This window comes from Peromyscus californicus, unplaced genomic scaffold (genome assembly GCF_007827085.1).
Source record: "Peromyscus californicus insignis strain IS unplaced genomic scaffold, ASM782708v3 Scaffold_22__1_contigs__length_63687245, whole genome shotgun sequence".
Lineage (NCBI taxonomy): Eukaryota > Metazoa > Chordata > Mammalia > Rodentia > Cricetidae > Peromyscus > Peromyscus californicus.
The window spans coordinates 52,626,593-52,770,771 of NW_026294525.1; positions in this window are offsets into that span (position 1 = coordinate 52,626,593).

The window sequence follows — 144,179 nt, forward strand, 5'->3', positions numbered from 1 at the left end:
CAATCAAAAGTCTACACAATACCCCACCCACTCTTACATTGTAGCATCTTCCTGACACAGGAAGTATAACTGGTGCTTCTGATTACATTATGTGTTTTTCTTTAAAAGTTAAGGCTACTAAACATAACATACACTGAGAGATGTGTATTGGTAAAATGTACAAAAATAAATGGTGAAGTGAAAATAGTCCCAGGATAGTTTAAGCAATACTGAATAATAAAATAATTGCTGGAGTTATCACAAAGAATAAGAATTACATGTACTATAAATATTGTCACGCAATCACAAAAGTACATTAGAAGTACAAATTGATTTGTTCCAATATTTTTATTCAATTTCTGAATATATAACATCAAAAAATTATAATTATATTAACAGTAATTAATGTCATTAATTAAAGGATATTACAAATTAATTAAGCTTTAATAATTCACTGGATCTTTGCTTTTAAACCTGTAATAATTTGTTTTAAAATGTTAAAAATATAAATATATCATATAAATATAATATGAAAGTATTACAGTACTATTGAATATGAGCAACATTTTATTACTATTTTAAGAAAAGAATGTTGGGCATCATTAACTTTTGTATTAATATCTAGAAAATGCATGAGCTCATAAGATAGCATTTGAAAATTATTATTCTTATTATTATAAATCATTATTTTAACTAAATAACATTACCATGTCACTTGAACAAAAGCTCGGAAAGGCCCCTAATATATTAAGATATGAGTAATAGACTATTGAAGTAAATAATGAGGGTGAACAATCTTTGTACACTGTAAATATGTATTGCTCTAATTGTTAATAAAAAGCTGATATACAGGTGGCTAAGCAGGATTTTGGGGGCACAGAGAATACTGGGAATAAGAAGGGCAAAGTTAGAGTAGTCACCAGACAGATGGAAAGGAAGCAGAATGTGCAGGAAAGGTAAAGCCTATGAGTCTTGAGGTTCATTTAACTTGTAAGAGATAGTTAGTATGGTGATATTGTGTCCTCCAATATATTGTTCACCCTAATAAACTTATCTGGGGTCAGAGAACAGAACAGCCACTAGATATAGAGGCCAGAAAATGGTGGCATAGACACCTTTAATCCTAGCATTCTGAAGGCAGAGACCCATCTGGATCTCTGTGAGTTCAAAGCCACACTGGAAACAGCCAGGCATGGTGACTCACATCTTTAATTCCAGGAAATGATGGCAGAAAGGTACATAAGGCATGAGGACAAGGAACTAGAGCTGGGTAAGCTTTTAGGCTTTCAGCAGCAGTTCAGCTGGGACTCATTTGGATGAGGACTCAGAGGCTTTGTCTGAGGAAACAGGATCAGCTGAGGAACTGGCAAGGTGAGGGCTGTGGCTTGTTCTGCTTCTCTGATCTTCCAGCATTCACCCCAATACCTGACTTCAGGTTTAATTTTATTAATAAGACCTTTTAAGATTTGTGCTACAAGTTAGTAATAGGCCTGAGATATCACCTGAGAATTTGTAATTAATAATAAGTCTCTGAATGGTTATTTGGGAAGTGGCTGGTGGAACAGAGCTGATTGTGGTCCTGATGAAAAACTCTGTTTACAAATGGTGCCCAAATATCCAGCACCTTACATGCACATAAGACCTGAAAAAACTTTTAAAAAAGTTCTAAACACACAAAAATGAAGACAGTCATGGCTTCCTCATATCATGTCTCTCATGATATATCTCCTGGAATCTGCCAGCACAACAACATGAGCTAAGCCACATAGCAGGTTCCCAAAGTCTTGCATAGGCTATAGTACAGAGAGGGGTCTTCCAGCCACTGCCTGTGGACTTGAGCTGCCAGCATGAGCTCCACCAATGCACTGCATGGCAGGTTTGAAGGTTTGCTCTTGCAGACAGGAAAGGTTACAGATGTGCAGTAAAGATAGATGGGGGGGGGCTCTGAATGAGTTGCAGTGTGTTTAAAAATGTACAAAGACTTTGGAAAGAAAAGAGTATAGACAGTCATAAAATATATATAGCTTTAAAATAAAATAAAGCCCTTAAAAAGGGAGTGAAGATAAAAGAAAAAGCCACATAAAGATGAGAAATACACAGAGAGTCTGGCTCCTGGTATTGTGTTGTCTTTAAATTTCTTGACTGCAAATGAATGAGCAATAACTGATGAGAAAGTTTGGATTGTGGAAAGTGCTAGAATAAAATAACTATATACTTCAGAAATACCTTGACTTCAAAATGGAAGTCAAAAGGTGTGTTGCTTTGGGAGAGAGGTTATTCATTTATTTCCACAGGAAATGAATGGTTGTGGATTCATTCCAGGTTAAAAATGATCAGATTTGATTGAGGAAGAGCCCCTGAAAATCCTGACTTCAAACATAAAGAAATAAATCTAAAACAACTACAAAACCTGTAATATACATTTTACCTGCTAAAACATAAAACACAAAAATCATCTTTGGCTAACTTAGATACAACACACAGTCTACATTTGTACTAATACAGATATGTATGTTACCTTTAAAACTTTATATATTTTCAGAGCAAGGGGACCAGTCGCCAATGAAAACAAAAGGCCCAGGTGATCCAGCATCTCAAAATGCTTTTCTTGCAGTTTCCTCAGAGGTATGCATCCAAAACAACTTCAAGGCTGCTGGTTGAGGTGGTCCAGTCTCATAAATTACTCCACCTAAGACTTAATCATTATCCTGAATTTTCTCAGTGTACCGCAAAGATTCCAATGCCCCAAAACAACAGGAAGTTGTCTAGAAAACAGTGCCCACATTCCCAAAAGATAGGTTATGGATGTTTATTACCATTTAAGGAGGGGTTATTGGACTTAGTAAAAAAATAAGGCCAAACAAAAGAGTTAAATTCAAAGATCACTTCAAAGGAAAAAAGGGGGATATGATATAGGAATGATAGGAAAAAGGGTAGATAATTGAATCTACTTTAATCCAAAAAACAACTATAAATTTCAAAATATTTTACAATGGTATGGATTTTGGTTTATTGCTACAAATTTAAAGTTATTTTTGCTATACTATATGTACATTTCTACTCTTGTTTGGTGTATTGTGCTAATAAAGATCATTTAAAAATATAAATGTATAATTTAAAAACACAGGTTAGTAGTTAGTCATCTATAATAAATAAACTTGTAGTCATATGTTTTCAATGTTAAACAGATATATTTAAATAGATAGGTGGTCTTCAAACACTTCAAAGACCTATGGAATATGCCATTTAAAATGTTTTAACGACATAAGACTTTTCTTGACAGTGAGACATGTCTGTTCCTGCCAGCACCAATTTACTTCAGAGAAGATGATGGGCTTCGAAGAATCTCCACATGGAATTTGCTTTCGTTATGGCAAAAGCTACTCATTTGGGCAAAAAATATCCTTTGCCTCATTGCTGACACTATTCTGTACAAACTGCACCATCAGTGCACACACACACAAAAAATTAACTGCCAAATTTTCCAAGTCAAGATAGGACGGTCCTCCAAAACTCCCTGCTACTCAGAAAAGTCTGTCAGAAACTCTAGGCCTGTAGGCCAAAGATGGATGCCCCAATGTTGCAGAAGAATTTCGGGTGACTGTCCAGGCAGGTATATATCTCTGTCTTTAGATAACATTTCACCTTTCTGGGTTCTTTGATAGAGTTGAAGATTAGACAGTCATAGTTAAAGCTTTCTTTATTTATGAGAAAAGGTAAATTATGTATAACACATTAGACTCACAAAGATAAAATAATAATATTTTCTCTAATTTTGCCAAATACAAATGGACTGATATTTTAACAGTATTTCTTACTTGATAACTGTTTTTGTTGTGTATAATTTTGCTATGTTAAAGTTAAAACCTTCCTTTTTAATTAGACAAAAAGGGGTAAATTCTGTGGAACAATTTTATACACTGTAAATATGTATTGTTCTTATTGTTAATAAAAAGCTGATTGGCTGATGGCTAGGCAGGATTTTGGGGGCAGAGAAAATGTGGGAAGAAAAAGGGCAGAGTCAAAGGAGTCACCCATCAGACAGAAAGGAAGCAGGACATGCAAGAGTGGTAAAAGCCATGAGCCTCAGGGTAGCACATGTATGAATAGAAATGGGTTAATTTAAATTGTAAGAGCTAGTTAGTAATAAGCCTGAGCTATTGGTCTAACATTTATAATTAATAATAAGTATAAGAAAGGTTATTTGGGAAGTTGCTGGTATAACAGAGCTGATTGCAGTCCCAACAAAATCTCCACCTACAGTAATAAAAGTAAGTTTCTCTTACTGGATGCTGTGGGTGGGTTTGACATTACTCTCACAAAACAATGTGTTAGAGAGTTAGCTAAAATTTTGTGAATCAAACCCATGAGAAGTGAGTGGATATTAAGGGACTTATTTGAATAAATTGATAGATCCCTTAATTGCTCCATCATATGATAGACTTGTTTGGTAGCAGATACTAGCTGAAGGCAGTAGATCCTTGGAGACATGCCCTACATATGGCCTTTGCTCTGGTACATTCCTCTCTCTGTGACCATATTTCTGCTTCCATGACATTCTGCCTCACCATACCATAGAAGGAATACTGCCAGCCAATCATGGGACACTATAGCACTCTGCCTCATCACAGCACAGCAACAATAGTGCCAGATGACCATGGGCCACCATGACATTCTACCTCATCTCAGCACAGCAAGAATACCAGTCAACTGTTGGCCACCATGACACTCAGCCCTCACCATAGCACAGCATCTAAATAAAACAATGGACTTAGATAAGTCTCATATGGTTTCTGATAGTCATTGGTTATAGTGGCCAAAATCTTATTTTACGTATCAGAAATAATAATCTTAGAAGAAAATCAGGGAACAATATTGGAAAAGAAAGTTTATTTGGGATTAAAATTATTGCTTTATCCACAACAATGTTATGAAAGATAATATCTGCTAAGCACAATCAAAACTTATTCTGGTAAATACATTTTTACTGAAACACTAGCAGTTACTATTGGAAATTTGTGCCTTGTCTGTGGAAGAAATGAGTGGCTGTAAAACCACATGACCTACACAATTTAAAACTCAGAATTTTGATCTTGCTAAACATGTTTATTGAGGGTAAAAAAAATCAGGTGTAGGTTTTACTGAGGATTAATAAAAATTAATGATTTTTCTGATTTAATGATAATAACTTTCAAATTCCTGAACATGTAAAGGTAAGCTGAACAAGGGAAACCCATATTTCCTGAATCCTGACTTATATTTCTGAAACGAGTTACATGGCAACTGTGTTTTCATGGCCTTCATATCAACTAAGTTAAAAAAATAAAAATGGTGAATTATTTTTCAAACTATGATTAAATTCTACAGTAAATCCAATTAGGATTAAACTATTTAATTTCCATATGATTAGCTTAATGTTTAAATGGATATAACTTTGAAGGAAGTTAATCAAAGGAACATATCAAATAATAGTTTAGTGGTTAACAATGACTTTATAATGATGTCTATAATTGAGCTGCACAGTGATGAGACATTTATAAAGCTAAAGAAATGCCTTAGACTGTGTTAATGCAAAACACTTCACACTGAACAAAACTAAGGCTGAGCCTTCCCATGCATGTCTGCCAGGCACTACCCCTACTACAGAGCTAAAGAATATAAAATAATTAGAAGGGAAAATATTTTGATACATATTTGTATACTTAAATGGAGAAATCTTAACCTCTTTTCTTACCCACAGTGTTTCTGCTTGTTTTAAAAATTACAGATTCTCTTATTTTTCACAATGGTTGATCCATTAACTTGTTAAATAAGAAAAAAAGGCATGTTTCATTATAGGAACTTTGCTGAGAATATTTTTTAAAAACTTTCTGTTGTGAACATACTAAATGCCAAAATTCAGCATATGATGGAGATTAAAAGGCTTAAAGGGAAATAAAACAAGGTTTTGTGTTCATGATCTCTGGAGAAAGAGAAAGCTCTGCATCAGCATCTTCTTTTAGAATCCCTCTCTGCCTTCTCTGCCTCTCCAGTATTTTAACTATTGTCTTCATTTTTAAGTGAAACATTTCTTCACTGCTTTTCCTAGCTACAGCAAGGACATGACAGACATAGGGTTCACTGACAGTATTTAGCAGAGTTTAAGATTCCGTTGAAAAGGCAAATTTTTCTATTGGCAATTATTTTACCCAGAGTTTCATGTAATGTGATTATTATTCAGATTGATTTATTTCCTTAACATTCAACACAGCAATCTTACTCTACCTCACGTTATATGCTTTTTTCATTCTACATTTGTTGAATTTTCCAAAATATCTACTAGTAAAGTTGTAAATATTTCACATCAAAAGAGTAACGCTAAATGAAATGCTAGACAAAGTTTTCTATGTTGGTATGTGCATCCTGACCTGATTATGTTAACTGATCAACAATGATGTATGTAAACTTCTCTACCTTCTTACCCTCATGACACTAAGGTTTATCTTCAGTTTAATCACTCTGGGTACGGTTGAATAATAACTCTACGTAATAATTTATATTTTCCTATAATAAGAAATAAAAGATAATGTATATTGTTGTAAAATATTATTTTAGGATGTGTTACATTTGTTTGTTATGGAACAATTGTTTAATGATGCAAAGATGTGTTGCATTCTTTTATGTTGCATTTGTTTAACTCTGGGAAGCTTTGTTACTTTGTTTGTCCAAAATACCTGCTGGTTTAATAAAGAGCTGAATAGCCAATAGCAAGGTAGGAGAAAGGATAGGCAGGGCTGGCAGACAGAGAGAATAAATAGAAGGATTAATCTGGGAGGAAAAAAAGAAGAAAGAGCAAAAGAACAAGGAGAGGAGGATGTTAGGAACCAGCCACCCAGCCACATAACCAGCAATGGAGTAAGAAAAAAAGAAATACAGAAACAGAAAAAAAGTAAAAGCCCAGAGGCAAATACTGGTTGGTCTAATTTAGGTTTAAAAAAGCTGACAAGAAAGAAGCTAAGCTAAGGCTAGGCATTCATAAGTAAGAAAAGCCCTCTGTGTATTTATTTGGGAGCTGGGTTGTGGCCCCCCAAAAGATCCAAAAGAGAAAAACAACCAACAACAATATACTTTTATGCATGAGTCATTTCTGTCTCATAATCTATGTATTCATGAGTAGATTTCCATCCATTTTTCTACTAGACTCTCATTGGTAATGAATTTCTTAGAATCCTTTGTAGATTCTCAAAACTAATTGCTTTCTTATTAATTAAATTATGTCTGGTTAATGGCAGATATTTACATATTCTCATACTGTCTTTTGATATACAGAGTTATAGTTTATGATCTTTAATCTTATTTTGATAAGTCTTCTTCCATTGTGACAATTGAAATACTTGAAGTATTTCATCTTTTTTTCTAAACTATGTAAATCTTTTTTTCGGTTAAATTAATATAATAGAAACACATTTTTAAAAATATATGTATATGTACATATTTTACAATTGTGGCACAGTGCTAATATTTTACAGAAGTTTTATGATTTGGTATTTTTTTACATTTAGATGCTTATTTGACCCACGCAGAGGAGTTTGGCTATATATATGGGTATGTATGCATGGGAGGTTTCAGATGATAAAGTTTTTACATGAAATCAGTTCCCTTTGCTACCATGAATCATGTGGGGATCAAACACATGATTAGACTTGATGACAAGTTCCTTTACCTGTTGAGCAATTTTCTTATTTCTTATTTATTCATTTACTATTTGATTTTTTGTGTATGTATGTATACCTGCGTGTATGTATATGAGGTGATATAGTGTGCTCCCCCCAAATACTGTGCAGCCTAATAAAGTTTATCTGAGGATCAGAGGAAAAAGCCAGGCACTATATTAAACTAGAAGTCAGGCAATGGTAGCACATGTCTTTTATCCTGTCACTTGGGAGGCAGAGTTCCACCCGGATCTCTGTGAGTTCAAGACCACACTGGGGAACAGAGTCAGGCATGGTGATATGTGCCTTTAATTTCAGCACTAACCATAAAGGTCTGGAGGTCTGTACAGACAGACAGGAAATGATGTATCTGGGCAGAGAGAGGAAGTGAGATTACAGAACAGAAAGGCATATAGGCGTGAGTATACAGGAAGGAGGTCTCTTTGGAGACTGAGGGCTTTTAAGGTGTGGTTGTCTGTGGCTTCTTCCTGTTCCTATGATCTCTCAAGTTTTAACCTCAATATCTGGCTCCAGATTTTTTATTAATAAGACCATTTAACAATTTGTGTTACATGTATATGCACCATATGAGTGGAGGAGTCCACTGAAGCCAGAAGAACACATTTGCTAGCCTGGAGCTGAAGTTACAGGCACTTGTGACTTTCCATGAGGATGCTGTGAACTGCAACTGAGTCCTCTGCAAAAGCAATCCATGGTCTTGAAGACTGAGCCACTTTTCAGCACCTAATTTTTCCTTTATTTTTAAATATATGGAGGATTTTATATGTAGATCTGACTCTCCCTTTTAAATTGTTTTCTAAAAGGTGGTCTATACATATCCAAAAACATACTTTTTCATTTATGTAAAAATTATGATAATAAATGAATTTTGGAGACATACTTGCTGATTTTAAAAAGAACTTGTATTTGGTTCCCAGTATCCATATGCAGCAACCCATGGCAGCTTAGAACTGCCTGCAACTCCAGCTTCGGGCAAGCACATTGTGTACACACACAGATACAAAGAAAACACATATAAAATACAAAACAATAAGGTTAAAATAAAATGATAGCCTCTTTTGTTCTCTGCAACTAAAATAAAATAATATCTTAACATATATATGATATACATATAAAATAAAATATAATTTCTATGAACTGTATGTGTGTATATTCCTGAGTGTCCATGTATCTATAAAAAGAATTTGGGAGAATTTTGAGTTGATTTGCATAAAAAATAAACCAATGACTGGAGAAATAAAAAATAACAAACTGAAATCTCATACATATTTAAATGATATATTCAGTAACTTATTTAAATTTCTTAATGATTTTTAAATTATTTTACTTATTGGTTTCTAGATTATGATAAATTATTTAATTTAGAAAATCAGTTTTGCATATATAATGTTTTACGTTTTGTTGCTATAGTAATACACTAATCTTTACTTTTATAATTTTAATAACCTGTCTATTTTAGAATCTTATAAAATCATATACTTTATGGATGTTAAATTTACAATTTTTTATTAAATTATATTTGTTTACATTATCTTGGCTTCCACCACAAATGAAATAATTGTTTTTGATCTTTAATGTGACTTGGAGAACATACACTTAACATTAACCATTAAATGAAATATTTGACAGATCTTAAAGTAGACTAATATTTCAGTTATCACTTCCTTTGCATATTCCTGATAGGTTTTCTGTGCCCTGATAATATGTTTCTCCACTGACACAGTAAGCCATATCAAGCTGAATGAAAAATTAAAAGGCCAGATTTATTTGGGCAAAACACTTCTGGGTAGCCCTCTAGCCCCCAGAGATGGGGGAGTGGGGTAGGAGAAAAATCCATAGCCAATCTAAAGGAGAGAGCTTAAATACCTTGTAGGTGCGGGAGTGATGACATGTCCTCCATAAGCTGGGTTTGTGCCCAAGTTTGGTGTGCTTTTAGGCAGAGTCTTGAGCAGCTAGCAGCTTTGGAGGAGGAGCACCACCACTGCGGCTGCTGATCTGGACTTTTGGCGGTTTTTCTGAGAGGGCAGGGTTTGGAGAGGGAGGAATGACTGGCTGACGCAGGGGTGAGCTGGAGATCCAGTCGAACATCCCGACCTTTTTGGGTATATTGGCTGCAGTTCAAATCTGGCTACTTCCTCTTGGCATGAGATGACACGGGGAGGAGGAGTCAGGAATCCGTGGGCTCACACTCGGCAGGAAGTACCGGTGAAGAAGCATTGGGCTAACAGGTATCCTGGAGACCTCAGGAATCTGTTCCGGGAGGAAGCATAGAAGGCAAGTTGCTAGGAGGAAAAAAAAAAATAGATTAACAGCAGCCCTACTGAATGGAACTAGCCACGGGAAGTGTGGAGATTTACAGAGGAATGGAATGGAGATGTGGCTGGTTTGTACTGGTGAAGTTCTTCAGACGGTTTGTTGAGTAACTGGATGTTAATTTCCACCAGGCCAGATTCCTTGAAAGAGAGAAAGTAGTAGACAGTATGGCCAGCAGGCTGAACCTGGCCATGAGGAAAGCAGGAGCAGCGAGAGCAGAGGGATAGAGAGAAAGAGGGGAAGGAGCGTGGTGGGAGACAGAGAAAGAGAGGGAGAGAGGAAAACCTAGAGAAAGACAAAAGATTGCAGGCAAGAGTGGGAAAAAGAGAGAGCAGAGCTGAAATGCAGGTCTGCAGGGGAAATGAGCAGTGCTGGTGGGGAGCCTGTGAGCTGGAGAAGTGTAGGGTAGGGTGAGGGTGAAAAGGTCTTGGATGGGAGCTTGGATTCTGAAATGTGGATCAGGTTCTTCTGATACTGAGGGAGCCTGGAGACCTGCATGTGCTTTGGGATGCTAAGAGGCCCCACAGGTAGCCCTTTCCCTGATGCCAGTGATAAAGAAAGTGTCTCCTTGTAGCAAAGAGGAACCAGCATGAGAAGTAGATCAGGAAAGCCAGCTTTTATCTAACCACCAGAATTTGGGGAAATGGAGTTTCCTTTGGACCTGACACTCATGGTTAGTGTTCTAGGTAAAAAATTAACTCATTGATCACCTAACAGTGAATTTTGGGGACACCTGTGAGTTGCTTCTGTGATTTTCAAATTTTGATTTTGGCACTGGGAAGAACAAAGGGGAAAAAAAAGTTTTCATGGTTTGGTTCTGTTTTACAACTTGTGATTCAAGTTCTTACCCATGTACCTATCACATTTTACAACCCCCACTAAAACAAAACAAAACAACAAAAACTCTTAAGAATGTTCTTTTTAAAATACAAAAATAAAATTTGGTTTGACAGAGATGTTCGTTTAAATGTGAGTGTGTGGATTTGTGATAATTGTTTTATTACTGAGTCTTCTCACACTTGGCTGTGTCTCATCCTTCTGTTTTCTCAGGAAGTTATTACTGTCGGTAAATTGATTTTGTGTGAGGTAAGGACCTTGTGTTCTGCTTCATCTATTTCTTGATGGCTCCTTTAAAGGCCATTGTGAGGCCTGACGTTAAATTCTTTCTTTTATATTTGATTTTCATCTACACATTAAAACAGGGTTTATAGGATGGTTAAGTTTATTTGCTAACTCCAAGGCTCATGGGTAAGTTGACCCGGTTTTCCTATGAGTAAATGAATGAGAGCATCGTTGCTCATTCTTTTTTTTTTTTAAGATTTGAGATTATAATATAATTACATCATTTCTCACTTCCCCTTTCTTCATCCAAACCCTTCCATGTACTCCTTGTTCTTCTTTTAAAAATTCATGACATGTTTACATATGTGCATGTAATAGCTTTTAGTGAAAAAATTTTAAATGAATTTTAAAGAAATAAATTGGCCTGCACTTCCTAAGTTAGCTTCTGTCCTCACTTTTAATCTGTGTATTTGTTTTTCCTGCCTTGATAATCTGTATCAATCATAGTTCAAATTCAATTGTCAGTAATTTCTCATTTACACAATGTGGCTGGATCATTTGGAAAGGCTGCCTGGTTGGTAACTTCTTACTGAGGCTTATTTCCCAGTAACTCCTTACTGGAACCTCACACATACCTGTGAAGAGCTGCCCTAGGACCATCTGCTACAACCGGGAAGGCAGACAGACTTTTTGTGCAGAGTGAAAATCTCTCAATATGGAGTCATTATGTGTCAATGGTTCATCTCCAGGTTCTCTGGTTCTCAGAGAGTTTCGCAAATTGACTTTCTTCTTATGGCTCTAGAGAATAATAAGTAAAATTGCACAAGCATGTGTGAATATGTTATTCTTTCACCCTAATTATTAAAATTGAATGACAAGTTCCTACTAAAGCAACCAGGAGAGGAAGTTTCTGGAAAGAGAATAAAGAATAAACGTCTATGAGATGATAATAAGGTTACACACAAAATGTTGAGTATACACTTTGAAACGTGCATGGCATGTTAGCATTGATGTGATAATTTAAATCAGAAGGTGGGTTCAAAGATTATTCAGAAGTGAAATCTATGAGAAACTCAGCAATTACTTCTTCAAATTATCATTCTTTTAATCTTTTCTTGATTGTGCTAGACTCCATTTTTCTCTCTCATGAATTCCTAGAAGTAGAACTGCACTGGACACTAATATTGATGTAACTTTTATTTCCTACTTAGGACTAATCAAAACCAGCATATACATATATGTATATAAACACATACATATATACCCGAACATACACAATAAATGTATGGAAGTATGACTAGATTCATTAAACATATGGCAAACTAAACTTTGTGTTACTTTAGCATTATATATTCAGTAATGCTCAGATGAATTGATATAAAACCTTCCCCAACACAATTACTGTTATTTTTATTTGTAGACATACCTTCAAGATAAATGAGTTTCTTAAAACGATGTTTGGAAAAAAATGTACGTTAACTTGTATACCCTTCAAGTCTCATTTTCAAGTTTTCACATCAATTTTTACAGGGGGAAAAATAACATAAAAAGGGTTTTCTGCATATCATGAGTAGAGAAGGTGAACAGAGCTACAGCTCAAAGATGCAGTTCTCTCCCCAATTCAGTTCCTAAACCTTGGACTCAACTGAAATTGAAAATCCAGCCAAAGGACAGATAGAGTTTTTATACAGGTTGCAATGTTCCTCTCCCTCCAGAAGCACCAAATTCATAGTTCAAATATTCTATATGTAAAGAAATACATAAGAGAGAAATGTGATAGAATTTCATTTCACGTTTAACACCCAACCAAGAAATAATAGATGGAGAATTTTGCTTATGAAGACAGGATATTAAATCATGAAGTAGCTTTTCCTATTAATTGCTTAAAGATGGTCTTTCTTTCTTTGAGGTTTCAAGATTCATTATTTTATTTCCGTTTGGCAGATTAAATTTGGAAAAATTTTTTTATTTGTAAGCAGCATTCAAGCTTCATTGAGCTGAGAATATTATTAACAATGTCAGTAAGTATATACATCTGATCAAACAGAGGCAGAGCTTCAAAAATGTAAGCAATGAATAATGTCATAAAAGACAATTGCATTGTATATTGCTTTTGGTAATAGTAAAGAATAACTCTCCAAAGGCCTACCTGCTGCAATTATAATGTGAATGCAGGGTAGCCCACAAATATTCGCTATTGTTATACAGTGGCAGAGCACTATCAACACCAATAATATTTAAATACACAAAGCAACCAAACATTACTCAATTTTGAATTAATTATTAAAAATAAATGAAATTAAAGGGCTGCAAATACTTAAAGCATTCCTAAACTATAACTATGGCAAAAAAATGTTTATAATTTTATTGTAGTCTTTCATTTTTTCTAGTGTCTTTTAATATTCTAGTTCAAGGCAAGAGATAATATGAATTCCATGCTAAAATCAGTTTCCTTAAACAGGGTCCAACTTCCTTCTGCCCTGAGCTGCTTTTAATTTGTGAATGGTTGGAATAAGCCAAATATTGCTGGCATATCATTCCTGCTGTTTACTCTATTATTACTTGTGGATAGCCATTGTGCAGAGAAAGGTACCTTACTTCAAACCGGTCACTAGGGAATCTAGTTTTTATGTCATTTTGGCAAATTGTGTCCTTCAGTTATATATACATTGTTCTGTTCCTCTTCTTAGACATTATTGCCTGGGTAGTTCAAAGTGCCTGTAATAAATTTAACATAAAAATTGAAATTTATATTATAGTCAAATCAGAATTGAGTTTCCAGATACTACTATAATAAATTGGATTTGCTTTCAAATCAACAATCATTTTATCTTATAAAACTCAGAAATATATCATATAAACATGATAATTTTAATATTAAATCTAGTTAATAGTTTATACCTGGCAATAATTAAGCATGTTTACAATCCAGTTTTATGGGGAAGGAAGACAGAAAGAAGACTAAGTTGAATTCTACTCTGTGACTCCTTCAGTTCCTGGAACTTTCCTTTATAGGAAATTGAGTTCCTTTCTCTTTCATGCTTGGAGTCAGAAACGTTCTGTTCTCCTAAATTTTCAGATTTTTAAAATATTTTTATATACTGAGCAAACTATCTTGTAGATTATAGACTCAAGTCAAAAGACATTTTATTAGGTAGACACCTTTTACACATAGGCTGAGTGTAATTTCTATATTTTTGTGTGCCTAGATTTTGACCATGACCCAACACTTGAAGTCCGATGTGGTATTTGTCTATTTGTGCTATCATGTTGCTACTCAACAATTCTGAATTTTAGAACATTTCAGATTGTAGACTTATAGATTAATAGACTTTAGAAATACTCAAACTATGTAACATTTACTTGTAGGATAATATTGATGCACAAAATTCATGCATCCTTCATTTTTATTCTATTTTGAAATTTATATGAAATAGGGGTTTGAATAAGTTAATATGAAGTTGAACCTATATGTTTAAAACATTTCAAGTATGGGGGATGGGGAGATGGCTTACTGGTAGGATTACTTCCTACTCTTGTATAGTTCATGTTTTTGGGTTATAGCACCCACATGACAGCTCACAGCCATTTGTAACTCAATTCTAGGGATTCTAATACTCTCCTCTAGCCACCCAATGACATTGGATCCTTCTGATACACATACATGCATGCAGGAGAAAAGACTCACATACCTAAAATAAAAACACATATTTTTTTTAATTAATAAATTAAAAAGACATTTCAAATATCTTATCTCTTTATCAATTATTACTATAAATGAGTGACAATTTTGACATTAGCAGGTTACTATTTTCTATCATATTTAGCCTTCACAAAATATCTAAGAAGTAAGACTATTGTCTTTATTATACTTATGAGAAGAGGCATTGTAGCCAGATTCACAGTACACAGCTAATTGTAATTGTACTTCAAATAGAGAAAAATATTACTAGAAAGCCAAAATACTCTGTTCCTCTTGTATTTGTATTACTCTCTGTACTGTATGATCAATAGCCATGTGTCTATTAGATAATTGGTTGTTAGAAAGAAATCACATTTTCTAAAATCTCCTCAACCATAGAGACTTAAATTATTATTGAGGAGAAGCAAAAAGGCAGGGACCCTGAACAGTGTTCACAGTCATATCTATATTATTTAAATAGTTGACAAAACTGAGTTGTTTATTCTACAGGTTAAATGTTTTCCTTTGTATCCTATTTAAATTTGTGATATTTAAGTTCTGTCTAAAGTTGGTGGGATTAGTTTTCAAAATACTTAACAAAATGCCAAAAATAACATTGCCTTAGCTGTGATAACATGATAAGATATATTTGTGCTGCAGTCAAAACGGTATTAATTTGGCACATTGATCCACAGATTTTTCAGCGGCTTTATTTAGCTTAAAGGACTCTTCTCATTCCAAGATGGCCAGTCATCATGAACATCTCTACTTACCAGGAAAACAGCATAACCAAAGAGTATAAGCTCTCTATGGAAGGGCATTTCTCATAAATGGACCAAGAAAGTTAGGCAGCAATTCCTTCCACTTACATACTTGACAAGAGGTTGTTTGGAAAGCTTATGCATTGTATATTTTATTTTGAGCAACCATTTGTTTAGTTAAATAATGTTTAATTTTGAAAACTAATACTAAATTCAGTAACCACTATGCCCATTAAAAGGCATAATTTAGAGATGATAGGGTCTCTCAATTGAAATGTGTAATTCCTGGTTTTCTTTAACATAGTCATATTTGTTCTTGCCACAGGGTAGCAATGAAATGATGTATGGAAACATTGGAAAAATTAGATTTCCTGTCATGACAAGGACTCTCTGTTATTTTGTAGCATAAAAACTGGATACAACACATGCATAAATTTGTCATGAGGTTGATTTGTTTTATTTTACTGACTGCCTATGCAGTGTGATGTGTCATATGCAACGGTTTACCTTCAATACCAGAAGTTTACATGCCATGTCAATGATGTTGTGTAACTATTTGCATCAAAATGACAGGTTCTTATGGGTGGTTTATTAGTGGTTCCCAACTTGTGGATAGGGACCCCTTTGGGGGTCACATGTCAGATATCCTGCAAATCAAATATTCATATTGCCATTCATAACAATGGAAAAATTACATCTATTAAGTAGCAATAAATTAATTTTGAGGTTGGGGATCAACACAACATGAGGAACTAAAATAAAGGGTCACAGCAGTAGTAAGGTTGAGAACAACCAGATCCTACAACACAGATAGTATATACTAAACAGCAATTTGTGATTTAAAGATGTTTTTCATGCCACAAGGAATAAAGCAAAACGTTTGAGGATCTTGAGCACTTTGTAAGATGTTCTAATGTGACAAATATGGAAAAAAAAGATCATCTTGTTCTAATGACCTGTCCATATTTGCTTCTCCTGTGAAAGCAAAAATTGTTCTTTAGGGGACAACAGAACTAGAATAGAAACATCCATTCAGTCTGCACATCACTGGAAGTCTATAGCTAGAACAGAGTCAAAACTTACTCATAACTGCTGAAGTCCTGATACCAAATAGCCAAGAAACAAAATTTCTTCTTCATTGTAGAGAAGTAGAGGGTAGAGGGTAGCTGAGCATGAAGCCTACTGTGAGTTCTATGGGTAGAAGGGAAGATAAATTAAAAATCTGCAAATATCAGAATACAGGGATGGTAAAAAGCCAAGGCCCACACTGAACACCTCACATATGACACCACATGCTATACACGTGTCTACTTTTTACCAAAAGAAAACAAACAACAGATTAACAAGCAAAGAGTCTGTACTAAAGAATTTGAGCCAATCTCTCTCTCACAATGTGAAATCTATGCAGTTACTATTTTAGGAAATATCAATATGTATTTTAATTGTGCTGCTTTGGTTTGTGTCTGGAGAGATGGCTCAGTGGTTAAGAGCACTGGCTGCTCCCCCTGGAGAACCCAGGATTGACTTGCCACATCCACATTGGTGGCTCTCAGCAATCTGTACTTCCAATTTCAAGGGACTGGATGCACTCTCTTGGCTTCTCCAGAAACCAGGCATGCACATGTGCACATACATATATTCAGGCAAAACATTCTGTAAGCAATGCTCCTCCGTGGCTTCTGCTTCATTTCTTTCCCAGAGTTCCTGCCATGGATTCTTTCTTTAGTATAGTGTGACAGGAAAGTTCTCAGATGAAATACACTTTCCTCCCTAAGTTGTTTTTGGTCATGGTATTTTTACCACAGCAACAGAAACTCTAACAAAAACAAGAAGTAAACAATTTGTGAGAAGAGAATACTCTGGCCAGCTGAGAGGCCTGAAAGGTACAAAAAGAGCTTCAGGTACAGAGATTGCATGAGTCACCACTTGTGCTTGAGTAGTACCTAAGCAACTGCTCGTTCATACTCCTGTTAGTAACCCCAGGAAACTCACTGAGGCACTAAGCCAGGCTTGGGTAGAACTGCTTCTTGAGTCTTTAATTGAGAGATTTTTCTCTGCATTTTCACAGGAAGAGTCACAGAATACATACTATTTTTCCATGTCTCCAGAGTCAACAATAGAAGACCACCAACATATTATCAGATCAAGAGGAGAGGACTGGGAGAACCATGCCAAGGAGATTCTAAAAGTCAGCTCTACCAAGCTAGATAGAAAACAACTGATTTTATAGGCTCTGAGCCTCACTTATCTCCTTAAGATAATTGCCTCCTGTAACAGCAGACCCCCATAATGTCATAATCTGAGCACAATACGTTTTGGTAGTTCTAGGATATTGTATCTGTTACTGGCATTGCATCAGTACTCTTGGGAAATGTAAGTGCTTACATAACGAGCCAGGGTCTCCTGATATGGGTAGTGGAAATTTAAACCAACTTTGGTTGGAGGGGACTGAGCAAGACTGACTGTATTGCAAGCAATTAGACTTTTTATACCCTTATCAAAAACAGAATGCAATGGTGTTTTTCAGGAAGAATACAATTGTAGTTGTCAGGATACAATGATGTTTGCAAAGTATATAAGGCATACAAGATTAACGTCTAAGAATAATATTTCTGCAAGGTTTATGCGTGCTTCTCTGACTACTAGGGAATGCAGAGATATACAGGCTGCCCGAATACTCCACTGCCTGAGGAAGTGCCTTGATTTCTCAGGAACAGAGAGGCACAAAGTGTGCCAGAAGCCATGGACTCGAACCTGAAAAACTTTTGACTCATACCTTTTAAGGCAGGTGTATCAGATGAATTCTATGATTCCCTAAAGAAAACTTACTTAATTGGGAATTATTTTTTCCTGGGATTTCCAAAGAGTATACACACTAGCTTCATTACTCCTATTTTATTGGAGTCATCTGATAGTAAGCTTCTATTTCGGGTGGGGACCCATCTCAGTGAGGGCACGCTTTCAACACAAGCATGAAAAACTGAGTTTGGATCCCCTTAACTCACACAAAGCTGGACATTGTGGTTCATGCCTATAGCGCCAATGCTTGGATTTGGGAAAAGACAGGAAGATTTAATTGAAATGATGAGATCCAGGTGCAGCAAGAGATCCTGTCTCAGAAAACAAAGTGGAGAAACAATTAATGAATATCCTGATGTCAATCTCAGGCTTTCACTTAAGTCCCAATTGACAAGTGTACCCAAACATACACACATACACACATGCAAACAACATACACACACATACACACACACACACACACACACACACACACACACACACACACACACACACAAAATTGAGGCAAGAACCACTTCCCTTAAGGCCTAATTCTTGCTCAAAACCTAGAGACACTGTAGGAATTGTGTCTTTCTCTCTCTGTCTCTCTCTGTCTGTCTGTCTCTCTCTGTCTCTCTCACTCTCTCTCTCACACACACACATACACATCTTTTGCCTTATCTCATCCTCTCTCTGTGTGAAATATGTACATATGGATACAGACATGTTCATGTTAACCTCCATCTGTCTATGGCACGTTAATATTTCATTGAATATATTATTTGAAAAAAAATTTTTTTCATTATGTATCATAAAATCTTTTGATTTCAACTTCTGTCTAGGAAGCAGGTGGGCAGATTACAGATCTTCCCTCTCTTGCTCCTCCGAATCAAATCACCCAGTCTCTGCTGCAGCTTGTAGCAGGGACCCTGTGGTAGTCTCCCTTTCCTCACTGATCCCATCCCCAGTGCATCACAAAGACCTTCTCCTCCAGCCTTCCTTTCTCCCAACTCATCCTAGTATCCAGTGTAGCTAGAGTTTTGTAGCTAGAGTTTTCCTGCCTGGCCCACAGTCAGGACAAATCTCTCTCACCCGCCAGTCCCACAGCCGCTCAGACCCAACCAAGTAAACACAGAGACTTATATTGGTTACAAACTGTATGGCTGTGGCAGGCTTCTTGCTAACTGTTCCTACAGCTCAAATTAATCCATTTCCATTAATCTATACCTTGCCACATGGCTTGTGGCTTACCGGCATCTTCACATGCGGCTTGTCATCATGGCGGCTCGCAGTGTGTCTCTGACTCAGCCTTCTACTTCCCTTCTCTATTCTCCTCCTTGTCCCGCCTATACTTCCTGCCTGGCCACGGGCCAATCAGTGATTTATTTATTGACCAATCAGCAACACATTTGACATACAGACCATCCCACAGCAATCCAGTCTTCAAACACAATCAGGCATTTCCTAGGAACACATCACCTGAACAGGCCAGAAAAAAACAGGTAAGCTAACTTCATCACTCCCTCCCCAATTCCAAATCTAATCGCCTAGTTTCATCCCTAAGTCTGCAACACAACACATATTCCAGTCTTCTTTTCCAGGCTGCCCACATCTCCTGTGGATCCTACAAATCTTCCTCTTTTAACCTCCCTCCTCTAACTCCTTGCTTTATCCAAGCCCCCACCTCCAGAAGGCAACCCCTGCTAAAGCACATGGAATGTCTGCCAGAAAAAAAACAGGGAGGCTGTCGGTAGATCTTCTCTCCATCTGCTTCCCCAGATCCAATCCTGCTGCTGTCCTCATTTCCTATCTGACCCCATCCCTGACTTGTCACAAAGATTTCCACCAATGTTACTTGCCTCAAATCATCCCATCATCCTAGTCACTTGTTGCAGAAGGCACTTCCTGCTAACCACAGGCCACTCCTGCCAGGAAAGCTGACAGAATGGCTACAGATCTTTACCTCTCCCCTATTTCTTCATATCCAATCACCAAGTCTCATGCCCAACTGTGTAGCACAACACGGGTACTAGACTCCTTGATCCCCACCTTAAGTGGATCCCACAGATTTTCGCCTACTATACTCTCTCCCTCCACACATTGCTGTGGGATGTTCTGTATGTCAAATGTGTTGCTGATTAGTCAATAATTAAAACACTGATTGGCCATTGGCTAGGCAGGAAGTGTAGGCGGGACAAGGAGGAGAATAAAGCTGGGAAGTGGAAGGCTGAGTCAGAGAGACACTGCCAGCCGCCACGATGACAAACAGCATGTGAAGATGCCGGTAAGCCACAAGCCATGTGGCAAGGTACAGACTTATAGAAATGGATTAATTTAAGCTGTAAGAACAGTTAGCAAGAAGCCTGCCACTGCCATACAGTTTGTAACCAATACAAGTCTCTGTGTTTACTTGGTTGGGTCTGAGGGGCTGTGGGACTGGCAGGTGATAGAGATTTGTCCTGACTGTGGGCCAGGCAGGAAAACTCTAGCTACAACACATTGCTTCATCCCAGCCCCCAAAGCAGAGGTAGGCTAACTGCAGATCTTCACTTCTACTTCCTTTCCTTCAAATCCAATCATCTGGTCTTGTCCTGGCTCTACAGCAGACTTTCTAGGGTGATGTTTCTTCACTCTCTGCGACTTTCTATGAAGAATAAGTAAGAAGATCCTGGTGGAGCATTCTGCTTTCATCTCTCTTGTGAACTCACTTAGACCCTTGTCTACCCTCATTCCTATCTTTCAGTGTACAAGATCTGGAAAAACATTGTGCCAGGAGCCTCCATTGGCTACGGTTCTACAGAAAAATGCCTACCAGTCATCACACAGCCAACACACTCCTAAAACCCTGAGAGGAAACAGAAACTAAGGATTAAAGCACCCAAACAAAAAAGAATAGAACCAAATATCAGCACCTAGAAACATAATCGTCCCAATCCCAGATGCCTAGACCCCAGCTTTACAGCACAATCAATAATATCCAGAAAAATATGATTCCACTAGAGCCTAGCAACCCTACCACAGCAGGCCCTGAATATCTCAACAAGCTGAAGCACAAAAACTCCCTTAAAACATCCTTGTGAATATTGTCGAGATCCATAGAGAAGAAATGAATAAGGCCCTTAAATAAATTGAGAAAATGCAAACAAACAGTCGAAGGAAGAAAATTGAACTCTTCAAGACCTAAACATGGAAATAGAATCAATAAAGAAAAAACAAACTGAGGAAATTCTGGAAATGAAAAATTTAGGAATTTGAACAGAACCTATAAAGCAAGTTTTACTAACACAATTCAAAAGACAGAAGAAAGAAATTCAGGCATTGAAGAAATGATAGAAGAAATGAATACTACTAACTTTCATTTCTTTATATCCTAATAGTTGGTAATAATAACATTCAAGGATAAGAAAATTGCATTACATTGTTAAATGAACGTTATAATTACAATAAGAAATATACATATAGCAATTTCTAACAATTTCAATATATATAATTTGTATGTAATATAAAACAATCCTATCCAATGTAAAGTATTAAAACTAGTAATTGTCTTTTTCTTTTTCCTTTTTTTCTTTCTTTTTAAAAAGAAAAACAACAAGAATCTTAAATCTAACCTCTTTTGCTTAGCCTTTTTCCTAACCCTTGACAACAACTTGTAACCAACCCCCCTAAACAATGAAAATTATCCCAGAACCAAAACCCATTAAAAGATCAAAAAACCAACCCACCCCACATCACCTCTTTGGGAATATGAGCATCGTATTCTTAAAATTGCTTCCTGCTGGGTATGGACGAAGGTATATTTATCCTGAAAAGAAAAATTTTAGGTTAGTTGTCAAATTCTAGGAAAGGTAACTATATCCTTTGTTATCCAGTCTGCGTATAATGCCAAAGTTCAGGGTTTATCTCAAGTCCTTATTCAAGTAGTCTTTGAGACTGGATCATCTCAGCTAGCCATCTCAAAATTGCTTTGAGCACTTTGTAGTTAAAAGCTGATCTGTAGAAGATGTTTGTCAGCTTACTGATATTATTATTGTCCACGTGGAATTGTTGTTGTTGTGGGGCCCCATCTTCTTCCTGGAGACTTCAGTTGATATTAGGCCTGGCCATGATTTCCTGCAGAAAACTGATAAGAGACTCAAACACAAAGACATATATATGCAGCTAATTGAAGTCTTTTTTCTAGAATTAGTTAGTACTCTATATGACCATTCATATCTTAACAAAGTTTAAAATGTATATATATATGTATATATATATATTAATCTTATAAAATTTTGATATAAAATTCATACTTTAAGAAAAGTTTAAAGAATCAGAATAGAATCAAAGAGTTGAGATTAGTAATAGAATATTCCCTTAATTAATTTGGTCTTTCTCCTGACCCATAGCAGAAGATGGCTCTTTTCTTCTGACATGATACAGGGAGTTTGCCTTTTCCTTTTAACAACATGCTTGAGTTTAAAGAAGGAGAGAGCTATTCTCCAACTCCAAAGTCAGCTTTAAATTTTAATTGAACTGGGACTACAAGAAGACCAATAGTGTTAAACTTCTTTAGAGAAGAGCAGAAACAAACATTTAGGAAGACTTATAAAATTTTTTAGATGATATACCCATATGCCATTTCACTCTGTTTCCTGGAATAGATGATTTGTCCCTTTTCTTCAGTTGTCTCATTTGTCCAGTGTTCTTCAGATTCCTTAACCTTCATTCTCCTAAAAGACAAAAACAAAAACCTTTCCCCAAGACTAATTTTGGGGATGTTCCTTTTTGGCAAGTTATTATCTGATTAAATGAAAAGGCATGTGTTACTGTTATAAGTCAGTTTAAATTGGATGTTCATGCTGGTTGAAGAACTATCACCTCCTCTAATTAAGAGGTCTCTCTTGTTCAAATCGAACCTTTATCAATTTTGATGGTACCCACAGCTTATCTTCTCCTGTGGAAACAAAAGCAAAACCTCATCCCCAACGTAACACACATCCTGGTTTCCATTCTGAGGTCAGCACATCCTTAAAGTATATAGGCTGATTTAATTCTGTAGTTTTTTCTACTATCCAATGTCTCTCTGCAGCTGTTGTTCCTTTCTCATTAGCATTGAGAAAATTCAAAGTTAACAGAGCATTATGCACTCTGTTTCTGGGGGTTTTTGTTACTCCTTTTTGTTTATTTAGCATATCCTTTAGAGTTCTGTTTGATCTTTCTATAACTGCTTGACCTGTAGGATTATGTGATATACCTATAATATGCTTTATATTGTAATAAGCAAAAAACTGTTTCATTTTAACAGAGACATATGCTGGAGCATTATCAGTTTTAATTTGTGCAGGTATTCCCATGATGGCCATAACTTCTAGCAAATGAATGATTACAGAATCAGCTTTTTCAGAACTCAAAGCAGTTGCCCATTGAAATCTTGAATAAGTATCGAAGGCATGGTGTACATATTTCAGTTTTCCAAATTCTGCGAAGTGAAACACGTCCATCTGCCAGATTTCATTCCTTTGAGTACCTTTTGGGTTACATCCTGCTGGTAATGGTGTTTGATTGTAGAAGGAACAAGTAGGACATTTCTTTACTATTTCTTTGGCTTGTTGCCAGGTTATGGAAAAATCCTGTTTTAAACTTTTACTATTGACATGATGTTTTTATGAAATTCTGAGGCCTCCAGCACATTTCCTATCAATAATTTATCAATCTCATCATTGCCTTGTGCTAGAGGGCCTGGCAGGCCAGTATGGGATCTGATGTGAGTTATATATAAAGGATGACTCCTTTTCCTGATTGTATCTTGTAATTGAATAAATAGTGAAGTTAATTCTGACTCATCAGGGATAAATTTTGCACTCTCAAATTGTAATACTACTCTTTCAGCATACTGAGAGTCAGTTACTATGTTGAGAGGTTCTGAAAAATCCATTAATACCAACAGAATAGCATACAATTCTGATTTTTGAACTGAATTATAAGGACTTTGAACCACTTTACTGAAATTTTCTGATTTGTAACCTGCCTTTCCTTGTTTTTTTTGCATCTGTATAAAATGTACGAACCTAGATATGGATTTTTCCCATATAATTCAAGGCAAGATACAATCAGCTCTCTTTATAAGATCAATTCTCTCGCTTTTGGGATATTTGCTGTTTATTTCTCCCAAAAAATTACTGCAAGCTCTTTGCCAAGGTTCACTTTCTGTCCATAATTTTTCAATGTCTTCCTTAGTTAAAAGTACAACAATTTCTGCTGGGTCTATTCCTGCTAATTGAAGAAGTCTCAATTATCCTTTCCATACCAAGTCAGAGATTTTTTCCAAATAAGTTTTTAATTTTTATTTGGTTTATTTGGTAAAAATATCCAGTCCAATATAATATCTTCCCTCTGCATTAATATTCCTGTTGGAGCATGCCTAGAAGGTAAAATAACCAAAATGCAATCCAGCTTTGGATCAATACGATCCACGTGCCCTTCATGTACTTTCTTTTCTACCAAGGCCAATTCTTTCTCAGCTTCAGGTGATAATTCTCTTGTACTATTTAAGTACTTGTCACCTTCTAAGGTTTTGAACAAATTATTCATTTCATTATTTTTTACCCCAACAATAGTTCATAGATGAGAAATATCTCCAAATAATCTTTGAAAGTCATCAAGAGTCTGTAGTCAATCTCTCCTAATTTGTACCTTTTGGGGTCTAATTTTTTGTAGCTCTATTTTATATCCTAAATAAGTAATAGAATCTCCTCTTTGTATCTTTTCAGGAGCAATTTGTAATCCCCAGCAAGGCAAAATTTTCTTTACTTCTTCAAACATTCTTTCTAAAGTATCTGCATTTGAGTCAGCTAGTAAAATATCATCCATATAATGATAAATTATAGATTTAGGAAATTTTTTACATATCACTTCCAATGACTGTTGTACAAAATATTGGCACAGAGTTGGGCTATTCAACATTCCTTGTGGGAGGACTCTCCATTGAAATCTTTTAACCGGTTGAGAATTATTGTAAGTAGGCACTGTGAAAGCAAATCTTTCTCTGTCTTTTTCTTGTAAGGGTATTGAAAAGAAACAGTCTTTTAAATCAATAACTATGAGAGGCCATCCTTTTGGTAACAGAGTAGGCAAAGGAATTCCAGATTGTAGAGAGCCCATTGGCTGAATTACTTTGTTAATTGCTCTAAGGTCTGTTACCATTCTCCATTTACCACATTTCTTTTTAATAACAAATACAGGAGAATTCCAAGGGCTGGTTGATTCTTCAATATGCTGAGCATTTAACTGTTCTTCTACCAGCTCTTCTAAAGCCTGGAGTTTCTCTGTTGTTAAAGGCCATTGCTGAACCCATACAGCCTTGTCTGTTAACCATTTTAAAGGTAGAGTTGTTGGTGTTTTGGGAACATCATCAGTTCTTGTGCCCTGTTCTTGTATAATACGGATGGCTGGTGACCACTCATTAGAATAATATCTTCTAATATTTCTCTCAGAAAAATGTGCTTGTTTATGATTTGTTTCTGAGATTTGAGGGATGTTAATCTGAGTATTCCATTGTTGCAACAGGTCTCGACCCCACAGGTTCATAGCTATGTTAGCCACATATGGTTTTAATTTTCCTCTCTGTCCTTCTGGACCTATACATTTGAGCCATCTTGCACTCTGTTTCACTTGAGATAATGTCCCAATTCCTAGCAGTTGAACGTTTACCTCCTGAAGAGGCCAAGTTGGATGCTAAAATTCTGGTGCAATTATGGCAACATCCGTACCTGTGTCTACCAGACCAGACAACAAAACACCATTTATTTTTATTGTTAATTTTGGTCTTTGTTCATTAATAGAAGTTTGCCAAAAATTTTTCTTTATGTTTTTTCCTGAATTTTCTATTCTCTCTGTTTCATCATCCTGACCAGCATGATTTATTCCAAAAGGCATTTGGTTATTTAATTGCTCTGAGTAGGGGTTTCCTCTACAACTGCAGGAAAGGTTTGAACTGGATTTGCTGTGGGGGCCTGCCTGAGGCCCCTCTGGGAGTTTCCTGAAGACCGAGGCAAAGAATTACCTTGCCTGTCCCTCATTGATCTACATTCGTTGGTCCAGGGTTTTCACTTACCACACCTTCTGCATACTCCAGAAGGAAGAGGCATTCTGTTGCCATTGTTCCTTGAAGAAACATTGTTTCTAGGAATGACCTGTTTACAGTGCCTTTTCAAATGTCCTTGCTTTCCACATCCAAAACATCTAACATTCATCAAACCTTTTGAAATTGCTTCTCCTACCCACATATTATCTTGATCATGAGCCTCAACATTAACTGTGTCTCTAATCCAATCTTCCAAGGGTGCAGATCTTGCCTTTAATGGCCTCATTATTCTCTTGCGAGAGAGAGAGAGAGAGAGAGAGAGAGAGAGAGAGAGAGAGAGAAAGAGGAGCCTCAAGTTCTGGCTAAACGCTTAAATCCAGCCACGTGTTCCCGCTTGAGTCCAGTCAAACCTGGACTCCGACTTCTTTAAGCTCCCACCACGTGCGTTGGCTTTATAAGAAGGGGCCCTGTAAGGCAGGGCAGGCCTGAGTTGTTTGTAGCATTGGCTTTAAGAAAGTAGCTCCATCTGCATGTAGCCGCTACGGTCAGTCCGTCCTGAGACCAAGCTGACCTGCGCTCAAGCTAGGGAGCTGGGCCGCCCAGGTGGGAAACTGGACTTGCCGCCAAGCCAAGCCAAGCAGTTTTTAATGTATTCTTGTCACGTTGGGAGCCAAATGTAGATGTAATCAACCATCTTATTAAATAAGAAACACAGAGCCAATAAAGAGATGAAAGCCAAGAGGTCAGAGCAATAGCTAAGAGCTAAAATCCTTACCCTTCACTGTCACTGTACCTCTCTGAAAGAGAGCTACTTCCTGTGTCTGTTTTTTTATGGAGTTTCTGTTCTGCCTTGTCATTGGTTGTAAACCCCACCACATGACCGCCTCATCACTGCCTGTCAGTACAGACCTCCAGGTCTTCTACGGTTAGTATTGAGATTAAAGGCGTGTGTCTCCAATGCTGGCTGTATCTTTGAACACACAGAGATCTACCTAGCTCTGCCTACCAAGTGCTGGGATTAAAGGCGTGCACCACCACCGCCCAGCTTTCGCTATGGCTTGCTAATAACTCTGACCCCTGGGCAACTTTGTTTATTAACATACAAGTCACATTTCAGTACAAATAAAATATCACCATATCCCCTTTTCTGTCTAATCAAAAAGGAAGGTTTTAACAGTAAAATTACATATAACAAAACAGTTATCAGTCAAGAAACACAGTTATAATATCTAGTCTATTTGTATTTGGCAAAATTAAAAAATTTCTATCACCTATCCTGTATTTGTGAGTCTAAAGTTTCATATCTAATTTATCTTTTATCATAACCAAGGAAAATTATAATGATAACTATTTGGTTAAATACATCAACTACATCAAAGACCCCCACAGGGATATAATATTAGCTAAGTAAACAGGAAGAGCATTGTTCATAACTTCCAAAAATCTAGAATGACAGAGACAACTGGCTGCCTGGACAGTTACCCAAAGTTCCTCTGCAATGTTGGGGCATCCTTCTTCAGTCTATAAGCCTAGACTCTCTCTCTCATTAGCCTCTCTCTGTGTCCTGTAGAATATCTGGTGGTTTCCTCTGTGAAGCAGGAAGCTGAAGAACCATTTTGCCTTGTTTTGGAAAAATCAGTGGTCATTTTTCTATGGGTCCTGCTTGTCCAGTTTATATAACATATTGTCAATCAGTCAATGCAGGGACATTTTTTCCCCAGTGGATAACTTTTGCCACAAAGAAAGCAAACTCCATAATGAGTTTCTTCAATGCCCACTATCTTCTTTAAAGTAGATTCGTGCTGCCAGCAACAGACATTTCTCAATGTCCAGAAAGTCAAGTTCTTAAAACATTTTAAATGTCATATTCTGTAGGTCTTTGAAATGTTTGAAGATCACCTACCTAATTGAAATATATCTATGTATACCTAGAAAACTTAACATGACTATACATTTGATTATCATGGAGACTAATTATTAATCTGTATTTTTTAATTATACATTATAATTTCAATGAGCTGCACAAACATAATTGGTGTGGGATGGTCTGTATGTTAAATTGCTCTGATTGGTCAATAAATAAAACACTGATTGGCCAGTGGCCAGGCAGGAAGTATAGGCGGGACTAACAGAGAGGAGAATTGAGAGAACAGGAAGGAAAAGGAGACACTGCCAGCTGCCACCATGACAAGCAGCATGTGAAGATGCCAGTAAGCCACGAGCCACGTGGCAAGGCATAGATTTATAGGAACAGATTAATTTAAGATATAAGAACAGTTAGCAAAAAGCCTGCCATGGCCATACAGTTTGTAAGCAATATAAGTCTCTGTGTTTACTTGGTTCGGTCTGAGCAGCTGTGGGACTGGCGGGTCTCACAGATTTGTCCTGACTGTGGGCCAGGCAAGAAAATTCTAGCAACACATAATATTTTAAAAAAGAGTAGAAATATACATACAGTATAACAAAATTAACTTTAAATTTGTATCAATAAACTAAAATCTGTAGCAATGTAAAATATTTTATACAAGTTGTTGCTCTTTAAAAGAAGATTCAATAATCTACCCTTTCATGCTATCATATCTATATCTTATCCCTCTTTTTCTTTAGAAAGATACTGACTATGACCAATAACAATTTTTAATCAACAACCTAAACAAACACAAACATCCAAAATCTATTTTTTCGGGAATGTGGGCATAATATGCTAGGCTACTTCTTGCTGATAGGGTGCTGGTTGTCTTATGGGGATCCTGAGAATATTCAGGATAATGTCAAGTCCTGGGAAGACCGGCTGTAATCTTTGTTGATAGGTACATCTGCTGAGATTCAGGAGATCTGGCTTGATCAAATCTGATCCATCTTAACCTGGAACAAATCCATAGCTTCTTGCTTCCTGTGAAAACAAAAGCAGAGCCTCCTTTCCAAAGCAACATATCCTTAGATCCAAATTTTGAAGTTTAAAATATACATATTGGTTTAACTGAGAAGCCTTTACAATCAAATGTCTCTCTGCAGTTAAAAATCCCAAAGACAATACAATCCAGACTCTGTGTGTGATTTCCATCTTTACGTGGCTTATTTTTTTATATTACTTTTACTTTCTCTATAAATGCTTTAGTTTTTTAAACTTTCTATTTCTTTATATAACTGTCTATATTCCTTTCCCTCTCTCTTTTAAACCTATGTACATTTTTACACACACCGTAAACTGTTCAGGGTTTATCCCATCTGAATCTGTCTTATTGTGAATCTATTGCTTTAAACTGCAGCATTACTAGGACTGAAATGGCAGCTTTGGCTGCTGGCTCTGCCCACCTCAGCTTTTCAACATAGTAGAATCACATTTACTGCTAGCTCTGGTGGAACCATGCTTTCTGCTGACTCTGGTAGGCAGTGGGTCCATGTTTCCATCTAGCAGGATATAGCCCCCAAATCTTTCTTTCTTTTTTCTTTTTGTCTGTACTAGTGAAAGTTAAATCTACCATGCACCATGTTGAGCAGCTTGCAAATGCCACTGTGTACAATGGCAGGAATCCACCATGTTGCATTCAAGCCCATACACTGTGAACCTGCCATACTGTAGCTCAAGTCCGCACTCCACTTGGCGTCTCTATATCTTGACCCATATGAGACATGAAGTAGAAAGCTGTTTTTGTCTCTATTATTATGTGTTTAGAAGCCCTTTTTAAACTCTTTTAGGCCTTATAGAAATTGTAGAGCCCTGCATTGTTATGCCAAATGTTGTTGGAAGCTTTCCTGTTTCCCAGCTTGCCAGCAGTCAGGATGAATCTCTTCCACTCGTGATCCCCAAGTAAACACACAGAGGCTTATATTAATTATAACTCCTTGGCCATTAGCACAGGCTTATTACTGACTCGCTCTTACACTTAAATTAACCCATAATTCTTATCTATGTTTAGCCACAAAACTCTAACCCAAAGGAGTTAACTACCATGATATCACAGGAAATAAATAATCTCAGACTAGAAAAATAAAAAGAAGGGAAACACATGCATGTGTGCACACACGTATATACTACCGCTATCAAAAAATACAAAATATGAATCAACAATCATTGATGATTGATATCTCTCAACATCTATTTTCTCAAAATCAGTGGGGAAAAAGGATCCATTCTGCTGTCTCATCTAAGAAATACACCTCATCATCACAGTCAGATATTACATCAGTGTTAAGAGATGGGAATAGATATTCCAAGTACATGGACCTAAAAAACAAGGTGGTATAGTTATTTTTATATGTAGCAAAGCAAACTTCAATCCAAAAGTTATTCAGAAAAGAAAGGAAAGATACCACACACTCATCAAAGGAAAAAATTCTCCACAATGTCTTTACAGTTCTTAACATCTGTTCCTCAAACAAAAGGACACCCACATTTGTGAAAGATATGCTACTGTAGATTAATTCACATATTGACCCTCACATAATGATAGTGGGAGACTTCAATATCCCACTCTTGTCAAGTGGATCTTCTTGTCAAGACAAGTCTTCCACTTAGTATCTAAACAGAAAAAATGTAGAAGCTACCTGATATTCTAAACAAAATGAACCTAATAGATATTTACAGAACATTTCACAAAACACAAAAGAATATACCTTCTTCTCTGTATCTCATAGAAATTTCTACAAAATTGACCATATATTCAGATATAAAACAAGTATCAAAAGATACAAGAAAACTGAAATATCTCTACATCCTATCAGACTACCACAGATTAGAACTTCATATCAACAACAACATAAACAGTAGGAAGCTTACAAACTCATGGAAACTGAAAAACTCTCTACTGAATGAAAAATGGACCAAAAGAAAACTTAAGAAAGAAATTAAAGACTTTCTAATATGAAATGTGCAAAATACACAACATACCCACACTTATGGGACACAAGGAAATTGGTTCTGCGCAGCAAGTTCATAGGGCTATGTGTCTACATTAATTAATTTAGGGCCATATCATTTTAGGGCAGAGTTGTAGCTAGAGTTTTCCTGCCTGGCCCCAGTCAGGACAAATCTCTCTCACCTGCCAGTCCCCTAGCCACTCAGACCCGACCAAGTAAACACAGAGACTTATATTGGTTACAAACTGTATGGCCGTGGCAGGCTTCTTGCTTACTGTTCTTACAGCTTAAATTAATCCATTTCTATTAATCTATACCTTTCCACGTGGCTTGTGGCTTACCGGTACTTTACATCTTCCTTGTCCTGATGGCGGCTGGCCGTGTCTCTCTCACCCAGCTTCCTGTTTTCTCCATTCTTCTCTCTGTTAGTCCCGCCTATACTACCTGCCTGGCCACTGACCAATCAGTGATTTATTCATTGACCAATCAGCAACACATTTGACATACAGACCATCCCACAGCACAGAGTTTTACTAGACATTCAAAGAAGTTTCAATAACAATATTCCTCTAATGATTCCACCAAATAAAAACAGAGAGAACAGTATCCTAATCATTTGAATCATTTTATGAGGTCACAGATACCGATAGCCAAATCACATAAAGACACAACAAAAAACAGAATTCCAAACCAATTTCCCTTATGAACATAGATACAAGCATTCTCAATAAAATACTTGCAAACTGAATCAAGAACACATTAACAAGATTATCTACCATGATCAAGTAGGTTACATCCCAGAGATGTGGGCATGGTTCAGCATGTGAAAATCAATAAATGCAATATACCATATAAGCAATCTGAAGGACAAAAACCACATGCTCATCTCATTAGTTGCATAAAGGGCCTTTCCACAAAATCTAACACTCCTTCATGATAAAAGTCTTGGAGAAATTAAGGATACAAGGCTCATACTTCCGTATAACTAAGGTAGTTTACAGCAAGCCCATAGCTAACATCAACTTAAATGGAGAGAACCTTAAAACAATTCCATTGAAATTAGGAGCAAGACAAGGTTGTCCACTCTCTCCATATCTATTCAGTACAATACTTGAAGTCCTGGATAAAGCAATAAGACAACTGAAGGAGATCAAGGGCATACAAATTGGAAAGGAAGAAGTCAAGTATTTTATTTTCATATAATATGCCCTCCTAGCATAAATGAGTCCCTGGAAATTTTATTAATTCATTTAATGCTTAGATAAGAGGATTCACTAAACATAAATAATTAAATAGTTTTAAAATAAGAACTCATATCTGCACACATACTACATCAGAAAATTTTTCTTTACTATGTCTGTGATCAGTACTGTATCTCCAAAATCTATCAAGAATGGTATTAGAAACAGAGTCTATAGTCAATAAACAGGTACTGACTATAATAAGTGAATGATTTCAGTTAATAAATAAAATAAAATTCATCTTTTTTTTAGTATTATGTTTGAAAAACTCAGTGTGAGGTTTTCTTCCCATTCTATACTCATCTGCTTCTCTATGTATCCCTGGAAAAGTATCAAATATATAATTGCCTTTTTTCAACATTTACTAAGCAGTTGAGGCCTTATCATCACATGCATCTCCATTTTGAAAGTTTTAGCTAGTTTTTTTTGTAAACTATATTACAGCAGATGGAACCCAAGTGCTAGTAGTTCTTCTAATTACTCTAGTCTTTCTAAAATTCATTATTTTCATGGTAAAAAATAATCCTAACATGTAATATTCTCAGTTACTCTTTATGAACCAAGTCCATTCATCATAAGAGGACAATGAATATGGGTAGACATAATTGGGAGCACTGCTAGAGTGTTTATAGAGAACATAACAATCTGAATGCTTCAGGAGATTAGCATCACGGTCTTTGTCCTTTAAGTTTATTATTAAGTTCATAATTCAATATCTTGAAAAGACATTTAGTGTAGATATCTGTTTATTCCTCTAGAAGAGCTGACAAAGATAAAAAGGTAGTTTCGAGAGAAAATGATTTATTGAACATAGAATATACATTTGTTTGTATGTGTGTCAGTGTTTTCAAGAAAAGCCAAATCAAGCAATTAACACATATGAAAAATGTTAAGTCATTAGTGAAAAAGGGGTAAGAAATTGAGTATATAACTTAGACAAGCATATTTGAACTTTTTTTTTTTTTGATTTTTTGAGACAGAGTTTCTCTGTGTAGCTTTGGCGTCATTCCTGGAACTCATTCTGTATCCTGGGCTGGCCTCGAACTCACAGAGATCCACCTGGCTCTGCCTCCCGAGTGCTGGGATTAAAAGCATGTGTCATCACAGCCTGGCAACAATTTTATTTATAAATAAAATTTTATAAATATAGAATGCAGAAATTAGTCAATACAGTTCTATACAAATTAATTTATACTAATTTATATTTATGCGAGAGATTCTATGACTATTCTATAGTCATAAGAACCAATCTACATGAAAGCATTTCAAAGTAAATGGTGACAAAGTGTGCGTATATGCGAGTTTGTGTGTGTGTGTGTGTGTGTGTGTGTGTGTGTGTGTGTGTGTGTATAAGCAAACAAGCCATGTGCTTCCTAGAGTATATTTTATGAGGACATTTACAGATATAATCTTGAGCAAGTGCAGGCTTTTTTTTTTTATAGTCAAGGCAAATGAAGCATGCCTTCAATTAGAAACTTCTGAAAATACACTGTGATAACCTACTGAGAATGGAATTGCTTTTCTTCACAGCATCACACCCACCTCTCTTTAGAAGCCCATAGCTTTGGGTATAAGTGTTGTAAGTGCAATATGCTCTTCTTGAGTCATTTTAGTTCATTAAATGCATTTTATACTTCAAATACCATCCTGAGATTATACATTTGATATCTCAAAACATATGCATGCTACTTTTAGAGTTCAGCATGTGGAATCAGTGGAACTCAAAAGTCTTAGAACTCATATGCTATGCAAATGAGTATGCAAAACTTCACATCATTATGCCTTTCAGAAACACCTGAAACATCACAAGACCCCATTCCTGAACAGAGGATTATTCTGTTTTCAGCAACTACAGTTTAGTTTTCTATGACCTTATTGAAAAGTCAGCAAAAGTCATCTCATGCCTTACATTAAATGTAAAAATGAAAATATTTCCCTAGAGAGAATGAGCAAGAATGGGCATGCATTTTAGGGATTGTTATGTAATAAAATTTTCATCGAAACCTTACACTCGCAACTTCTTAGTTTGATGCTATGATAAAATATAGTTTTTAAAATTCTGTTTCCACATTTTAATCACTAACACTTTGACTTATCATTGATTTTTCACATTATCATTTGTGTGTCCTGGAATCTTAACAAAGCTGAGTTGTTGCTTCCTAATACTTTACTGTTGTCTGGAAGCAGATGACAAAACTTTCCTTGTCTCTTATAATACAGTTAATGTGTATGTTCTTTTTTCACTGCACACTGTTGCTATCTTTGTTTCAGACAATCACTTGCTCTTTAGCATTATTGCAGATAAGGCAAACCTCAAGTTCCAGTCTGCATTTACTCTATTCCAGCACTTTATTTTATTGGTGTGCTCATATCTTATTCCAGGACCATATGGAACTTTTTTTTTTTTTTTTTTGGTTTTTAGAGACAGGGTTTCTCTGTTTAGTTTTGGTGTCTATTCTGGATCTCACTCTGTAGACTAGGCTGGCCTTGAACTCACAGACATCCACCTGCCTGTGCCTCCCTAGTGCTGGGAATAAAGGCGTGTGCCACCACCTCCCAGCTGAAACATTTTTTGAGCATTTATTGGATGATAGTTTCCTTGTCAATGAATCACCTCAATGCTTGATGACTGTAAATAGTCTATTCTAGGGAAATATTTGTATTTGGTATGGGGTACTGATTCCATACTGTGCCTTAATTTGCCTGTCACAAGGTTCAGGAGTCATGGGTAGAACTGGAAGTCACACCACCAGCTATTGCCAGCAGTGACAACTGGCAAAGTCCTTGTTTCTTATAGGTTTGGTTTTTGAAACCAAAGAGAGGAATGCTTCCACCAGGAGGAGACCCCACAATAACTCCATTAGATTAGAAAGTCAGACTACTACACTATTTTGTAGCCTCATGTCTCTCAGTCAATAAAGAATGGAGTTACATCTTTTGAGCTGACTGATTCTAACTGCAAACAGAAATTGAACTCTTACTCATCATTGGAGGCAAGAAAGATTCTGACTGGAACACACATGCTCCTTAGAGGAACTCAGTGCAAAATCAATATAAATCCACAAGAATCCGGTTGTGGCTGGTCTACTATGGCCCAGACAGATGAGAAAAATTGAACATTAAGAAACTTGACTAGGTGAGGCACTTCATAAAGACAATGGAAATTTAAAAGAAAAATGAATAATAGAGGAAGTAAATTATACACACTGTCCAAGGCCATGAAGAAAATTGTAGAAACAATGCTTATAATTTTCATGAGCACATTTGCTTATTTGTTAAAAATATAATCCTGTGAGTATAAGTTGTTTTCATTTTCTTTCTTATCTGACCAATTCTGGGAAAGAAATTAATGTATTTTTAGCTATATTTAGGGTAGTTATATCTGTCTTCTTAAATAATATTATGAACCTGTTACTATCTCTAACCTTTACAGTGCATTATTGCTGCCTATATGCTGACAGGTGTGGGTGCATTGAAACCTACCAGTGCCTACATCCTCAAGGAAGAGCTATTCTTCCTCCTTTGTTTTATTTTTTTAAATGATAACTAATTGATTCACATTTTCATTTTTAATTAAAGTATTTACTTTTAGCCTTAGCAATTTCTCACTCTATTCTCAGCTTAATAAGTTTTCCTGGGTCCATATTTCTTCAAGTCAATACAATAATCTTTACTGCAACATATTTTTCCTCCTTCTTAAAGATCTGTTTTGATGGACTTGAATATTGTAAATTTTATATGCTTGTGCTGTCATGATAAAATACATTTTACTTAAATAATACTAATCACTTTCTGATTCTATGAAAAATTCTTCTGATATTTTCAAATGTTAATTGTCTTTTTTTGCCATAACATACTTGAGATAGAAATAATTTTATAATTATAGGTATATCCCCAGCTTGATTTTCAGCAAAACAATTTTAAGCATAGCATAATAATTAAGAAGGCCTTACATTAAATACCATTATATGAAAATTTATTAGTCAAAGAAATTAAGACAACAATTAAAAAATTATCAATTATGAAAAACCTGCAATGAGAAAATAGATGTGTAAATGCTTTCTCTGGCATTGTTTAAATTTCCTGTGACTCACTACTGGGTAAGCTGTCATCAGAAAAGTGAGAATAATGCATGCCTTTCTCTTCAAAGCCTGTCCTAAGGCAATCTCATGCTCTCCAGTTACTTTTCTCTGAGATCTCACAAATTTTCTATTTTGTTTTCTGTCATATATTTTGAATTCATATACAACTCCATTGGTATGGGTAATAAATATAACCATACCTATAAATATGCAATGAAATGTAACTTGATTTCAACTGTTTGTGGATTCATTGACCATAAATTATATCAATGGCCAATTAAAATGATTCTCTTGTTATACAAAAGCTTTTCTTTCTGATTATTTTTTAGTTCACAGTATTTACTTGTTCTCTTTGTCAGTGAAACTAAAGCTTTCCAAGGAATTTTCATCTATTTTAAATGAATACTCAATTCCAATGTGCAAGTATATCATATCCAACTTTTTCTTAAGCTGGTCTTTTATTCAGATTTTGAATTTTGGAATTGCAAAGCTAAAAAGTATAAAAAATTTCTCATATATATTCCTATATTTGTCAACTCTTAATATTTCCCTTACTTGTTCATTGGCTTACATTAATTTTCCCCATAAACACATGCATAGATTATTTTATTATTTCTTCTAAATAAGGAGAGAAATTTGACATCATTTCATCTTTTATAAGTCCTTCTATGAATAGCTAATCTTTAGTTATAGAGAGCAGAGGATGCTGAGTTAATTAAGGTCCTGAGAGACCGGGCTGTTGACATGGGCACAGCCAAAGACCATAGATAGCACTTAGGAAAATGTCAATGTCCTCCACTCCCCATGAGATTCAGAAAAGTGACAAAGCCTTTCTAGAGGGACCTAGTGTGGATATTGATAATGTGTTAAAAAAAAAAGTCTCCTATTGCTTTCTCACTCCAGGTTTTTGTGGATGGAAGACTGTTCCCCTACAGAGAGTACCTAAACTTGTCTCCTTCATCCAGCTGTACACTACAAACTCTGCCTCCTTGTTGACCAGTGTGCAAGACCCTGCTTCTTTACTCAACTCCATATAATAAATGGGCTGAGCTTCCCTACAACTTTTCCATCAGAGAGCCCAGTCCACCCAATCCAAGCTTTTCTGTGTATTTGTGCGTTCTTACTTTCTTCATTTTCTTCTACATGAGTCTTTAGAGTCAGACTAGACACAGTACTAAGTTTATTTTCAAAACTGTCAATGACTTAATATAGTTTTGTATAGGATTTTTAAATTGCTTCACAATTCAAATAAGAACTGTATAAAATCGTTGGTCATCATAGCTCTGGAGTTTCCTTTGGTAGTGGCAGTTCCTTAGACTCTCTTCGACAATCACAATCTTTGTAGTTTTGAATAGGTCAAGCCAGCTATTTTAAAATATATTTCAGTAAGTTTCATTATTTAACATTACGTTCATAATATTTCTTCCAAATCTTAGCAATTTTTACAACGTTGTGTAATACAACCTTTGTTATATTCTTACTGGTAAACACATTTTGGAAAAATCGACCTCACTTTATCAGTTCAACAAAGCCTCCTTAATTCTTCTTACCTATGGCCCACTCAGACAGGCAGAGTACAAGGTAGACATGGCCCGGATTCAACTACATGGAACAGAATGAGGAGAGAGATGGATGTACGTCCCACAAACACAGCGCAATCTGTGAATGCATTTGACAGTGTAAGAGACTGTGTAATAAAGCTTTAACAAAGGTAGGAATGAAATGCCAGACCGTCCATAGGAGATACTTTCCAATTCCAAGTTGAAGCATAGGTGGGGGTGAGCTAGACAGACAGCACTTTTGAAACGGGAGAGTAAACACCAGAACTGGAACATAGCAGGGAGGGCAGGGACGACAGGAGCAGCTGTCAGCAAAGCGTGTCTGTCCTCTGGGGTCTCCTAGAGCCCGGCATTTCATCCTCGGTGCAATCTTAACTGTGAAAGTGATTAGAGAGGAAAGTCGCATGATTCAGTCTGCTCTCCTGTTGTCTGTCATCGCCCACATGTGGCTTCCACTGAGTTCTTTATTGTTTCAAGTTCTAAGCCTTAATCTATAATCATATCTGCTTTACAAATATTGATTACTTACACATTTTGAGAAAAGTTTGAATCTTTCTTTTAATTTCTATTTTTGTTTCATTTAATTATCTATTGTGTGTGTTTGCTCATGTGTGCACATGCCACAGGGCGCTTGTGCACGTGCCATAGGAGGTCACGAGACAATTTGCTATACCGAGAACTCGCCTTCGCACATGTGGGTCCTGGGAACTAAGTTCAGGTGGTGAGGCTTGGAACCGAACCCCCTTAAATGATGAGCCATCTCACCAAGCCCAGGGTTTATTTTTAAGGTAAATTAAAAATGGAGACGAGGGTTGAAGAGTTCTGAGTATCTGCCTTGGAAGTGACCAGGTCTCGGCTGATTTGCTATTTCTTGCTTTTATATATTAAAGAAAATATTGTTTAATCTCAACCAATCAGAAGGACTCAACAAGACTATTAGAATTACATACATTCCCAGTTGAGTGGGCTGTTTCAGGCAACTGTACAACTGTACCAAATCCAGTGTTAGCTTTTCTTCACTTCCACATCCATCCTATGAAGTATCCCCAAAACACAGCCTCAGAGGCGCTATCAAGCCATTTTTTAATTGAAAGCATCTGTGTCAGTGTTTATTCAAATAAACTGACTTTATACTGATTTTTATCACTGAGACTTGTCTATGTGTTTCCCTTTATTGTTGATACATTTCACTGGATAGAACTCACAAAGGCCTTTTCTTTTCTTTTTTTTTTTCAAAAATGAAGCACTTCCTTCTAACTCAGTCCCCAGCAGGCATGGATAAGAGGAATTGTGGGAAAAGAAGACACAGATATGGATATAGACATGTAGATTTTATATATATATATATATATATATATATAGAGAGAGAGAGAGAGAGAGAGAGAGAGAGAGAGAGAGAGAGAAAGAGAGAGAGGAGAGAGTGGTGTGTGTGTTTGGCCGCTATAGGATTGTGTGACCAAAGTTTTCTATTTTCGAGGCTCCCTTTTCTAAGTCCTTTTTGTTAACAAAACTCTGAGGTAGGATGTTTGGACAGTTCCTGTTTGTGGATTTACAGTAGACTACTTCTCCAGAGTCTGCTGGGAAGCACAAGAGGTAAGGAGGACACACGGGGAGCTCACTGACATTTGTTACCAAGGAGAAAATATTTGAATCGTGTTGGGAGGAGAGGAGATTTGTTTTTCACTAGAGTAAACTTAAGTTTTCTGCAGGGCAATGGTAATGTCACAATATGTAGGTGATGAGGAGCAAGAATCCAATTCAATTTTTTTTTAAAGAAAACCAAATTGAGCAGAAACAGAGAAAGAAAAATGTCTACTTTCTCTCTAAGAGTTTTATGTAGTACACCCTTTTATGCTTTTTTTTGAAAGATTGCTTACTCTCTGTCTCTGTCTCTGTCTCTGTCTCTGTCTCTGTCTCTGTCTCTCTCTCTCTCTCTCTCTCTGTGAGTGTGGTGTGTGTGTGTGTGTGTGTGTGTGTGTGTGTGTGTGTGTGTGTGTGTGTGTGTGTATCTGTGTGTTAGGCTAAGCATGAATCCACCAGAATATATTTGATATCTTGAAAAACATGGGAATGATAGATAAATATAAAATGAGGTACGAGGCAGCACCTTTAAGTGGTTGGTTTTTCACAAGTTCCAAAACAGGAGACATGGTGTCTGGTTTGTGGTCTTTTAAATGTCTTTCACTCCAAGACATATCTGAACATCCAAATGTGGGAGAGAGGAAATTGGGTACTTCAAAATGACTCTTTTAAGAGCTTTTCCCTAGCTCCCAAAGAGATTTGTTCGTTTCCAAGAGATTTATTTTGTTATTATCACATCTGAAATGTGCCAGGAAGAAAGAAAAAGACTTTTGTTAGCTCAGAACAATAGTAAATCAGCTCTCCTAAGAGCAGCTCTGTCGTAAAGATTTATTTTGTTTTGTTATAATTGAGATGAGTCAAGGAGACAACAGTATGGGAACACTTTTGATTCTGCATCAGAACAAAGGTCAGTAGCAGAAGATCCAGGATCCTTAGAGTAAAAACATTTTCTGAATCTCTTTTGATGAGAAATGTTTCCTTAGAAGGAGTGCAGCATACTTAGTGGGCCTGCTGTCCACAAAGGGTCAGAAGAAGCGAGTTTTTGTGGAAATTTATTTTGTGTTATCTTCTTTTTGTACCTTGCATCACCTAAACATAGAGCAGAAACTGAAGCTTTACTGTTTCTGTATAATCTGCTTAATGTATCTAACTGCTCAGACATTGTAGCAGAGTGACTTTCATTTTGTATCAGCTATCATTCATACTAAGAACCCATTCTCCTCAGAGTTACTCAGCAACTTGGTTTTAGCCAAATTCTCCACTGGCCCCTGCACATATCTACAGAGAATTACTGCTAAGGAAGAGCAGAGATCAAACCTTGACACTTTGACTTGTGGTCATTGTTCTCAGGTTTTGATTTTTTTAAGCACATGGTAAGAACGATAACGACCACCCAACATTGCAAATTTAGCCAGAGCTGTGCACCCATGAGCTTCTGGACTTAATGAAAAGTGGATATTATGAACATTTAGTGCCAATATTGTATAGCTCCAACAATTGTTTTGCATCCAACTATTTGTTATGGAAATCAGATAATACAAATTTATGATATGTTCTTGAGGTTAATGTCTGAAGGAATTATCTGGGAAAATTTGTATTCTTTCCATCTGCATCTGTGTGACTGGTGTGAAGATGTTACAGCTTTAACAAAACTAAAAGAATTTTTTTCTATCTTTAAAGAATAATTTTCCAGAATTCTATGAGAAAAAAAAAAAAAGACCATTTGGTGGTAGTCTAGACACTAATACTGGTGAATGGAGCCAGAAACTGAGATGTGTTAAATGCAGAATAGAGGATAAAAAGACATATAGCAACTCTACTGTGTATGCCACAGGAACTGACCATGATAGTTTCTGGGAACAGTGGCTACCATCTTACATTTACCTACTATTCAAGTTCCTTTCTTGGCCAAGTCTACCCAGATTCCATCTAGGGGAATGTAGCTTCAAAACATGCATATGTACTCTAAATTCACAGATGAAGAGTTTCTAAGTAATGAATAAAAGAGAGTAAAGAGATAATAATATAAATAAAGAGTAAAATAAATACATTGGAAAGAATGCATGGTGGCACATGCCATTAATCATAGCAATTGGGAGGCAGAAGCAGGTGGATCTTTGTGTCAGACGCCAGCCTTGTCTACAGGGCAAGATCCAGAATAGCCAGAGCTACACAGAGAAACCCTTTCTGGAAAAATAAAAACAAAACAACAACAAAAGAAAATATGCAAGAAGGTAAGAGTGTGATGTGTTAGGGAAAGGGAAAATTAGAACATGTAGCTACAGTTTTCTCCAGTCACACCAGGCCCATAGTCACTCAGACCCAAATAAACACACAGAGGTTTATATTCATTATAACTGCTTGGCCATTAGTTCAGGCTTAGTATTGACTAGCACACTTAAACTCAGCCTATTTCTGTTCATTTACATGTCACTACATGTTCTTTGGCTTTACCTGTGTGCCATTACATGCTGCTTCCTGGATGGCGGGCTGGTGTCTCCTGGCTCAGGCTTCCTCTTCCCAGAATTCTCCTCACCTGCTCATACCACCTGTACTTCCTGCCTGGCAGCTGACCAATCAGTGTTTTATTAAACCAGTGTACAAGGGCATTATCCAACAACAAGAACAAAAGAGTGGGATAGAGTTTATCCAGCTAGGAAGCCACAGTTGACATATCTACAACAAAATTCCTAAACTTAAGTCTTCTAGTTATGACAGGGAAGCTACAGGCATGGACTATCTATGACTACCTAAACAAGATCCAAACAAGGACCAATGTGCATGGAGGAAGCCTAACAGAGTTCCACACCCAGATGAAGAGCTGTAGATGATTAATGAGTGCTCAGAGCATCAGAGTTAGATGTCATCAAGGAGGAGCTCTCTAATTGGTTTTCCAATATCAAGTGGTCAGCCAGAGCAACATATACATACAGGCAACACTAAATGGACTATTAGTTGCATTATATATTAATTTATATTAATTTTCTTGTACATATATATGTATGTATATATCTATGTATAAATTAATATATACACATGGACATAGTTTAAGATACACAGACTGAATTAAAGGGGTGAGATGGAAAAAATATTGTAATCATACTTTCACTAAGTTAAATAAGAGAACATATAAAGTAAAATGTCAACGTATCATATTTGGGCATTCCTTTTTATAGTGCAATAAACTTTCTATGTGTTCTTAAATAGGTACACTCCTACATATATAGTGCTATTCTTAAGGGTGACTATGTTCCTTTAAAACATGTGTTCTATCCTAAAATGATGATTTTACATCTGTGTTTGTATTACAAGTAGGTCCAAATGCTGAATGCTATTCCATTATAAAATAAAAGAATGGAATCTTTAGGGATACAAAGCACAATCACATGAGGGAATTAAACTCTTTAGAGCTCTAGGGGACTATTGATTGAAATTGCCTTTTCATGACTTTGAAAGTCACAAACATGTACTTACAAAAGATTATTTGCTTTTCTGCTTTGGAAAATACACGTCCCCTGTGGAAGTGAAAGATAAACTGCCAGGGATCCATCACACCCTGTGTCACTTCATCCTCTACCTTGCATTTGGAATCACCACATCCTTTTGTTGACATAGGGGACAAAAATGAAATTCTGAGTCTATTTTTAAATCAGAAAATTCTCTAGTACCCCTCAAATTTATAAGATGCCTCAAGAGTGGTCTTGTATAAAACCCCAGTCTGTCTGCACATATATATATATATACGTATATATGTATATATATACATATACATATATACATATACACATATATATGTAGCCTTTAAATTTATGTCTCGTGCCTTTATCATCTCTAGACAATGAAGAAATATTTGACTTTGTGGAATTATTTATTTAATATAATTTAATTTGATATAATGAAAATTTTGCTTTCTATTTTTATTGTTAATGCATTCATTCATAATTTTGTATACATATATATTCACATATGATTTTCTTTTTTTTTTTTTTTTTTTTTTTTTTTTGGTTTTTCGAGACAGGGTTTCTCTGTGTAGCTTTGCGCCGTTCCTGGGACTCACTTGGTAGTCCAGCCTGCCTCTGCCTCCCGAGTGCTGGGATTAAAGGCGTGCGCCACCACCGCCCGGCGATTTTCTTTTTTTATATACCTTCCATTCTTACAAAATCCCTATTTTTCCCAAGTCCCTCTCCTACTTTTATATTTGTATATTTTTCTTTTGTTTTTTTTGTTATCCACTTTTAAAATTAAGGTTATTTAACTTGAGCAAGAGAAACTAATCAGATACTATACCACCGAGGAATATGAGTCCTCTTCCAAGGAAGCATTATCTGCCTATAGTTCATCAGGTAGGGATGAAGCCTCATGTGTCCTTTTCCTGTCTATGAGGGGTTACTAACAATACCAGCCTTGTATAATTAATCCAATCTCCTGTGATTTCACAAGTACAACTCTTATTTTATGTACAAAAGAGTGTGTTTCTCCACGCTCCATTCCATCCTTTTTGTTGTACTCTTTCTATACCCTCTTCCACATTGTTCCTTGATTCTTACAGATGTGTGTATGTTGGGGAGGGGCGGTATTAGAAATGTCATTTGGGACTGTGTACTCAATAGTCAATTATTCTTGGCACTTCAACAGATTATCAATTTCTAACCAACTACTATAATAAAGAAGTTTTTTTTTTTTTTTTTTTGGTTTTTTGAGACAGGGTTTCTCTGTGTAGCTTTGGAGCCTTTCCTGGAACTCACTTGGTAGCCCAGGCTGGCCTCGAACTCACAGAGATCCACCTGGCTCTGCCTCCCGAGTGCTGGGATTAAAGGCATGCGCCACCACTGCCCGGCTTAAGAAGTTTTAATAACCAAGGCTGAGAGCAACACTAACCTGTGGGTATGAACATAAACATATATGTTTAGAAGGCAGAGTGCCCTAAGCCCTCTTAACTGTGGGCTGTTATTGAACAAGATATGATTTTCTTTTAGTGCCATGCATCTAATATCCAATCAGAAAGTATATTGCTACCTTCATAACAGTCATACTATTATTAGTACTGTAACTATCAGAGTCCACAGCTGGGTAAAAATCATAGATTACTTTCCTTCCCCAGCAAATTTCCTAGAATCTTATGAAAGCTAGCCAGCAGAGAGAAAACTTCCAGCTGAGTTACATCATGGTAACTCTTTGTACTTCAACCAAATTCTGTAGTTCAATAGGAATTTTCCATCTAGTTCTTGTTGGAAATAAATAACAATGACAATAGTCTATACTGTCCTGGGAGTCCCTAAGGCTCCAAGACAACCAACAGCTCATATGTGACCACAGTCACTAGAATTTCATTTAAAAGCTCATGGCTTCTGGGAGGAGCATTATTCAATCATACATGCTATGGTAAATCAAGATCCATTTTCTATTTTTTTACTTATACTTTAAAATTTGCTAACAGAGTAATAGTTTTCCATAACACCTTTAAAAGTAATTTTTAGTTAAAAGTCCCACCATCCTTGCCCTTGCTCTCCTCCTTACATCAAACTGTCCAAAACACATATTCCCTTTCCCTCCTTTCATATCATATATGTTCTACTACTACTAAAAAGTATCTATAGACCCTTTTTAGGTACTAAGTCCAACTTAAATATACAAATCTATAAATCTGAAGCTAGGATGGTCATATGAGAGAACATAAGTTTGTATTTTGAGCCTGGATGAGGCTCATTAATTATATTTTACAGTTACATCCATTTGATCTCAAATATTATTCCTTTATAGGCTACTGAAAATCTATTTTGTACCTGTAATACAGTTTTGTTATTCACTCTTCTGCTGATGGATGTCTAGGATAATTCAATGTAAAAGATACTGTCAATATAAATAGTACTGAACAATAATATGCAGCTATTTCAGCTGTAGAATGTAGAGTCCTTTAGGTATGTGGCCAAGAGCAGTATAGCTGGGTTACATGGTATTTCAATTTTAGTTTGTTAATGAACCTCAGTCTGATTTCTATAGTGATTACACTAGTTTATATTTACACTAACAGTGAATAAGGGTCTGTTTCCCCTCATTGCTTGTTTTTTTTTTTTTCTTGAAACAAGGCAAATAGTTTGTTGTTGTTAGTTCTTTGAGAATTTCATGCAATATTTTTTAATCATATTCTCATCTCCCTTCAACTGTTCCCAGATCCAGTCCCTTCTCAATCTACCTAACTTTTGGTGTTCTTCTTCATTTTTAATCTATGAAGTCCAATTTCTGCTGCCCCAAACTCTTAGATGTGTGGCCTTTCATTGAAGCATAGTCAAAATTTTACGGCATGATACCCATGAAGAAAATTGAATGTTCCTCTTCTAGCAGCTACCAATTGTCAGTAGTTTCTCATTCATTTCATAAACAACTCCCCAGCCCATGAGAGATTTTGTCTTGGTTGGTCTTGCACTTTTTGTGTCTGCTGTCACAAATCTTGTGAGTTCATATGTGTAACACTGTTTCCTTGCAGTCATCCATGGTGCCTGGCTCTTACGTTCCTTAAGGGACCTCTCTCCTACAGGGACCCTACGAAGGGCATGGTATAGATGTAACATTTATGGTTGGACATTTTACACTCTCTTGTCCTCCCTACCTTGATCAATTGTGATATCCTTGTTAATCACCATCTAATACAGGAGAAGCTTCATACATGGTAGTTAAGTGATACACTAATCTATGGCCAGAATGATATGTGTCAACACTTGCCAGTTTAGCTATTCTGACTGGGGCTAGATTGAATCTCAAAAGAATTTTGATTTACTTTCCTTTGAGATAAATATTGAAGATTTTTATAAAAATATTTATTGACCATCTTTATAAAAGTAAATGCATGTTTTGAAGATTCTGTTAGTGCTATAACCCATTTTCATCGGGTTATTTGTTCACATGATATTTAGTTTTGTAGTGTTGTGAGTTTTTTTGGATACTCTGAATAAGAGTCCTCTATCAGATACATAATTGGTCAAGATTTTTCCTCTATTCTAGTCTTACTCTTCAGTTGATTAAATATTTCATTTACTTTACAGAAATTTCCTAATTTCACCAGGTCCCATTAGTCAATTATCAGCTTTATTTATTGATCAACCTGAGTACTACTCAGAAAAATCTCTACCATGTTTTTCACCTAGCAGTTCTTACATTAAGTTTGGTGAAGCATCTGGAGTTGATTTTTGTACAGAGTGAAAAATAAGGGTCTGTTTTTACTCTTCTACATGTAGATATTAGTTTTATCTCTGCTGTTATTTTTTTCTTTTGAAACTGAGAAGTCAGGAAAGTTTTCAAATGAAACCTTTAACTTATGTCCTGATAAAATTATAACCATGTCTTATAAGAGTTGATAATTTTATACAAGCTTAAGAGAAATTTTCTGCCTTCAACCTTCTGTCTCAAAGAAGCACTTAATATTCAATAGATGTTTTCAACTATCACATTCCAGACAAAAATGATAAAATAAAAAGGGTAAAAATATTTTCACAATGAAGCTAAAACTTTATTAGCATTGATAAAAATCACATAATCAAACACCTAAGTGTAATCACAATTGTTGATTCTATTTAGATGAAATAAAGAATCTAGAGTAAGCAAGTCAACAATGTTTAAGAACTTCTTGTTTGAATGAATAAAGCTAATGTGTTGATTATGGTTTTAGAATGCATGTTAGAAATAATAGTCAGCATTATTCATATATCTGGACCTGAGAAAAGAGTCCAAGAATACAATTAGAAATGCAGGAATCATATGCATATAGACTGTAAGTTAAGTTGTGATTAAGGAGGGCACTGCCAAGTTGACAACATACTGAGAGAGATCGGCCAGGTACAGCAATGACAAGTGGTCTTCTGTTTCTTGGTTTGATAGAGAAAAGTGAAAGTGTAAAAGAGTTACAATTCAATAGACCTTTTAAGGAAAAAAAATATGGTGTAGAGTTTCAGGTAGAATAGTCTTGAGATAGAGTTAATTTTTCAAGAAAACACTGCTTGGTACTAAGTACACAATTGCAAAACACAAATTTTCATTTTAAAAAATTATTTTTGAGTAAGTTTGCTATTATATGTGTTCATAGCCAATTAGGGACATTTTTACTTACAAAATATGAGTTGGAATTTCAAATGCAATGTTCTATGATGCATTCACCCCCATACCTTGTGTTTCTAAACTCATTGCCATTAAAAAATGAGGAACAGCTGAAGCCTGGAAACACCAACCAAACACTTGAAACAACATTGGATTTTCTCTTGAAATACATATTCTTATTCTTTTGTGATTACTTTTTTCTAGTTTATACAATATAAATAATGTTTTAAATAAAATATTTCTTTTAGTTTTTAAAAATTCTTGATTTATACTATCTTTTGTAAAAGTGAAAAAACTTTGGACAAGCAGGTGTATTCTTTATGTAAGGTAGCCTTAAAGTGACAATTTATGGTAAATAGACAAATGAATGTTAGTCTATTTAATATATCATCCCAGGGCATTAACAAATGGAAAAATACAATGACATAAAAACAAGAAATATATGGCTTTTTTTAAATTGTGGTGCATAAATTAAAATGTAAATGTAATCAAAATGCTGTGATTAAGTGTATAATGTGGCTGTTTTAGAAAACTGAAATAATTTTGATGTTTTATTTTTATTATCTTTATATATATTTTCTTCATTAATTCTACAAATTCTTGAGATATACATATACACACACACACACACACACACACACACTCACACATATATATATATATATATATATAGTATGGCTTCCAGTTTGTTGTGTTTATAGGATTCCCAAGTATGCAAGCGAATGGGTCTCTGATTCTTGTTTCTTCTTTTGGTCTCTTTTCATTCCTTCTTGTCCAACTCTGATGTGTTAGTTTTTTTATCTTATTATATCATATCTTATTTTATTTGCATCACATAGAAACCTGTGTATTTTCTACAGACAAAAAGAAAGTGGATCCGCAGGGGAGAAGAGGTGGGAAAGAACTGGGAGGAGTAGAGGGAGGGGAAACAATATTAGGACATATTATGTGAGAAAAAAACTACTTTCAAAATATGTTAAACAGTGAAATAACAACTGATTTATACGTCCACAAAAATTTTGAATATATATAACTTAAACTTTATAATTACTCAGAAAATACGTATTTTTGATGATATTGAAGACAAAGAGTAAGGATTATTTATTAATGCATTCATATACCTGGGAAAATAATTAATTATTAAAAGACAACTCCATTCCAAATTTTTAAATAATCAGTTTAAGCATGGGGAAAAGAAATGACAAGTGCCAATTGAGAAAAGAGTTTATTTCAAATTGTGGTAGTAGCAAAAGTTGTGTAACGGAAGCCTTTGTCAGAGAAGCTTTCTCTTGCAGTGGGTGGCAGATGATGAAGATATGCATAACTAGTGAAGGTACTGAGAATAAGTGGATGTTGAGAGTCACTTCTAAATGGGATGTTTATATCATTCTTTACAAAGCTCAGGGCATAACACAGAAGAGGGGATGGTAAGAATGTAAGACCCAGAAGAAGGAGATTTATGCCTCAAGAAGACATCTTCTGGATTTGAGAGAACCAATGCACTAATGGACTCATAGCTGCCATGGTTACCTATGAAAAACTTAACAAATTAAGCTTGTCAGTACTTCATCATGGCTTGACAAGGGACTCGTGAGTCTTACCTCTCTCTGAGGGACTATTACCAGATAATGGTTGTTGAGGAAGGAGAAATTTTCTTCAGTGGAGTGACGACTGACAAGTTGTCCATACCCCAGTAAATAACCTCTGACTCATGCTTATGCAAGCAACCCTTGTTAAACTCAGTTAGCTACACACACCAAACAGACACAGTAGTAGGACAAGGACATTATGGGAAGAAGAAGAGTTTTGGCAGCAGAGCCAAAGGAAGAAGAGATGAGGTGCAGTAATGACCAGTGAAAATGACCAACATTCACTACATAGATGTATGAAACTGTCAAACAATTTTAAAATTGTGGATTTCAGCCACATCTTCTACTATGCAACAAGGATTCAATGCTGCATGATAAACCTCAAATTCAGAGCTTTCCAGAGTTTCCAGTAAAAGTAGATTCAAAATATGAGCATGAGCACATGAATTCACAGACTTGCACAAGGCATACACTGTTCCAAGTCAGATTGTGTCTCAGTACATAGAGGCAAAATGGTCATGAGCCCCAATCCATAGCCCTGAAAATATCACCAATTAATAATTGCTAGCAAAGGAAAATTAATTTTCTCCAGTGATGTCTCACTGGGTATAAAAAACAGACTTAAGGGTTATGCTTCAAGCTTAGCAATAGATGTCCAGCACAAAACATACTCAATGGAATTTTCAGGGATGAATTGTCTCATAATGATTTGTCTGGGCACACTTTTTACCAAATTTGTCTTTTGCTTATCTATCATGGTTTTCCATTTTATGTTATATGGGCCGTGTGTGTGTGTGTGTGTGTGTGTGTGTGTGTGTGTGTGTGTGTGTGCCTGAGTATGTATGTGTTTGTCCTGCTTTTTTGTTTTCTCTCTGATTACTTGCTTATTTTAATTTCCTCTCTATTTTCTGAAGAAAAGAAAGAAAGAAGATGTGCAGTTGGATGAGTCGGGAGGTAGGAAGGATCTGGGAGGAGACAAGGAAAGGGAAATCAATAGAAATATACAGTGTGGAAGAAATTTATTTTCCATTAAAAAGTAAGCATTAATGGTATCAATAATCAAGCCAACATCCTTGTAGAAGTGATCCAGACATCTTCTTGGTCTAAGGCATTAAGAACAAAAATAATTACTGATCATAAAGGCTGTTTTACATGCCAATGGTGTGTTTGTACATTTCTTTTTGCTTAATTTTATTTCCACCTTTGATAACTACATATTGTAATTTTTACTGGCTTCTCATGTAACAAGTTTGTGAATGTTTTATATCAAATGGAGATGTACTTCATAAAATTGTCATCCTGCATGTTTTTGGTTTATGCATTTATGTTCAGGCAATTATTCTTTGGTATTACTAATAGATACTATAAATGGAAAATAATTATATGAGTTAGATATAACTGAACCTTTGTGATCTACTTGTTGAAACACATTCTTACTGCACTGAAAAATATCCCAACACATTACTGTGGAAAGCCTGGCCATTCTCTATGACCTGACTTTGTCTTCTTCAATCTTAACTAAATATGTCCTCACACTTTCAAAGTACATTCAGTCACATTATTTTTATTAAGAAAATCTTTCACACATTTTAACTTTATCCTTTGTTCTATGACTAATTTTCCATTTAATTCACCTTCCACAAATACCTTTGTGTTTCAGGTATCATTGCCTTCAATGTTGCCACATGTTCACTCTGCATTTCTGTTCTCACTTCAGGTACCTCTCTTCTCAGAGTTCACACCACAACCAGCACCATCTCCCTATAGGATTTGGCTGTCTGTCCAGTCATGTAACATTCTCTGAAAAACGTAATATCTTTTTAACTACTTGTCGTTATTCTCTTATTGATTTGTACCTTATGAAAACTGATCCCTTAACTATGGTATTTGTGTTCACTATAATATCCCTGGAGATGACAGTTTTAACTATAATAAAGTAATATCACTAAAATTACATTGATTCAGTTGAGTTATTTATTCCCCACATTCTATTAATGTAGTTGAAGAATTATAAATTTATAAGTGACAAATAAGTTATCTTCTGTAAAAGATAATTTTTAGGTCATTTAACACAATTTCTTACCATTCACTAAAAAAAAAAATCAATGACCTTTTTGGAGTGGTATATCTGCCTATTACCATGATTATATTTGTAGTACTCACAGATATGTGAATATATCTAAATGTCTTAAAAATACTCAGAGATATGGCAATATGTCAAGACTCACCTAATACATTCGATAGCATGTGCAGTTTATTAATGCCACTGCTGAGTCAATACCAAGAAAGGTACTAAGCCAAGAAGTAAGGAAATTGGAAAACATTAGTTGGTGCTGCACATATTATTTCTAATTTCAACTATAGTAATTCATAAGTCACATCTAGATGTGTCAGTTATTTCAATGTCACCAAATATCAAAATGAAATATTTGAATTTTAGTCCAAATTGCTTTACTGCTAACATAATTGGCACTAAATATAATGTTTCCATGTCCTATGGACTGGGTCCATCAGCTAAGGCAATGTGTCTGTGTTTTTGCCTCTTACTGTTTGATATCAGAAATAGCAGGAGCCTTCTCTTCTTGGAAAGGCTTATTACTGTGTTAACTAAACTCTATGGATAAGTGCATAAACACTACATTCAAATTTCAAATAACATCAAAGTTATTATTAAAATTTATGTTTAATAAATCTCAATAAAGAGAAAAGATTGAATTTCTAAATGTCTCATCATTTATAGGACTTTTGTGGCATTTCATTCACTCAAATGATGTGAAATAATTCAGTGTAGAAACAAGAAAATGCTTTAAATTTTCATCATTTTCTTTCATTTGGAATCTGTCACCAGGTGTCTTGTTAGCTTGTGGTAAGTACAGCAATTAGAATCCATCTAGATTTCTTTAATATTAAAAAGGTCAAAGCAGACAGATCACTTGGAATTATAAATATGGCTTGTTAGAACAGCCAATCTGTCATCTTTTATTTTCTATGAAGTAACTTGAATTAACCAAAGTTTTAATAACACATAGAAACATTAAATGTGCTAGAAATGTGGTCTCCTGTATAAGGTAACAGATCTTATTCTACAAATGACTTGCTTGTTATCCTCACATGGCTTCATGTAAGCACATCATGCATCACTTAGAGTCTCACTTGCTTCAGTGAGCATCTACCTTTTCTAAGCCATATGAGCCTAGCAAAGAAACATAACTTCAAAAGATTTTTTCACTTCATTTCATTAAATTTTATTTTATGTTTCTTACATTTTGGTATTTAAATCAGGACTTTGTGCATGCCAGATAAGCAATTTACCAGTAAAACACATCTCTAGGTCCCATTGGCTTTTTTCTCCATTGATATCAATGCAATTTCTCTCAGTTTACCTTCTAAGAAATATAATTCACTAATGATTCAACTGCCAATATGTCATCAGCTTGAATTGATATTCTGCTGCTAAAGACAAAATATATTTCAGTATGGCCCTGAGGGCCTGAGCTAGAACTGACTTTAATTCCTTCTTCATGAATAATAAATTTCTTGGTATCAGAAGGCATCATGCAAGCTTACAAAGGAGAGAAGCAACCAACAGTCTTACCCAGCCATCACAACTGTGAACCACTTGACTAGAATTGCATGATAATCCTAAGGGTAGAGTAGTGTACCTTTGTTGTAACCAGCAAGTCTCTAGTTGAACCCAAGGCCCACTCAATAAGGGGAAAAGTATGATTGGTATTGGAAAACTGGGAAACTAAGCAAGGCTGATTAAGTCTTGGATACTCAAGAAACATCTACAACCACCACTTTATTAAAACACTATAATCGCTAACTATATTCTAAATGTTTGTCTTTGTACCTACATATAAGTAGAGCTCACACTTTTCATCAAGAACTTTCTTTTTGCAATAGATAAAAACCACAAGAGCAAACTACAAGCAATCAAATGCAGAACAGTGGTTCTCAGTCTCAGCTAAGATTTACAGTACAATCCCTACACCCAAGCTTTGGGGAACTTTGTGGAAAAAGGACCAGAAAGATTGTATGAGGCAAGGAATCAAGGAGTTTGCTGTGAGAGCACAGTTTCTTAATGTCAGAATCTACACCCATAAAGTGTCATCAACACGTCTGCCTAAGCATGAGCTGAACACGGACAACAATATTGCACATGCTAAAGTGAATGGAGTGGGGGAAACACCATGATGCCACAACCCTACCCAAAGAAATATAGGCAACTAAGGAACGCTGAGAGTGAAAGAAATAGTCTTTCCCAGGGAAGAGTAGAGTAATTGGTCATCTACTCCCAAGGGGTCATCTGAAAACAAACATAACAGAAATATTATAAGACTGAACAGGCTATATTTAGGAATATATATGTTTATATTATATATGTATACATGCATATAACAGCAATTAAAGAAAAAAGATCATGAATTTGAAAGAAAGCAAATAAGCATATATGAGAGAGTTTAGAAGGAGGAAAAGAAAGGGGGTATAGAGTAATTATATTATAATCTCAAAAAGGAAGAAAAAAGGAATAGCAAAAATTATATTAGAAAATGAAAGGTTGTTTCTGCAGAAAATGTGAAATTTTAAAATAAATCATTGCATTCCAATAAATATTAATAAGATTGTTATATTGTAACCAAGAGCAAAGTAAATAAAAGTTAATGAAAATACTTATGATAAAAAGTTAAAGGAAATGATGTATGATATGGGACAATTCATATAAGTAAAGGAATACTAGACAAGTCTTGAGAATACCAGCAAAAGCAAAATTAAATAGTTAAAAGAATTTCTAAAGTGTGTCATTGGCAATAGCAGAATTATTTTTTAAAATACACTATATATAAGGGCATTACTGAAACATGGAAAACAATTTAAATCATTTACTAAGAGTAAGCAAGAAAAAATAGAGTAAACAGGGACAAATCACTTTCCAGAAGATGAAAATATTAGTTTGTTACCATGGGAAATACACTAGTTAAGTGCTGGGGGGGAGGGGGAGGTGTATTTACATTTGTTTTTTTTTTCCTCTTCCCCTTCCCTTCCTCTCCCATCCTACCGCCACCCTCACTTCCCATCTACCCATCTCCCCTTCCACATCTGCTCCATCTCCATTCAGAAAGGGTCAGGCCCCCCATGGGCTTGAACAAATCATGGCACATCAAGTTGAGGCAGTGTTTAAAAAGAAATGAGAAGAACAAGTTAAAAATAGATTCAGTAATTCAGGCCAAATTTAGGCAACCACAAAAGGCTCAACCTACTCAAGCAACTATAGACAACTAAGGAAACTTGGGAACAGAACTGGACTTCTGCAAGGAAGAGCACACCAGGGGGGGTCCAGTGCCAGACCATCATCCCAGAAAATATACACACAAGTAATGTTGTATGGATTTAAATGTTTGTAATTTAGGAATATATGTATGCATATATATGTGTGTGTATAATCTCTTCTGTATCATATACATACATATATGTATGTGTATATGCACATACATATGCACATGTATCATATATACATTACACGTACATATGTATTGTATAAATATATATATCATATATCATATACACATACAGCTACATATATGCATGTAATAGCATTAGTGAAGAGAGGCCATAAACTCAAAAGAGAGTAAGAAAGGGTATACAAGAGTGTTTGGACAAAGAAAAGGGAAGGGAGAAATGTTACAGTTAAATTATAATCTCAAAATTAAACAAAGAAAATAGACTCATTAATACTAGGAAAAAACTGGTGTGCTCTAGGCCTTCTGTAGCATATTTTTCATTGAATTAAGAAAAAAACACAATGTCTACTAAGGCCTAAGAAATCTTGGACATAACCCAATAAATTTCTAAAAAACAAAAATTACTGTTGTTCTGCTAACATTTTGCTTATTTTTAAAGTGAAAATTTTTTTAAACATACAAGAAAATTTACAATACATTGCCACTTGGTAAGCGGATTTTATGGCTTAGGTGACTGATGGAAGTACAGTGAGGTTGTATTATAAACTTTGCAATAGACTTGACAATGTAAGTGTGAGATCTAAAACCAAAATCATGAAAATAATACAGACTCTGACATGTTATGATGATGTAGTAGCAGTAAGTCAAAACAGAAGAGTGAAAAGATAAATGTGCATGAGGTGTTGGTTTAAATAAATGCTTAAACACTGGAATATTGAAGGTGATTACTCTAAAAGGTTGAAATATCAGAACAGGTTTTTGTTGCAGCGGAGAGTGGGAAATTGTCCATAGACACACAACGTAAGGGAAGCTGTGGTGCAACAGTAGCACCAGGAGTTGGTACAGCCTGACGTTGTCAGTAGCACTAAAGGAGTGTGCACACTGACTTAAATTTGAGAAGTAATTAGGAAATGCCAGTGAAAAGGCTCACAGGGACATGGGGCTCAAGTGCTGCAGACACAGTGACAATTTACTGAGCACTTCAACAGGCTTTTCCAGAGTTAGTGATTTTCTTATAGATTAAAAATAGTACATTTATTTCCCCTTCCTAGAGCAATCCTTGCATGTCCCTCTTAGGGTCCTCCTTGTTACCTAGCTTCTCTGAGACTGTGGATTTTAGCTTTACATCTAGTATCCACTTATGAGTGCATACATACTATGTTTGACTTTCTGGGTCTGGGTTTCCTCACTCAGGATGATTTTTTTCTAGTTCCATCCATTTTCCTGCAGATTTCACAACATCATTGTTTTTAAGGCTGAGTAATGCTCCACTGTGTAAGTGTTCCACATGTTCTTTATTTGTTCTTCAGTTGCAGGGCATCTGGGTTGTTTCTAGGTCCTGGGTATTATGAATAATGCTGCTATGAACTGAGGCGCTTGCCTGGGACCGAGCTACGCAATCTGAATGTGGTGACAGTTGTGTGGCTTGGGCTGTTTGTGTGCCCTTCCTGGTGCATGAACTGGCTTTGTGGAGCCCCTTCCCTATGGAGGGATACTTTGCTCAGCCTTGATGAGGGGGAGGGGCTTGGTCCTGCATCAACTTGTTATTCCAGGCTTTGTTGACTCCCCATGGGATGCCTTACCATAACTCTCTGAGGAGTGGATTGGGAGAGGAATAGGAGGAAGTCAGGGGCAAGCAGAAGGCAGGAATGGAGGGGGAACTGTGGTTGGTATGTAAAATAAAAAACATAATATATTGGCAAATGATTCAAAAATCTCTTTCAAAAGATACTTTGTACATGGGCTGCTTATCCTGAAAACAGAACTTGGTAAATACAAGCACACTGAATGAGTGAGCATGAGTCATAATTTGATATGGTTTTGTTTTATTATTTGGTAAATTTTTTCCTCTAAATGATTAAACATGGATAAGCAACATTCTCAAGACATAAATGTATTTTTATTTAATTTTAAGCTATTATTTAAAATCAAAGACCACCATAACCATGGCCCATTGTCCTCCCAGATATGTGTTCCTGTCCTTAATTAAGCAATGTGTACAGTATAATTAAAGTGAATGCTTGTTTTTGTTAATGAAAATAATTTTTTTCATACAATATATTCTGATCAGAGTTTCTCTTCCCTAATCTACTCACAGATTTTTCCAAATTCCCTACTGATCTAACTCCAGCCTTCTTTCTCTTTTTAGAAATAAACAACAGACAAACAAACTAAAAGTGAAAGAAAAACGAAAACACACACAAATATAAAAATATAAAATAGGAATACAAACAAAAAGACCAGTAAAGTAAAAATTACCCAAACAAAGCAATATGAGTTTGAAAATATCGTTGAGCGTGTTTTGTGTTGGCCATTCAATGTTAGACATAGGGTCTACACAGTGTGTTTTGTATATGAAGTGACACTCCATACGCGAAAACTAAAGTTTTCGTTGCAAGCGACTGTCAGTTGAGGACAGCTTCTTGGTTAAGGATGAGAGCTCCCTATCTGCTTTCCTTCTCAGCATTGGGACATTGTCATGCTTGGACTTGTGCAACTGCATGCCGGTTTATGTGAACAAATATGTTATATTAAAATATTTACTATTAATTAAAAGAAAAATAATTAAGCAATAATATGCAAATAGATGATTTCAAGGAAGAAAGGAGAGATGGTTCAACAGTTAAGAGCACTTACTGCTCGAGAAGAACATGGGTTTGGTTCCCAGCACTCACAGTATTGAGCTCACAACTACATGTAGGTTCACTTTCAGGGTATTCAAAGTCCTCTTTTGGCATCTATGGAGTTCAATGGTGCATATAAACTCAAGCACACACACACACATTTGCATGAGATCATTGCATTAAAAATTATAACCACTCATCTTCAAACCAGGCAAGACTTCCAGCAGTGGGGATAGAACATCAACCCAGCTACAAAACCTTCGGCCCACTGCTGGTAGTTGACAGGTTCCGGAGAGGAGACACAGAGTAGATGAAGGAAGAAGTGACCCAAATGGTAGTGATCGCGAGAATCATGCAGCCTGACTAACCAGTAGTCAGAACACGTCTTTATTTAGTCAGAATTCATTAAGCATGTTGTTCTAAAACATAGACCATATCATTTTTGTTTCCAGACATGTGTTTAACTTTTTCTCTTGCACAGTTGGGGTCATTGATAAACCATGGCAGAATATAATTATATTTTACAATCATTTTTGCACATCAACCCCATAACCCAATTTTTTAAGAATCTAGAGGCACATGGCAACCTGTTCTCAGGCTGGTAACTCTTGTGACTTAAAGGATGTTAGATAGAAAGAAAATCTCCAAGTTAGCCTGTGCAGATTGCCATGTCCCAAGCAGTGTATTATTAACTCTTAATGGTCAGAGTGTCAATAGGCCCAAGAAAAATCCTTAGGACAAAGCTACTGCAGTTATTATTCAATATCTGACATAACAGTGTTTATGTTTGATATCTTTATGGAATTTATTTATATGTATAATCCTGACATTCTTTTATTCCCTGATCATATGACACTTCAGTGGCTCTGCACAAGCCAACTTTTCTAAGACAGGGAGATCCTGACACCTCATTCTTTTATCATCTTTTCACACCATTATTTGCCCATCAATGTACATCCCATGTGTAGGGTAGAGGTAACTCCAGCTACTTTGTTGCTGTATTTGCCATGTGATCACCTGACCCTATAATAGGAAGAGACTTGTAATCTGATCTGTGGCCAATTCCTCTAGCTCACTGAATGTTGTTGACCTTTTAAGTTTACTTTGTTTTGATTATCTTGTTCCTGAGTACGTACAGGGGTAGATGTTTTAAGAATATCTCATAGTCTCATAAAGAGACTTCTGGCTTCTTTATGTGTGTCATAACCTCCAAGATATAAGGAAGACCTTTAAGTAGATGAGGATATGTCCATAAAAGCTGGAGGGGTACTATGATAAGGGCTTTCCTGGGGAAGCTTAGAAGCAGTCTGGGAGATTGACTAAATGATCCATTAGAAATTTTCCATCAATCCAATATCCCAAAATTGTAAAAATATTAAAAGTCCCCATGCATGCAACATGTGGAAATCAAAATCCAAAGTGGCACAGCAGCCATCATGCAGCTCAGGCTGCATGGATCTTAGGCAAGCAGCAGTGCTAATTTTATGACTTTGGCTGTCCCCACCATATAGGGCTGCAAAAACATTCCACTTGTTCTGTCTGCAAGATATAAAAAAATGTTTATACTGAATGCTCCTTGAAAGCAGTTGCTTTGAGTGCATTTATATGCATTCTATTTAATAGTTTAGTAAATAAAATATACTTTATGTTTATTGGAAGTATTCCAACATGGTGCTTAATGTAGTATAATAAGGAGAATATAGAAGCTTGTTTTTCCCTCACACACCAGATTTAGAGCAGGATTTCCCATTATCTTTCAGGGTAGATACTAAACTTTCCTTTATTTCTCTTTCTAAGGACAAGCAAGACTGTTTAAAATTTATAATTCCAAATTGATTTGCTGCCGTACTTGCTCTTCTTATTAAGATATTTTTATAACATTTTTAACGTAAACTTCATGTGCTGGAAAATAGATATATTATGGCATTCTTAAGTCTGAAGTTAATGAGGCTCTAGTAATTTCTATTATAGTTACGGATTTCCAAATAAATTGGAAAATATCATAATTTATACATCATGCTAATATATTACATTATCTCTCTCCTGAGCAAATTGGAAAACAAGCCAAATTTCAGATAATCACTAATATTTTGTAACACACAAAGGTAATTTTGGCTTTCACTGAGAAGAAATGAATTTCTTGAGCGCCCCTGTAATGTGTGCATGCCATCAGCTACATTCAGTTCCCTAATGCAGTGCTTTTAATGTGCGCCTCGCCACCTTCATTAAGCAGATGCCCTCTTTAGAGCTTACGCCAGGCCATGTGTGATTGTGTTATAATAGTAGTCTCTCCACATTTATCATTTTAAGTAGACTGAGGCTCTTTCCCTTCTCTCATGGCTTTCATGCCCTTGCCCTGAGCAAAAATAAGCCTGTCAAATCTGTTTATAAATTCACTCATGGAAAGACTCTTAGGACATGTAAAACTTATCTGTAGTGAATTAATTACCCAAACACAGACTTGCTTTATCTACATCTAGGACAGATTGTCTCTAGGTTGAAACAGTGCCCTTCTGACCTACTTCATTGATTCACATTAGCTTTACAGAAAACAATTGAATCATTTTGCACTCTAGTTTTTTACTGTCTTTTTTTTTTCTTACTTTAAAGTAAACACATTTCTTTTGTGTCATTATTAAAAATTCAGAAAATCAGCCAGATTTGTTTCAAAAGTTAACTCTAAAAAACAAAAGTATCATGTACTGAAAAATTATTCTAAACTGAATATTGAAAAATCACACTAAAACAGGATGCAAATCAACCAACTGCCAGTAGTTCCTCAGCGAAGGGTGAGTTCAGGTATCTCTCCCCTATTTTTTTGGAAATTTTAAATAGCATGATCTTGGCCTGTTCTTGAGCAGCTAACAATAGCTGCTATTATTTCGTGTGTATGACAGCCTTATCATAGCTAGAGAACAGCATTTTACAGTATTCTTTCTTCCAGTTTACAAAAAAAGATAATAGTAATAAGGGCATAAGTTTCGAGAGAGATGTGTTGGTGGATAGGTAGAAAAGAGTTGTAAGGAGGTTTGGGGGTAGACATTAAGATGCATGGGATACATGTATCTGTCACAGAATAGATTTCAAAAATAGGATGCACACACTCATTGGTCAGATGTGGGTTTTTTTTGGAATGTGTCTTATATGACATAAGTATGTAGGCTGTATTGACAATGAAGCCTTAATATTCTGTTTATGAGAGCAACCTGTAAATATCAAAGGAAGTTTTAGTGGCATATCCCTGAGTCAGCATTCTAATTCCTGTATTCCATGAGATAGAGCTGTTACATATGCAGAAAAAGTTGTGTAAATGATTCATTTGAACACTCCTGATTATAAGAACAAATCTTCAATTCCAGCACTTGGAAGGCAGAGGCAGGTGGATCTCTGAGTGGGAGGCCAAACTGGACTTCAGAGCGAGTTCCAGGACAGTCAGGACTACACAGAGAAACCCTGTCTTGAAAAAAAAATTTTAATCTTTAAATTTTTTTAAAAAGGAAAAAATGAAAGTGTGCTTTAAAGAGTTACTTACAATAATTATTTCTTATGTATCATTTTTTATTTCTCTTAAAGTTAAACAACAAAATTTAATAATAAATTCTTGAAAAGATGTAAAGGGACAAACCATTTTTTTGAGAAATGTGTTACTTTGTAGATGAGAATGAATTGGTGATTTTGTTTGTTTTTATGATGAAATTTAGTGTTTAATGACATAAATGTCCTTTAAATTTTTTATAATACATATCAATGTAATTTTTAAGAAAGCAACTCAAAAGGTAAAATTTAAAAGATCTGTTTAAAGTATGTCTGGGCAACCAAGTACAATGGCAACAGCATGTGTTATTTTGGGTGCCTGTGGAGCCTCCTTGACCAACAACTCACAACGAAAAAACAGCATTAAGTTTTTACTTAATAACTGCTATTCACTAAGGCTAGGTATCTCTATTCAAACTGCTCCTTTGGAATTGTATTTTTAATTGACTTGCAAACTCTTGGGGTTTCCAAAAGCTTCTTCGTACTTCCTTACTTTTGACTATCCCACTCCTTGTCTCTTCTTTCCCCTCTGGGCCCTTGCTCTATTCCCACATAAGCTGCAGTGTGCAGGGTCTGCACTTCTCAGTTTTTCCTTTCACATGGGCCCTGTCCCTATTGTTATACTTTTATTTAGATTGCAAGGACATATGCCCCTATCTTTGGCATGCATACTTCATTTTGGCTATTCCCACTGCTCATGGTTTCCCAACATAGCTAATTGGTAAAACTCTACTTTTGAAGATACTGTATACTTCACAGGACACAGATAAATAAATCTTGAAATGAATAGGACACTTTGTCCCTGCTGAATAGTTTACAGTTGTGGAAGTCCTTTGTACATTGCTGGGGGGAAAAATATCAGTGATACTATCCCAGTCTGGATTCTCTTCACTAGCAGACATGCCCACTCACCAGTTGCACAACTGTTTACAGGAAAGTAACTAAAATGCTTTCCTGATTGGTCAGCTCCACAGGAGAAAATTTGTGTCTAGAACTCCAAATGTTATCAATAACCACTACTAGAGCTTAAAGAGAACCTCCTGCTGTTGTTTTTTTAAATGATCACACTGTCAAATTGCTTTCTAAATATTTGTGTTTATATCTTTGATTTGAATTGTTCCCAACCTTGGTCAAAGGAGCTTCTAATTGGAGGGGATAATGGTGAATATAGGCCCAGTAATGTCCAAAGGGCTGATGATAAGTGACTGTGCGTGCTCAGTGGCAAATGGGACAGCTATTTCAGCTGCCCAACAAGGCTCAGGAAAGAGGAGTCAGGAAAAATAACAAGAGCTGGTGGAATGGAAGGAGGCAAAGAAAAAGCTGTCCTCTGGAGAGCTCATGACTGTAGCACACATGAACCCTCAGTGGCTCAGTTTTTTACATATTATCAAGTCAGTTAAAATGTTCAGGATTCCAGACACTAGAAGCCTCAAGGCCCCACCACTAGCTGAAGAATATTTGGCAGTTGATGGCTCCTGGAGGAAAAAGGGTTACATTTGTTTGGGGTTATGGACATTGGTAGGTTGTTCATTCCCTGGTAGACAGCATGATACCACATACTTATAGGCAGCAGCAACTGGACTCAGTTGATTAAATAAATAAATACATAAATAAAGAGGATTTGAAGTTGGGAGAAAGATGTGATAGAAAGTCCTAGGGGAGGTTGAAGGCAAAGTAGGTGATACATATTATCATAATACACTGTGTACCACTATGAACATTTCAAGTACTAAATGAAATTAGTATGCTACTTATAAAGCACTTGTGATTCCTTAGATTGTCTACTAGCAAAGTAAATTATTTGCATATATTTAATGAATATTTTTGATAAATTTTTTGTGTTTTCTGCACTGAAAGGTCATTCCAACAAGCAGAATACCTCAGTACTATACTGATGATGACTTAGAAACAATTTTATGGACATAGTTATGTACATATATTTCTATAACATATGGAAAATGTTTTTCTTATCTGTAATGTTAATTGTCTAATTTGGAGGCCATCATATTACCTGGACAAGCACTTTAGTGAGTTATAGTCCCGAAATATATTTGTAACTGGAGATTTCTTCAGTCACACAGGGACCGCAGCCACTCAGACCCAAATAACGCACAGAGACTTATATTACTTAAAAACTGTATGGCTGTGACAGGTTTCTTGTATCTAGTTTTTATATCTTAAACTAACCCATTTCTATTAATCTCTAAGTTGCCACGTGGCTTGTGGCTTACTGGTACTTTGCATCTTACTTCTCATGGCAGCGGCAGCTGGCAGCATCTCCTGACTCAGCCTTCCACTTCCCAGAATTCTCCTCTCTGCTTATCCCGCCTATACTGCCTGGCTACTGGCCACTCAGCATTTTATTTATCAATCAATCAGAGCAACACATTCACAGCATACAGAAAGACTTCCCTAGCATATATTCTTTGCCACTTGAAATGCACTATTTCATTTAAGTGGTAAAACACCAAGTTAAAACATTTCTGAATGTTAATGTGTTTAAAATCATTTGTTTTTACATGTTACAGCATAACACACTTTAGCAATATTTTTCTTTTTAAAATCATGTGCTTTTCCATCTTTAAACATGAAATTATTAATCCTCAAAAGAATACATCATTAAAGAATCTTATACTGCTACAGTTTATTGCACTGTGTGTTTCAACTGGTTTGACCAAGATGAACACAAATAGGAAGGAACTCAGTACATCCTGAAGAAAATAATTTGGGGAGAAAATGCTATATATTTTGCCATTTTTTTCCTATGCTCTACTGTATGTCAATCTTAAGAATATAAATGACATCCTAATAATTACAAATTCATTTTCAAAAATCGTAACACATTGCTACTGTCAACATCTTGCAATATATCTAAAAGAAATATTTTCGTTATAAGGTATTATATATGCATATCAATTTCTTAAAAATAAGTAATTCATCAATGCAATATGTCTTTATAAATTATAGTTGCATTTTTACTTTATTCTAACTCAGATATATAACACAATTCAAATTACATACACCTAGTTCAGTAATAAAAGGGATGATATATGTTATTGGTTTTAATTTAATCATGTTATATGCAAAATTAACATAAGTTTATATTTAAATAAAAATTTGGACCAGAAATAGACAGATGATAAGGTCAATATAAATTGTTGTCTTCATTGTTTACAAGTATTCTATTAGGTGTCATCAATTTGATCAATGAGAATTGTTACTTGGCTCTTTGCTGTTAACAAAAACCTGAGTGGAGTGATTTAATGAAGTGGGTTTATTTGGGTTCAGGATTTAAGGGTACAGTCTACCATGGAAAGGAAGGGATTGCAGTAGGTTTCAGACTATGACTGGGGAGAGTCACTTTGTGCCTCCACTCATGAACAGAGAGCAATGAGTATATGTGATCAGGTAGATGTTACCTAGGTATACATTCTAGGACCCAAGCCCATGAGACAGTGGGTCAACATTCATTATTCGATTTTTTTTCCTACCTCATTGAAAGCACTCTAGAAATGAGATGACACACTTACCCAGAGATGAGTTTTCAGTCCAGTTGACAATGAAGGCTAGCATCAAACTATATTGTCTTACAACTAATACTATTTGTTTTGTGTTGTTCTTCAGAGAACATTTAATAATTTACTTGCTTTGCAAGTCTGGAGATGTATTTAATTTGTCTTACTATTTAATTATCTTTAACTTTTTCTAAATTAAAGACATAATTACACTATAATGAAACATGTTTAAATAAATTGCTTTCAAATATAAAGTCTTTGCTTATATTTTATATGATTTACTATAATCTGAAAAGTATTTTCAAATTAATGTTTGTGCAATTTTCAAAAAAAATAGTTGTTAAATATGAGATGGTTATCAAAGTCTTACTGGTAGAGATTGATGTCACAGCTTTATTAATTGCTATGTTAAAGAACACTCAAAAAGCACAGATACACTTTTTAGATGATCTTCATTGGCAATCTTAATTGCAAGTTATTGTGATATGTTACATAAATCCATACCCATGAATGGATGTATTATCCTCAGAAAAACTAAAAGACCAGAAATATTTGCTGCGTGACCAACATGGCCTTGTTTAAGAATTATGTTCTCCTTCATGTCCACCGATCACAATTACCAGTATGCAGAGTCTTCTCATGAAAAATATTCACGTGTGCAAGTTAAGCAATTAGGCAGTCTGTGAGAGCTCATGCCACATAGCAATCCCTTTTAAAATTATTTTAATATAATTTGCCTTTAATTACTCATACAATACAAAACATAACTGTCAATAGTATGGTAGATCAAGGGTGTGGATATTACAAAATTCACAAATAATATATTAAAGTTTGTGTCTTCTCAGAGATGCCTATGAGTTTGAAAAGAACTGGCCAGATCAAATGCAAATTTTGAATCAAATGTTCATAACCATCTACTTGTTTAGGCATCACAGTTTGAAAAGTGAACATAATGATTAGCTTAACTTTTGTTCGTGTCTTGTACTTAACTAATAAACAGGTTTGTATCTGTTTAATAAAGCCATTTAAATTTTTAAATAGCAAACTAAAGTTCTACAAATTCTGTTGGTCTTCAATATTGGCATATTTACAGTAAATAAATGGATACAATAGAGTAATGTTTTCTGTGATAGTCCTAGTTTAGATTTACTGCAGCTCAGCTCATATCAAATTGTACACTGAAACAGAATTTATGTACACAAATTATGTACAATGCCACAATTAACTTAGGATTGGATTCTCATTACCCTGCTGTTTTGTTTCATTTTTATTCACATGTCAAAAATATCAAATATGAATGCAATTACTTCCTAGGAAGAAGTAAGTGTCAGCAATTCAGTCCTCAAAATGCAACAATCACAGTGCTGGATGACCAAAGCAATAACTTTCAGAAGATAAAAGACAGGCAATTAACCCTACAGCCAGATCATCAACTCATTCAAACCAATTTTAGATCAACAGAGGAGACATGCAATGTGACTTTATAACAAAAAACAGAAACATAAAAACAACCCTGCTGCTCATGCCAGCCTTGTAGTTTACTTTCAATCAGTCCCTGCAGTGTGATAGTTAATATCTGCTATCCTAAGGATTGTTCCAAATTTTACATCCACTTTCATAAGTCTATGCTCTGTGTAGGATTAAGTCCTACTTTACAGAACAACTTTTAGGCATCCTTGGGATAATGTGCATATTTTCAACTTTCCAAATTTTCCACTAAATATGAGACAAATTGAAGATGAAACAGTATATTAAATTTCAAATTTTTCTAAAATACCTGAATCTACTTTATGAATCCTGATGTTTGTAATAATTATAGAAATTATGATATGAACACATTTGAAAACATGAAAATTTATTACAGAGACCCATTAGGCAACAATTCCCCAAAGCAGAGAAAATATTTTCTGTGTACTCACTGGCAGTTGTATAAAGAGACTCTTCAGAGACATAAACTTTTATAATATAAGAGACTATATAATTCCTTTAACTCATTACAATTACTTCATAGCTTAAAACAAAAATAACACAAATACACACACATATGCTTACAGTATACACTGATGTATAATTTGTAGCTGCATTATAATTTTAGTCAGCTAAATAGTATTAAAATATATGACCTTTCACATCATTCTATGTCATTCTTTCTGTTGCTTTCATGCCTACACATGTTAAAGTTCTTGCTGAGGGAAACAAACACTTTCTCAAAATACACTAATGTCACAAAATAGTAAAAATGTAAGCAGAATATAAATTTTCATTTTTAGAACATATAATGGACATGTCTGTGTATTTCCCAAACAACATCAATCAGAATATTATCCTGGATAAATGTAGCTTGCTTTAGGAAAAGACACAGAGAAAGATATCTTGCCCTGGTTAACATGGATGACACTGTTCATGTAAATCAGCCTAGCAAAGTGTCACAAAAGAGCATGACCATGCTGACAGGTGGGATCTCAAATGACAATCGTCACAGAAACATAAAGGAGAAAGATCCTGAGCTAAGGATAAGGTAGATGTGGGAGATATCAGTCAGAAGAGGCAACATAACATGGAGAAAAGACAGAACAAAGGTTTAAGGAATTTTTTCAGTTGATGAGTACATTAAAAATATATTTTATTGTGAAAATACAGAAATCCAATGAGAAACTCCACATATTCTCAATGGCTATAATAACTGATAAAAGGAGACTGAGATTTGTAGACTTTTGAGTCTGACTAATTCACTGATTGTCTATATATATACATATGTATATATATGCAAATTCTTGGAAATAAAGTTGTAATTATATATATATATATTAGATTCAAAATGAAACAAAATTAAATCTTTTCCATTCATGACCATATCTGTTAGATAATATTAGGATATTTGTGTAACAAAATCTGACATTTTAATAATGTTTTCATAAAGATTTCTATGATCTATAGATGTGTATTCATTCATTATGAATTCCAAGTGATACATGTAGAATAATTCTCACAAAAGAGGAGTTCACTCAGAAGGAATGAATCTACTTCAAATTTATTGACTCCTAAGTATGAAAATCTTATTTATTGGTATTGAAAAATTTTGAAATTTTATGATTTTAATGAATTCAATGTTTTTGGCTCTTCACATAAATACATTAGTTGTTGATTTATATGACCTTCTTGCTGATTCTTTTTTTTCAGGGGAATGCGAATGATCTCCAGATTTTGTAAGATTTGCCATGTCCAGACCAGTGACTTCTGGTACTGTAATCATTATAATCTCTAAATACATGTTTTTACACCTGATTAATAAATTGGAAAAAATTCTAAAGTAATGATTTATGAAATGTGCACATAAAATTACAAAGAAAACATATTGCTTCTTACAACTTTTTGCTTTCTATTCTCCAATACCTAGAAAGCTGACAAAAAACAGTATGCACATCACCATATACAATTTTGTTTGGTATTGAAACAAATTGAGGTCAACAATACCAATATCACAGTCCCAAAGTCTGAGTATATTAGGTTATGGTTGTTACCTTTGTGCAGAGCACAGACTTTGGAGATAATGTATTCATGATGATAAGTCGGAAAGGCAATATTGCCCTAGGAAAGGAAGTGACAGTATTTCAACAGAATAAATAAGATTTATTTCAAGTATGTATTTAATCTAAATGTCTGCAGAATGAAATTCTCTTTAAAAAGTGGAGGCTATTTCTTAACAATGCTGCTGTGAAGATTTGAATGCTATCAGCAACACTCAGCGGCATTCCTTCTTTTCATTCTATAGTGAAACACAGTATTTGTCACAATACAGATTTATATTCTTATCTGGGAACTAACAGACACTATGCTATGAGTTTCCCATGAATAAACATTGTCAACTTGAACCTGTAGGAGTCATTATTGAAGGGAAGTAGTGCTTCACCACGCACAGAAGTTTGGTTAAGGACATATTGACAAAGTAATGGTAGACCTATTTAGAATCTGTCTGTCTAAAGTAGTTTGCATTAATTGATACACTGAGCTAGATTATATTCTCCTAGTTACATTTTCAACTGGTAGAAAAAAATTAACTAAGGAATATGCCCAGGGGTGTATCTTTCATATTGTTTGCCCTATATTCTTTGCTGATAGACATCTTCAACAAAATACACTGAAAATGACTATTAAGTCATTTAATGATTAGTTTTGCAATTGTTTTATGCATTTGGATACTATTATGGATTTATATTAATAACTTGATAGAAAATTGTAAAAAAAATTATTTAATGCTATCGCTAGTAGAAAATATTGAGGATGCTTAAAAGTGTGATGGACTATCCTGGCTTCATTGGGAGAACTCCTTCTTCCATATCGAAATCCTGGGGACAGCAAACTAATAATGGACAATAAAGAGCACCACAGAGGATATTTAGACGCAAACTCTATCATCTGTGAACCTGAAATGATAACACGTATTGGTTGCCTAGGCTGTGGATGTCAATTTACTAAAAGAGACAATGTGTTCACAGATAAACTGAAACCTTCAGGTAGAGGATGCAGCCTTGCCATTGACAAGATGAATCATGGAAATCTTGAAAGACTACAGTTCTGACATGTTTTCAGAATATTCTATGCTATTGTCAAACTCAAATGTTACTATCTGTTATTTATTTGCTTCAATAGAGAACACGCCTAAAAAGTTAAACAAAATATTCTCACAAATAAAAGTGTTTTTTATATATTCAAACAAACATGCATACATAAGTGATGTGCTTAAACGATCAGTAAACAGCCAAGGACTTCAAACACATGCTATCTCAGATTTACATATCTTACTGGCACCAAGATTAGTCACAAATTCAACTTTACTTATATTATTCTTAAGAAATACCTTGGTTGTAAGTTACTATTGTGTTAATTCCAAACGTGCTTGCCTAAGCCATGTTTCATTTCAGTTTATCCTTAAAACATTTTATTTATTCTGCCTGCCACCCCTGTGTCATCTCATGACAGCTCAGCACCTAGCAGCTGTTGGGCATCTGGCTGTCATCCACCCTCCAAATTGTTAGTCAAGTAAAGTTGTGTTGTGACAGGAGTCACTTATCACAAGCTGCTCTCCTGCCCTGCACTCTAGATGAGCATGTTGTGTCATTTGAGACAAAAATGAGTGCAGTTCTTGACTGAACTTTACAAAACTAATTTTGGAGCCAAATGTATCTGCAGATATCAGTTATTGCTTTAATTTTCTCTCACCGAAATAAAATACACATTACAAAATATCTGTCTTTTCTGGCTTGTTCATGGAAAGATGGTAAGTGCTGAGATATGTCATGCATTGCTTCATGAACAATGTTAAGATAGGCAGACACATATATCCTATCTTGTTGTCGAATGAGACAATTGGAGCTCCTGTGTGCTGTGTGACTTACTGACAAGTTGTAGTCATGGACTTTGTAATAGTCTCCCACATGGTGTGATACATTGTAGCTATTATTTATTATTTTACAGAGTGTGGAAATTTGAAGTTTCATAAGTATATGTGACACATAAATTATATACATATATGTATATATAATCAAGCTTTTAAACAGCAATTAGGATTGGAAAATAGTGTTGCTAAATCTTTTCAGGGTACTTTGCTTTATATTTGAATATGTTGCTAAGGTTGATAAGCACTGAGCTAGTATATAAAAGGCTGATGATAAATTCCTTGCCTAACAAGAGGAACCAGAATTTATTAATTCCAGGAATATTTTAGGATTAAATATTCAACATAGGTCATTCTCATCTTGCTTATGTTAAAAAACATAAATATTAATAGCTACTACCTGTTTCTCACTGTTATTTTCACTGTTCTGATTTTCTAGGGAAAACAAGGACTCATAAAACTATGCATACTCATAAAATCATTTACCATTTGTGACTGTCAGTATTTGGAAACTGATACAGAGAGAAACCATACCTGACTTCCAGTTTTATGTGATATCTATACTCATTATATTAAAAGGCTTACAGAGACATGAGGAAAACATGTTATAGGGGTAAAGGGAGAATTTTCAGCTTAGCACATTACACACCTGTATCTTCAAGTCTGCATCTGATTCTCATAGCTGAAAATCAGCCTTAGGAAGCACCTTTCAAGTAATTTGATGTCTCTGTGGACACAGAACAAGGGACATTGGAATAGTGGGTTTTGGTGTAGGGTAGATATGTAACAAAGAAACTCAGGAAATTTTACGTCTGAATATTTGAGAAAATCAAAGAAAGTACAATGTTCTTTCTGGATTTTAACCACAAAAAGTCATTTACAGATTTTTTTTTTTTCAACTGAAGTGTATGGTGCAACAAGATATGAGAATCTAAGATAAAACTATCAACTATCAGAGGAGACCAGAAGGTGCAGTAAAGGCAGCCCCATGTTCATGAGACTTAGGAACATGTACTCACACTGTTGTCAAGGAACCAAGGAACACACTTTTGTCATTCATTTTGTTTTTTTTCAACAAGAAGGAACTGGAGTATTAATAAGAGCTATTTCTGTGGAATCGGTTCTATTAGATTCATAATGAGGTACAATGAGAAATGACTGAGAAATAAGGAAATCAGAAACATAACTGAATGAATAAAGAGAATCACAAATCTTAAGGGAGTGTGTTTGATTTGCTCTGAATACTGTATATAGAAAGGATGGATACATATTGGGAAGAATAATGTGTTAATGATTATCTTCCGACTGTGAGAAAATGCCTGGCAGAAGCAATGTAAAGTGGAAGAATTTATTTTACTCCTGGTTTTATGGGACTTGAGTACATCATGGTCAAGAAACTACATGGCAGTTTCTGTGGTTATGGAAGAGTATAAAACAGCCACCCTTTCCTTCACAGTCACCAGATCAGAAAGCAGCGGCTGTTTGGACATCATGAATCATTCTGGACATTTTTACATTCAAACATTGACTTGAGCAGCCATTTCAATGCAGTGTATACATGGAGAAGGAAGGATGGTTCTCAGTCAGGTTCCTACATAATGATGAACACAAACTACATAACCACATGCAAACAGTAACAAGGAGAACAGATAAATTTATGCCTATCTATAGCAAAGAGGAGAACATATAAAATCATTCAGCAATATATCCTCATGTCAGCCTGCCACACTCAGAGCAAAATAATGAATTAGGTAATGAATTAGAACCTACATAAACTAAAGAAAGTATTAAAAGTTAAATGGGAAACATAGAAATGAACTATTACTTTATACTATTTCAAAAGTTGCCAAACTTTTTTGTATGTGTGAATTGTAGAAAACGTACTTTAAAATTTCTATTACTAATTTAGCAGTTTTATATAAAATCAAGATGCATTACTCTTGCTTCAAAATTTATAATGACAAAATTCTCCAGCACTGTAGTATAATATGTACTACAGAGTCACAAAAGATAAACCTTCACTTTAAAAATATATAGCAAATATATTGTATTTGTGAATAATAGTAGACAATTTTATATAGTTACTTTTACTTATTTTTCTTACATTTCTATCATTGTTTATAATCATAATCTCAAAGTTTAGAAAAGTTAATATTAAAAATATAATTAAAATTCCATCACTGCTACTGTACTCTTATGTGCATTTCTCTTTCCACACTTTCATACTTCCTCTCTTCCTCTTTTGCTTTCTCTTTCAATATGTATATGATTGTATATTTATTGTGTATTGTGTAATAGTCTGGACACTATAAAATGGATTATTACTTTTTCTCTCCAAATTTGTATTGTACTTTTTCACAAGAATAAAAAAGAAATTATGCTTAGCTATTGCAAAGATCATTCTAAGACCACTTATCACCCCATGTAATATAACTTTGTCACTACAGAATACCTAATTTTTATTTTAAAGTGTCCTTTGCAAAGTAATGAAATTCTGTAAGGTAAATTTAATCACGATTACTGTACCTCCCTCTGCACAAAAGCAAAGAGAATGTCTGATGTTCCTGCTCCTGAGTTCCAAGGTTATAGTAATTATTCATGCCATCCAACCTGAGGAGCTGTATCCCTAGCTCTATCACATACCATGACTGCCTCAGCAAAGGTGTTTGGAAAACTGACTATGTTGATTGCTCATCTCAGAATCTAGCCAAACAAATCTTTTCTTCTTTTCAATTCACTGTCCACTAAAACCACAGCCTGAAACTTTTAAAAACATCCAAAATGAAGTTAGTGTTCATGATGCCCTCAGGTTTTAATCAGGCAACTCAGAATCTTTTCCTCAATTGTTCAATATTTTAAATAATGTCAATAATTTTTCACATTGTCTAAACATGCATACTCTTTTAAAACATCGGGGTTTTTTTTTCATTTCTTTTTTTGCAAAACTAAAATATAATTACATCATTTTCTCCTTTCCTTTTCCAGGTACTTCTGTCCATTTGGCCTCTCAAATTCATGGCTTCTGACCTCTTTTCCTTTACATGTTTTGATGCATATAGATCTACACAGACACACAGACACACAGACACACAGACACACACACACACACACACACACACACACGCGCACACACACACGCACACACACACAAACACATGCGCACACACACACACACGCACACACACATACACACACACACACACACACACACACACACACACACACACACACACATTTGGGGGAATTCTTCCCTTGGGGAAACTGTTTGCTTCCCATTGCAGTATTGCTTGGTTGCTTGTGATTCTTTGTACAGGGTTGAGCTCTGTGATGTTTCTCTCTCCCATGTTATCATGTGTGTGGTATTGTTTACACAGTCATATGATAAGAGTTTATGGGTTTTACTTCCTTGACATTTCTAGGAAACACTATCTCAGAGAAGATATCATAGTCCTCTGGCTCCTACAGTCTTTTTACTCCCTCCACCAGAGTGTTCCCTGAACCTAAGATGGAAGTGTTGTGTTATAGATGGATCTATTTGGGTTGGGAATCATGTGATCACTTATTATCTGCATTTTGATTAGTTGTGGTTTTCTGTAAGGGTCATCATTTGTTGTAAGGAGAAGTTTTATTGCTGAGGGCAGAGAACGACACTTCTATGTGGGTATAAGGATAAACAGCCTTTTCGCATAAAAACTTATAAAGTTCTATTCTTTGGCTTTTTCAAATTTATGGTAAAATAGGGTGATCTATATCCAACGCTTCACAGGAACAGGCCAGAACTTCTTGCTCGAGTCTAACTTTAGCATAACGCTCACATCCCTACCCTAGGCCCTCTTACCCTGTGGCACAGCAGTCAGTCAAAATAGTGTCTGTAGACATCATGAGCCAGTCCATGATGATGCCACAAATAAGAATATGTTCATTTGTGGCTACATAGGCTCCACTGAGTACATAAGGCACATTCATTTCTATTTTTATTTTTTAAGAAGGATCACACTTTATTTTGTAATGGTTAATTTATTTCATTCATTTATTTCTTTATTTCAAATGGCCAATTTATATCACTCCCCAGTGTATGCTAGGATTCTTTATTTTGCAAGCAGTTGTCCCATTTAGACTTTTTAAAATTTTTATATTTAATTAATTATTTATTTTTTGAGATCATAATATAACTGTCAGGTTCAAAGGAAATTCTACTCCCCAGTTTCTAGAGCCCATTTCCCACCACCTGAGGAGCCATTCCTCATTGTGGTTAGAAGGGACAAATGGCCAACTCAGTGACTAATAGCGTACTATTGAGTATGCTGGCCTCCAGGAGTACCCAGTACCTGTGGCTCTTCTCAGATCTTCTTATCCTGCCCCCATCCTAAAAATCTTCAGCTATGGGCTTCCCTTCCCCAACTTCTCATTGCCCGGTAGCCCGTCAGTTTCAGCATAATGCTCTCTTGGGTTGTCTCTGTCTTCCCTTCTCTTACCCCTCTCTTTTGGTTCTCTCTCTCTCTCTCTCTCTCTCTCTCTCTCTCTCTCTCTCTCTCTCTCTCTCTCTCTCTGAGACTTTCTCCTACTCTAGGCACTCCTTATTTGCCTCTAGTCCTTTGTGCAGGGTTGAGGCCTCCTGGGCTTTCCCCTGTGGATTTTAGCATGTGCATTTCTATTGTGATTGTTCAGCTCTGGTTTACGAAGTTGTGTTGGTGAGGCTTTATTTGTGTAGCATCTGACATTCCTAAAGTCTACACTCTCACAGAAAACTCTGAATCTTTGACCCTTAGAATCTGCTTCCTCAATCCAAGAGCAATAGGTACTTTTTAGCTTTAGGTTTTTGAGCTGCCTTTTTAAAGTTACTCATTGGAAATTTGTATATTTTTTATGAAATGTACTTAGATGTATTGCTCATTATACATTTCAGGGTGTTTTTTTTGCTACTAAATTTTTAGTGTTTCATATATATTTTAGACATGTATGCATCTTCACATGTGTCCAAATAAAATTCTTTTAAAAAATAATGGTCAGAGAACAATTTTCAGATAAAATCCTTGCAAGCTAGTGTATTTACAAAGCTAGTTTGCTAAAGTTTCAGTTGAGTTTCAATTATTAAAAAAAAAAAAAAAAATGGATGGATTTATCTTTAACAAAAGCCATGTGGTTGTAACTCATTTACCATGCAGTGGCATGGGTGAGTGAAAGACAACATCCCCCCTCTGCCCTTGCTACCTGTGGCAGGGGAGAGAGCTGGTCACCCAGTCACAAGAGTGGTAACCCTGCCCCATACCAGCTGCAGCACACAGGAGAGTGGGCCCTGCACCTGCCTGGACAGCCTGCTAGGGCTGACCTCATTGTTAGGAGTGCCGGTGAGCAAGCACTGAAGGGGCGAGAGCAGGAGATCTGACCCCGACCCTCGTACTCTCTCCACGGCAATTGGGAGAGAGGACCCTGCATCTTGCCTGAGTGAAACAGTTGAGCTGGTCCCTGGAGACTTGAGTGAGGGGGACCTAGATCTGGCCCTGCTCCTTGCCATAGGCTACATTGTGTGAGCTAGCCAAGGCAGTGCTGGAGAGCTTACCTGGGTAGTGACAATGAGGGAAATCCAGCTAGCTGACCAACCCAGCTACCACCAGGCCTTGGAGTGGGCCTACCCCAACATCCACCAAATCTATGAACTGTTGGAGCTTGTGAAGGGACGAACATACAGATCCATACTCTTGTGGGCCTCAAGAATATATTATAGATTCAACTGTGTTTAAAGCTATACTTTGACTGGTCAAAGGTCTGTCAAAAGGCAAAGCCATTTATTATGACTATTTGGTGTTACCCAGCCTTTAATATTCCTGCTGTCTTCTGCTATGAAATCTTTGTGTGCCCAGACCAATTGGCAAACAGTTCAGCTCCCCAGACCTGCTGTACTACTAAGCTACTAACTCCCCTGCTGAGCTTAGGAGACAAGCTGATGGGAGACACATAGCTCAGTCCATTCCCTTGCCCTGAGAAGGCCTATTGGTTCTCCAGAGCAATTGACTGAGAACAAAAGAGGTTTTTACATAGCAAGGTGGGAAGTAAAACAACATTCCTGAGGAGGCAGAGAACTGCATGCCCAAGGAAAGAAAGGGCAGGCATTTTCTGTAGAAAGAGACAGAACGACATGGCCAGAGAGAAGAGAGAAAGACAGAGGTTCCGTAGAGGGTAAGCAGATCTCAGGTAGAGTTTTCTGAGTTCCAGGAGTAGAGAGTAGCAGAGATGGAGAAAGAGGGCACAGATGACTAAGATGAGGCTGGAAGCATAGGAGTTTAGTCTTTAGCAGGACTATGAACTAGGGAACTGGAAGGAACTATAGTTTATGGAGACAGGATTTCATCCCAGAGAAATAGAGTAGACGGATATAGAGATTGGTATGTCTAGAGTTATACCTGCCTTGAATGCCTGGTGGAGCTATAGCTGAATTGATAGAATTTTGTCTTAGAGGAATAAAGTTGACAGACAAAAGAACACAGTGTACATAATTTTTTTTTTCTCTCAGATATCTCACTCCCGATGTAGCTAAATGCCGGGACCCCTGGATATTTCATACCGAACCATGTGATCTCCATGACACAGGACAATAGGAGAGGAGCCCCAGTGAGGACCCACTACAAATTTGATTTTGACTTCAGAGGAGGGATAAGGAGATAAGTGGGATCAGAATGTATGATGTGAAATCCACAAGAATCAATAAAAGTAAAAGTAAAAAGATGAAAAAAAGAATAAAATTCCTGGAACTTATCTTTGTAAGGATTCTGTCCTTAATTACGTCATCAGTCTTCAATGGCATCCCAGCCTAAAAAATGGGTGGGCCCTCTGCTCCCCTTCCTCCCTCTTTTTCCTTTCAGCTCCTTCCTTCCATCTGTCTCTCCCACTCTTCCCCCTCCCCAATAAAGCTCTAAAAAGGTAACCATGGCTGTGATTCTTCCAATCAGCACTCTTCTCTGCCGGCATGGCCGCCATGGGCGGCGGCCAGCCAGGAGCAGCCATTAAACCAACATTGGTGCTGTTCAGACTCGGATACACCACCCAACACCTAGGACCTGTTGTGACCACTGCCGCCTGCTGACTCTTCCCCCATCCATGAGACCACAAGTGTGTGTGCGTCCCTCGCCGCCTCTGCTGGACCCCCACACAGCTGCCATCACCACAGTGAGTCTGCCATTCTTGTGGCTGTAGTCTGAGCTGTATTCTTTGTGACAGACACCCTGGGGGTTGTCCTCGGGCTGTACTGGCAATGGCAGCCATATTTTCGCTCCTGACAGGTTCAAGGGTCGACCAACTACAGTACAGCCAAGCCCTCACCTTCCCTTGACGAAGAGGAATGGTGACTTGAGCTGATTCATGAATTTCTCTCCACTCTTTGGGGACGCCCGAGATTGTAGTCTGATCCCGGTTTGTTATTTTAATTTTTTATTTTTCTCTCAGTTACGGTCATGAGACAAAGGGGTGGATACATTTACCACCTACATTGGCAGACAGGGGCGGGCACAGTGTAAACCTGGCCACATAACAGCGTCACGGGAACTTCTGCCAGTGAACCGGCAAATAAGAGTTACTTTATCTCCAAGCTTTCTACTAAATTTCTAAACACCTCTCCTTCCCCACTTCTACATCTGCCACGTGCAACCTTTTCTGTCTGACTTCTGCTGGCAGTGGGCGGGCTCAAATGGATGGGCTTGGGAGGTTTCTATGACTCACCCTAACTCACCTTAACTCCACCCACTCATTCTCAAACTACCTTGAGAAACACAGATGGGTCTGGAAACAGCTAAGATCCATACAAATAAGTTTACAGTAGTCAGGATGGCTCTTAAGCCAAAAAATCAGCTTATAGCCTCAGACAAGTCTTCCAAAAGGATCAGTTTATAGTCTGCCTACTGGTAGATCTTCCAAAAGCTGTCCTTAAGCCACCAATCATCAGGGAAAAAAAATTCAGGACACGGAGTAAAATCCGTTTCTTGTTCCCAGACCTCCCTAACTAAAACTTAAGCATCTGGAGAGCAAGGCTCCTGACCCCACAGGCAAAAGAGTCATCTGTGGCATTTAAGGTATTCCAGGGAAGAGATAAAAACCTGAAAACAAAATTGCCAAGTGCTGGCACTCTCTGCCTCCCAAAAGCTGTTGGGTCCCTGTTTTAAGTGAGGAAAAGGCCGTGGGCTAGCTAATGCCCTGCCAGGCCATCAACAGCCTTGTTAAAGGTGCCTCCTAGAAAGACAATGAGTCAGCTGACTGCCCCAGGCACCAAGATGCATGGGTATATCAAGCTAAGACCTCCAGCAGACCTAGGCTTGGTTACAGACACGGCAGGGAACCCAAAACGCAGCAGGGAAGTGATCTGTTTCTTTCCTTCTGGACACCAGAGCCACTGACTCAGTCCTGGGAGTTTTGGGGTGCCATCTCTCCTTTATTGTCGGGTACAGAGGACAGCCTTACCACCTCACCAGATTTAATTCCACTTTCAGAGTTACTTAATGAAAAAAAAAGGATTTCCACCTAAAATAAGAGCTCATTGCTTCACTCCAGATCCAATGCCTGTGTTTCTCATGTGCATACAGACAGGGCCCTGATCTTTGCCTAATTCCAAAAAATAAATTCTCATGCACCACAAGCTTTTCCCAGTTCCCTATTCTAACTCACTGTTCAGCTAATGGTACAGGACCACCACAGAACCAGAGTCCAGAGATCATCAAATAAGAAACTGTAACAGCTAAAAGGTATTTACATCCCCAGACCCAAAAGCGTCTGGGCACTATAAAAAGACTTTAACGTAAACATCTATTACTTTGAGATGCTTTTAACAATTGATCACCTGTCTCCTAGATGCTGAACTAATAAAGAAAACAGGTGCTTTAAAATAATCTGTCTCTGATAAAGCTTAACATGTTTCAAAATCCATAGGGACAGGCCAGATCTACCTCAGATAAATGTCAACATAAAATAATAATGATTCTTTTATCACTCTAAGTTTTTTTTCTGTGTCACCAGCATCTTGTCAAACAGAAAGTTCCCAGCCACAGCCAAGAAGGATACATGTTTCCAGAGCAAACGGATGAGAGAGAGCATTCCACAACGCCTGTCTACCTAGGAAAACTCCCCTTCTCCATTCCCCCAGAGCCAACCAACGTCCAAGAGTCAGCTAGAAGCAGTTTTTGAGAGGAATGTCGTCCCTAGTCCCATCTACCTGCTTTTTTTTTTTTTTTTATAATAAGCAAAAGTCTGGGATGTAAGGATTCTGTCCTTAATTGCGTCATCAGCCTGCGACGGCCTCCCAGCCTAAAAAGCGGGTGGGCCCTCTGTGCGCCCCTTCCTCCCTCTCTTTCCTTTCCGCTCCTTCCTTCCGTCTGTACCCCCCCCCTTTGTCTCCCCCTCTCTCCCAATAAAGCTCTAAAAAGGTAACCATGGATGTGATTTTTCCAATCAGCACTTTCCTTGCGGGCAGCGGCCAGCCACCAGGAGCAGCACCACAGCGTAACCAACAACCTTAATAATAGGTATTGCATTTTGCTTGTGTATTATATTCTTTGTATATATAAGTTTGAGATCCAAAAATTTTAAAGTGATAGAAGTTATGTCAGAGGACTGTGACCTCACCATAACACTCAGAGTGCAATGCATATGATCATTGGCACAATCCCAGGCAGGTCAACTACATGTTCTTGAATTTACTGTTAGATAAATTAATATTGTGTGCATGGGAGACCTTGAATGAAATTCTTCAAAATGGCTGTGACAGTGAATCCAATTGTGAAAAATAATGGCATGTATTCACAGAATAGCAGGACTATAATCTTTCCTACTAAAAATACCAATTAAAACACTGAACAAATACAGATAGCTAAATTTTCAATCTTAGAGACCTGAAAGCAGTAAAACATTAGACAGTATCCCAAATAAGTACAAAATAATATGTATAGATGGATACATTTTGGAATATTTTGACAATATATATTACATAAAATAGATATGTGTGTATTTATATGCACATACCCATTTAATTATTGGCTCACTCTAATTATATTTGATGAAAAAATCAAAAAGGAAACAATGGCTATTGCATAGATAGTGAAATTTTAAATCATGGCTGTCTGGTATGGCAAGGACAAGTAGATCTCTGGTTCTTGCTGGATAGCCAACCCAGGCTATTTGGTGAGTTCCAAGCCAATGAGAGACCTTATTTCAAAACAGGGTGCATAGAATTCTTGTGGAAGGACATCAGGGATGGCTTCTTACCTTTGCCCCCCCCAACACACCTGAATATATATACATATATATATATATATATATATATATATATATATATATATATATATATACATGCACACACAAATACAAAATAATATAATTGATTAATAAATATACTGGGATGAATCAACAACAGAAAAGCATGTGTTGTAAGCAAAAACAGAAAAGCATAATATGGGATACTATAGGCAAAAGAGGTCTTTGTGAAATTCATATAAATCTTGATTTCTTGAATTGTATTTCTGAGAACATAATATATTGCATTGTCACATTTTTTCCCCAGATACAAGAATGTGTTTCTTGACTTCCAATGTTTCTTCATAGCATTTCTCCATTACACCCTCTTCTTTACTCAGATGTCCTGACACATGTAAAATTAAAGAAGAATCAGAGCTTTTTATGCATGTCTATCTATTGAAATCATTTACTTGTAAATTAAATAAAAACCTCAAAGCAACAATAAACATATGCCATGTTAATAAAGTGCAATCACACATTAGAATATATGTCCAAATGAAATCAGAATGTCATAGGTGTACAAACACTGTCATTTTCATTGTAGTCTTATTCAAAATAGCAAATAGTAAACAATCAAAGAGGTCACCAGTACGTGGCTGGATCAAGGAAATTAACATATATTGTAATGGAATATCTTTTGTCTTTCAAATTAGGAAAATGCTGTCATTTGTGTTAATATGGGTGAACTTGGAGATCATTAAATGAATATGCCAAACACATACACACATGCCACTGGGTCTCAGTTATAAGTGCAACTTGTAGATTGATTTTATAGAAATAGAAAGCAGGAGAATGATCAGCAGAGTCTGAAGGAAGAGGAAATGAGGAAATGGAGAGCTTGGGTAAAAAGGAACAAAATTTCAGATATATTAAGGAATAAGTTCTATCATTTATTGCAGATCAAGGTGACTATAATTAATAATGATGTACATTTCAATATAACTTAGGCCCATTTTAAATGTCTCAGAACAAATATGATAAGTAAAAAAAGTGGTAGTGACAATATTTTGCAAAATTAATTCCTTTCATGTTCACATATAAATATTACAATGTATTCCATAAATGTAAATATCTTTGCTGTAAAATAATGCTGTACTTGACTTTGTTAATATCTAAAAACATTGCTTAATGAAAAGTAATGTTACTTTTTATTACTGTGAACAGAAAAAATGTAATTCAAAGTAAGGAATTCATTTGCTTTACAGTTTCAAATATTTCAGACCAGCATCAAAAGGCTCCTTCTTTTTGAACCATGAAGAATCCAAATTTTTCTCTTCTTTCAACTTTTTATTGATTCTTTGTGGGTTTCATATCATGCATCCTGATCCCACTCATTTCCAAGTCCCCTCACTTTGGCCCTCTGCCCTTGTAACCTTCCCCAAAACAAAATTTAAAAGTAAATAAATACAAAAAAAAAAAAAAAGGAAACACCTCCCCACACAGACAAAAATAAATAAATAAATAAACAAAACAAATGAAGAACATCTCAGTGTGGAAGCTGTAGTATGGCCCAATGAGTCAGAGAGTATACACTTTAGTCCATATACTTTGACTTGTAAGTGTTCATTGCAATGAGTTGTTGGTCTGGTTCAAGGCCTCCGGCTTCAGTTCATCCTTCAGCTACATCCCTGACAGGGACTCCTCTTGGATATCTTATTTTTGCCCTATGTCATGGAGATCTTGTAGTGTTTCATCTGCAGGTCCTGCCCCTTCACATGCTCCATCAGTTCATAGATGAGGTGAATGTCGGGGTAGGCCACCTTATAGTCCTGGTTCTGGGCCTGGATGGGAACTGGGTTGGTCAACCCGCCAGCTTTCTCTCATCCTTACCACTTGGGCAAGCTCTCCAGCACTGTCCTGGCTAGTTCAACAGATGCAGCCTACAGAAAAGAGCATGGCCAGTGTTGCTTTTACACCATTGAGTCCAGGTGACCCACACTCACACCACCAGGGCCAGCTCTTCTATTTGCCCTGAGGAGGTACAGGGCCAGCTCTTCCATTCTCATGCCCCCAAGACTGGCTTTCCCACATGTCGCACTTACTCTTACCACCCCATGGAATATAAGGGAGGGGCCAGGGGCAACTCTCCTGTTCTCATGCCCACAGGCCCAGATCACCTGTACCCTAACTCCTGCTCCAACAGGGTCAGCTCTAGTGTCCTGCTGACTGAGATGCTGTGTCCACTATGCTACATTGTGGTAGCTGGTGGATGCCAGGGCCAGTTCTCCCACTATCATGGCTTTGGAACCAGATTTTCCCAACTGCAGTAGGTGGTAAGGGGTAAGGGTAAGGGGATGAGGAGCTAGCTTTCCCACTCTCAGGTCTTCAGGGTTGGCTGACCCACACCCCCATCAGCAGGAACTGCTCTATTGTGCTGCCCTAGGAAGGTACAGGGCCTATCTCCTGAGTGCTGCAGTTGGTGAAGGGCAGGAGCATTTAGCCCTACTGCTGCAGCCACTGAGGGGTGGCAACAACTTCAGGCAGCCCTATCCTTACTGCTTTCAGTGGTAACAGGAGCCACAGACCCAGACATGTCCCCTGATAGCTGTGCAAGCTCAGTTGACACCATGCCCAGGTGACAACCCAGGCTACTCAGATGTATATGAACCTGGCAAAGGCTCAACTCTCAGACATAAACCTGGCTCTACATGGTGGCCGAGACCTCTGACATCCATGTGGCCCTTAAAGGCACTACAGGTCGTGGACATCAATGTGGACCCTAGCTGTAGCTGTACCATGGAATCAGACATGATCCTTGGTCCTGGTTTGCAGTACAGGTCACTCAGGCATGGACCCAATGACAGCATGGCCCTTGAAGCCCCATATGGCCTCACACAGCCTTTAATGTGAACAGGGGCCTTGGACATCTGTGCAGACCCTGGCTGCAACAAGGCTATAGAACCAGACATGTCACTGGCAGGATCTCAAGTCTGAAAGGACACCCTGTCCCCAAGTGGTAGTGTATGTCACTCAGATCTGTATGGGCCTGGCAGCAGTATAGCCCTCAGGCACAAAGAAGGCCACAGGTGGAGGTCCAGATACTGACCATCATTGTGACCTTTGGTGGCAACATGGGCCACAAACAGCACAGATTCAGGTTATGGTAGGATCGCAAACCCAGACATGGTCCTTGGCAACAAACAGCCCAGGTCCAGATGTCATCATGACCCTAGTTGCGGATCACCCAGATCAGCATGGCCCCAGTGGAGGCATGGTCCCCAAATGCCAACATGTCCCCAGGTGGCAGTCCAGATTCCTGGTATCTGATTGGCCATCAATGGTAATGGGAGCCACAGACATTGACACAGCCCCTGCCTGGGGTAGGGCCATGGAATCCAAATCTCTTGGCAGAAGGACATGGCAGAGAAAAACTTAATGTCAGCCAGGATGAAGTTGAGCAGGTTAATAACAAAATACAACCTTTGGGCCTGGTGTTGGTGTTATAGTGGTAAGCATAGCTACCTTCCAAAATAGTTACTTCAAATACATACTTCCAGTGACTCACATTCCACTACCTTTGTAGTAGGACAGGCCCATAGGGTTGAGGAAATGGGCTCAGACTAGTTGCCAAGGCATACGCATAATATACTCCTTAAGAGCCAACCTGGAGTCTGCCTGAGGGCTTCGTAACAGGCGCTGTCAGAGTTTCTGGTCACTGTCAGAGGTCCTGGTGACTGTTAGAGTTCCTGATCATGCCCAGCCAATGAGGGAGGACCACACAGACTCGGTCCTGGGTAGAGGGTATATAAGGCCTTCCCTGTTATCGAATAAAGGAGTTTGTTATTTGCCTTCAATGGATTCCCGGTGTTGCACCTTCTCACCCCTCCCCCAAGGGACCGTTAGAATCCAAGATACATACCTTCTAATAATGTCTTCAAAATATTAGTCTATTAATGGATTAACTCTCTGATTGAATGATTTCTTATGGTATCACTAGCTGGGAACCAAGTTGACAGCAAATGAACTCCTCATATTATTTTTGTATCCAACCCATAAGAAGTAGTGATGTTTTTAAATTATAAAACTTACTATGTTTTAGATTTTTACATTTTTCTTGAATTGTCTTCTGGAATCTCCTTTTTAGCTAAAAAAAAAAAAAAAAAAAAAAAAAAAAAAGGTTGTTGTGAATTCATATGTCATGTTGCCTCGAGGAAACACAACAGTTTACTCTTGACAGAAAGTACAAAAGCTAAACCATGCCAGTATTATTGTAAACAGAGTTTCAACCTTGATGAACTTCTGCAAAATGTCAGGCAACCCCAGAGGTCTCCAAACCATGTCATAGATCTGCTACCCCAGCAACAAAATTACAGCAACATGCAACATTGACTTCTCTTTGTTTACTGTATCCTTGAAGCTATTGTCTTCTGCAACAGACAGGATTACAAAAGATGCACATACAAGTAGATCTAATTTATAGTGATTTGAGCATTAGAAGAAATGAAACAACAGTGATCATGAAATGGAAGAAGAGGTTACATTTAGAACATAGTCTAACCCACTAGTCCATCTGAGCTTTAGATGTAGCAGGAATCTTAGATGGTCTTAATAAAAACAAACCTGGAGCCAGGTACTGGGGTGAATGCTGGAAGATCAGAGAAGCAGAACAAGCCACAGCTACCTCACCTCACCAATTCATCAGCTGATCCTGTTTCCTCAGACTGGAAGCCTCTAAGTCCTCATCCAAATGGATCTCAGCTGAACTGTGCTGCTCAAAGCCTAAAAGCTTAACCAACCTAGTTCCTGGTTTTCACACCTTATATACCTTCTGCTTTCTGTCCTCACTTCCTGGGACCAAAGGCTCACTTCTTGGGATTAAAGGCGTGAGTCACCATGCCTGGCTGTTTCCAGGATGGCTTTAAACTCAGAGATTCAAATGGATCTCTGTCTCCCAAGTGATAGGATTAAAGGCGTGAGCACCACCATTTTCTGGCCTCTGTATCTAGTGGCTGTTCTGTTCTCTGATCCCAGATAAGTTTATTAGAGTATGCAATATTTTGGGGAACACAATACCATCACAATACTGAAAAATTACTCTCTTGCTCAAAGAAGTTTAAGTTTCTGAAAACTAGGATATAATGTCAGAATTTTCAGCACTAAGCCAACTAAAGGAAGGATAATGTGCATTAGCATATAGATGAAAGCACATAGGAAAAGCAATAGTCCTTCAAACCAAGAACAATTAACTGGCAGTATAGAAAGATCAGACAGAATGCTGCCAGAAGAAGGTAATTTCCATTTTCTCTATGTGTACTAATAGAGACAATACAGCTTTTCGCGTGGTACCTTATGATCAGACACTTCTGAGATTTAAGATACACTGAGACAGACTCACAAAAGCTGAGGTTTACTGAGAATTTTTAACATCACAGATGAATAGTCATTAATTAGGCCCTTGCCTCATGCTAATTAGAAACCTGCACTGATTCAGGTGACATGTCCTGTATGGGGTAGAAAGATCAAGGGGATTTCCCTTTTCATCAATTTATACATACAATTTAGTTTACAAGTCTAAGTGTAGGTTTTAAACTGTAAATCTAAGAATAGATGCTCAGAAAAAATGTCTGAGATGGGGAAGGACTTAATCAATGTACTCACTAGTACTTCTTTATTCCCTTTGTTTTTAACTATAAAAAAGGATTATAAAATATCCTATGATTATAATTCATACATGTATGAAAATGTTAGCTAAGGAGTGTAGATGAATTTCTAAATGGTCTTATTAAATAAAAAACACAGAGCCAAATATAGGGGTGAAAGCCTTAGATCAGGGAAATATGGAAAGCCACCAGCCAACCTTCCCTCACCAACTCTGCAGTTTCCAAATGCAACCTACTTCCTGTCTACCCACGATTTTATATGCCTTGTTTTACTGCCCTCTCATTGGCTCTTAGCCCAGCTACTTCACTTCCTTGTCATGTCTGTCTGTACAGACCTCCAGGTCTCTATGGTTGTTACTGGGATTAAAGGCCTGTGTCACCACGCTTGGCTCTGTTCCCTAGTATGGCCTTGAATACAGAGAGACCCTGCCTGCTAGGTGATCAGATTAAGGACATGTGCTGCCTGATTTTGTTTACGTAAAATGGCCCGAATCTCCAGGTAAGCTTTATTAAAGCACAAATAAAACATCACCACATTTCAGCACACATAAGATATCACCAGAGAGTAGACAATTCATTTTATTTTGAGGTTTTTAAGGCCAATCTCATATTAATTTGTGGAATTTAAATTTCTAATTTCATCAAAAATATGAAGAGCTTTCTCTCACTAAAATATAAACATTGCAGTTACAATTTTACTTTAATATACTAGTGAAAATGGTATTTTAATAAAGAAAATTGAGCAGTCTTATAAAGCAAAGACTTCATTTTATTAACTAATGTATAGAGTATAATATAGTGCATTAAAATGAGTTTAAAACATTACATGATTTGAGGGAAAAGTACAAAATTCTTTTATTAGAAATGTATCAAATATGTTAAATGGAAAATAAAATGGGGCATACAATTACTCAACAAAAATACTCAAAGACATAAATAAGTAACATAAATGCAGAAGTAATTGCTTCAAAAATGAAGAAGTATAGAAGGCATATGTGATTACAATATGAATAATTTATATGATCGATTAACCACAAACTTTCAGATTGTACTAACAGGATTGACACCATTCCATACAATGAATAACTAATTAGGGCATGATAATGCTTTATATGTGCATATATGTTTATTGTGTTTCTATTTACAAAAACAAAACTTAAAGAATATATTTAAAAGCAAAATTGAATGGAAAAATAATTTTATGATATAATGTTGAATACATAAGTTTTCTACAAAATACTTTTGAAAGATCTTGAAACATGAATGTGTTCCTTAATAGTTGAATACGAAGCCATACTATGGATTCCCACACTGTCAAATAAAAAGGTATTCTAATACAAGGCTCAATTCATTCCAGCCTCATTGAATTCTCTAATTTTAGAAAATTTTTCATAGTCAAGTCTGTTTGTTTTAGATGTTATGGCAGCTTGTTTACTTCTTAACTAAATGTTTGGTGTTTGAGGATTCAGATCAGAATATCTTCCGAGGAAGGTTTCTTGTCCTGGTTTTCTAATGGATCATTTCCCATATTCTACCAGCAGGATTGCCAGTAGCATTAATCACAATTCAGTCTGATTGTTGAAACAAATACAATTTTTACTCATATTTATTTTTACTAATAAAAAATTGACTTACATTTAATTGTAATTGTTCATCTCAGTATTTGTCAGTCTAACATACATTGACAAAACAAGCTACAAACTCATGAAATGAGAAAATGTATATCCACCAATTCTGCTTCAAGGAACAGGGAAGCTTACCATTTCTGATTTCAGCAATGGGAATGTGTTGGTTAGCCAGGAATGTAACCCTGGAGTGCTTTCCTAGTACACATGATGCTCTAGCTTTGATCCCCAGCACTGCATATGATAGAAGTGGGGGTACAAGCCTCTACTTCCAGTATTCAGGAAGGAGAAGCAGAAGGAGCAGTGGTTCAAGGCCACCCTCTTCTATGTACTAAGATCACAGCCAGGTAGGAAATGAAATGCTGTCTCTTCTAAGGCACAGACACAGAATGATTTGACCATTGGTTTCTTTACTTTGTTTTACCTAAAATATTCATATTCAGGAAAATACTAGAGAAAAGCTTAATTTCTCCCATAAAGACTATTTTTTGAGAAGACATTGAGGGTAGATTTGTCTTGGTTATTTCACAAATGTATGCTGAATATTATCTGAAGATAAGGGGAAATGAATAGTTTGCAGAGTACTGTGAAAGTTCTTCTGAGAATCTAGCCCACAACTTCTTGTTTCATCATTTTTCTTTAGCTAATAGAACTCTAACAGTACTGAATATAACACAACTTTCAGGATACAATTAAAACAAATGAATAGTATCTCCAAATGTGATAAAAAAAGAAACAAAACTTGGAGGCTAGTCTGATCATATTGATCATTGTGGTTGTTTACTGATACAGAAACCATGGTCTCCTGTTTTCATGCCAGTAATTAAACCAAATAACTAATTGAACTAGTATTATAAGCAGGACCATTTCACAGTCACATTGTACAAACGTTCTCTTTTATTGCATTTTTTTATTGAGTCACTGACAATAGAAACAGAGGTAAGGAAATGAGTAAAAAGTAATGATAATGATTCTGATAACCAGTTTAAAAATTGGTAAAGACCTAAATAGACACTCTTCAATGGAAGAATTATAAATACATAACAGACATGTTAAAATTCTATATATATCACACTGCAGGGTAATGTAAATCAATATAAAAAATAAATATGTAAATCAATATAAAAAATAAATATGACTCTGTTCCTTTTAGGTGGTTACAGTACACATTTTGGTAAAAGATAGTGAGGGCTAGACAAAATAAGGCTCTGTCCTTCCTTACCTGACTAAGGCACCTTCTGATTTGTTTGGTACAAAGCTGAATGGTCAATAGCTAGGCAGCAGAGGATAAGTGGGACTTCCAGGTAGAGATAGGAATTAGGGAAAAAAATCTAAGAGGCAAGAGGATTTGCCAGTGAGATGTGGAAGAAGTTGGTATATAATATGGGGTGGGGGGTTTACAAACCACCATGGCAGAACAGAGATTAGTATAAATTGGTTAATTTAAGTTTTAAGAGCTATTTGGGAATAAGCCTAAGCTAAGGCCAAGCTTCCATAATTAATAAGAAGTCTGTATGTTGTTATTTGGGAGCTGGTGGCCCAAAGAAAGTCCAACTGCACCTTGTCTTGTATCTTGACTTGTTGTGTTTGGTTGTTGCCTATCACGGGCTTGCTCCCTTCTGAATGGAAACAGAGGGGCAGTGGATCTGGTATGAGAGGAGGTAGGGAGTAGAGCTTCAAGGAAAGGAGGAAGGAGGAATTAAAACTTAATTGTGTAAAAGGATACAGCCAGCATTGGAGACACACACCTTTAATCTCAATCCCAACCATAGAAGACCTGGAAGTCTTTACAGACAGGCAGTGACGAGGCATGGGTTTACAATCAATGAGAAGGCAGAACCGAAAGTCTTTATAAAGACAATCACACAGGAAGTAGCTCCTTTCTTGGCTGAAGAGGATCGCTGAAGCAGGAAGGGTGAGGCTCTTAGCTCTGACCTCTTGGCTGTATCCTTTTACACACAGAGATCTACTTAGCTCTGTCTACCAAGTGCTGCGATTAAAGACATGTGCCACCACCGCCACGCTCTTGCTATGGCTCTAATAGCTCTGACCCCCGAGCAACTTTATTTATTAACATACAATTAAAATCACATTTCAGTACAAGTAAAATACCACCACACAATGACAACTAAGTAAATCTTGGTGAATCGATTTGAGTGTAATTATTGCCTTCTTATATTGATTTTGTATTATATTGACAGTTTTCATTGAATGTGTGTTTTGAGTTTTAATCAAATTTCTAAAAACAATAAGGCATAGGACAAATGAATATATGAAGGCTATAGAGACTCATACACACATATAGAGAGATACAGATATAGAGATATGGATATAGGTAGATGAGATGATATAGAGTTAGATATATTCCTATGGATAGGTACCTCCTTTTGAGTTGTTGGTCAGTGTCCAAGAGACTTCACAAAATAAAGGCTATTGCGCATGCCCTTGGTTGCCTCAAATGTTTAAAGTAAGTCCCATTACTGAACACCACATGTTTCAGACACAGGACACAAAAGATTAAGGATACATCTGACCCAAAAGGCTTCAGCCTGAGTATTACTTTTCACAACACCAGAAGATTATATAAAGTCTCCCAAGGGTAGAAAGCTTAAATAGCTGTGATGCCCATGAACCACAAATGATCATCATGACAATATATTTCTTTTTTTTTAAAGATTTATTTATTTATTCATTTATTATGTATACATTGTTCTGCTGCATGTATGCCCGCATACCAGAAGAGGGCACCAGATCTCATTACAGATGGTTGTGAGCCACCATGTGGTTGCTGGGAATTGAACTCAGGACCTCTGGAAAAACAGCCAGTACTCTTAACCCCTGAGCTACCTCTCCAGCCCAGCAATATATTTCTAATGGTACAATAGTGGCATTCATCTTTTTGGTAAAAAGCAGATCTCTAATTAGACTTAAGGTTCACTCAGCAGGAGATAAATCATTTCTGATACTGTAAACCTAGCCAACTGCTCATGGCCATTGATGTTCTGGATTTTAGAGGCAAACCTACCAGTATAATATAATTCCCAACTATGTTCCAAACACACACACACACACACACACACACACACACACACACACACACACACACACATATATATATATATATATATATATATATATATATATATATATATATATATATATATCCATAAGTAAGTGTAGCTCTGACACTTCATCAAAGACATTTCTTTTAGCAGCAGGTGGATATAACTTCAGAAAGTGACAACTGGCCAAAATCAGAGAGCAATTGACACTTGAATGGCCAGTCTTGACTAATAGATCTACAGCACAACTTCTGTGATTAAAGTTCAGTGTAGTCGGAAAAATTTCCTGTGTTCCGCCTGGTCCTACAACCCCTCAGACCCAAGTAAACACACAGGGGCTTAGATCAATTATAACTGCTTGGCCATTAGCTCAGGCTTATTACTGACAAGCTCTTATACTTAATTTAACCCATAATCCTTATCTATGTTTAGCCATGTAGCTTGGTACCTTTTCTCAGTTCTTCCTTGTCATCTTGCTTCCTCTGTGTCTGACTGGTGACTCCTGACTCAGCCCTTCTTCTTCCCAGAATTCTCCTCATTTGCTTGCCCACCTATACTTCCTGCCTGGCTACTGACCAATCAGCATTTTATTTATCACCAATCGGAGCAACACACATTCACAGCATAAAGAACAACATCCCACAGCACTTCTCCTTTTCTGTCTAATCAAAAAGGAAGGGTTTAATTTTAACAGTAAAATTACATATAATAGAACAGTTATCAAGCAGAAATTACAATTACAATATCTAGTCCATTCATATTTAGCAAAATTAAAGAAAATATTCTATCTATCCTATATATGAGCCTAAAGTTTCATATCTAAGTTATCTTTAATCATAACCAAGGAAAATTATGATTATAACCATCTAGTCTTCAACTACATCAAGACCAAAGAAGGATATGATATTACCTAAATAAACAGGAAGTACATTGTAAGCAACTTCCAAAAATCTAGAATGACAGAGACAGCTGACTGCCTGTACAATCACCCAAAATTCCTCTGCAATGTTGGGGCATCCATCTTCAGCCCATAGGTCTAGTATCTCAGTCATTTTTCCCTATGTCCTGTAGAATATCTGGCAGTCTCCTCTGCAAAGCAGGAACTTGAAGAACCATTTCATCTTGCAAAATTCAGTGGTCACCTTCCTATGGGTTCTGCATGTCCAGTTATATAACATGCTGTCAGCAGACCAGGCAAGAGCAGTTTCTTGCCCAAATGGCTATTTTTACCAAGAAGAAGATAAATTCCATATGGAGTATCCTCAATGTCCATCTTCCTCCCTGAAGTAAGTCAGTGCTGCCAAGAGCAGACGTCTCTCATTATCCAGAGAAGTCTAAGTTTTTAAAATGTTTTTAAATACCATATTCTGTAGGTCTTTGAAGAGTTTGAAGATTGCCTACCTAATTGAAATATATCTATGTATACCTAGAAAACTTAACTAGCATAACTATAAGTTTGATTATCATGGATGACTAATTATTAATCTGTATTTTTAATTATACATTGCAATTTTAATGAGCTGCATAAACATAATACCTTAAACAAGAGTAGAAATATACATGCAGTATAACAAAATTATCTTTAAATTTGTATCAACAAACTAAAATCCATAGCAATGTAAACTATTTTAAACAAGTTGTTGCTTTTTAAAAATAAATTCAATAAATTCAATAATCTATTCTTTTATCCTATCATATCTATATCCTATATTTCTATATCATATCCCCCTTTTTATTTTTAGAAAGAGATTGACTATGACCAATAAAAATTTGCAACCAACAATGTAAACAAAGACAAACATCTATAATCCATTTTTTTGGAAATGTGGGAATAGTTTTCTAGGCTACTTCCTGCTGATAGGGGCCACTGATGGGGATCCTGAGAAAATTCAAGATAATGGTCAAGTCCTAGGAAGACCAGCTATAACCTTTGTTGATAAGTACCATGTTTCAGGATGTCTGGCTTGATCAAATCTGATCCATCTTAACCTGGAATAAATCCATAGGTTCTCTTCTGTGGAAAAAAAAGCAGAATCTCTTTTCCAAAGCAACATATCCTTAGACATAAATTTTGAAGTCAAGATAACTTTAAAATATACATTGATTTAATTCAGCAGCTTTTACAATCAAATGTCTCTCTGCAGTTAAAAATCCCAAAGACAACACAATCCAGATTCTCTGTGTAATATCCATCTTTATGTGGCTTATTATTTTATTTTTATTTTCTTTTTGGTTTTGTTTGTTTGTTTTGTTTTTTGAGACATGGTTTCTCTGTGTAGTTTTGAGGCCTATCCTGGATCTCTCTCTGTAGACCAGGCTGGCCTCGAACTCACAGAGATCCACTTGGCTCAGCTTCCTGAGTGCTGGGATTAAAGGCATGCACCACCACCTGTTTTTTTTGTTTGTTTGTTTGGTTTTTGTTTTGTTTTTTCTTTTCTTTTTTTTTTTTTTTTTTTTTTTTTTTTGCGTGGTCGGGAGAATCTTGCAGCCTGACTAGCAGCCAGAGCATTTCTTTATTTATACAGAATTTAGTTAGCAGGGATACATTCATGATGTTCAAAAACATAGATCATATCATTTTTGTTTTTGGAAATGTGTTTTACTTCCTTTTGCTCATCTTTTAGTCATCATTAATAAACTATGACAGAACAGAGTTATCATTTCCAATCATTTCCCCTCAAGTTTTGACATCATTAATAAACAGAGTTATCATTTTTAGTCATTAACCCCATGACCCAATTTTTGAGAATCTAGAGGCATATGACAGTGTGTGCTCAAGCTGGTTGCTTTGGTTGCTTCAAGGACACTAGACCAAAACAAAATCGTCAACTACTTTGGGCATTTTGTCATGTCTTAAGCAGTGTATTATTAACTCTAAAAACCAAACAAACATATTTTGCTAAAGTAAAAAGGGGGAAATAGGGACTTATCATTCCTCTCCACATTCTATTCTTTCCCTTGTTTTATATATTTTAAATTTTTTATTGGTGGATTCTACTGGAGTAGCTGCTGCAGATAAGCACTGGAGGGCTCCTGTTGCAAACCACCCTCTGGAGCGACGGAAGGATCTTTCTACTGGCACTTGGAGGAGACCCGATCTGGTATTGGTGTGGGCCGAGGGTTCTGTTTATGTCTTTCCTCAGGACAATGAGGTTCCTCTTTGGATTCCTGAGTGCTGTGTGCTCCCTGTGGCTGCTGCCGAGGCCCAACATGGCAGAGACTTATTGGGCCTTCATGAAAACCTTTGCCCTTCTCATGCCAATGGGGATTGAGAGCCCAATATTGCCAGCTTTGGCAAGCATTTACATAAGCCTAGGAACTGTAGCCATGTGGTTGGATTCTCCAGAAGATAATGTATGGTAACTGCTTTTTCAAGTATGTTTGAGAACGTGTCACCCAAACACCTTGGAGATTATGGATAACCCTGAAGGTCACTGACCTCCATTTGTTAACAGTTGCATGCCAGCTAAGCCTTTTCATTTTCAAAATCCTCTTCAAGCTGGTGTAGTACCTACTTTTCAGGAGTGGCTCTGTGCAACATTTATTGGACTCCTGAAATTCATTTAACCCCCTTTGAAGATACCTTAAAATTTATGAGTCTAAATGTAACCATTATAAGACCATTAGTTATGCTCCTTGTGAGCTGCCTGTTTTTTCTTTATGGTTCTTAGTTGTTCTTTTGCAGACCTGCCAGATTAAGTCGTGCTGGGATCAAGAAAAATGGGCCTTGGCAGTTCATGTTCCTGGAGTTGTATTCATGCCAGTAGATGCCCACACACTCCAGAAGAGAATTTGACATTGCTGCTGCCGTTGTTTCTTTCATTATCTTTTTAAAGACTTTATTTTTTAAAACTTTCTATTTCTTTATATAACTGTCTATATTCCTTTTTCTCTCTTCCATTCCTGGTCATATTTTTATGCATATTATAAACCGTTTAGAGGTTTATTTCATCTGAATCTGTTTTATTGTGAATCTATTGCTTTAAACTGCAGAGTGGTTAGGACAGAAGCAGCATCCTTGGCTGTTGACTCTGCCCAACTTAGCTTTTTAACATAGTGGTGATATGTTTACCACCAGCTCTGAGAGCTAATATGTACCACCAACTCTTGGAAGCAGTGGGTCTATGCCTCCATTAAAGCAGCACGTAGCCAAGAAACCTGTTTTGTTTTATTTTTGTCTTTACTAGTAAAGGCTAAATCCACCATGCACCACACTGCATGGCTTGGAGTGGCCTCTGTGTGGGAATCTGCAGCCATGACACTTAGCTCATGGCAGCTGGCGGCCAGCTCCATCATGCAGGCAGCTGTTAGGAGATGAGTCTGCTGGCATGAGACTATGAGACTAGGAAGCCTAGTGTGGCTTTCTTTCTGTGCATTCAGAATTGTTCAGCTTTCTTAGGTCTACATGGATCATTGCCCAATGGTAAGGTGCCAATTGTAGTTGGAAGTTTTTCTGTGTCCTGGCCGGACAGCAGTTGGGACAAATCTCTCCCACTCATGTCCCCCAAGTAAACACACAGAGGTTTATATTAATTATAACTGCTTGGCCATTAGCTCAGGCTTATTACTGACTAGCTCTTACACTTAATTTAACCCATAGTTCTTATCTATGTTTAGCCATGTGGCTTGGTTTCTTTTCTCAGTTCTGCTTTGATATCTTGCTTCCTATGTGTCTGACTGGCAACTCCTGACTCAGCCTTCCTTTTCCCAGAATTCTGGTCATCTGATTGCCCCGCCTATATTTTTTGCCTGGCTACTGGCCAATCAGCATTTTATTTATCAACCAATTAGAGCAACACATATTCACAGCACACAAAATGACATCCCACAGCAGTTCAGGGAATGTGGTTGTTTGAATGAGAATGTCCCCCACAGTCTCAAGCTTTTGAACAGTTGGCTCTCAGTTGGTAGTGCTCTTTACAACTTTTAGGAGGTAGTTTTTCAGGGGGAAGTAAGCTATTGTGGGCTTTGCAAGTTCAAGACTCCACATTATTGTAATTTACTCACTTTGCTTCCTGTTTGTTGTTCAAGAGGTGCATTTTATTTCTGCTTCCATGCCTGCCACTTCCTGCCATGATTCCCTGTCATGATGGGCATATACCAATGGAACTGTAAACCAAACTAAACTATTTTTTTCTATATATTGCCTTGATTTTTTTATTTGAAGTAACAGAAACTTAGTTAATATGGGTAATATCAAAAAGTGGGGCAGAAAGTTTGTAAGAGCTGACAGAAGCTACACCCACAAATTCTCAGCAATATGGCTACCTAAACAAGACCTTAATAATTTCAGCACCAATTGATATTTAATTTGTGCAAATGTAACTTGTGTAATCAAAATTGGGGAAATTTTACTGGGCCTCACCCGTAGATGAAGAAATACAAACAATTAAAAACTACTGAGAGAGAAAGAATTAACCTTCCCAAGAGATTAGCCCCCTAATTGGCTATGCAATATGAAGTGGTCATTCCTAAAAACATGCATGTACAAGCAACACTAAATAAACTCAGCAGGTTGCACTCAAGTATTTGTTCCTTGGAAAAGCAAGGTAGAAATAAGAGGGAAGAGATGGAGGCAGGATATGATGTTGTATTTCAATTATAAATAAAAAAATTTAAATATTGAGACATCTAGAACATTATTCACAAGTTAAAATGTAATAGATATTCACATATTTTCATATATCCTATATTATCCAAATTATTATTTTAATGAAAATTATTTGGGAATTTCACATATGAATACTGTATTTACATGATTTAGACCCCTTCCTTCCCCCATCCAACTCTTACTATTTCATCTCCAGTCTTTCTCAAATTCACAACCTCTTCTTCACACACAACTTTTAGTACAATCAGTGCTGTCATTTTGTACACGTTTAGAAGTGATCACTTGGGGTTGAATAACCTATCAGGGGGCTCATAACTGGAAAAAACTCACTAACTCTCTCTTAGCAGCCATTTACTGACTTTAGTTCTTGTCCACGGGTGGTGACCTTGTGACACACACTCCATACAAGTCACTATGTCCATGGTGTTCTCATTATGCAGATCTTGATAAGCAACCAATTGTTGAGATTTCCTTTTGTATCTAGAAGACACTGCCTCACAGCAGTTGTTCTGGTTTTCTGACTCCTGAAAATGTCCTTTCCTCTCTTCTACAATGTTCCCTGAACCTTATATATAGGGACTGTGTTATAAATGGACCAAATGGGGATGGACACCCTATAGTCACTTATTTTTGCACTTTGTCCATGTATAGATATCTGGAAGTTTCCATCTGCTGCATAAAGAAGCTTCTTTGACGAAGGATGAGCGCTATGCTTATCTATATGTATAAGAATATATATTGGGGTTGGGGATTTAGCTCAGTGGTAGAGCGCTTGCCTAGCAAGTGCAAGGCCCTGGGTTTGGTCCTCAGCTCTGACAAAAAGAAAAGAATATATATTAATGTATGTGTATTATATATAATTATTTATATTAATGAATGTATTGCTTATATAGGTATAAGGATATGTATTACTTAATCTGTATTTGTACTGATGTATGTGTATAATGCATTTAGAAACTACATTTGAATTTGGACCATTGAAATATCAGTTTTTTTTCTCTAAGGTCCATGCCCTTTCCAGTCACCAGTTGTTGACTGAGTTTACAGTACAAGGCATGAATTCCTTCCTATTGAATGGACTTTAAGTCCAGTAAACAGCTGTTCACTATGCCCCATGATAAAAGTGCCACTATTTTACCATCAAGAATATCTTACTGAGATTTTGATAGTTGTGGGTCATATGCTTTACAGCTAGACAGTATACTGGTTGCTTTTTCTCCTTTGGTAGCTTACATAGAACCTTTAGTTGAGAGCTAGTCTTTGGAGAGGAAGCACCCAAGTCAATTCCAGCTCAGTTCCTCCATATTTTGCACCCATAATATGTAGTATATTAAGCAATATACATTTAAATTCAAGTTTGGGGAGGCAACCAAGTGATGTACCATTAGCCATATAATTTTGGGGGATCTCTTGGAAACCTCTAACAACTGGAAGAGAAGTTTCCCATGTCTGGTGCTGTGATTCTTGCTAGGCTGTCTGTAGTTTTTGGAAAAAAGCATTATCACTCCATGTAACATAACACTATTTAAAATACACACATATACATGCATGCTATATATTCCTTTTGAAGTAAGCTTTTAAACAATAATATTCCATATATCTTTTTAAATAGCCTTCCTTTCTCTCTCCCTCTGAATTACTATACTTTTCCTCCTCCTCAATTAAAATCCTCCCCCCCCATTTCTCCCTTTGCCCGTAATAGTACCTGCATTTTATTATATCTTCTAGAGATTGTTTAATTGGTCTATAATCATTCTTTTTCTTCATCATAAGTTCTATTGATAAAAGTAGTAGCAAAACAACCCCTGGTATAACGCAGGACCATAAACAGTATTTCTGAAGTTTCTTCTCACCATGAAGCTACACACACTAAAGAATTATCACTTGGAAGTGACATGTAGATGAAGGTGGACCTGGGTTGTGTTCCTAAAAGCTGACTCATCTCTACAGTTCTTTATGTATAATTCTGTTATTCAACAAATATTTTGTGGGACCAATGAAGCATTAGTACTATTTTGTTCACACTAAATTTTTCACTAGCTGAACAGGCTCTTTTGACTTGGGAAACACAAAGAGTAGGCACAAGTACAGAAACTCTGGTAAAATAAATAGACAAGAAGACAGTGTTGTAGGCACATAGGAAACCATAGCATCAAGTATGTGACAAGGCCATATGAAGTCCAGGAACCTGGTGAGGTAGAAGAAATCTCAGATGTAAAAATAACTAAATGATTGAGAGTGTGGGTGTTGTTTTCTAATATAGCTCTTGTGCATCACGAGAGTAATGCTTACTTAATATGTGAAAATAATGTTTCTTATGAATGGATATGTAAGCTAGCATTAACAACTGTGATTAGATTTCTTATTCCTTTTTTATCAAAAATAAAATTCTGAGCCATCTTTATGGCTCACAGACAAGATGTGTCTAGGAAAAGCTTTGCAATTATATTTTAAAAGCATATTAACAAATGAGAAAAATATTTGTTTTAGTTTCTCAGTACCTTCCTACTTTTATAGGAGTCAGAATAAGAACAATGAAACTCACCAATTTGGTCCTGGTTCTCATACAATTGGAGCAATGTGCAATATGCATATATTATTATTTTTGCTTAATGTGTGGAGATATGAGATATTATAAGCTAAAATTATAACAGATGTAAAGAAGTATACATAATAAAATATATACAAGTTATAAGAAAAACAATTTTTTTCCTATTATGCATTGACACTAATGCCATTGTTTTCCATCTATGTTTATAAAACAAACTAAATTAAGATGTTCTCATTTGAAAATCATAATCCTCAATAAGGTATTTTTCTCTTTTCACCATGACTTCAGTTAATTAATACAATTTTTTATAGCATGAACTATTTGCTTTTGTCTCTCTCAAGTATTAACAAAATTACTATTTTAACAGTGTTCCAACCTGCTCAGGACTTCTTTCCTTTGTTCACCATCCCAAGAGATAACTATCATTTAACATTGGTAAATACCTGCTCACATGTATATCTGTGAGGCTATAACATATGATTTATAATGCATCTTCCGTGTTACTATTTTTTCTAGGATGCTGATTAGACATAATAATTGACATCTTTTTTCAGAATTGCTGGAAAACCCTGAAGAAGATCCTCTCGGGATCAGGCATATTAACATCCATTTATAAGGGTAGGCTGGCTCATGGGGCTCACAAGGTCCCTCCTCAAGGTTATTCTAGAAATTAACATCTAGTTGTGCAGTTCTCCTAAGCTACCTGTGTTGCAAGTGAGATGCTTCAGTATTGTAGCTACCCGAAAATTGCCCCAAGGGACTTTCAGATGGTATACCTGTCTTGTAGTCATGCCTGGTCCTGTAAGCAACTGCAATAAACACATAATTTTGTTAAACTGAAATCAGGTGGCCTCTTTTATTTGGTAAGTTGGTACCCTCTCTTCTAGTAATTAATAGAAATTTCTTTAATTAATACTTTGTGCACTGTAACATAATCCTCAAAGACAGCAGAACTGGAATTGCAAATTGTGTCTCAAATCATCTCTCTCCATAGTGTGGCAATATGGAAACAGTACTTTCATTATAAAAATAAAATGTATATGCTTAGAGACTTAAGTATACTACATTGTTTTATGATATAACAAATATTAGTATATTATATTTATTTAAATATATAAACAGAATTTAATGTCTATTTTGAGGCATACTAATATTAATCAAATATTAGATTAGATTAGTTCTAAGATATTCTATATGATTTGACAATTTAATGTTTTTAAAAATTACCTTTCCTAAATTATTAGTAGAATTGATGTCTACATATAAAATATGTCCAACAAACTTGCCAGTGTTCTTTATTTTGTAAATATATATATATATATGGCTCATTTTTAATTTTTAAAACATCAATCATATGTACATTATGGTAGTCTTTCCTCTTCTTTTTCTACCCTTAATTTATTTTTCTTATATTGAAGTATTCAACTCAAGAAAAAATAGCAAACATGCATAATATGGCAAGCATGCGTGTCTTCGATTAAGAGTCAGTCTAAAGAAGGAACTTTTCATTTGTTGAATGGTTAATTGATAGCTGTAATTTTTCTTTTCCTTTCCTTTATTTACATTATGCTTGTTTTATTTTTATACATTCATTTTTATAATTATGTTTCTGTTAGATGTTTTACAAAATGTACACTGAATTTATTTTATATATTTTAAATTAGAATATATAGCAATAAGTTTTATTGTATCATTTGCATAAATACTTCATCTCAATTGATTCTATCCCTTCTTCTCTCCCCAATCTGTCTCCCAAATAGAATAGCCCCATTCCCACATTCCTGTCACATAAGTACTCTTCTTTCCCTTCCACATTCCTCTTCAACAGTAAGAGAGTAAGGATTTCTCCATCCTGTCTCAGCTGAAGCTATTTTTGTTTCTTTGCCCACTGCCCTGAGAAATCCTACGGGAAAGCGCTCAGTCACGTTCTAGGAACTCTGGGTGGAAATGCCCCAGCTAACTGCATGTTCTTGACTCTTGTTAAACTGCCGACTTGCTTCCCCTGCACCTGCCAAAAAGGCTGCAGCTTTTCAGAGATTTTTTTTTTGTCTTTACAAACTCCCTGTAATACACATTTGAGGCTGCTCTGTAGGAGCATTTCTCTCCAGGCAGTTGCCAGCCAGGTTAATACAGACTCTCACTTGGAACTTTGGTAGTACTGAGTAGTCTTTGGATCTCTCTACCTGGTAATAGCATGAGTACTCTTCTCCCTTCCAACATTCCTGTCACATGAATAGTCTTCACACCACCTCAACAAACTTCTCCATCACCTGTCACAGCCCCCTTCTTAATTATTTGTGGTCTGCCACACTCAAACACACATATATACATGTTCACTTACTTATCTACCTGTTATGGGGTACCTGAAAAGGAAAAACTCCCTAAAAGCCTAGATAAGTCAAATGGTCTTTATTAACCATTATTTTTCCAAGCAGATTAGTTTCCTGACCTCCAGTTGGCTTGACTTTTTAAGGCAAGAAATACAGTTATGAAGTATACAGAAAGCAATTCTTGTTTACAGGAGTAGAAAGAGAGACCATTTAAACAGTCAAGTGCAGCTGAAGTTTTCCTGTGTCCTGGCCTTCAGGCAGTCAGAGCAAATCTCTCCCACTCGTGTCCCCCAAATAAACACACAGAGACTTATATTACTTATAAACTGTATGGCTGTGGCAGGCTTCTTGCTATCTGTTCTTATATCTTAAATTAACCCATTTCTATAAATCTATACCTATCCACGTGGCTCGTGACTTACCAGTACCTTACATCATGCTTCTCCTCGTGGCAGCTGGCAGCATCTCCCTACCTCAGCCTTCCACCTCCCAAAATTCTCCTCTCTCCTTATCCCACCTACACTATGCTTCCTGCCTCGCTACTGGCCAATCAGCATTTTATTTATCAATCAGTCAGAGCAACACATTCACAGCATCCCCAGCAGTCAAGCAGTTAACCTTTAGCTCAGGGTCACATTGTATGGGAACTTAGGGCTGGTCCAAAGACTAGTTTACCTTAAGAATTTAAGGCTAATACAGAGACTAGTTTTAGCCAAGATATTTTTTTATCACTTAAAAGTATTCTTAAGAATACTTTCATGAGATGGTATAACTATAGTTCAGTAGCTTACTACTTACCTATCCTTGCTGTCTCTGAGCCTGTGGGAGCCATTCTTATTCAAAACACAACAAACAGGTCCATTGTATATAGGTAATACATTTCAATATCCATTAGTTGGTTAATGGACATCTAGGCTGATTCTATTTCCTTGATATAGTGACTAGAATGGCAATAAACATTAGTATGCAATATCTCTGTAGCAGGATGTGGAGTCCTGTTTTGTTACTTTTCCATTGCTGTATTGAAACACCATGACAAAGATAGCTTATAAAATAAAGTGTTTAATGTGGGGATTATGCAGTTTCAGAAGGTTATAGCCCATGATGACAGAGCAACTGAACAGTGATTAGAACTGCTGATAGCATGTGTATCTTGGTCTGCAAGTAAGAGGCTGAGAGATAAATACTGGAAATTGTATGTTTTTTGAAATCTCAAAACTTGTCCCCAGTTACATACCTCCACAACAATGTTACATCTCTTAACCCATCGCAAACATTTCCACCAACTTCAGTCCAAGTTCAACCTATGAGCCTATGGGGGCTGTTCTCATTCCTACTGTTACAGTCCACGTCATGGATCCTATACGCTTGCTGCCATAACAAAATACAAACTGTTTTATAACGGCTTCACAAGTCCCTGTAATCTTTCCCAATCACAAGACATTTTAAATGTTCAATACTCAAATCTCTTCTGAGACTCAAGACAAACCTTAATTGTATCCCCTGTAAGTTAAAAAAATAATAAATGACGTACTTCTAGCATACGATGGCACAGAATATACATTACCATCCCAAACGGAGGAAATAGGGGCATAGTGTGGAAATAGTGAAAAAAAAAAAAACAAGACTAAAACTTTGCAGGGGAAACTCCAAACCCTACAGTCAGTGGGCTAAGACGGCTCTCTCTTTACAGCTTTGATGGCTGCATCACACTTCTCTCTTTTGAGTTATTTCCACTCCCTGTCTATAGCTTCCTTGACAGATGTCTCATGGTTCTGGCATTTTCAACTTCCTGAGAAGTCTCCAACACATCCCTGCCTGGTTCACTTTCACAGACTCACACAACGGCCTTTCATAATCTTCATGCAGGGTTTTCCCTGCTATAGGTCTGGCCTCAATGATTGTCCTTAACTGTGGAACAAGATTCAACAACCCTTTACTCATGTATCTTTTATGAGTCTAAAACCAGGAACACATGGATATAATTGCCAAGTTTGCCTGCCCCCTTGAGGTAGAGACAGGCTTCCTACATTTGCAGAAGCTTTCCTTTGTTGATGTTTTCAGGAGCAGAAAATTCTTCAGTGCTTCGATTTTGTGTTAGAAGTTTAGCTGGGTGGGGTTTGGTTTGAGGGTACACCTTCCTTTATTCCACTTTGGATCAGGCTTTTCTTTAATCTTTTCATCTCTCTCAGTACACACCTAGGCTCCACTATTAAATTTCCTGGTGCCTTTTCTCTTCATACTGAACATTTTGAATTTCTTTTTGACCTGCTTGTTCTTTTTCATTGTAAACCTGCATAAGTGTGATTTCTAATAATCACAAAACACAGACAATAAAGGTTGTCTTGAAATCTCTTCCACCAAGGAAATTAATCTAATACTTTTCAATAAAGCCTCAGACAGATTTTTAGGACTAGGGTAGAAAGCAGCCACCGTCTATCCCAAATATCACACGTATTTTCAGTTGACTATTGAATTTTTTTGCATAGCAGTTTTTTTCTTGGTCTTTAATTTTTGCATTTCTTTATACATTTCAAATATCCATATGCTTCAACAACAGCTATCCATCTTATAGACTGCTTCTTTGTTTGATAATGTCTTTAAGTGTTGACATATATTTTGTCAATTACATTTTCATTTATACCCATCAAATATTTTGAGGTTTTGTTCACTTTTTATTATATCTTTTCTTATTTTGGTATTATACATGACAACCTTTTCCTCAGATCATAACAAGATGCCATCTTGTACTTTTGTTCCCCATAGCCATGGCAACTATAGCAAAACAATATAGTGATAACCAGGTCTGTAGTAATAGTAAAAGAACACACCGATACTACCTGGGAAGGGTCAGGAGACCCTTGCCTCAAGTTCCTGATACTTAAGCTTCAATTCGTCCAGCTTCAAGAGATCTAGGGATATTCTAGACTATATGCAGAAAGTAAAGGGATTAAAAGTGGAATTTGATGTAGATAACATTAGGTTACCATCCATGAGAGGGTGGAACATTGTGGTGATGCAACTGTTTAAGGGTCACCCACATTCCTGTAATCAGTATTCTATAGAATGTCCAATAAACACATTGTTCTTAAGTTGGACTTTGAAGAAATTGTCTCTATTTGGTACACCAGGTAATTAGAGATTCATTTGTATCTCTTCACAAAATGTCAACACAACAGGTATCAGGATAATACTGTCTTCACATAATTAAATTAGTAATGTCCCTTCCTTTTCTATGTGTGGAACACTTTAAAAGTTTAGGTGTTACATTTGACTTGAGAATTTTGTAAAATTCAGCAAAAAGTTTCCCTGATCATTTGAAAAATTAAATAAGGAGTTATAACAATTGCAAATATTGTGCAAAAAATCTTGAAGGTGTCTTAATTTTATAAATAAACATGACAAGGTATAATAAAGCTCACAGAGTTCTAGTCAAAATGACAATGGCAGATTTTGACTTTAATATTGTATTTAGATATTCTTCAAATTAAAAATTAGCAAAGACATTTCAGAACTAAATTACTCAATAGATCATTTATATTAAACATGTGTCTTTGCTCTTAATTGAGTTTTGCATATTTACACCTTTTATTTTGAGACATATTTCTAGTACCCATTTTGTGATATCAGTTCACAGTAATTCAGCCAGTTAAATAGCCAAAACAGTGCAAACTCAATGAAAACCACTGCTCTTATCTGGCATCAACATTCACAATAACTCAAAGTATAAGGCAAACCTCTGAAATATATAAAATACTTTTATATTTATCCAATTACCTTATGGCTTGGGGAAATTCCATCTATTATGGGTGCCTTCTTTCAATCTGGAACCAGTCAGACACAAGGTAAACTGTCAGATTAAGTTTCAAAAAAATGATTTTTTTTTTCTGTTCAGTTTCAACACAATAGGGAAGATTTTAGCAATGACCCTCTTCCCCCAAAAGTTAATACAAATATAGCTTAGAACCCATGAATTAAATAGCTTAAGTGGTATACCGATCTTTCATTATCCAATTAGTCCTTAGTACATTATAATTCCTATTGAAACAGGACCAAATATCTATTCACCCCAGATAAAACAATGATGTAGACCAAAACCATGATTCTATCCAAATATAGCTTCATTAATTGATGAGTTTTCTGGGGTGACTTAAGGACCATAGATGAAGGATCATTTATAAAAACTTGAGAAAATCAAAAGATGCTATGTCTTCAAAAAGCTTTTGAAGCATGTCTCAAATCCAATTAGAAAGCAGTTGGTTGTACCCATAACTGCCACACCACTATTACACCAGTAGTCACAACTTACTTGGCGTGTTGTATACCATACAGAGTCCACAAGTGAGAATGACAGTTAACAACCTGAATTACGCCTCCCAAGACTATATGTTATCACTTCATCTTAGTTTTAGCCTGATGTTTTCTGTATGCTGGAACCAAAGTGTGACATCTTCAGCAAGCTTTGGCATGGAACCAAGAACAACAGACTTTATGACTTTTGGGACAACAAATCATAATACAAAGAACCATCCTACCCCTGCACTGGGATTTAATCTAATCAGCTTATAGTTTGGGGGAATATCTTTTTCCATCTATTAAGGATGCCTTCTTTTAAGGTTTTTAGCTGATATTTTCATAACTCTTCCCAATTGTATTTCAAATCTTTAACTCAAGGGTTAATGTTATACAATGAAAGTTTCTTTATATGGGCTATGTAAAACCTCTGAAGACCCATAGCCATAAATTCCAAGGAAATTCACATTGGTCTTAGGATTTAGCATCGAAAAGGATATTAAATTAAACATCATCAAATTATAAAGTTCCAGTAACAGCATTAACATACCATAATATTTGTATCCATTGTTTTGTCAAAGAAGCATTATTGAATACAACAACATGGATAGAGGACAGGACATTAGATGTCTGTAACTTACTGTCTCCATAGATATCCTTCTTCCTCATCCTGTAGTAGTGACTTTGGCATACCAACATGAGGCTCTCGAATTTCCATAGGGTCTGAGAAAGCTTGAGAATAAAAAAAAAAAAAAAGAGGATATGGCTTCTTTAAGTGCTTCTGCCTGCTGGGAGCCCATGAGAAGCTAGTATTTTAAGTAGGAATAACAACAACTACAACAACAAAACTAAGTAAAAATGGCTGCCACAACACAATTATCAGCATTCTAGGGCTCTAGGAAGATTGAATGTAGTTCTTGTTCACCCACCTTGGTCCAAGCCTGGGTTTTAGTTTATGATTGGCAACCTGAGAAATGAGTGGAGTCTGCCACCAAAGCCATGGTTGGAGGTCCTAAGCTTCTCCACTTCACAAGTATTTTTGTTCATGCAGACAAAAAAGGCTAAAAGATATATAGCAAAAGAGGTCCAGATGGAAAAACCTCTAAATAGGCTACAGTGTGTTTAACAATGTACATAGGCTTAAGAAAAGAAAAAGGGTATAGTCAGAGAAAAAAATGAATAGTTAAAAAAATAATAAAGTCTTTAAAGAGAAAGTAAAAGTAATATAAAAGAAAAAAGCCAAGTAAGATGGGAAATACACAGGGAGTATGTGAACTGGACTGCTAAACTGAACCAATCTAGATACTTCAGGAATGCCTTAACTTTAAAATGGAATTCAAATACATTTGTCAAATGGAAATCAAAAATGCTTTGGAGAAAAGTTTTTGCTTTTGTTCCCACAGGACATGAGAGGTTGTGGATTTTTTTTCAAGAGTAATATAGATCAAGTTTAATCAAAAGAGACCTCTTAAATCTTGACAGGTAATGATATCTATCAACAAAGGTTATAGTTGTTCTTCCCAGGACTTGGCCATTATCTCAAATTTTCTCAGGGACGCTAAAGATACTTTGTCCACAGACAGCAGGAAGCAGTTTGGAGAACATGGCGCCCACATTCAGAAGAGGGATGTGGGAGGCTTTTGGTTAATTTATGGGTTATGGATGTTTGTTATCAACTAGGGGAATATAGTATATTAATACAAATTTAAAGTTATTTTTGTGAATATATATATCTATGCAGTTCACTTAAAAATGTATGGAAAATTCTAGTTTTTGAAAGCTATTATTATAAACCATTTAGAATAATCAAGAAACATAGGTTATTAGTTCATCATTTATAACAATCAAGTTTATTGATATGTTAGGTATGTTTTCAAGATCATACAGAGATATATTTTAGATAGGTAAAGGACTTTCAAACACTTCAAAGATCTTCAGAATATGGCATTTAAAATGTTTATTTAACCTAAGGTTCTTTGTGACAATGAGACACATCTGCTCCTGACAGCAACAATTTACTTCAGAGATGATGGGCCTTGATCAAATTCCTTGGGGAGTTTTCTTTCCTTGTGGCAAGGTTAGCCACTTTGCAAAGAAACTGCTCTTGCCTTTGTCTGTTGACAATATGCTGTGAAGACTGGACATGCAGAACACACAGGAAAAAGACTGTTGAACTTGGCCAAAACAAGGTGGGATGGTCCTTCAAAATTCCTGCTTCATAGAAGAGTCTGCCATATAATTCTGCAGGACACAAGAAAGTGACTGATGAACTTTGCCAATAAAAGGCAGGACAATACTTCAAATTTCCTGCTTCACTGAAAGATCTGCCAGACACTATGGGACTGTAGGCTGAAAATGGATGCCCAAATCTTGCAGAGGAATTTTGGGTGACTGTCTAAGCAGTGATATGTCTTTGTAACTTCTAGAATTTTTGGAAGTTGTCTACAATGCACTTTTTGTTTACTTAAATAACATTATATCCTTTTAGGGCCTTTGCAAAATTGAAAACTAGATAGTTGTTATTGTGGTTTTCATTAGATATGACAGAAAAAAAATTAGGCATAAAATTTTGGATTTAATAAGATAGGATAGAATATGGGGTGTTTTCTTTAAATTTACCAGACACAAATGAGTTGGAATTCAGTACACTGTGAATGTAATCTTTACTTGATAAATGTTCTTATTGTGTACAGTCAGTAAGATGTTAAAGTTAAAGCTTTTCATTTTTGTTTAGAAAATAATGGGGGAAATGTTGGGGAATATTATTTTAAAGTGTGTTGCATTTTTTCCCTACTGCTTTTGTTAACAGTTCAAAGATGTATTTGATTAAATAAAATTAACCTTTGAAAAGAAGGCTGAGTCATCAAGTAGCTGACAGAAAGTGGTAAGGAGGAACCACGTGTAGCAAAGGTTTTTTAAGTGGGGACTGAGAGAAGGACGCTGGGTTTTTTGGAAGACACCAGCAAAGGAAGGACTCTAGCTACTTGCTACTAGGCCACTCTGAGTGAGCAGAAAACCACCTAAATCATGTAAGCTATGGAAGGGATAACTTCCATCCATGTATTGCTCCAGATTATGCAACCTTTGTCTCAAGAAGGGGATATTTATAAATAGTCATATTATTCATTTTATACACATATTACACTTTAATATCATCAGCATCACATCTCAGAGACTCAGGAGTCATAATATGAAGGGTTCTTTCCATTTTATCATAATTTAAATGTCTTTTCTAGTTCAGGTCATTTAGAGATAGAAACTTTCCTGATTATCATAGCTTCCTTTATTAGACCATTATTTGGTCCTGTATGCATGATCAGAGTCATGGAATTTTTCCTTCCCCTCTATTAAATATCAGTCCTGAATGATAATTTTGATCATTTTTACATTGCGTCTCCCTTCACATTGTATGATTTCTCCTATAAGCTCCAAGATTTTGGTTCCAAGGAAAAGCTTTTAGCAGAGCTCTAATTTGTAGTCTCTTTCACTGGCATTTCACTCCATGTAGAAATCTCACTCTCATTCCATGCTTCTTTTTCCTACATTTCCTGCCAAATCATAGACCACTGTAGAGGATAATGCTCCTATGTCTTTTTCCCCATTGCAATGCCCCAAAATATGTGCAGAAATCCTTTCTGGGAAGATAGTGGAGTCTTAGATGCCTATCGTATTGCTTACAGCAAATGCAGCACAACTGCTGTCATGGCTTGCTTATAAACCCAGTTTACATGTGCTGTTCTCTGGGATTGGCACATACTCTGTGGCCTATGAACTATTTGCATTGTTGGACTCACATAGCAGATCACCTCATATCTCTACCATGATGTCTGACCCTCAGACAACTTTTTATATGTCCAATCACCTATAGTACAGTACCAGGAACTGACACTACATCAAGGAGTCATACCATTCCATACTACATAGAGTGGGTCATATAAAGATTACCCATTCCCCCCTGCAATATTCCATCCTCAGTTGCATGTTATTATTCATTACAGGCACTGTCCAATTGTTCTTCCCAACTCATTGTTGGTTCTGTCCATGCCCACATTGAATGATTTTCCTAGTGAGACATGAACAAGTATATATTCATGCAGATAAAAGACCAAAGCAATTTCTTGCCTGTTGAAACAATAAATATACTTGGAATTCTTTAAAAAGTATGGGCGAGAAATTATTAAAAGGAGCAAACTTGAAAAATCAGCTGTGTCAGTTAAAACTCTACTTCAGCCAGGGTGAAACTTTCCAAAAGCTGTGTCATTAGAGCTGAGCCCACATTTCAGATCCTCTGAAGAGTCTCCTTCACAAAGTGTTTCCTGTTTTCATATCTTTTATGGGGACTCCATAAGTCTACTATCTTTATGAGTTCCTGAGTCTTGTAAATTTCATGAACTTCCTTATATTTGTAAGTTTTCTTAGCTTTCTGAGTTTTACACTATACAGTAAATAATTTTCAAGACAAAAAGAGGAAATCTCAAGCATTATGCTGTTTTCAACTTTAATACACAACTGAATGGGTCAGATATTGTTTGATATCTATATTTTATGGTTAAGGAATTCCTTTAAGTTTCATCAATATGATGAGAAATTAATTTGTATGCATAACTTGTCTGTTGCTGTGATAAAACAATATGAACATAGCTTACAGTTCCAGATCTTTATTCTACACCAGCTGGAGATTCATGACAGCATGTGACCAAACAGGAAACTGACTAGAACAGGAAACAAAGAGATCATTTCTTCAACCACAAATATGAACTGGAAGTTTCAGAAGCTTCCATTAGAGTAAACTGGAAGTTGAGTAAGGCTATAAACTACCATAGTCTATTTACAGTAATATACTACTTTGTGCAAGGCCACACAACTTTCGCAAACAGTGCCACTAACTAGGGGCCAAGCGTTCAAATGTCTGCTCCTATGAGAAACATACTACCACAGGATTGTTTTTGAGGAGTATCATGATATCAAACATGTCATAGGCATTATTAACTTCCTCATGTATATTTCTCATTGAAGAAAAGAAGCCCAGGTTCTTACCATTTACCTCATATTACTATCTCCTTGGTATGTATTTCCTAGATTTTCTATGGAAAGAAATTGAATCATAGAAAATTTGTTCCATAGATATTAATTCAACCATATTCCTTTTAACTGATACTTTCATCTCATCTTGATGATTGTATTTTCCCCATAATCAACAATGATTGGAACTTTTGTACATGTGTTGACAAGAAAGAGATGAAATGGGAAGATATTTAGTTTTTCTATGTCCGGTATTTTCCACTGTTCTATTATTTTCCAAAACTATCAACTTGCTGGGGGAATGTGACTATTAGTAAAAGGTATTATTCAGAAGAACTTTTACACAATTTGGCTTCAGTAGAAGTAGCTTTGTTATCATGCAAAGAACCTGTGGCTATTGGAGTGGGGAATGTAATCAAAACAAACATTGTGTGCTGGGGATTCTAAGTGATCTTACCTACCCTGATGATTCCAGTCACTGTAATATATTCCATACTTGTTATGCATAGCAAGCTCAACTCCTATTCACAGATATAAAGAGGACCACTATTCAAAAGTTTCTGTTCTACCCATTTGAAATATTTGAGAGGAAGATGCCTCTTAGAATGATCCACTCTCACAATGCCAGTGAGCATGCTAAAAATGGCAGGGGTTCCTTTATATAAAGTGCCCGTTTGCTGCTCAAGCCATAGGCTTTTGTTTTAAATTGCCAGAATATCAATGTCCTTAATAAAGTAGCTGGTTATCTCTGTTTATTAATGACTCACTGAAGGATACCTCATCTTTCTGTACTACATTGTCAGGTACATATTGGAGTTGTTTATTATATTAATCTAAATTCCAAAATTTCTGGTGTTCACTATTAGAGTTTTGTCTGTTTCTGTATCAGTCACCTTTCCACATCAATCAATTACTACAGCAATGAAACTGTAGTTTGTCTTTTTTTTATATATATATAAATCTTGTGAAAGTAAAGGAATATGCTGGCTATCTCTAATTTTCTATCTTGTCCTCTTTCATATAAACACTTTTCCTATAATCTCTTTCCCTCCTCTATCTATTAACAAGGCCCTTCTCTAATAATATATTTTCTATATTCATTTTATATTTTTAGTTCCTATATAAGAGAGAAAAAATGATAATACTTAGCTTTCCTTGTCTGGCTAAATTTATATGACATAATGATTTCCAGTTCCAAACCTGTTTCCACTTAATAATGCATTGTCAAATGTATATACTATATATTTCAATCCAGAAATTTCTTAAAACTATGCTAGACAAGTTTCATATCTTATTACTATGAGTACTGGTGAAGTATAAATTGACATTCATTTCTTGATTATGTAGAAGATCACCTCATTTCTTTTGGGTTTAAACATGGGAATAATACATGTGGATCTTGTATGAGGTGTAGTTTAAGATTTTGAAGCATCTCCAGACATCCAGAGTGGCTTTACTAATTTACATTCACACCAACAATGCATGAGAGTTTCAATTTCATCACACTCTCTCTAGCATTTGTTATCTGTCTGGTTTTTAATAACAGCTATTCTAACTGGACTGAGATAGAACTTCAATTAAGTTTTGATTTGCATTTCCTCTGCGAGTAAAGATATTTAACATATTTTTTCATAAATTTACTGGCCATTTATTCTTGTGAGAATGATCAGTTCAGAGTATCAGTCCATGTATTTATTAGAACAATTGTTCTTTTGCTACTGAGTTTGTGAGTTCTATCTATAGTCTACAAATGAATGACATATTAGATGGCTCACATTGCATCCTATTATATTATGCTGGTCATTTATCCACATGGTTCTTTAATTTTTAGTGCTGAGTCTTTTTTGACTTGTAAATTCTTTATTTTGTAACCTCATCTGTGGGAGCTCTGTTTAAGATCTGTATCTGTACCCTATCAAATTTTCTATTATAGTTTGAGATGTCAGTCTTGCATTTGGGACCTTGATTTCCTTTAGTTACCTCTGTACAGGATGAAGACACTCTTGTTTCAGTTATCTGCAAAGGATTATCAACGTACTTATGTAAACGGAGACTTTTCTGTCACACCCTGTCCCTCAGCCGCTTTTAAAATAATCACCCAGAGGCTTAATATTAATTAAAAACCATTTGGCCTATTGCTTAGGCTTATTACTAACTAGCTCTTACAACTTATATTAACCCATTTCTATTAATCTATATTTTACTACATGGCTTCATGGTGTTAACTATATTCTGCTTCTGTGGTTTGCTGGCACCTGACTCTGCCCTTCTCCCTGTATCTCTGCTTAGATTTCCTGCCTGGCTCTATCCTGCCTTGCTATAGGCTAAAGCAGCTTCTTTGTTAACCAATGGTAATAAAACATAATCACAGTATATAGAGGGATTATCCCACAGCACACCTAAGTGCCATTCTGAAAGAGGCTGCCTTTTCAACAATACATGTTTTCCACACCTTTGTTGAGAATCAGAAGATGCTACATGTATGGGTGCATTTCTTTGTCAACATGCTCAATAGTGTTAGGAAAATTCAGTGCTGGCCTTTAGCCTAGAATTCTATTGGCTACCTGGGTTCTTTGTTTCCGTATGAATTTTAAGACTATCACTGAGATATTTATAAGGGCTGTGTTGAGTCTCTCCAGTGACTTTGATTTCATGTTATTTCAGTATGATTAATTTTTCCAATCAATGAATATGAGAAACCTCTCTATCTGTGTCACCTTCATTCTTTTCTTAAGTCTTTTGTATTTTCTTTTAATTTGAGAGAACTTTTGCTAGTTGCTGTGTTTTATTTTTAGGCATTTTAAGTCATGTGTGACTATGATTATTTTCATGAATTCATTCTTAATGAGTTCACTATTAGTTTATAAAAGAGTTACTTGTTTTAGTACATTGATTTTTCCATTCTGTTAATTTGCTGAAGTTGTGTGACCAAGACATTCTGAATCTTATGATAATTCCTTTAGGAATCTGTAAGTAAATAATCATGTAATCTGTAAAAGGATATAATTGAACTTCCAGTCTTGTTTTTGGCATGTCCTTTGTTTCTCGTTATGTCCCTATTATACTTGAAAAGAACGGCATGTGGATATGAAGTACAGTGATGAGCATAGACAGATGCTCCTGTCTCAAGCTAGAGCAAACTCAGTCTCTGTCCATTTAGTCGAATGATAGCTACGCATTTGTTTTGTTCAAACTTTATGCTGTTGAAGTACCATCTTTACAAAATTTTTTCAGAACGCTTTTTCATGAAAGATGTTAATTTGGTCAAAGGTCTTTTATCCATCTACGAGATGATATACAGATTTTTGTTCTTGATTTTACTCTGATGCTTTACTGCATTTTGGTTCTTTACAATGAAACAAGTTTGGTCATGTGATATGAAGTTTTTATCATATTGTTTAATTCAATTTGTATTTTATTTAAAAAAAACCCAACCATTTAAAATTATGATCCATTTTAAAGAAAATTCGTTGGCGGCTTACGTTTTTGGTGTATCCATGTCTAATTTGGTAACAGAGTAATATTGATTTTTAAACTTTACTTTCTAGATATTAATATAATTACATTTCTTCCTTCTCTTTCCTCCCTCCAAACCTTCTCATATACCCCTCCTTGATTTCTTTTAAATTAATGGCTTCTTTTTTCATTAATTGTTACTATATCCATATCTGTACATCTATCTATGCCTATATCATCAATATCTATATTTATACTCTACATATATTCCTCAGTACAAACTGCTTTGTCTGTATAATTTTACTCATATGTGAATTGTCAGAGCTGACTATTTGGGTATTGTGTAATATTTTTGTGTGCTCTTCCCTAAGAAAGATTATTTCTCTCCCTTTGAGCATTTTGCCTGTAGTTTTTTTGTAGGGTAGAGGCCTTGTGATCTTTCACTCATTAACTCTACAATTTCTATCAGTGTTGGAGAGACATTATGGATGTAGCTTCTGATGATCTTAGAAGACACAATCATATGGACTTTACAGATTGAGTTTCACATGACTCTTTCCTCTCTATGTTATAAAATAGTCACTATAGAAATCGTACACAGGCCTATAAATTTTGTTACTTTATCTAGCCCTGTAATTGGCTTTGTTAAGAGATATTTTATTGGTATTTCAGTTACATTGACTCTTCTTACTCTATTAATGTTTTTCCTCCTGGTTAACTTTTGAGAGAAAAATTTCTGGAAATGTTTCCATTTATAACAAATATTCCAATTTATTGTTTTATAATTTCTTTGAAGATATTTACTAATGTCTCCATGGATTTCAGTAGTTTTGTGAAAATCTTTATTTTTTATTGTAACTAATTTTATTTATTTGGGTGTTTTTCTCTTATTGAGTGGTGAAGAAGGATCCACCAATATTGGTTATCTTTTAATAGACAGAAACGTTTGTTTCCTTTATATTTCTCATTGTTTTCCAAGTCTCTTTCATTAATTTTGTGTAGTACATATTTGAAATTCTAATTTAAATTGTCACTTTTTTTGATTGATAAAGAATGTGATTTGTTAAATTATTACCACACTTTCATGTGGATATTTTCTATCTCAGTGGTAAGATACCTAGAGTTCCATTCAATATGCGAAATTGATTTTCTCTCCTCTGTCTGTGTGTCATGATCTGAAGCACACATCAAAGCCAATTTTAAAGAAACCAAACTGCCATGTGGGAAATTCACATCACACAATCAAGTATCTTGATTTGTCTTGACTGGCAGAAGATTACAGGGTTCATAAATAGAACAATGAGTGTGCAGATCCTTAGATGCATAGACCTTCAGTTCTTGTTATGCAATGATAAATTTACCTGGTTCTTCATTGTTTCCCCATCATAACTATAACAATTTATAATTAATCTCCTTTTGTTTTTGGATGGTTCTCTCACAACACTGTGACAATCACTGAGTAACTAGTGTTGGAATTATCTTATGACATTCAGGGTGGGGCATTTCTAACATTCACAGTGAAAAGTTGGTAATTATCCTTCAAAGGGCTGAAATGATTGACATCATTAGGCAGCTTGTGAGTCTAAAATCCCAGTGGTGTCTGCTGAGTAGCCTTATTCTGTTGCTGCCAAAAGCTCCTGTTGTGCTTTCCAGTTGAAGTCACTTTTAAATCATCTGATTAGTCAGATCATAAGGCTCCAGTGAGAAATCCTGGACCATAAACCTTTGTGAAACATTTAATGCCTGCTTCTGCTCAAAGTTATATTCAAATTCTCATTTCCTTCAGCTGTATTTTGAAATAGAGATCAATACTTATTCCTTCAAGGACAATGGGATGTTGTCCAAACTTAAACAGTCCTACAGGCCCCATACTTTCAGTTTAGTAGATAGGCCAGTAAGAAAAAAACGACAGAAAAATGAAGCTATGAAATTTACAGATAAATAGATATAACTAGAACTATAAACTGCATGAAGTAACCCAGGAATAGAAAGAAAATGCTCCATATTCTCTCCCATATGTACAACCTTGTTTCAAAGCTATAGTTTAACGAAGGGTTCTTGTAGAGTTTAGACTTCTAGAAAGATGGTATTGAGAGGGAAATCCATGAAAAGAGCATAATACTAGTAGGTAATGTGAAGGTAGAGTGGAGAAATACTGGAAGTGGGTGTGTTTAAACAGAGAGGGTATGGAGGTCAGGGAGTAGAGGGGGCAGTGGAGATGGTTAATCACACAAAAGAGGAATGAAGGGCCATATTTAAACTTTTTCTCCTGTAAATCAAACCAAAACATAATTTATTTAAGTATTATAAAAGAGTTGGGTGGAAGATAACCTCCATGGCTGAACAAAACTCAGCCTAGAAGCTATAGGTTATTAACCAAAAAATCCAGTGCCAAGAGTGAGGTACATACTTACAGCTTACTGGTCAGGGAGGCACTACAGTTTACCCATACAATACAATCCCTTGATATTCCTCTTGGATTCTCACCACAACTAGATAATACAACACTATTGTTAAAGACATATTTTTCGGTGGTTATAGAGAAAGCAACCTGGCTCTGAGCCATAACCTTTCCCACTACCTCAGACTGACACAGTCCTGGAAGGTGCTATGTAGACTGCTGAGGAAGAGAAAACATCAAGTCTCACCCAGCTGTGAACACTACCAACTGTTATACACAGTACTGGAAGGTGTTATGTAGACTGCTGGGGAAGAGAAAGCATCGTAGTCTCACCCCACTGTGAACTTTATCGACTATTATACCTGCCTGCCAGTCAAGTACTCATTTGTGCAGTACTGTTTGTGTATCGCTGTTACATGGGGATAACCAACTACTCTGCTTGGATTCGACTACCACTACCACTCCACAAGGAATGAATTCATATCTGATATTATAAACCACACCAATGCCATGGAAGGAAGACCATAGATTTTAGGGGAAGATTTCATTACATTGCTTAGCTAAATTTATATGGCATCAATTTTTCTTCACAATAGTTGTGTATGTATTTGCTCACAGGCAATTACCATTTTCAGCCTTAATCAGAGAAATCTCCCTTTCCAGTGAGCTGAGGTGAGTGCAGAGACTTACGGCTGCACAAGCTGCTGAAAATAAGTGACAAGGAAACTTGGGTACTCAGCCCTAACAAAGATGGGGCTCTAAAGCTGAAGATAACTGTGGCATCCGAAGGGACATAAGGCCAAAATACAAGGTGAAGGGCTGCAAAATGTCATATTCTGGGGAAAACATCAGCCATTGCAATCATGAATGGACCAGGTGTGCAAAAGAATGAGTCTATCAAATCAGCCGTAGATGACTGAGGAGTTCATCCTCCTAACCCACACTGCTGAACTATTTCCTTTGGGTTCAGAGACAGTGTAAGTCATTGCCTTCATTCACTTCTGTACCTACTGGTGATCCCAAGACGTCCAAACCCAGTGGTCACACAATAGCTCTGATTGTATTAAATGGGCCACAAAACCAAGCTAAAGGTCCTCAGTCTGGGAAAGGAAGAGGTAAAAGGAGGACTGAAATGAGTGGGAAGGAGATAAGAGAGGACACAGAGAGAAAGTAACCAGAATAGATCATATCCAAATATAAAATTATCATTGAACTAAAAAAGGAAATAATAATAATTTAATCTTTCACACTTTGTGGCATAGAGTTGGTAACATGGTTCTGGCTTCTTTTCAGAAGTTTGGTTAGGCCTTGGATTGGATTGATTTAAGTTTTGGTCATTGTTTGTGTGAACATTTTCCTTGCACTTTAGACTGTGCTGTTAAAGGAAGTGTGTGTGGTCACTGAAGTATATTAACTCGTTTTGAATTTCAGGACACACAACTACCATAGCAGGGGGTTTAGACAGTGCACTGGCAAATTTACTCTGTGAATACACAGTTGAAATATCCAGTATTTATCTTCAAAATGCAAATTCTACTTTCTCAGACTATAAGAAGAGCAATTTTGAATTGTAAAGACTTTATCAGTTTGGTCTCTGATGTTTACTACATACATGAATAATTATTAGTGTTTTTACTTTCTATTGATCATTTGGAAAAAATGTCATCCTGACAGGTGCATTGAAAAGAAAACAATGCAAATTATTTATCTTGCATCAAAAAAAAATTCTCAATGTACATTGATAGTTTGTGGTAGGGTCCTGTGCTCCCTTTGGGGGAGGGGTCCAATTAGGCACACAATCAACAACACAGACTGGGAGAATGTTGAAACAACAAGCTCAGTTTATTCAGAAAGAGAAAAGCCTTATTATATACCCTCCATGCCAACCAGAGGGAAGGGCTGATGAATATGCATCTGCTGGCATGGCATGACTGACTCTCATTGGTCGAGGTCATCTCCAGATCATGTCTCAGTTGCTGTTTCTAAGGCCTTTAGGCAGACCCAGATTGGCTGCCAGAAAGTATCTTATTACTGCTTTGGGCCGGCTGGCCCTCAACCCTGTTAGGGATGAGTCATCCCACATATCCACTCATTTTTATTATTGTATGGGATATGCTCAGTGGGAGCTAGGGTGCATTGCCCTAGCCCTGTTGACCCCACCTCAGGAGAACTCAGCATAATGGACTGTGCCTACTTGAAGTTGGCTTGCCAAACAAGCTCATACTCATCTTTGACTACCAGCCCTAGAAGAGCATCAATCCTAGAGAGATATCCGGGTGGTGGGCTTTAGGCAGTAACCTTCTGCATCTCAGTGAGCCATGCGGGCATTATCTCTCTAGGAGGACTTTGATCTAAGTGTCTGAGAGCCAATAAAACCTGTAGGGTCACCTTTGTGGCCACCTTCTGTTGGTGAACCTGTTGTAAAAGACATTTGAGCAAGAGGGAATTAGTCAAAAATTCAGTCTCAAAGACATGAATGGGACCCTGGTCATATTTATTGTGCCAATCAAAGTCTTTCTGATGATGCATTAGCAACCTTGTAGGGGGTGAGACAATTGTTTTATATCTAGGATCACATGCCAGTGATAACATGACCTTTACTAATGCCACAGTAGCAAGGCAAATCATACATTACCCCTCTAAAGCTTCTTCTCTGGCCAATGTCTCTTGGTCTCTTGCTGGATGCACATCTCTGGAGGGTATCTATATCAGTGTGGTGGTATTCTGGGAGTCTGTGACATTGACTCTGTGTCTACTAGGCTCCCTCCCCCAAAGAGAACAATAACACAGGACCCTGCCACAATAGTTTTCTAATCAATGTAAAATTTTACACAGCTTTGTGTTTATACTCTGTAGAGATGGAGTGTTCTGGAGATATACTTTAGAACACCCACTTACAAATAGCTACAAATAATGTTTCTGATATTCCATATGAGGGAGAAAAAATAGAATGCTCCATTTGTGTAAAATATTGCTCCAATGATATATTCAAATTATGGCATTGCAATCATGCATATCTGCAGTCAGTTTTCAAATCACATATTTCCTATGGCTTTAAAAACCACTATGATACATTCAAAGATCAATTTTGGAAAATATAATGCAAAAACTGAAAATGAGAACATATTTTTTGATACTAATACATAGCTAGAAGTTCCTCTGGTCCTATCTGGGCCCTGCAGTACTGACTAGCTGACGCTAACTACTGACTAGCTCTTACACTTAAACTCAGCCCATTTCTGTTAATCTATATGTCACCACATTTTCTGTGTCTTTACCTGTGTACCATTATGTGCTGCTCCCTGGACACTGGGTTGGCATCTCCTGACTCAGTCTTCCTCTTCCCACAATTCTCCTCTTCTCCTCACCCTGCCTATACTTCCTGCCTGCCTACTGGCCAATCAGCGTTTTATTAAACCAGTTTATAAGAACATTATCCCACAGCATTCCCCTTTTCTGTTTAATTAAGAAGGAAAGTTTTATTTTTTTTTCCTTTTTTTTTTTTGGTTTTTTTCGAGACAGGGTTTCCCTGTGTAGCTTTGCGCCTTTCCTGGAACTCACTTGGTAGCCCAGGCTGGCCTCGAACTCACAGAGATCCGCCTGGCTCTGCCTCCCAAGTGCTGGGATTAAAGGCGTGCTGCGCCGCCGCCGCCGCCGCCGCCGCCACCACCACCGCCTGGCGGAAAGTTTTAATTTTAACGTAGTAAAATTATATATAACAAAACAGTTAGCAAGCAAGAATTACAGTTACAATGTCTAGTCTATTTATATTTGGCAAATTTAAAGAAAATATTCTATTTATTCTATATTTGTGAGTCTAAGGTTTCATATCTAACATCTTTTATCATAACTAAGGAAAATTATAACTATCTGGTCTTCAACTACATCAAAGACCTCAGAAGGATGCAATATTATCTAAGTAAACAGGAAGAGCATTGTAAGCAACCTCCAAAAATCTAGAATGACAGAGACAGCTGCCTGCCTGAACAGTCATCCAAAGTTCCTCTATAAAGTTGGGGCATCCAACTTCAACCAATAGGACTAGTCTCTCAGTCATTTTTTTTCTCTGTGTCTTGTAGAATGTTTGGCAGTTTCTTCTGTGAAGCAGGAACCTGAAGGACCATCTTGCTTTGCAAAGTTCAATGGTCACCTTCCTGTGGGTCCTGCATGTCCAGTCAACACAACATTTTGTCAAGCAGTCCAGGCAAGAACAGTTTCTTGCCCAAATGGTTGTTTTTGCCAAGAAGAAGATAAACTCCATATAGAGTGTCTTCAACACTCATCTTTCTCCTTAAAGTAAATGGGTGCTGCCAGGAGCAGATATATCTCTATGTCCAGAAAAGTCTAAGTTTTTAAAACATTTTAAATGCCATATTCTGTGGGTCTTTGAAGTGTTTGAAGATTACCTACCTAATTGAATTATATCTATAAATACCTAGAAAGCTTAACTAACATGACTATAAGTTTGATTATCATGGAAAACTAATTATTAATCTGTATTTCTTAATTATCCATTACAATTTTAAATGAATTGCACAAACATAATACTTTAGACAAGAGTAGAAATATACATACAGTACAACAAAATTAACTTTAAATTTGTTATAAACTAAAATCTATAACAATGTAAAACATTTTAAACAAGTTGCTCTTTAAAAGTATGTTCAACAATCCACCCTTTTATCCAATCATATCTATATCCTATATTTTCATATTATATCCCTCCTTCTTCTTTTAGAAAGATATTGACTATGACCAATGACAACTTGTAACCAACAACCTAAACAAAAACAAACATCCATAATCTATTTTTTGGGAATGTGGACGTAGTTTTTTATGTTACTTCCTACTGAAAGAGGGTACTGAATTCTTATGGGGATCTTGAGAAAATTAAGGTCAAGTCCTGACTGAAATAGTCTGTGATGTTGCATTCTATGAGTCAGTTGCCTTGAAGCTGTTTTTGGATGTTGGATCATCTGACCCTCTCAGGGGGTCTTCCTTGGTCAAACCATATTAGCCTGGAAACAATCTACAGGTTCTCATCTTCTGTGGAAATAAAAGCAGAACCTCTTTTCTAAAGCAGCATATCCTTACACATAAATTTTGAAATGAAAATATCTGTAAAATATACATATTGATTCAACTCAGCAGCTTTTACAATCAAATGTCTTTCTGCAGTTAAATCCCAAAGACAACACAATTCAGATTCTCTGTGTGATATCCATCTTTATGTGACTTATTTTTTATATTACCTTTACTGTCTCTTTAAAGTCTTTATTTTTTTAAATTATTTCTTTATATAACTGTCTGTATTCCTTTTCCTCTCTGTTCCAAGCCTATGTACATTTTTACACATGCTGTAAACCATTTAGAGGTTTATTTAATCTGAATCTGCCTTATTGTGAATCTATTGTTTTAAACTGCAGCATGACTAGGACTGAAATAGCAGCTTTGGCTCTGGCTCTGCCCACCTCAGCTTTCCAACATGGCCGAACTACGTTTACAGCCAGCTCTGGGAACCATGCTCAACACCAACTCTGGGAAGCAGTAGGTCTATGCTTCCATTAAAGCAGCGTGTAGCCCAGAAAACTTTTTTTTTTAAATCTCTACTAACAAAGTCTAAATCCATGATGCAGCATAATGTGTGGCTTAGAGACATCTCTGTGTACTGTGGCAGGAATCTGCCATAGTGCAGGTCAAGCCCGCATGCCAGTGGGAACCAGCCGTACTATAGCTCACGGCTTGCCCGAGAGACACAACTAGGAAGCTGCTTTTAGCTCTGTTTTAGAATCTTATTTTTTTAACGCTTTCTCAGGTTTTAGGTGGAAACTCTTGCCCCATATATTGGTGCCATTTATAGTTGAAATGTTCTGTGTCCCACCCAGTCCATAGATGCTCAGACCCAACTGTAAACACACAGAGGTTTATATTAATTAAAACTGCTCTTTTGTTTTTTGGTGTTTTGTTTTGTTTTTTGAGACAGGGTTTCTCTGTGTAGCTTTGTGCCTTTCCTGGAACTCACTCTGTAGCTCAGGCTGGCTTTGAACTCAGAGAGATCCACCTGCCTCTGCCTCCCAAGTGCAGGGATTAAAGACATGCGGCACCACCACCCAGTGCTGTTTTCCAAGTTTTGATGTGAAGAATTTTAAGAACTTATCAGGCTGAGAAAGAAGTCAGAGAAACATCACCCTTTATGACAGCCATAAATAATATAAAATACCTTGGGATAACACTAACTAAACAAGTGAAGGACCTTTTTGATAAGAACTTTAAATCTCTAAAGAAAGAAATTGAAGAAGATATCAGAAAATGGAAGGATCTCCCATGCTCATGGATAGGTAGAATTAACATACTAAAAATTGCAATCTTACCAAAAGCAATCTACAGATTCAACTCAATCCTCATCAAAATCCCAACACACTTCTTCACAGACTTGGAAAGAAAAGTACTCAATTTCATATGGAAAAACAAAAAACCCAGGATAGCTAAAATAATCCTGTATAATAAAGCAACCTCTGGAGGCATCACCATTCCTGACCTCAAGCTATACTATAGAGCTACAGTAATAAAAACAGCTTAGTGCTGGTATAAAAAACCAACATACAGACCAATGGAATCTAATTGAAGACCCTGACATTAATCCACACACATATGAACACCTGATTTTTGACAAAGAAGCCAAAACTATACAATGGAAAAAAGAAAGCATCTTTAACAAATGGTGCTGGCATAACTGGATGCCAATATGTCGAAGATTACAAATAGATCCATATCTGTCACCATGCACAAAACTCAAGTCCAAGTGGATCAAAGACCTCAACATAAATCCAGTTACACTAAACTTGATAGAAGAGAAAGTAGGAAGTACTCTTGAACGCATTGGCACTGGAGATCACTTCCTAAATATAACACCAGCAGTACAGACACTGAGCACAACAATTAATAAATGGGACCTCTTGAAACTGAGACGCTTTTGTAGGGTAAAAGACATGGTCTGTAAACAAAAAGACAGCCTACAGAATGAGAAAAGACCTTCACCAACCCCACATCTGACAGAGGACTGATCTCCAAAGTATACAAAGCACTCAAGAAACTAGACATCAAAATACTGAACAATCCAATTTAAAAATGGGCTGAAGAGCTAAACAGAGAATTCTCAAAAGAAGAATCTCAAATGGCTGCAAGACACAAAGAAATGCTCAACATCCTTAATCATCAAAGAAATGCAAATCAAAACAACTCTGAGATACCATCTTACACCTGTCAGAATGGCTATGATCAAAAACACTAATGACAGTCAATATTGGAGAGGATGAGGAGCAAAGGGAACACTTCTCCACTGTTGGTGGGAATGCAAACTTGTACAGCCACTGTGGAAATCAGTATGGTAGTTTCTCAGAAAATTGGGAATCGATCTACCTCAAGACCAGCCATACCACTCTTGGGCATATATCCAAGGAATGCTCAATCATAACACAAGGACACATGCTTAACTATGTTCATAGCAGCATTAACAGGTTCATAATAGCCAGAACCTGGAAACAACCTAGATGCCCGTCAACTGAAGAATGAATTAAGAAAATGTGGTATATATACACAACGGAGTACTACTCAGCAGAGTAAAACAATGACAGCATGAAATTTGCAGGCAAATGGATGGAACTAGAAAATATCATCCTGAGTGAGGTAACCCAAACCCAGAAGAACAAACATGGTATGTACTCACTCATAAGTGGATTCTAGATGTAAAGCAAAGAACAATTAGACACCAACCCACAGAACCAGGGAGGCTATATAGCAGGGGGGACCCTAGGATGACTGTGGCTTATAATAAGTTTTGGTTTTACTAAATTACTGAGCAATTGAGTAAACATTTCACTATTAGGATAAGAATTTATACTGTATCAAGCTGATAATAAAAAATTAATTAATCAATTAAAAAAACTGCTCAACCATTAGCTCAGGCTAACTACTGACTAGCTTTTATACTTAAACTCAGCCTATTTCTGTTAATCTATATGTTGCCACATTTTCCGTGGCTTTACTTGTGTGCCATTACATGCTGCTCCCTGGACAATGCGCTGGCATCTCCTGACTCAGCCTTCCTCTTCCCATGATTCTCCTCTTCTGCTTATCCTGCCTATACTTTCTGCCTGGCTACTGGCCAATCAGTGTTTTATTAAATCAGTTTACAAAAGCATTCTCCAACAGCACTAATATGAGTGTATTTTGGAATCATCTTTAGATTATATTTTGGGATAATAAATACCATTTTTCTTTTCTGAATTTCAGTCTTTTTTGACCCTAAGACTTGGGAAATCTACATCCTTGTTAAATGTTTTCCATTATGAGAAATTATCGTTATAATTATATGACATATAACCAGACTATGATATAAGGAACAATTTTGACAGGAAATAAAGTGTTATTTGGATACTTTCATTTTCAAAACTTTAATAGTTTCATGAACTAAGATCAGATATTTTTCCAGGTGCCTCAATTTGGATTTATCTGTCCATTTTTCAAGATCACATAGGGTTACAGTTTTGGCAGAAGAGAACATGAATGGGAGTATCTGTGTGTCTCAATCATTACTTATGTTAACCTTCATCTGTGATGAAGGAAATGTTTTCCATGCTTCTTCACAAGAAACTTACTACTTTTTCATTTTTCCTTCTCTTTTCCTCATTCCATATTCTAAAATCAGGCAATGTATTACCCTTGGACCAAATGGAATATAACATCTTTACATTCATTTATAAATTATATGTGGCTACTTATGCACATTTTTGCAGTACTTATTTCCCAATACACAAAACACAAAGAAGTGTCTATATTTATTTTTTATATTTTACTTATTTATTTTTATATGTATGAATGTTTTGCCTGCACGTATGTCTGTGTTTGTTGCTCGTGGAGGCCAGAAGAAAACATTAGATCCCCTGGGCCTGGAGTTACAAAGTTTTGAGTTCTCCTGTGAGGGCTGTGTATCACATCCATGTCATCTGAAAAAAAGACCCAATTCCTTGATCCCTAGGCCATCTCTCCAGTCCCATGTCCTGTCTTTTAATGAGCAGGCATCAGTGGCTATTTTGGAAAGCAAGTCATGAAGTCCAGCCTGATTTCATAAGGAGAAGCACAGTGTAGCTTCTGGCTATGTTATTCAGAATTTTGATGAGATCTGTTTTATCTCTTCTCCTTTCTTTGATCTTTTAATTTCTCTCAGTAAATACAGAATCATGGACATTCAATTTATTCCTTAAATTAAACCAGCACTGCTCATCCTCTTTGCTCTGCCACAGTGGTGCCACCTACCAACATCAGGAGCTGTTTCAGGTTTGCCTAAATATCACTGTCCTTTCAGAAGCCTTTAAAAAAGTGAAGTAAGCTCCCTTAATGTTATAGAAGTATAAGATACCTTATGACTCTCCCTTAATACTAAAATTATCCATTTCTTCAAAGATCTTTGATTACTTTTGATATATAAATGTGCTTGGGGCTTATAGAAACTGGACTACCACTATATCTAAGTCTTGTCAGTAGCTCAAACAGGAAGTAATGAGATTATACTAAAGTTTTTACACAAAGATTTACTCTTTACCAATCAATCTCAATTTGTACTAAAATAAATGTGAATTCGGGCTGATTCTTCTCCCTCTGTGTACAACACAGTGAATATTGGACTTTTCTTTTTTTTTTTTACACTGATGATTAATATCGATCATCTACCTCACAGAATTGAGAATCATCTAGGATACAAGCTTCTGAACAAGGATGTGGAGGTTGTCTACATTGGTTTAAACTCTAGAAATGCTTGTGAAGGGTTATCAATATTATGTTAACTGAAATAGGAAGACTATGGGCAACACCATTCAATGAGATGGGGTCCTGGAGTCATTAAATTGGGAAAGTATGCTGGGTATAGCACGACTTTTTGCTTTCTGACTATAGATGTAATGTGACAGCTGCCTAAAGGACCTGATACTGTGGTTTCTCAACAATATGGATTGCATTCTAGAATTGTTTGTCAAAATAAAGCCTTCCTTCCCTGAGTTGCATTGTCAGAGTAATTTGCCATAAGGAAAAGAAGTAACTAACATATTTGAAATGCTTAATATTCTTCTCCAGTAAGAATCAGAATTGGTTATTTTTAGTTTATTTAATTATTTGTTCAATCAATTTTATGTGCAAAATAGTTTCAACATTAATAATCTATCTTTCCAAAATAAATTAAAACAAAACAAATTTGTCAATAAGATTATAGAGTTTGTTTTTGTGTTTATTTTCTTCTTAATTTGTCTTCTGCTCCTTTCTTTTTTGTCTTTAGTTATATACACTTACTATTTCTAGAAACTTATTTGGAGAGGCCTTATATTCCCTGGGAATTCAAGTCAGACTGCATGAATTCACTAGGCTAAACCTTGAAAACAAATACATTTGTAAATTCTAAAGGAAATAGGAGTCCTAAATCAAATGCCTAGAATTAGCTACCAAGAAATGAGAAGCTATATGGGTGATTATCCCATTCTCAATGGGCCAGGAGATTACATATTTCCCTCTCACTTGATGAAATTGATAATATAAAAAGAAATTGGATCCTATGTCAAAAGAAACAGACTTATTTGAAAATGGCTCTGGCTAAAATTTTTAAATGTAAAGTCTGCCCTATTGCTAGCAAATGAACACAGGAAATCTATGAAAGTTCTACAAGATAGTCACTTAAAATTTTAATTTAATCTACTATAGGATTTGCTCTCTTATAAATCCAAAACTTCAAAGATCACAGTTAATATGGTGAATCAAAATGTTCTATCGGTTAGACTCATCTTCACACACTTGTTTCCACATTCCACATTTTAATGATACCAAGGTAGGGAAAGTTCTGAAACAGTACAAAATGATCCAGACACCCTGATTGTTAACATATGATAAATTGTTTGATTGAATATGCAAATGTAGGAAAGAGTTATTTTAGCAATATTTTCTTAACATAGTTGCAAAACCATGAATTGATTAACTATATCAAGGTTGGTATGAAAGCTTTCAGTTTCTGCTTACATCCATGTATAAAGAACCTTAAAGCTGATGTGTTAGGCTTTCCTGAGGATACATAAAATAATGTCTGTTCACCAGAGATCCCAATGTTCGAACAAAGTAACATTTCCACTAATGTCCACCTATGTTACCCAATGAGTATTGGGCTTATTTGCTAAGCAGGTGGTTGCACATAAGAGAATAGACAACCCATAAACAGTTGCATCACTGCAAAGTCTCATTAAATCGGGAAGGAAAACCTCATGGAAATTGCAACATGGAGTCCCATTTTCAGATAATCTTCCTTCCACTAAGCACATAGTTAGTATCTACCAAGATTACTTTTGTCTGGGGGCCAACTTGGGTGAGTATTGCCTTGAATCTCAAAAGAGGGCTATGTGTCTCTCTCTTTCATTTTATTTCATTGTTTGCACCTGTGTGTTTGTGTGCAGGTTTCTGTGCATGTGTGTGTGTGTGTGTGTGTGTGTGTGTGTGTGTGTGTGTGAGAGAGAGAGAGAGAGAGAGAGAGAGAGAGAGAGAGAGAGAGAGAGAGAGAGAGAGAAAGAGAGAGAGAGAATGAGTTTGAGTATATGTCAGCACACGTGTACATGTGTGCACACGTATGTGAGTATGCAAGTGTTTGCATAGGTATGTAGTGTGTGCCGGTGTGAGTGTTTGAATGTGTTAGTGTGCATGTTTGTGTGCATGTGTGTACTAAGTCATATATATCAGAGAACAACATGAGTCATTGTTCTCCTTTTACCATGTGGGTTCAAGTTATTGAACTCAGGTTACCAGATTGGTTAAAAGCACCTTTACCTGGTGAACCTTCTTGCTCAGCTGTTTTTCTTTTATTTTTAGCATCAATTATTGATAAAACACCAGTTAAAAACAAACAAACAAAAAGGATAAAAAATACAGGCTATAGCTTGAGTCCACCAAGGCATAGACTTTATATAAGAGCAAATTCCAATATAATTCTAAAATTGGAGACATAATGATGTTAAGATAGAGATAAAATATGAGTCTTCTGGAATCCTGATCTGCAAGAGGCATTTAACCCCTTTCTGGATCTAGGCAAGATCACCATGAAACTTTATACTCAGCCCTGAGTATCTCAATTGCTATTATCTAAAAAATTTGAATAAACTTAGTACGCTTTACACACACAAACACACACACACACACACACACACACACGACATGAAGTTGGGATGATGATTTGGGGGTGCATCTGGGAGGTTGGAGTGTGGACTTAAATTTGAATTGACTAAACTAAATATATTAATCAATGAAAGGAAAAATAACAGCTGAAAGAAGAAACAAACATTGAAATCCAACTTTGATTATCTGTTAAGCAAAGATATGTAAACTTAAGAAAACAACAAAAGAAAGTTATAGAATAAAAACTAATCATGAAATGAAGAATATCACGTAGAGATTTATCAATAGAGCAGACACAGACAGGAAATGAATCTGAGAACTTTTAAGTTACTTTTTGAGTTAAATGTATTTAAGCCAACAGAGGCTATCCAAATTGACACACAAAGACAAGGGCTGAAACAAATATTGAAGAGCTGTTGTGAAACCTCAAGCAGCATAATGTGCACCTGGGGTAACAAAGGCACCAAAAGAGAGAATACTTGAAAGCTTTTGAGGAGATAATGTTGTTTTTAAAGTAATAGTATGTTTTATACCACAGATCAAATAGACCTAGGGACAAGTCAGACAAATATAAATAATATTGAACTGTGTTATATCTGAAATGCAAGAAAGACAATGCAAAGAGATCATGGAAGGCACCAAAGAAAGGAGTTCACTATACAGAGGTGAGGAAAAGAATCACATAAGTATTTTGATCAATTATCACGCAAGCACAGGAGGAGATCCAAGAAGTATTTAAAGTTTTAAAAAACACAATGTTGATTCCTATATTCAGAGAACCATCGTTTAAAGTGAGGGGAAGATTATCAGACAAACAGAATGTGAGTGAGCATCTCCTATCCAATGGACACTCCACGCCTGGAATGTGAAAATCACTTTAGGCAACAGAAACAAAATATGGCAATTTCATCTTCGTTCAGAGAAGGAATAAGAAAGTGCACACTAAATATTTTATTCTAACAAATCCAAAATGGTTTCTTAAAGGAATAAAATGACAGAATTGTGGGTAATTACAGGTTTAGTTCAGTGAATGTATGAGAAGAGTGACTTGGAGTAGCAATAAGAAATCTGAGTAACATGACATAAAACAGAGTGTTACTTGATGGCGGGTCTATATTAATTAAATGTATATTGCATCATTAGGTAAGCTGCTGATTTATAGAATATACTTAATATTTTAATTGTGAGTACAGCATACAATCATAAAACTGTGTCAATTAACACCAACAAAACAGGAAAAGCAAAACAAAATATAATATAAACAAGCAGGATATGTAAAACAAAACAAGGATGAAATGTGAGAAATACAAAATAATGGTAGTTATTAAAAATCACATTAACAGAATTATTAAGTGTGGTCTCAGTGTATCATTAAAAACACAAAAGTTTCCTGATATATACAAAGGAAAGACCTCAAGATACATTGTCTATAGGAAACCTGAGTTAAGCTAAAAGAAATGCTGGAATGTGCCATGTTGATACTGAATGACCATAACAAAAAATAACTGGGGCAGTTACATTAGTTTCAGATGAGGTGAATGTCACATTTCTTCAATAAAATGCCATTAAATAGCTTATATTTAAAATAAATGCATTTCTCACATTTTGGAAGGTTTGGAGATCCATGATGAAGTCAAAAGAGTTGAGAATCCACTCCTCACTCGTACATTAGTTTCTTGATATCTTTCTACAATTACAGGGGCTCCCATTAACCTCGACATCCTAATCTTGATTTAATCAACTCCACAAAGCCACCACTACACCACCTTATGGTTTGGATTCCAATGAATTAATTTTATGTGTTGCAGACATCAGGACAACAACAGCTTCAGAAGAATGAGATTATTTTGGATAAAAGAACATCTTTACAAAATTATACAAAAATTCTATCAGATAATTAGACTTTGAACTTTTATTGATGCTGTTTCTAATGGAACCAGAATAACTATTCTTTTTAAATATGTGTAAGACAGTCATGAAGATAAAATGCTATCAACATTATACAATTCCAAGAATAGGAATGAGATCTACTGGTAACACTTACAAAAATAAACAATAATTGCAAAAAATAGACAGATGTTCCATGCTTACAGATTATAAGTATCAACTTTCATATAATGTCACATCATCCAACAGTTATCTGAAATCATAATGCCCCATTATTCAAAAAGGCAAATAAAATTTAAATTTAAAAACATTTTAGAGTTTACATAAAAATGCAAATGCATATAATAATAAAATATTGATACATAGAGACAAATACTGTCTTATGTCACTATTGACAAAGTGTAGCTGGAGAGCTTCTCTCCAGTCCCACCAAGCCCCCACAGTCCTGCAGCCCACTTATAAAATAAATACATAGATGCTTATATTGTTTAAACTGTTTGATCTAATGGGTCAGGCTTATTGCTATCTAGTTTTTATATCTTAAATTAACCCATTTTTATTAATCTATTAATTGCCATGTGGCTTGTGGCTTACTAGTACTTTACATCTTGCTTCTCATGGTGGTGGTTGGCAGCAGCGTCTCTCTGTCTCAGCCTTTCACTTCCCAGACCTCTCTTCTCTCTTTGTCCCTCCTATACTTTTTGTCTGGCTACTGGCCAATCAGCGTTTTATTTATCAGTCAATCATCCACCGCAACAAAGCTATATGATAAAGATGGAATGGCATTGTTAAATAATTGATACATAGATAGGTAGGGCAGATCAGAGAGACCAGAACTAGGCCTGTGCAAAGAGAGTCAGCTGATCTGTGTAGAGATTAGATGGAAAAGAAGAGACAGTCTATTGCCAGTGTTTCCAAGACAACTTTATGACCTTTGTGAAATGAATGAACCTAGAAATACTACAGTTTAAACCTTCATATAATGACTCAAAGCAGGTATACCTAAGCACAAAATTGTAACACTAAAAGAATACATGAGAAAACATAAATAACTTGTGTTTGAAAATCAGGATCAGCCAGGCAGTGGTGGCGCATGCCTTTAATTCCAGCACTTGGGAGGCAGAGCCAGGCGGATCTCTGTGAGTTCGAGGCCAGCCTGGGCTACCAAGTGAGTTTCAGGAAAGGTGCAAAGCTACACAGAGAAACCCTGTCTCAAAAAACCAAAAAAAAACAACAACAAAAAAAAATCAGAATCAAATGTGATTTATAAAAGAAAATTCTAGTAATTCTTATTTATTTAAAACAAAACTCTGAAAAAATTGAGTACAGAATGAACAGCCAAGCTTCATGTGTTAGGAAAGCGTGAGAAGAATGGATCAAATATCTTCAAAGCTTTACATAGAACTCTTCCATGTCAACAACAAAATATATTGGCCTAAAAAAAAATTAGTGAATATGAGATAAAGTCAAATATAATTCATTAAAGAACAAAATTATAATACTATTAAAAGTTTATCTTCCTTGAAAAATACTTTCTAGAGGATACACAAGCTATATTAGGTGAAATATTTAAAATATGTATTCTGATGATCACCAACTTCATTTTAAGGTTTTAAAGTAAAATTACTTTGAATCCATTTAAGTTGATATTGGCATTGGGCCAGTATGATATATACATATATATGATATGTATTATATATTTACACATATACATATATATGTATATATGAAAGAAATCTAAAGTCATGAAATAAAAGAGAGACAAAGCCCCAAACAGACATAATTTATATTGCTCTCTGCAAAATAATAGCAAGGACCTGTTGCTAAAAACAACATATACATATCTTTGAGGAAGAATGATCTGTGATTGGTATGTAAAATGATTAAAAAATTTCTTTAAAAAAAGGTTTAATGCTTAAAAAAAGAATGGCCTCCATAGGCTTATATATGTGAATATTTCATCATTATAGAGTGGAAGTTTTTGAAATGATTAAAAAGATTTCAATTAAAAAAAAGAAAAAATAAATTAAAAAAAAGATTACAATTAATGACCTTTTTGGAGTAAATATGACCTTTTTGAAGAAAGTGTGTGGGCTTTGAGGATTTGAAATTCCTTTCAAGGCCTAGCTTCTTCCTCTCTTTCTGTCTCTCTTTTCTCTGTGTTTCCCCTCTCCATTCCAGTGCCTGGCTGCATGCTGCCATGCTACCCACAATGACAATAATAGACTAGATCTTTGAAAGTGTAATCAACCCCTCAATTAAATGATTTCTATTTATAAGATTTTTCCTTTGTCGTGGTGTCTCTTAACATAAATAGAACACCAAGGTATATCTCACTGAACATGGGAGAAGTAGTGTTAGTACCTAGCTAGAGATTTTATCCCTAGTATTCAAAGTACTGGAGCTACTCTCTATGCTCACAGAAGAGAAATGTAATCAACGCATCTACAAAAACTGTGACCTACAAAGGTGATCTTCCTGTAAGACATGCTGGCGCAAGAGTGGCAAAAACATTGTGAGAGTAACCAACCACTATCTGACTGGATTTAAGGCCCACTCCAGGAGACGTAACCCATAACTGATGCTGCTTAGTTGGTCAAGTACCTGAGAGTGGATAGACTACAGGAAAACCAAGTGCTATTGTTCTCTTAAAGGAATACAGCAAAGTAGTTCCTCTTGCTAGGCTTTCTTCTACCCCATACATTAGGGCCTTCCTCATGCATCATCAGAGGATCTTCTTCTTTACAGTGGATGGACAGTAACACAGCATACAACTGCAAAACGTGCAAAGAGTAAGAGAGTTTGGAGCACTCAGTCCGAAGTGATAGTTGTCTATCAAACCTCTCCTCCCAGGGCTAACAGACATATTTGGAATAGAATGAGGAAAGACTGTAAGAGTCAGAAGTGATGAATGACTCCAAGGAAACCATTTCTTCTAGACCACAGTGGACTGATCCACATATGAAGGCAGAGATTCTCTGGCAGTAAGCACAGGGCATGTAAAGATTCAAAGCAGATGGGTCCCAGCACTGAGATGAGAACCTGCATGTAGGTTCCCAACCCTAACCAAGAATCCATTTATATCTTTTACCAACTTTCAAAGGAAAAACTTCATTTCTCCAATGGACTCTCACTGGATATATTAACCATATTTCAGGGTTGACACCATAACCCAGGAGAAGTTGGGAAACACAAAACATACTCAATGATATTTTTGTAAACTTTTTTTTGTCTCATATTGCTTTGTTTTGGGCATTTTTAATATTACTTTTATTTTGCTTAAGTATTTGGTTTCCTTTTTTGCGTTTTAGTAAGGTTTATATTTGTGTGAGTTACATTTTTGTTTGTTTGAGAGTGAAGAAAAGGACATTGATTTGTGTGGGTCTGGAGTTATACAGTTCTGGGAGGAGTTTAGGAAAGGGAAAAACATGATCATAATATACTGTATTGTAGCTAGAGTTTTCCTGCCTGGCCCAGAGTCAGGGCAAATCTCTCTCACCTGCCAGTCCCACAGCCGCTCAGACCCAACCAAGTAAACACAGAGACTTATACTGGTTACAGGCTGTATGGCCATGGCAGGCTTCTTGCTAACTGTTCCTACAGCTCAAATTAATCCATCTCTATAAATCTATACCTTGCCACGTGGCTCATGGCTTACCAGCATCTTCACATGCTGTTTGTCATCGTGGGGGCTGGCAGTGTCTCTCTCTCAGCCTTCCACTTCCCAGCTTTATTCTCCTCCTTGTCCCACCTATACTTCCTGCCTGGCCACTGGCCAATCAGTGATTTATTTATTGAGCAATCAGCAACACACTTGACATACAGAACATCCCACAGCACTGTATAGTTTTTTTTTCAATATAAAAGCAACTAATGGCTAAAAAAGTACATTTATTGCTTAGTTTAATATTTTAATATCAAAATTTATGCTTAGTGTGTGTTTCATTAAATAAAATCTATACATGTTCAATGTGTAACTTATTATTTATTACTTATTTAAATATGGTAATTATGTTTCATATGACATATTATTCCAAAAATGATGTTGAAAACAATTCTAAGCAAAATTATTGAATAAATAGTATATAAATATTTATCATTATAAGTAAGAAGCAATTTTTAAAATGATTTTAAAAAGATTTTAAAAAAGACTTAAAAAACTGTAGATAGGTATTTCTGTCCCACAAGCTGGTCTCAACTAATCACACAGAGGCTTAATATTAATTATTGATGATCAGCCAGTAGCTCAGTCTTGTTATTAGCTAACTCATACAATTTCAATGAACCCATATTTTTATCTATGCCTTGTCATGTGGCTTAGTTTGTTTTCTCAGTATGGCATGTCCACCTTGCTTCTCTCCGCATCTCTAGCTACAACTCTGACTCTGTCCTTCTTATTCCCAGCATTCTGTTTGGCTCTCCCGCTAAACTTAACCCATCTTGCTGTTGGCCTGTCAGCTTCTTTTTAAAACTAATCACAAAGACACATATTCACACAGTGTAAAGGAATATTCCACATCCCCCCTTCTTTTTGTCTAATTAAAGAGAATGGTTTTAACTTTAACACCATAAAAATATATACAACAAAACAGTTATTAAGTAAGAATGCAGTTACAATATCCAGTCCATGTGTATTTGCAAATTTAGAGAAAATATTCTATTATTTATCTTATCTTTGTGACTCAAAAGTTTTATACATAATTTACCTTTTAACATGACTAAGGGAAACTCTAACTATGTCTATCTATTCTTTAACTCTGTCAAAGACTTTAGAAGGATGAAATGTTAACCAATGACAGGACCATCTGGCTGCCTCGACAGTCACCCTAGGCAGGTGTAACAATAGGGAATCCAACCTTGACTTATAGGCCTAATATATCTGACAGACATTTTTTAGTAGCAGGGAGTTTTGAAGAACTGGCCTACCTTGTCTTGGCAAAGCTTGACAATCCCCTTTTTTGTGTCCTATTAGTCCAGTTTGGACAGTATACTGTCAGTAATTGAAGCCAGGGCAGTTTCTTTGTCCAAATGACTAGTTAGCTTTTTTCATAAAGAAAACAAACTCCTTACAGAGTTTTTTCAATGCTCATTATCTTCTCTGAAGCAGATTGTTATTGTCAGGAACAGACATGTCTCACTGGCATGAAAATCCTTAGGTTATTAAACATAGTAAATGCTATATTCTGTAGGTCTTTGAAGTGTTTGAAGCCCATCTATCTATCTCAATATATCCGTCTATGACCTTGAAAATATACCAAATATGGCTGTAGTATTGACTATTACAGATGAGCTTCATAAGCACAATACCCCAAACAAGAGTAGAAACATACATATAATATAACAAAGTTAACTTTGAATATGTATCAATAAACCAAAATCTATTCCAATGTAAAATATTTTAAGATCAATATTTGTTTTTTGGATTAAAGTAGATACAATAATCTATCCTTTTCCCCTATCATTCCTATAAGCTATTCTTCTTTTTTTCCTTTAAAAAGAGATCTTTGAATTTAACTCCTTTGTTTAGTTTTTTTCCTGACTATGATCAATAATGACTTATAAACAACTCCCATTAAATGATAATAAACATCTATAACTGATCTTTGAGAATGTGGGCATTGTTCTCTAGACTACTTTCTCTTGTTTGGGGATGCTGGTATCTTTGGACCCTGGGGAAATTAAAGTAATTGTTAAGTCTTGGCTAGAGTAGTTTGTGAGGCTGGACCATATCAGCCAGCAGCCTTGAAGATGTTTTGGATACAGAACTCGAAAAAACTGCAACAGAGTCCTTTTGAGATGCTGGAACATTTGTGTCTGGTCCCTTGTTCTGAAAATACATAGACTTTTGAAGGTAACATACATATTTGTATTAGTATAAGTATAAACTGTATGATGTACACAAATTAGCCAAAAATTATTTTATTTTTGTTTTATTTTTGAGCAGGTAACTTATACATTACTTGTTTTATAGTTTTTCTAGGTTTATTTTTCTATGTGTGTAGTCAGAATTTTCAGGGTATCTTTTTTGATCAAACCTGATACATATCAATCTAGAATGAATCCACAACTTCTCATTTCCCATGGAAATAAAAGCATAACCTCTCCTACAAAGCAATACACCTTTTGACTTAAATTTTGAAGTCAAGATATTTGTAAAATATATACATTGGTTTAATCTAGCTATTTTCATAATCAAATGTCTCTTAGAAGTTATCATTCACTCATAAGTAGTTAAAAAATTTATAAACAGCACAATAACATACAAAATCTAAACTCTCTGTTTTTCTCATTTTTAGGTGACTTATTATCTTTTTATTACTTTATTTCTTTTTTAAGGACTTTACTCTTTTTAAAACTGTACTTTTTAAATCCATGACTGTATATACTCTTCCTCTTTTCTCTTCCAAGACTATGTATATTTTTAAACATGCTGTAACCCATTCAGAGGCTTTTTTCTGTCTGTATCTATTTTTACTGAACAACTGTTTTGCTTCTTGATTGCATGAGATGAATCTTAAACTAGTATGTCAGCCACCACTGGTGTAGCTTAGCTTAGTGTATGGTAGTAGTACATGATGGCTGGTTCTTCCCTAGGCAGCTGCCAGGAGGCAGCCCATGTGAGAGACCGCAGGAACCCCCCAAGTGGCTTAGCTCATGGTGTGCTGGCAGGGCTCAGCCTCACAGATCACGTCCACAGGCAGGGGCTAGAAGGTGCATCTCCTCAACTCAGCCAGCATGTGAGACATGAGACTAGGAAGCCATGCCGGGCTCTGTTTCTATGTGTCTAGAACCATGTCCCAAGCTCTCTAAGGTTTTATGTGGATGCAGGTTCCACACATTTGGCACCATTTATAGGTGGACATTTCTGTCCCAGAAGCCACTCCCAAGTAACCACAAAAAGGCTTAATATTAATTATAAATGATCAGCCAGTAGCTCAGGCTTGCTATTAGCTAACTCTTTTTTCAACAAATCCATGTTTTTATCTATTCTTTGCCATGTGGCTTGATACCTTTTCTCAGTATGGGATGTCTGTTTTTTTTTCTCTCTGCATCTCTCACTTCTCCTCTGACTCTGCCCTTCTTCTTCCCAGCATTCTCAGTTTGGCTTGCTCACTAACCTTATCCTGTTCAACCATTAGCCAGTCAGGGTCTTTATTAAACCAGTTACAGAAACACATATTCACCTAATGTAAAGGAATATTCAACACAAAACAAAACACCATTAAATTCATATCAGTACTTATTAGAAATGAAAAGCACAGTAATTTTCTTATTTTTTTGATTTGAGCTATAATACAATAGAATGTAAAGGAATAAATGAAAGTTAATTGTTAAGAATTTACACAAAATAATTTTCAGTTAAACATATTTTTAAGAGTTGGAATAGATCAACATATCTGAGGTATATGAATGACAACCTGTTTCCCTAAACATTCCCACTCAAATACAAACAGCTATTTTTAATTTTTTAACAATGCTTAATTTTCAAGGGAGTTTCTATAGTTTTTTTGCTTAATTGTAAATGTTTCTTACTTAAAATAACAACTTTGGAGCTGTGGGTTAGTAGGTGATTTTCCTCCAAGAAGATTTTCACAGACCCAGTCTTCAGTGGCATTCCTATCCAGACAGCATTGTTGCTCTCTGGGTTGCTGGTCAATAGGGTTTAAAAAAATAACAACTATTAAAGACTCAACTAAAAGGGCATGTTATTTTTGCTTGCATTACATTGCTTGGATAAGCTGCATGGACATATGTGGATAATGTAAAATTCTAGGTACATTTTTATTAAAGTTATTGTCTTTATTTTATTATTTTTTAATTTAATATTTTTTCTTTTATTGAAAATAGATTTGGTTATCAGATAATACATGCAGATTGTGGTTTCCCTTCACTCTACTCCCCCCAGTCCCCCTGACATGCCTCTACCGTCATCTGGATCCACTCCCTTTTTGTCTATCATTAGAAAAGGACAAGCCTCTATGAGATAATAATACAATATAACTAAGTAATATATAATAAGGTAAAATAAAATCTATCACATCAAAATTGTACAAGCCAAGCCAATAGAATTCCAAGAGAAGGGAAAAGAATCAGAGACCCACTCATACACATACTCAGTAATTCCATAAAAAACACTAAATGGAAAGCTACAATATATATGCAGAAGACGTGGTTGAGACGCATGCAGGCCTTGTATATGCTGCTTCCATGTCTATAAATTCATATGTACTTTGACCAGGTTAATTTTCTTGATGTCCTTGATCCCCTCTGGCTCTTACAATCTTTTACCTCCTTTTTCTTGGGGCTCCCTGAGCTCTGAGGGAAGGAATTTGATGGAGACATTCCACTTAGGGCTGAGTGTTCCAAGGTCTCTTGCTGTCTACATAATGTCTGACTGTGAGTCTTTGTATTTATTACCCTTTTCTGCCAGAAGAATCTTCTCTGCCGATGGCTGAACAAGGCACTGATCTATGAGCATAGCAAAATATCATTAGGAGTCACTTTATTATTATTATTATTTTTAAGATTAGTAGTTTTTGGTTTTCCCATAGATTCCTGATCTCTTTAGTCTCAGGCTCTTGATCATCCAAGCAGTGTTAGGTATTGGTTCCATGTTATAGAATGGGCCTTAAATTAAATCAGTTATTGCTTGATTACTCCCATGAGGTTTGTGCCACCATTGCCCAAGCATTGTCCTTCCAAGTGGGATATTATTGCAGCTCGAAGAGTTTGTGGCTGCCTTTGTGTCTAAATTTCTCTTCTTGTAGCATGAAGAGACATCTCTGTACCAAAGATGTGGGAACATAGAACTGAAGGCACCAGCTGGACTCTTCCATGTTAATGGGTTGTATAGATGTTATCGTCATCAATTGCACCTTGCTGTCAGTCTGTGGAGAGCAACCTAGTGTCTTGGCCACAGCCTGGGTTGTTTGGGATTATGTGAGGTCTGTGGACAACAACTCAATTATATGTAACCCAATCCTGGTACTAGAAACTTCATTTGGTGACAGGAGATGGCCAGTTGTGGCTCTTTCTCCTCCCATCCATCCCCATTATTTGGCTATTTCATTTAATCACCTTCATGTATTTATATACTTTAGGAAGTTTATACTGTATTAATTGCCATACTACCCCTCAAATATCCTTTAATTTTTGCTCTGCCTTCCCATATTCATCTCCCTATACACTTTCAGCTTAATCCTCCTATTCCAACTCTCCATCCATTCATAATTATTTATACTATTTCCTTTTCCTAATGGTATCTGTCTGTATCCACTAGTTCCTTACTCTATATCTACCACTTGTTGCTCTACAGAGTGTAGCTTAGTTATTACTGACTTAGCAGATAATATCCACACATAAGTAACTATATGCCATATTTGTCTTTATGGTTTTGGATCCTTTGGAGGTAGTTCTTGGTATCTTCTTCATAGTGTGGAATGTGACCATCAGGTCTAGTGGACAGTCACTCACTTTGAAAGGAGACTAGTTATAAGTTCAGAGTTATTACAGTACTGTAACTATATAATTCTACTTCCTTATACTTTAGCTTTACATTATTGTTGTTTTTTTTTAATTTATAAATGAGAAAATTGGAAGCCAAATGGTTTTCTGGTTTTTACACTTATACAGTTAAATATAAATAAATGTTTATATTCAAATATGTCTCTCCATTAACAAATAAATTAAAATTCACATTTTATTAGTATATGCATGTTTTAGCTGAAATATATAGTCTCTTTCATTACTAAAGCATCTAGGACCTGGAGATACAGTTCGTCAGTTAAAAGCTCTTGTTGCTCTTGCATGGGGCCCAGTTTCAGCCCCTAGCACTCACATCAGGTAACTCATAACCATTCTAGCCTCTGGAGGCAACTACATATACATGATATGCACACAGACATTCAGGTACACAATAACACATAAAATAAAATCAATAAATTTTAAAAATAAAATGAAATAAAATACAATAACACTATACTGCTTGTTCTTGCAGAGAACCTGACTTTACTTCCCAGCACCAACACCAGGCAGCTCATGCTCACCTTTAACCTCAGCTCCAGGACAACTTACACCTCAGTTTTAGTCCTTAATCACCTATATTCATATGTGTATATACACATATACAATTAATTAGAATGAATAAAATGTATATAAATTAAAATTTTAAAAGTTTCAACCATATTCACATGTCATCAAGTCAATAATTCTCTGAAATAATAGTCCCTGTGTCCCAGGACCTCTGACAATGTATTTGTAGAATGTTCAATTCACAAAGTAAGACAAACCTATCTTTTGTTAAAATGTATTTTGTACATTAGAAAATTGATGAATTATAAATCTTTAGAAATTAGAGAGGTTAAAGACACTGAATATTGAGTCTACATCAAGGAGCTATTAATAGAAGTGCCCTTTCCTAATAGGCAAATGAACAATAAGAACAGTCTTGGTCAATTAGCTGTTTCAAGTCTGAAAGGTTTTAAGGTATAACCAAATTTTAAAAACCTTCATTTATGTAGTAGCTGGAGGGTTAAAAGCTACATTAGACATGAATGTATACTACAATGATCATAAAGCATTGCACTTTTACTCTTTTTATAACTGTAGTACATTGTGAAGGAATTAAAGTTTAGTAATTAATTATGTAGTTTAGTACAATTAATTTCATAGAAAAATCATGACTGTTTTATTGTACTTAATAAAGCATAAATCTATGAAATACTCTGCTAGCATTTCCATATAAAATACAAAATCCCTCTGTCTCTTGGGTTCTAAAACAATTTACATATGATACAGGTTTATATCTCCTTTAGAATAATTTAGTCTACATTTCTAGAAAGCTTAAAATGAGCAGTTTTCCCTCATGGTAAATACAAAAATGTGAGTATGTACTTCTCCTCTGACAGTACAAAACACAATTTGAAGAATAATATTTGTTAAAATTCCTTAGGGATTATACTTGGCCTAATGAATAATTTGGAGATAATACAGTTGTTATATTTAAAATTATATTTGATTAAGTATTTATAGTATAGTAGTTTTACTTATTCCTCTATTTGTGTGAATGTAAACCCTATTTATTTTCAAATCCTTGCAATTATGGAAAATATAAAAATATGTAAGGTATTTCCCTTACTGTACATATGGTTAATTTTAAAATTATTCCAAGAAACTAAAGCCATTATTATTTAAAATCATGTTGTACATAATTATAGAATTTCCTAAGTTGAAAATAAATTATTTTTAATTCCATACTAAAACATATATTAAACTTTACAAGCATTTGTATGGCAAAAGAGAAAAAATATGTGATAACATTAAGGAAAGAATTTTCAGAATTTATTCAGTATGATTCAGAAAATGTCCTGTAACTATGAAAGTAATTGCTAAAATACAATGGTGAGAAATTTGTTTTTAAAATCTGTGAATTCATAGTTAAATATTTATTCCAAATTTACTACTGTCTCAACAATAAAGAGTTTTGTTCAAGTGTATAACACACTAATTTTAGGTATATATGAATGTATATACCTAAAAGCATTCAGTAACATGCCAATAATGCAACATTTATAGTCTTATTACTATGTATATATCATGACCTCTCTCAGGATTCTAGTCTCTTAAGTATTACTAACTTAATTTCTCATTTGTTTTATGTAATGTAAAGTAGAATCCTACTTTACAGGTTTATTTAAATTCATATTTTAGTATTAAATTTCCCAAATGAATCAGTAATTTGTTGCTTTTAAAATAAGGAAAGAAAAACATGATAACAGGATAAAAGCAAGGTTTAAGTATCCTTCATAGGGCCAGATAAATTTGACATGTCAGAGCTGCTTTTCATAAATTAAAATGTCTTTTGGATCTAGGGAGTTTTTTGTTGAAAACTTTAGGGTTTTCAATATAACATGTCATCTTTAAATAAGAATATTTTGATGTCTTTCTTTCCTATTTGTATAAGTTTTGTTCCCATCTCTTGTCTTATTACTCTATCTCAGACTTCAAGCATCATATTAAAGAGATAGTAGAAGACCTAGTTAGTCTTGTTCCTGTTCTTCCTGGGAATGCTTTAATTTGTTTTTGTTGTTATTTTCCATTTAGAACTTTGTTGGTTACAGGCTTGTCACATGTAGCCTTTGCCAGGTAGGTTGGCCTGTGTTCCCCCCCATCTTTAACCTTCCCGGGCCTTTGATAATTAAGAGATGCTGAATTTTGTCAAATGACTTTAATGTTTCTATTGACATTGAGATGATCGAGGGATTGCTGTCCTTGAGTCAATTCATGTGCTAAGTTACAGTTATTGATTTATGTCTGATTGCCCATCGCTGTGACTATGTAATGAAGCCAACTTGATCATGATGAATGAACTTTTTGAAGTGTTCTTGAGTTCAGCTTGCAAGTATTTTGTTAAAAAATATGAAATCTATATTTTGGATAGCAGCTTCCTCTAAGATTGAAACATTCCACGTTTACCCTGCAGGGAATTTCATTAAGACAGAAAGAAAACAACTCAAAATAGTTCCAGGAAGTCCCTGAAATTGACCAAATTTATTAGGCCCCTCCTTCTGCAAGACTATGTAAAGACTACTCAGAGTCATAATCCAATGAAGGAAACTTCCTTGTAAACATGTGTACCTGTACTCATAGATTGTTTTTGTTGTCAGATCCATCTCACAACCATTGGCTACACTCCTAAGAGCGGTGACAGTTGCTGTGGCAGAAAAGCCTAACTCTTAACCATAGGAGGACATCTATATTCACCTCTTCCAGCCCCTTCAAAGGCTTGAGGATTATTGAGAAAGGGCGGAAACAATGTAAGAGCCAGAGGAAGTTGTGGATTGTTGTATAGCAGTTTTCTCGGAGACTGAAACATTTCATAATGCAGGACAGCTCATTAAGGCATGAAGTAAACAAATGAAAACAGATTCAGGAAGTCCCCAAAATTAAACAGACTAATTAGGCCCCTCATTCCTCAATGTTATTTATAAATAGTAAAAACTACTGAGAGTTTAAGTCCAGCCAAGCTGCAAAGAAGATTCTCAGAGAAGCTCAGCTACCTGGAAGAAGCAAAGACAGGCCCAGCAGGCTGGAAGAGGCAAGTGACAGACCAGCTGCCTGGAAGAGGCTCAACTCAACTGAGCCAGCAGGAGCAGATGCAGCATATTGATCTGCCTACCAGCTGTGCTGAGCTCAGAGTTTCCAGGTATCATGAGTTCTCACCCATTCTAGTGTGGGATTTGGTGATGCAGTTGTCATTGAGTCATTTCTGCTCCTGTTAGTGACCCTTTAACTATATTACTGTTAATAACAATAATAAAACTTACTGGTTCAGATATTTGTACTTTGGTGGTATCTGTACTTTTGTCTGTCGTTAGCTTCCTGTATGTGTGAGTAGACTTGTGTGTGTTGTGTTTTCCCAGAAAAAATTCTATGACAACACTGTTTTTGTGTGTTTGTGTTTTTATCTCCGTTTTGTATTTGTATCTAATACTGGATTGGCAGGGTCACTATAAAAATCACTGTAGAAGTTTCTCAAAAATGTAAACTTAGATCTTCCTGATAAACCCTCTATGCCACTCCTAGGCATATGCCTAAAACTCTTTGTGTACTACTACAGTGACAATTTCATATCCACATGTTCATTGATGCCCTATTCAGAGTACTCAGGAAATGGAAACAGCCTGGATATTCATGAACTGATGAATAGACAGTGAAATTTTCACACACACACACACACACACACACACACACACACACACACACACACACATCTGAATGTATGGAACCAGAAAATATTATACTAAGTAAAGTAGCCCAGAACTGTTCCAAATTCTTAGACTAGTGTTTTTAAGTTGAGTGTCTGTTAACACTGGGAAAATAAAATGTGTTGATTAGAGGAAGAAGGAAAAAAGCGATGGGAGGAATGGTAATTGAAGGGATAGCAGAAAACATACAATATGAAAGTAGAGGTGGGGATATGGGAAT